The sequence below is a fragment of the Syngnathoides biaculeatus genome, chromosome 17, assembly GCF_019802595.1.
Source record: "Syngnathoides biaculeatus isolate LvHL_M chromosome 17, ASM1980259v1, whole genome shotgun sequence".
NCBI lineage: Eukaryota > Metazoa > Chordata > Actinopteri > Syngnathiformes > Syngnathidae > Syngnathoides > Syngnathoides biaculeatus.
In genome coordinates this window covers 9,796,616-9,915,571 of record NC_084656.1, presented here as the reverse complement: position 1 = coordinate 9,915,571, position 118,956 = coordinate 9,796,616, and the positions used below count along the sequence as shown (strand labels likewise).

Sequence of the window (118,956 nt, the reverse complement as noted above, 5' to 3'; positions counted from 1 at the left end):
GTCTCCTTTGTGAGGAAGTCGCTACCTTCTTGTCCTGGCTGACACCTGCTTTGCATACAGGAGGAGGATCGGAGAGGCGGACCGGAGGAAAAAAAAGATTGAGCCGTTTATTGGAATAAAATGGAGCAGATTGGTGGACGGTAGAAGTGAATGAAAACGAAGCACAATGGAGGATAAACGCTTTTAAATCACCTCCCCCGTCTGCAAGGTCACGTTTACCCACACACGCGGCCTCTCGCCTCAGAATATCTAGTAGGTCTTTTATGAAACGCAAAAACACCATCTGCTTCTTCGGTGGAGGGAGAAAGGGGAAGAAGACAAGGAGGAAGAGGAAAGAGGAGGGGGTGGGGGGGGGTGACTGAAGCACATCATGTCCCAACCACTGGCCATGGTGATGTGAACAAAAGAACACTCTGTGTACCTTGTAGGGAAGGTAAAACGTTCAAGAAGCTCTACTGCTCGGAAGCCTTCTTTGTTCCACGTTCACTGCATCGCTAAGCAACTTATTTGTCATCATGTGAGTTATGGCTGCCACATTCTAGTCAAAGAGACAATAACAGCAACGACACCAGAGATGCACAGATGAGTCATTGCACTACACTGCTCAAAAAAAGCAAATCTGCGAAAAATGAACCACGATATAGTGAGAGACTAGTGTACGATAAATAACGCAACTTTGTTTGTCTATCAATAAAAGCGACATGCAGTGACAGGCTTTAAAAATGAAATGCTCGTCCACAAGATGGCAGAAGTTCCAAGTAAGTAGCGTGTCCACCTGTTGGCGCCATTTCGGAGTAAACTGAGATGAGCGTCGATTCCATAAGACTTTTTCGTGACATTTGTTGTGGGGTCGCGTAGGATGAATGCTTTTGAAATGTAAAATACGTCCCTTGGTTGGGTTAAGGTTGAAAAGCGCAGTTGTACTGGAGTACAAGGGAAAATGTCAAAAACAAGGTCAAAAAGGGCCATGATGGAGAAAAAGCAGAGATAGCAGCCAGAAGCTAATAATGAGGTTACGCTGACGCATACAACATTGTGGAGTGATCACAAGTCAGAGTCAGTGTTCAAAAGTCTCGAGTCTCCACTTTGGGTACTCTGTAAGGGTTGCTGGTTTGGTTATCAAAAGTTCAAAGTCATCACCCCAAGCATGAATATGTGACATTTATGCTAAATCTTTTCTTAATGTGTAATCTTTCCTTAGTTTGCAAGCTAGGTTACAGGAGCTAATATTTTACAGCTGCTCTTTTCAAGTGCCATGCACACGGTGTAGTGTGTCACACCCCGGAATTGTGTGTGACCGACGCTACATTCTTGTCCCTTGTGGTCATCACATTTTCCTCTCCTTCTTCTTGTCTCCTTCCACTCTTTTTTGCCCTCTTCCTGTCTGGCAGAATCTTTTCCTGTGCGGTCCCAATCTCGCCTTTCATCTCCCACTTGAAGTAATGATGAAATCGATTGCATCACCCTCCGAAAAAATGAAAAAAAAAAAAAGTCTGGATCAAGACAACCTTTGATCGTCAGAAGTGCAAAACTTGTTGTCAAAGAAAACAAAATTTTAAAGCGTGGGTGTGTACATACTGTATGTGTGTGTATTATATACACCGCCCCTCCAACAGTGTAGAAAAACAATGTTCGATTACACTTATTAATTTTCCATTTGCAATTATTAGTACAACTAATTGTACATTTGTTCAGACAAATCTAAAAATGAAAACAGAAGTACTGTAGCTCAACTGATATCAAACCGTTTTCCGTGGTTTTCGTGATAGTCACCAAAACCACTTGGAATACAATTTGAGCGTAAGCGGGCCACTTAGCACAAATTATTGTTGATTTAGCAGCATTTTGTCATGTTCATTGTAATTATTGAGCCAATATATCTTTCGTGGTACCAGGCATTAAAATTAATAAGGAATTGAAGAAACAATGAAGGTCTAATAAGATTTTTTCCCGTGACTTTATGATGGGTAGATCAGAAATTGTACAATGTTTGCGTTGCTCAGATTTGTATTCTTAGCCCTCCATGGCCACCTTCCCCCAAATGTGTGACAAAGTTTAAAACCAGTGGTTTTCAAATTGGAATGCAGGAAACTGCATGTTGCGCTTACCCCAAAACCCTAAAATACAGAGTGTGCTTTCGCCTTTGCTATGATTGCTGCAACTGGTTAGAGGGTTGGTCTCACAGCTCTGAGGACCAGGGTTCAAATCCAGGCCCTGCCTGTGTGGAGTTTCTCCAGGCACTCTGGTCTCCTCCCACATCCCAAAAACATGCATTAATTGGACACTCTAAATTGCCCCTAGGTGTGATTGTGAGTGTCTCTATATGCAATGCAATTGGCTGGCAACCAGTTCAGGGTGCGCCCCACCTCCTGCTTGTGTGTGTGTGTGTGTGTGTGTGTGTGTGGTGTGTGTGTGTGTGTGTGTGTGTGTGGTGTGTGTGTGTGTGTGGCATCTATAGGCAATTATCTACGTTTTTGGTGGAGTCAATTACTTGCAGATTTGTACTATTTGCAACAGCGGTCCCTCTTTGCTATTTTCTTTTCTATTCATTTCTTAAAGACCATTTAGCCATCTCAACGTTGAAATCTTTTGACCTCAAAAAGAAAACTTGAACAAAGCCTGCCTTTACTAATCCCTCACCCGATTTAGTCTCTGACCACACCCGTCGCTAACATGGATGAGGGTGATTCTCAAATTCACAGTGAATGTAGATCATATAGGTCCATACTATATACTAAGCTAGCATTAGCATATTGGCACAAGCAGACGTTAGCCATGACTGCTACACTGGTAGCTTGACTTAGCTGTTGCTAATTGCGCGTCACTTCTGAATCCTCTCAACTCCACCTCTGAAAAGGAGCTCCCATGCATGTTTAGGATCTGTCATGTTCTCATTTTGTTGGTTCTTCACATTCCATCTGCTTGGTAGTCTTTTGTCCAGTTTTTGACCCAAGAAGAAAGGGCTTTTATTTATTTGTGTTTTTTTTAACGGCGGTGGACGTCCGCTATTGTTTCAGCAAAGCACCTGAAGCTCAGGCTAATAGGTTAGCACACGACTGAAGCAGTGCGCACACTATGACTGAGCCTGTGAGTGCACCTCAAATGATTGACAGCTCATTAGTCACGGTTTTGTGTCTCTGATTGGTTGGTATAGTGGCTTGAAAATCCAATTGGCGCCCTGAGAGGGACGACTTTTTTTCCCCACAGATAATCTCACTTACAGAGAAGGTCAGAAGGAGCTACATTGTGTCTTTGTAGATGTAGAGAAAGCCTATGACAGAGTACCAAGAGAGGAACTGTGGTACTGCATGCGCAAGTCTGATGTGGCGGAGAAATATGTTAGAATAGTACAGGACATGTCTGAGGGCAGCAAAACAGCGGTGAGGTGTGCCGTAAGTGTGGCAGAAGAATTTAAGGTGGAGGTGGGATTGCATCAGGGATCCGCTTTGACCCCCTTCCTTTTTGTGGTAGTAATGGATAGGCTGACAGACGAGGTTAGACTGGATTCCCATTGATATTCACAGATGATATTGTGATCTGCAGTGAAAGCAGGGAGCAGGCGGAGGAACACTTGGAAAGATGGAGGGACGCACTGGAAATGAGAGGAATGAAGATTAGCCGAAGTAAATCAGAATGTATGTGCGTGAAAGAGAGGGGCGGAGGGGGAAGAGTGAAGCTCTAGGGAGAACAGATAGCAAGGGTGGACGGCTTCAAATACTTGGGGTCAACAATACAGAGCAATAGTAAGTGTGGTAAGGAAGTGAAGAAACGGGTCGAAGCAGGTTGGAACAGCTGGCGGAAGGTGTCTGGTGTTCTATGTGACAGAAGAGTATCTGCCAGGATGAAGGGCAAAGTTTCTAAAACAGTGGTGAGGCCGGCCATGATGTACAGATTAGAGACGGTGGTACTGAAGAAACAACAGGAAGCAAAACTGGAGGTGGCAGAAATGAAGATGTTGAGGTTCTTACTCGGAGTGAGCAGGTTGGATAGGATTAGAAAAGAGCCCATTAGAGGGACAGTCAAAGTTGGAAGTTTTGGAGAGAAGGTTACAGAGAGCAGACTTCGATAGTTTGGACATGTTCAGAGACGAGAGAGTGAGTATGTTGGTAGAAGGGTGCTGAGGATGGCGCTGCCAGGCAAAAGAGCCAGAGGAAGACCAAAGAAAAGGTTGATGGATGTTGTGAGGGAAGACATGAGGACAGTGGGTAACATGCTGTGGCGACCCCTAACGGGACAACTCGAAAGGAAAAGATGAAGAAGAAGAATGTCGCTCATTTCACTCAAGTGTCACGTCATACTGAACATTTATTGAAAATGTCCCCTTTAATGGTGTTGGTGTTATCCTTTGTTATAATTTATTTTTAATCTCCTGCCATTGATGTCACTGTTTTGTTTCAACTGCTCATTAGTTGTGGCCGAGGTACGAATGTACAAGCAGGTCGGATCGAACGACAAAAGCGCCTCCTCACTCGTGCACGTCACAGCTTTGTGTCCTCTTTATTTCTCTTCCTTGTCACTCCCCTGGGTCTTCATTTCTTTAGGAAGAAAAAAATCTCTTTGTGTGCTTTGAACTTCTGCGCAGCACACCAAACACATCCTCGGTGTCGAAGGCTGGCTGATCGTCACACGTGTGCTGTTGCTTCAAATGACATTGTATTGCTTTTTCTGTCGAAATATCCTTGCAAGACCAGAGATTTATCAGTGTTGTCCCCTTGAGCGCAGAAAAAAAAATAAACAGCACACACACACACCATGGTTCCATTGGGTGCACAAAGCCCCCCCACCCTTCCAGCCAGAATCCCAATGCTCCCGGCCTGCAGCTGCTCACCAGCCTGTCTGTTCCCAGCCATTATGAGGCATCAGTGCCTCGTGATGACTCCAAGTGGTCACAAACTGGACTGCAACACAAATACTCGTTCTATGCTGAACCTCCCACCTCCGTTTATTGCGGGGGGGACACCAGACCCAACTGAGATAGTTGAAAATCTGGGACACAGAGACCATGTAATTATTTTCTGACGTATAGTTTTACCCCTCAAACAAAATTATTTGTTGCTGTTCCCACCCACAGTGAAGATATTGAAGACTCCCGTATAACATCACCGACAGGAAATGAAATGACGACAAAATAAGAGACAAAAGTGCTTCCTGTTTCGTTGTCGCTTTTGGTTGGTATTCACCGTAAAACTGACAAATAAAACAATGGAGAGTCAACATTATTTATCGAAACCCCAACATGTTGAACCAAATCATGTTATTTTAGAAAACCAAAGATTGCGATCTTAATTCCAACAAAAGATGTGAAAGGTCAAAGATGGGCTAGTGGAAATTAGCAGGGATATAATATTTATAAAACAGAAAACTGCTACCACTACTTGAAAACAAATGGAGCAGTAACACGTGTAGCAGATATACAAATAATCACACGCATATACAATGGGAGTATGTGAACCTAACCCATCTGATCGTCTAAATTATGGGAATAAACAGTCTGCTTTAAAATAAGGATACCACACCGACTCCCACTATTTGCGGCAGATAGGGACCAATTCAGAAAGAGAATAGTGAAAATCTTTTTCCATGTGCGCCTTTCTCCTGCAACTTCCTCTCGAACACCAACTGCCCTCATGTCCTCCCTCACAACATCCATCAACCTTCTCTTTGATCTTCCTCTCGCGCTTTTCCCTGACAGATCCATCCTCATCACCCCTCTCCTGTCTCTCCTCCAGATGTCTCCAAACCATCAAAGTCTGCTCTCTCTCTCTCTCTGTCTCTAAAAGATCTAACTTTGGCTGTCCCTCTAATGAGCTCATTTCTAATCCTATCCAACCTTCTCACTCCGAGCGAGAGCCTCAACATCTTCATTTCTGCCACCTCCATTTCTGCTTCCTGTTGTTTCTTCAGTGCCACCGTCTCTAATCCGTACATCATGGCCGGCCTCACCACTGTTTTGTAAACTTTGCCCTTCATCCGAGCAGAGACTCTTCTGTCACATAACACACCAGACACCTTTCGTCAGCTGTTCCAACCTGCTTGAATCAGTTTCTTCGCTTCCTTACCACACACACCATTGCTCTGGATTGTTGACCCCAAGTATTTGAAGTCGTCCACCCTCGCTATCTCTTCTCCCTGTAGCCTCACTCTTCCCCCTCCACTTTTCTCATTCACGCACATATATTCTGTTTTACTTTGGCTAATCTTCCTTCCTCTCCTTTCCATGCCTCAATTTTTCTAGTTGTTCCTCCGCCTGCTCCCTGCTTTCACTGCATATCACGATATCATCTGCGAACATCATGGTCCAAGGGGATTCCAGTCTACCCTCATCTGTCAGCCTATCCATTACCACAGCAAACGGGAATGGACTCAGATTTGATCCCTGATGCAGACCCACTTCCGCCTTAAATTATTTTCATTATTTGGTTATTTTTAATTAATTCGGCAATTTATTGAATTTAAATTGACTTTTTGATTTCTTTTTCAAATTTCAGGTTTCAGAACTCATCACGGTACAGAATCTGGACTCCCCCCGAAAGAGCCTTAAACAGCTGCAGCTCATTCAGAATGCTGCAGCTCGGGTTGTGACCAGAAAAAAAGAGGTCAGAGCATATAACTCCAATTCTAAAAAGTAATTGCACTGGCTTCCTGTCATCTTTAGAATAGATTTCAAGTTCTGCTACTGGTCTATAAATCACTAAATGGTTCAGGTCCTGAATACATGAAAGAAAAGCTTACTGAATACAAAACCAGAAGTCTCACAGGTCAAATAGTGGAGCACAGAGTCCAAAGCAAAGACGGTGAAGCAGCATTTAGTTATTATGCTGCACACAAATGGAATAACATGTTAGCAGAGGTGAGTGTTTTCAAATCCAGGTTAAAAACTCTTTTTACTCATGCTTCTTAGAGGACTTCCATTTTTAAATGATATTTCTTAAATATTACTTGTAATTTTTTAAATTTGTTTTTCATTGTTCCTCAGTTTTAAACATATTTCATTTCTTTGTATTTAAATGATTCAATCATGTAAAACACTTTGACTTACCTTGTGCATGCAATCCATCCATCCGGTTATCTTCACAAGGGTCGCGAGGGGTGCTGGAGCCTATCTCACCTGTCAACAGGCAGGAGGCGGGGCACACCCTGAACTGGTTGCCAGCCAATTGCAGGGCACATGGAGACAGACACCCACACTCACAATCACACCTAAGGGCAATTTAGAGTGTCCAATTAATGTTGCATGTTTTGGGGATGTGGGAGGAAACCAGGGTGCCTGAAGAAAACCCACTCAGGCACAGGGAGAATATGCAAACTCCACACAGGTGGGTCTGGGATTAAACCCAGGAACTCCGAACTGTGAGGCCAACGCTTTGCAGCTGAGTCACCGTGCCCCCTGTGCATGAAAATTTGCTTTGCTGTGTTTTGGATCATTGTCCTTCTACAACATCCATCCTCTTTAGCGCTTCAATTGTTGAGTAGATGGCCTCAAATTGTTCTGAAAAACAAATTGCCAAAGTTGGGAATTAATTTTTCCATCGATTATAGCAACCTGTCCAGGCCCTGATGTAAGAAAGCACCCCCATACAATGATGCTCCCTCTACAACGTTTCAGTGAGGATAACGTTTTGATGTTCGCATGCTGTGCCATTTTTCCTCCACACATGGCATTGTGTCTCCCTCCTAACTAATTAAACTTTAGTTTCATCTGTCCACAGAATATTTTGCCAGTAGTGCTTTGGAACATCTGAATGCGTTTTCGCACATTTAAAACATGCAGGAATTGTTGTTTGATGTATATTTGTCACCAGTGATTGTTGGCATGTGCCAGAGATTTCTGGAAGTCTTCAGGGTTCTTTTTCTGCACCGTGCTCTTGTAATCATCATGGCCACTCTTTTGAAGAAAAGCAATAGTCCTGAACTAAAATGAGGACAAGTAGTGATAGAGGAACACGACTGAATTCTGCCAGTCACAATACATCGCAGTCATTGATAGATGATCAAAGTTACATTACAGTGTTGCACAAGTCACAGGTAAAAATTGTGCAAACATATATATGCGTTCATTTGAGATGACACGCTGTGGCGACCCCGAAAGGGACAAGCCGAAAGAAACTTACCTATACTATATAATATGTGAGGAATGGAAACTTTCCTACAAAAATGTTTATAATTGCTTGTAGATGTCATAAGATGCCAGCAGAGCATGAGATGAATCCTGCATAATGCACATCAACAGTTTGGTACAAGATGGCACAAAGCTATTTCTTTTAAAATTAGACGTGCTTTATTTGAGCTAAAACACAAAAACAGCAAATAGGTGATACCCAAAATATGAATACAGGGATGAACATCCATCCATTTTCTGTCACTTAACCTCACGAGGGTCACAGGGAGTGCTAGACCCTATCCCAGCTGTCAACGGGCAGGTGGCAGGGCAAACCCTGAACTGGTTGCCAGCCAATTGCAGGGCACAGGTAAACAAACAACCATTTGCACTCACAATCACACCTAGGGGCAATTTTAAGTGTCCAATTAATGTTGCGGGTCCGGGATTGAACCAAGGACCTCAGAACTGTAAGGCCAACGCTTTACCAGCTAATCCACCGTGCTGCTGTGGTTAAGCACTTACAATAAATAAACATTTATTAGCAGTCAGCTAAAACCTCCAGGACGAATTAGCCTTTAAAATGGAAATGGGCACAACAACCCTGAAATTGTCAAGTATAGACAATACCGCAGACTTCCTGTTTTTTATGGAGTCGTTAAACTTCACCACTATGTTCCGCCCTCACACAAGGACGAAATTCAAATGTTTCATTGTTTAGTGTTTCCCCTGTTTTTTTTTTTTTTGTTTTTTTTTGTGTGTGTGAATGAGGTTCCTATTTGCTAGGCATTGTCCAAATTTCTAGGACCATCTTTGAAGGACCCCCTGCAAATGTCCGAAACAACCCCAAATCGAAGGCTTCAAGCCAAAATAGCAGACTGACTGTGCGTTTTCATGTTTTATGACATGCCATCACACTCAGCTGCTGTGCGCTGCCCGCACGCTAGGAAGAGACGTGCACTTGCGGTTTGAAGTGCAAAGGCAGGTGCATCATTTCTAGTTTCATCATCTTTGCTTGTCTTTCGCTTTTCTTCATTTGGTTTCATTGCAGGAATCGCACTGCACCAGGTGCTGATGTTACACTGACGCAACCTTTCATTCGATGCTGGAGTTTATGCATGCCCATCAGCACTGCTGTAGTACGCGCTCCGGCATTTTATGTATTCACGACAGTACAGCAGGTTACACCGATACAACTGTCAAGTTGTGTGATACTACTCCCAGGACACAAAATTAGTTGCCCCTGCTCCATAACGAGATCCAATGCTATATATTTAAATAAAGTATGTATGCATGTACAGTACACTATACAAACACACACGTACCACTTGCTATATTGTAGTTTACACTTTGTGGTCCTGTTAAATCATGTTTTCGTTTCTTTTTTCAAATAAGTTTTACTATTTTATTGTTTATATATATTTTATGGGCGGCACGGTGGCGCGGCAGGAAAGCGTTAGCCTGACAATTCTGAGGTCACGCGTTCAATCCCGGCCCCGCCTGTGTGGAGTTAGCATATTTTCCCCGTCCCTGCGTGGGTTTTCTCCGGGCACTCCAGTTTACTCCCACGTCCCAAAAACATGCAACATTGATTGGACACTCTAAATTGCCCCTAGGTGTGATTGTGAGTGCGATTGTTGTCTGTCTCCATGTGCCCTGCAGTTGGCTGGCAACCAGTTCAGGGTGTACCCTACCTCCTGCCCATTGACAGCTGGGATCTGCTCCAGCACTCCCCACGACGATCGTGAGGATAAGTGGCAAAAATTGGATGGATGGAATATAATCATCATAGATAACGCCAGATGTAAGATCTGTTTAAAGTACAAATATAGAGATTCAAACGTTCCATAATCTTGATACCAGCAATCAATCAGATCAGGTCAAATGTGTGTTTCAATTGAAATTTAATTTCATCCCTGCGCTTACAATTCATTCATCAAAAAGCTTTTCACCATTTTCAAAAGTGCAATGATCTTTTTTAAAATAAATTACAATATAGAATATAATTTTTATAGAATAGAAAATACAATCATACCCATTTGCAGTGTAGGAAAAATAGCATTTGCAGGAAGCGGGAGAAAACAAAAAAAGCCATTCAGGTGCTCAGCATTGATCCCAAAACCCAGAGAATAATACATAATTTCTCAATGTACAATAATAAATACATCACTTTGAAATTAAGACAGATTTTGCTGCAAGTGTGCAACGGGCTGATAACGTCACAGTACCTCAGGGATGGTCTGAGAGCGCCAAAACAAGGTGGAGGCTTGATTGGAGTTAGCTTAAGAAATACATTCCACCAAGGCAACCAAGTTCACGAACGTTTCTGACGGCTCAACGGAGAAGGCTTCGTCACTCGCTCTTCTTCGCTGCCGTGTTTTTGGCTTGGGGGGACCCGCTCGACGACCCGTTGGCGGGAGCCTCGGGCGGCACTTTGGTCGGCGCGCTCGTGGCGCCGTTATTTGTTGGCCCGGCGGTGATGGCGGCGTACGGGGAGAAGCCGGCGAAGAGTGTCTTGTGGAGCACCGACTCGATGGGTGCGAAAGGCGACGTCGCGGAGCCCGTCAGCATCATCCTCGTCTTGAAGATAAATTGTAAATTGTTCAATTAAACATTGCGCCGCGTGAATGAGTCAACAGTGAAGAAGTGTTTTGAATAAAATGAGAGGATATTCTAGAGCCTCTCTCTGGCACAATAAATACATGTTTAGGTTTGTCCAGCACTCCTCAACATAATCTTAAAACGCTACACACAATTAAAACACCACTGTTGGATCTTTTTACACGGAGCAGAAATATTTGTTTCGACGCCAGAGTCAATATATTCTGAAAATATTTAATGTCCCTTTTCATATGTCAAATGAAGAGTTTGCATTTGTAATTTGTAATGTAAGTTTTTTTTTAAGGATCTGCTGAAGCCTGCATTCATGTGTGCAACTGGCCAAAAGGTTAACATAATGTACACATAATTCATGCAGTACCGCAATTTTTGGCCTATAAACCGTGACATTTTTCACACGCTTTCAATCCTGTGGTTTATGCGGCGATGCGGACAATTTGTGCATTCTTTCTAACAACCATAAGGGGGCACTCCAGTGGAAAAGGTAAGAGTGAGACCGGTGGAAAATATGTGCTGAGGAAGTGACTTTTACCGATCCGGCCCGGTTAGCGCTGCACTAGCGTGTTACTGCCGTGTCTCAGTGACTTTTCCAGTATGTTTTTTTTTTAAACCTGCCCTGCTAGCACCGCACTAGCCTTAGCGTTGAAGCGGCAGCATACGGCGCTAGTGTTAGGGCGGCAAGTGGCGCTAGCGTTAAACTCTGTGAACCGTCTTTGTAAATATCTCGTGTTTCAATGTGGGTGGGCACTTGCAGTTTATACACAGCTGCGGCGTATGTATGTACCAAATGGTATTTCCTTTACAAATGTACTGGGTGAAGCTTATAACCAGGTGCGCTCCGGAGGCCGGGAATTATGGTATTTGCTTCTCATCAGTGGATAGAGCAAGTGAGAAGCGCATTATTACAAAGTGAAAAGAAAAAAATAAACAGCAGGACAGCCAGTAAATTCAATCTTACAAAAAGCCTCGCCGTACATTTGTGATGGATCGGAGGTGAAAGGCGCTGTCAGGTTTCCCGGAGAAGCTTTGGATGATGCAAGGCTACGAAAATGATGCAAAAGCGGCCGCCCATGGGGTAACACAGAGCCAGCAACGCCGGGCCGGGCCAGGTCAGATGGAAAGGTTCCAAGGATTATGGGGAAAATGACAACCGAAGATTGGGGCCCAAAATTTTTGTCTGGTTTCCTCCCACATTCCATAAACATGGAACATTAATTGGACACTCTAAATTGTCCCTTGGTGTGATTGTGACTGCGACTGTTGTCTGTTTCCATGTGCCCTGCGATTATCTGGCAAAGTTCAGGTTGTACCTCGTCTCCTTCCCGATGACAGCTGGGATTGGCACCAGCACTCATGTGACCCTCGTGAGGATAAGCGACTCAGAAAATGGATAGATGGATAGTTAGAAAAAGACCACAAACACTCCAGTTGTGACTAACCTTGTTGACTACAGTGAAGGTGGTGTAGATGAGCATCAGGTGGTGCGTGTGGACCGGCAGGTAGTGAGTCTGCTGCAGAGCGAACACCACCGCCCCGATCAGCGTCACCTTGGTGGGGCTTGAACACATGCACACAAGTATAATCCATGATTTGACCTTTAGAAATGTGATTGATAGTTGACTCATCGTATCTTGAAGCAAGTCAGAACATTTCAGAGCATTTGGAGAGTTGCTCATATGTACATGAAAGACTGTAAATAAATGAACAAAAATTGTAGAAATTAATATTAGCTATTCATTTTTTAAAAATACAAAATTGATACTTTTTTAAACATGTAAAGTCAAAATACTCAATTGGAAATAAATTTAAAAAAACAATGTTTGGAAAAAAATAATTATTCAAAATTGAGGAAAAAAAATTACAAATCATGCAAAATAATTAACAACCCCCCAAAAAAAACAGTTCTGTAGAAGAAAGCATAACCTGCTGTGAGGACCAAAGTGCTGAAACTCACTAGGACATTTTGAGGAGCTCGTTGGTTTCCGGTTTCCACACGCCACGGACAAGCTGCTCAAAGTTACTAATCAGACCTCCTCCAGCTCCTGGTTGGACACAAATGTCAGGCACGGTTGTGTTATGAGCTTACATTCCTCATAACATTCCATGTGTCATGATGCTGTATTTGAAAGTGAATCTATTACAGTGCTTCTATTCATGTTTAGATTTACTTTGAAGTTCCTTGACTACCTCTGGCCCAGCCGATGGCGATCATGACCAGCAAGCCGTCCTTGTATTTGCCGCGCGCCTGCGTGACCCCACCCAGCACCTTCCACGTGCGTGTCACTTCCTTCATTCCCGACAGAACCAAGCGCAGAGGGGGGAGGGCCGCCCAGCCGTACACCAGGTCCAGGGGGCAGTAGAACACCAGGTACCTGTGGGTACAGACAATGGTGATAGTACCGTCTGTTTCCACGCGAGGGCAGTGCTGATCCGTAAAGTCAAATTCACCTGCTCAGCCAGGCAGAATACTCTTTGTGATGCACTTAAAAATATATATATTTAAAGGGGGATATATGTGTAATTGACTTTTTAAAAACATAATACAATTATTGTGTTTGCATACAAATCATTGGATCTCTGTCTCACAGAACTAATATGAATTTTATATAAAACAAAATGCATTTGAAAAAAAGTGTTTTCTGTGTTTTTTCCATGTGAGAATTTGGGGGGGGGGGGAGATTGGTGTTCGTTTATCAGACTTTTTTTTTCCCCAAATCAAGATAGTGCTTCGCGTGTTTAAGGCTTTTATTAATCTGCATCTATTTTTTATTTACAAGAATCCACATTTGAATAAAATGTTTCAGAATTTTTTAAATGAAATAAAACATTGGAGGTGTACAATAGCAAGTCTGATCAAGTTAAAAACACAGTGTAACTTGTTTTTTCCAGACGGAAGAAAGTAATTAAAATAATGTAATAACAATTTTCATTGTCTGAGAAAATGTTAATTACATAAAAGCTTTTTAAAATTAAACAAAGTATTAAAACGGCCCCTTAGTTATTTGAAAAAAAAAGGTAAAAAATTCAATATGAAATTTTCTTCAGGCTGCATACGACTTCATTTACCTTCAAACATAATGTTCAGTGCAGTATTTATGAACAAAAGTGCAACTCCATGTGTAACCAGAAGGGGGAGGCAGTCTTCAAAGTTTAATGACGAAAGCTAACCATGTAACCTTTTTCTGAAGTATCAAGTCAGCGTGACACATTTCATGCTTCTTTCACAGGAAATTGGAAAATTATAAATACCCGTAAGAATCGACAACATGATCATTGTTGGCCATTTTCATAGTTTTACGTCTTTTTTATCCACAATTTAGGAAAAAAATTATCTGGTTTCTTGTAACTTTGGAGAGTTTCCTGTAGTTTAAGTTAGTTTACCAGAGGATCGAGGCAAGCAGCACACCGCTGCCGTTGGACAGCGGCGCCACGGGCGGTTCGGCCAGCATGATGCCGGACAGCACGGCGCCGCCGAAGCAGTACAGCATGGAGCTGAACCAGCAGGCCAACGGGCTCACGCGGGAAACTTCCAGAGCTCCTGCGAGGAAAAGTAGAACAGTACACTGCAGTATTAACTACAGTGATGCTCATAAACACACCGTACAGTGAAGTCTGGATGAATGGATGAGGGATCAAAGTGCACGGCTGATTGCCTGCAGTTCCTCAAAACTGCCTCCTGTAGCAAACACTGAATGCCCTTTTCTCCAATTTGAAACCCTTCAAATGTCATTTAACAGAACATCTTGTGACTGTCTGAATAACAACATTCATCACTGCAGCATCCTAAAATAGCAAATGGTAGAATTTTAAATATATATATTATATATATATATATATATATATATATATATATTAAAAATGTACTTTTGCAATAATGTAGTCTTCAATAGGTTACAAACAAGTGCGAAGCAGCCTGAGGCCCTGGGATTAAGAATCATTGGCCTACAGAAGATTTAGAGTACATTGTACAGTATGAGGAACATGTGTGACTTTAAAACAAGTTTTTACTGAAGAATTTAGAACAAAGAAAACACTCTCATCCAATTATTTACAGAAATTAAAAAAAAAAATTCAAGATTTTAAAGTGTTGCTAGCAGTCCATAAATCAATTTAAAAGGTACTTTACACAGACACAGGTGTTATTTTTAAACAGAATAATGTGTGTATATATATATATTTCTCAACTACTATGAAAGTGGTGACAACTTTGTAACAGTAGCAAGCATTGCGTTAAACCATTCAGTCCCGGCTCCACCTGACTGGAGCACTTGCCTCGCCCTTTAGATAATCTGGGGGATTAACCAGAGATTAAAGAGTGCAAGAGAACTGGTGGTAACCTTGGAAGAACTCCACCTCCAGATCATCCAAACACTTCAGTTTTATTGTCTGACATGATTTTTTGCGATCTTTCAACCACAAACATTTATAAAGGCAAAAGTCATAAATGAGATATTTTCATTTTCCTGCTTTGTAAAGGTCTACAGCTCATTTGGTTATTAGTTGTGGATTAGAAGTACAACAATTCATCAATTGTTTATCAAAAATTAATCAATTATCAAATCAAAGGACAACTTTCCATAATCCAATAATATTTGAGACATGATGTTAAAATTGTCCAAACACTCAGAATTTCAGACACTCAATCGAAAATATACTATTCTATTAAAGTAAGTGCTCCTCAAGTACACACAATGCTTTCATTCGTTTGGGATTTTCTATTTTCACAATATTACATGATTCATACATATGGGTGGGAGGCAAACTTCATGCAAGCTATTCAACCCCTATCCTCTCTCCCAATGCTGATATCTTGACTTTAACGTTTTTACCACACCCTTCAGTTGCAATCAACATAAAGTGAACACTTATCGCTGTGCATTTTTAACCCGAAGAAACGCTTCACTGCATTAACATTTAAACTGCCTCCTCTCCCCCTCCCGCAACCGACCTGTATCCTCTCAACTAAAGCCAATATCGACAAAGTCATTGTAAAGTAAACTCTAGTGAAAGAACTTTGGCAGAAAACAAGCTAGCTAAATAGTGGCTGGGGGGGTTTATTTACAGTACTTTAGTACTTAACGGCAGATGGGGGAGAAGCCTTCACACTTACTGGTACATTACAATGTATGTCAAGCAATTCCCGGCCTACAGAGCGCACCTGCTTATAAGCCTCACCCAGTACATTTGTAAAGGAAATACCATTTGGTACATACATAAACTGCACGTGTGTAAAAGCCGCAAGTGCCCACATTGAAACAGGAGATATAAACAAAGACTGTACACAGAAAGAGTTTTCAAAGTTTTAATACCTTAGCTTACCTTAACATAGCAACAACAGGTTAGCACAAATAGGGCTGTTAAAAAAAAAAAAACATACTGGAAAAAAAACAAACAAAAAAAAAAAACCAGCCGCGGCAGCTACACAGTAGCAACATGGTAGTACAGCACTGACTGGGCTGAAAAAAAAACCATACCTAAGTCACTGAGATGTGGCAGTAACACAGCAGCAACACATTAGCACGGCACTAACGCAAGCGCAGCGCTAACACTAGCACTGCGCTAACAGGGCCGTTTAAAAAAAAAAAAAAAAAAAAAAAAAATCACTGAGACACGGCAGTAACACAGCAGCAACACACTAGCACAGCGCTAACAGGGCCAGGTAAAAAAAAAAAAAAAAAAAACATACCGGTAAAACCCTCAGCACATATATTCCACTGGTCTCACTCTTACCTTTTCCGCTCGAGTGCCCTCTTGCGGCCGTTAGAAAAAATGCACAAATTAGCTGCATCACCGATAAGCCCCAGGGTTGAAAGCGTGTGAAAAAAGTCGCAGTTTATAGGCCGTAAATTACGATACTATGGAAAAAAAATGTAGAAATGGTGAGAACAGGCTAAATTGACATCAAGAAGAATGTGATAATACATCAGAATCGTCCGCAACATTGATCATTTCTATATCCTAACGTAAGATCATTTAATACTAAGCAAGGAACTTATTTAGGACATGGAAGAAGACGCCACACTTTAGCATCTGTCCATGTATCTTCAAATTTACATAATTAGACCCACGAGCTAAGAGTTACAGTTAAAGGAGGTGCCTTAAGGGAGTCGTCAAGTTGTCTGGAATTTATAAACAGACCATTAAAATGGATGCGCTCAACACTGCGGAGTGATCACATCCCAGAGTCTACTGGAACGTTATGAAAACACCGTACAAAAACAAAATAACTTATGAAAGAGCGCAGCTTCTTTCGCCTGTAGGCGGGAAATCCGCGATTACAACAACTGAGCTGTCGCTTTGAAATGGAATAGGCTATTGCTAAACCCTGGAACTCTCTCCCCTTTGTCACTGTGTGACTCGACAACATTGTAATTCTGTTTGGAAAGAGAAATAGGTCATTATTGTACGATCAGTTAATATTAATACATTTTCCATAGCTTTTTACGAACGGAAGTCAGAGGGCCGCGCTCCGCTCAATGTTACATAAAATACGTCATCTCTGCCTTGGCTCAATAAAGGTCGGTACATTGCATTAGAGGGATTGTCACTATTTGGAGAAAGGTTGATTTGGTCCGCGGGGAGTCACTCAAAGTGTGTGCGCTGAAAACGAGGGAGGACCGAACATAGGAAAGAGAGATGAAGTGAGGAATTGCTGATGACATTCCTTTCCTTTTTGGGAACAAAAAAAGGTGTCTTCTTGAGGGTTGACTTCAGGTTTTATTCCAGTGGAAATACACGACGCACGCATTTTGGCTTGCGTTGCGTTCGCGAACTTCCCTCATCAGCGCGTTTCCACATGTGCATTGAGATGCTCACAGTGGGGTGCCATGAACAAAGGGTGAAAAGGTCACAGGCGCTGGGATTCTTGATGAGGCATGTTCCAAAATAGACCACGCAAACCTGACAACAATGTGTGCAGTTGACGTCCACCTGTTCTTTGCACCATTATCACTTCGATATAATGTCAACGGGGAGGCGCATGCTTGCATTTTTACACAGGGACACTTCTTGTTGCTGTCCAGTGAAAAGCATGTACTGCGAATAGATGTTTCTAATTTAAAAAGAAAAAAAACTTTTCAGTGCACACTGTTCTATTATGTCTCTTGCGTTAACTGGATTAACTTGTTCTCAACTGGGAGACACAAGTGTATTTTACGCTCGTCAGTATTTCATAACCCATGACAGTCAGCGTTTGCTAGCTGAAAATAGCCGTAGCTACATCAAAGTACTCCTGACCTGAACCCAATTGAGAAGTTGTGGGCAGTTCCTAAACTGGAGATACTGCAGTGAAGAAAAACAGTACACCAATCGGAACATTGTCAGGGAGGGTGCAGTATCTGCTGCACATAAACTGAATCCACCACAAATTAAGAAATGGACAGAATCCAGAGACAGAAGGCTTCTCATACTTATCTAAAAGAAGAGAGGCTATATTGGTAGCGTTGATATTGAACGATCTAACATTAATGAGGACAAAATGGCTGCAATTTAACAAAGAGTGAAAATTTTAAGGGGGTCTGAATGCCTTCTGTACCAACTGCCTGTGCCCCATACGGGCTGGTGAACAGTTTGGGGTGTACACCACTTCTGGCCCAAAGATATCGAGGATAGGCTTCAGCACGCCCGCATCGCTAGTGAGGATAAGATGTACAGAAGGTGAAGTTTTGGTTGTTACCCCTAAAAACTCTGATTTTAATTGCTACTCGAGAGTCATATTCACTTTGTAAACTTTTGATTACATCATCTTTTTGAAAATCATTTGTTGACTTAAGTGCTTCTTCGTCAAATGACATAGAGACACGGGTCTCTTTTGGCAACTTCAAACCAGCCAATTACCTGCGAGGCTGGATAGCAAGCAATGTTTTGTTTTCTGATAAATAGAGCATTTTTAAGTTCTTACGGATGTGAACCAATCCGTCTGATTTAGCATTTGAGACTGTATGCACCGAAGATGTGTTTGTAGTGTGCATAAATAGGTGTTTTTAAGATTCCCCAGGAACAAAAAAAGAAGAATTTTTGTTGGATTACTTTTTTTTTTTTTGGCGGCGAGGGGTATCTTTCAGGAAAGGCTGATTATTATTCAAATATTATTTTCAGTGACCTTGCCCGAAGATTGCTGGGATAGGCCCTAGCGCTCCAGCGACTTGTCAGGATAAGCGGCTTGGAAAATGGATGGATGGATTTTCCAGCGTTATGGGGAGTTTCACATAGTTACTTCCCGATCAGTGTTTTAGTTCAAATGTTGATTGTGTGTAAATAACGTCATTAACCAGAGTTGTATGGTGTTTAAAGTCTCGAAAAGTGTTGTAAAGTTGTCCTTGGATCAGAATTGCATATTGTTGTCATATATTACTATTTTCTAAAAACACTAGCATAATGGCTACCAAGGGGATTATAATGAGAGTCTGGATCCGTTAATTTGTTAGAAAAATTCATACAAAAGTACTTTTGTTTTGAGAAAAGCATTTGAGTAACACGGTTCGGGCTTTCCAAACGGCGAACTAGTCGAACAAGTGGAATTATTGTTTGTTTGGGGTTGAAAGATAAGAACACCTTTTCTTACCTGGCTGTTCCCTCAGAGCCATGACAGACACGACGTAGTGAGCCATGTCAAAGTAGGGAAACATGGATAAGTTGGCCAGTCCGTGGGATAGCTCGTCCAGAGAATCCATCATTCGCCAATAAAGTTCAATAACTTATGTTTTCTTGTTCTTTGTTTGTTTGGTTTTTTGTTTTTTTTTTCAAGGCACCGTTCCAACTCGAAGCATCCAAGTGAGCGCCTTAGCTTGAACAGAGATGTACTTCCGGCATGGCGTGAATACAAAAATAAGGCAAAGTTAGTCTCAGGCCAGCTACAAAATTGAAGTACGGAGGCCGCCTTTGGTCACCGGGCAACAGGTCAGCTCGAACCCGTGGCGGCCATCCCCTGGCTGCGGATGTTTAACGGCGCTGTCATCGTCACATAGACGGAATTCTTGCTCCGTCTTCCGCCATGGTAGCGATGCGGCTGGAGCAGCTTCAGCTTCATTGCGATTGGCTCACAGGTGGAGAGTTGAGCCAATCAAGTATCGGTAAGTGGCACGGAACCGCCCCTTCCCCCGTCCAGACCGCCACGCAGCACAATCCAATTGTTCAATGTTGTGTTGCAAAAATATTGTTACATGACATTGTTGTTATCTGGATGAATCCGAATCTCGCAAAAATTTGACTATTTCTTTAACGCTGCTGTCACCATCAACGGATGTTCCTCCATATGAGTTTTTTTTTCTTCTTACTAAAGACATCCAGCGGCATCTCTATGGGGGGGCGAGAATGGGGCAGTGCCCCTCTAATATTGTGGGTACCCCCCTCCATATAGTTACTGTGCAGAACTGCTCATGACCACTAACACACACTACACGCCAGCCGCATGGTGAAAACAAGCAATACAATTTAGTATAACAAAAACAAAAACTATGAGTTAAACTCAGCAACTACTATTATAGGGAAAGAAAAAACATTCTCTTCTCTTCTTCTTCTCTAATATTACGAGTGAAACGTAATTACATGCACAACATGCAACAAGGCACGCTGGGGATTCTGCGCCTACTTGTAAATGTTAAAACTGTGATTTGGATTGATGCAGAAGGCGTAAATTGTGCATGTTGCTCAAGTTCCAAATAGTAGAATAAAATCGAAATGGATTGGTCTAGAATTCTAGAACCGTCACCACGGCAAAAAGTGAGAGTCAGTCTGCACAAAAACTAAAGAAATGTAGAGAGAAAGAAGTGCGAGATTTGTAAAACCGGAACAGTTTAATTCTATCAAGTAATATGTTAGTATAGTTTAATGTGTGAAAATGTGATTGTGTCATGTGGTCGGCATTATGGCGATATCTACTGGTCACTCATGTGTTTTGAAAAAAATGGAAGTTTGGCGACTTTTAAAATTAAGAAATGAAAGTAAAGGTCATTCAAATACTCACTGAGCAGCAGAAAGTAATCCACTAAATATGTACAGTGTGTAATTAAAACTGCTGAATTGTATTTTATATTCACTATACCCAAGATTATAAATGGTACACACAGAATGTCATGTGCAGTTAATTTATTTAAATTTCAATAATATACTATGTACCTAATCTAGCGTTGAAAAAGAAAATTGTAATGTGTGTAAATCACCACTAACCGGCAGCAAACAACCGTACACATCAGATTTCTGTTGTCTTCGTCAGCAATTCCATTGAGGAGAATTCTGGGGACAATTTTCTGCCTAAAACTTCTGGCTGAAGGTCTTGGTAGGTATGTTACTAAATCTAGAAAAACAACCGCCATTTTTTTTTCTGTGTTGGAATTTTTTTACATAACCGACTATTATTACTATTCTTGTTTTATGAGAAGGACTATCCGAGATATTGTCGCTCACTGTCCTGTGGTCAATTGTTTTATTTATGAGGCTTGTATTTTAGTACACACGTTTTGGACTGGCGCACCACATCAAATGTACACAGAAGGTCAATACAATGAGTCTGCTCGTTGTTTTCGGCCTCAGGGACACGACATGCATGTGGGACATCATCCGCCTCCGGGTCTAGCCAGAATAAACTGTCACCCCCAGGACTACTCCAGACACACAAATACACACGCATATGAACTATGTAGACATACAAGCATCCTCAAGCAGGTGGTCTCCTGCCTCACACTGCGATGTACGTCATTATCGTGTTGTAAATGTTATTTTGGGCCTTGATTACATCCTTAATCAAATAATAACCTAACAACATTCTTTTTCCATACTTTGAAATCATGCTGGTGGCATACATCACCAATTGCATTGAATAATTACAAGAAGCAAGGAAGTTTTTTACATCACTTACCTTACTAACCCTACTCGCATATTATATTCCTGTTTATTTCATTTTTTTATATTATTAGAAATGCGACAAAACATATGTAGGTAACTATGCATGGTCACTTGTAGCTAAGCTGAATTCATGGACTACAGCTTTTTTTTTGCCCATAAATGTTGCTTATTTATATTTTAAAGTTATTTCAAATGCGCAACTGTGCATTTTATACATCCTTCCAGCATCTGTAACCCCCTTTGAAATTTTCCTTTAGGAACAAAAATCAAGTTGTGACTTGCTGGGGACCAGTTCAGGGTGTACCCGTCTCTCGCCCAAAGATAGATGACAGAGGCCCCAGCTCACCCATGACCCTAGTGAGCATAATTGGTGATGTAAGACACCAAACCTTAAAACACCTCAGTTTTGTCATTTGAGTGTCCAGAAAAGGTCCCCGTCACAGCTACTTCTGTTTGACCCAGTTTTGTATGGATGTATGGATTTTAAACCTAATAGTGGTAACCACATTTAAAGTAAAGTATCATGTAGTGTTGTTTTATTTATTTATTTTTTTTTTGCAATTTCACAATAACATCATCCAAAAAATGTTATTCTTTGATATTGTTCTTTTGCTCTAATTATCTAGCGATGGACCTTGAACCCCCCCCCCCACACACACACACACACACACGCACGCCAGAAGATGCCAAGCTGCTTTGCGAAAGGGGATGCAGAGGGAGCGTGTGTGCCAGAATCAAATGTATTTGCACTCGAGAGGAGGTACATTTTGCCGTCACGCTCAAGACAGACGTCGCTTTTAATCAAGGCTGACTTGAGCACTTGTCGTGCTGAGGAGGAATGCTGCTCTTGACTCCTTTCGCCTTTGAGCATAATTGCTACTGATTGGTGCCCCTCACTGTGTGTACTCACTGATGAGGAAAGACACACGTGTACACACACACACACACACACATTCTGCTGTCTCCCCAACAGAAGACAAGGGCTTGAGCATTCAAAACACTCATTATCTGCTCCACTACCTGTGGGGGAGGAGGAGGAGGCGGCTTGTTTGTTTAGTGTGTCTCTTTAAGAAGCAATTCCAGGTTTTGTTTCTCTCATCCTCTTTCTTTCCCACACTGATCTGGATAAGCTGGAGGGTGGGCAATGACCTTTGGGATTTTAGGCAGATAAATTGGTGTGTGGAAGAAAAAAAAAATTCCTGACACAATGCATCACAGGCATTCCTATGAGACATGCCGAGGCATGTTTGAGGAGACTAAGTAAACACATACACACACACACACACACACACACACATACAACCCCAGATATACTTTACCAGCTAATTTGATAACGCGGGTGTGCGTTAAGGTTCTTAACAAAGCTTTCAGTTAAGACACTGTTTACATGATGTTACTTTCAACTGAAAACGCTTCACTGATGTTCTTTTGCTCATTTATTCTCATTCTTGAAGACATCAGATATAAAAACACATGTCTCGTAATGGAAATTTTTTGAAAGTGGCAGTGTTATGAGTTACATGTACGGCATTAAAACAGTCATGCGTATGTTTATGTTGTTCACTAAAACTGACACCTACAGAAGAGTGCAGTGTGGAGTCTTAATGCAGACAAAATAGGGAAACTGCTGAGCCCATTTGAAATCTGTTGCTAACCAAAATAGGAATACCGAGTGAAGAAAATTAAAGGTGGAGAACTACCACAATTAATGCCTCCCTCCAATAAACTTACCTCTTTTCTCATATGAAAAAACATTGTTGGAATTCGTGTCTCATCAATCAGTCACGGGTATTATTTACACGTGGATGTTCATTTACCACTGACTCGAGATAAACTTCGTTGCTACTAAAATATTTAAGTGTCACGTGTTACTGAATACCATGTGCGCCATCAAAGAGGATCTTATGTTATGTGGTGACGGCGTCTTTAAAAACGATTAGCGTTCCAGTAAACTGACATGTGGTGGCTCCACAATGTTGTGTGCGCCGCATTCGTCCTGCTTCCATTCTTCACATTTATAATGAAGAAGTAAATATTTGAACACCCTGCTATATTGCAAGTTCTCCCACTTCGAAATCATGGAGGGGTCGTAGGTGCATGTCCACTATGAAAGAGATAATCTAAAAAGAAAAATTCACAAATCACAATGTATGATGTTTTTAATGATTTACCTGTGTGATACAGCTGCAAATAACTATTTCAACACCTGAGAAAACCAATGTTAATATTTGGTACACTCGCCTATGTTTGCAATTACAGAGGTCAAACGTTTCCTGTAGTTGTTCACCAGGTTTGCACACACTGAGGCAGGGATTTTGGCCCACTCCTCCACACAGATCTTCTCTAGATCAGACAGGTTTTTGGACTGTCGCTGAGAAACACTGAGTTTCAGCTCTCTCCCAAGATTTACGCTACTAATATCCTAACACAGGTGCATCTGATTCAGGAAAATACATGGAGTGGAGATGGACCTTTAAAGGTCTAAAAGGTCTTTGAGGGTCAAAATTCTAGTTGATTGACAGGTGTTCAAATACCTATTTGCAGGTGTATCAGACAAATCGTTAAAAAAATCATACATTGTGAGTTCTGGATTTTTCTTTTTAGATTATCTCTCTCACAGTGGACATGCACCTGCAATGAAAATTTCAGACCCCTCCATGATTTCTAAGTGGGAGAACTTGCAATATAGAAGGGCGTTCAAATACTTATTTTCCTCACTGTATCTGAAATTCTCCATAATGTTCCTTTTTATTGTTTGAAACTTCCTTTTCACTTAACACAAACGGAAATTTTAATAGGCGATCACTTTGTCCGAAGACACGCCTCCACTCTCTGCAGTTAAGTAAATGAAACCCGCTAACCACAAATTCCGGAAATACCAGCAACTGTTATACGATAATACACCGCCTCCTGTCTGAAGACAGCTGGGATAGGTTCCAGCACTCCCGCGACCCATGTGAGGATAAGTGGCTCAGATAATTGATGGATGGATGATGACGAGAGGCGGATTAGGTGGTCTAGTGTAAGAAATGGCTTTATTTTTATTTAGAAACTGTACAACTTTAAAGCAATACAACATTACGGGTTCCAGTGTACACTTATATATAATTTGGGGCCTTTAAAATGTATTTGAAATGTGACATCGGCCAAGTATGATACTTTTTTTTCCTCCCTTAGTTTTTGCACGGCAGTCTGTACTGTGATAGTTTTGAGAAATAGATACGGCACCTAAATAACTCTGGAACATCATCCCTGTTTTCACGAGGCCGTTGCCATGTAAACAAAGCCTTGACCCAACCTCTAAGCGCAGATGCGACACACATAGCAGGTTCAGAAACGAGGACAGCAACAGATTGTGACTTGATCTGGCTATCAATAGAGACAACATAGTAGTTCAAGCACGGAGAAAGTTGGGGGTCCAGATGCAGCGGGGTTGGGGGGTTAAAATAGATTTGATCAGTCAGGATCCTGTTCAAGGACGAGAGACCTGATAAAAGACAACAATTGATTCTATTCAGGCCTGCTGCAGCATCCCCTATAAAGCGCTTCCTAACGGGAAAGCAAATCAATTCATTCATCAATCCGATGTTGTCCGCGACCCATTGGTTAGATATTTTTCTTCCACTGTCACAAGTTGTTCCAATGTTTTTTTTCCACACTGAAACCACAAGTCAAAAAGCCTCTTCTTAAGTTACATGTTCTTCATTGGACCGTGACCAAACATGAAAACACATTTTCTTATAAATTTTTCGAGTGGTTTTTTTTTTTCATTTTAGCCAAAACATGATGAAAAAAATGGGGATTTAAAAAAATATATTTTATTGTATTTTGGGGGGATTTAAACGAACAAACACATTTCTCATTAGACAGTCACAACATATAAACACTGCAGATTTCTTCATAACTGTCCAACAAAATGTATGTGCAGCAAAATCCCACTATACATAAAGGATATTGAAAAACTGTGCGTAATAAACAACCCCTTGTTCATAATTTCCCATATTAATAGTTTGAACAGTAAATATGCCACCAAATATGATCCTCAAACTCTTCAAATGTATATAAAATTCTTCTTACAACGTTACCCTTAAAAATGGATTTTGAAAGCTACACTGGAAATGTGTATGTAATGTTTAGAATTGTTGGTCACCTTCATTTTCCGAATGATTAGTCTGCCATGTGGGAAAGTTAGTAAACTGTATTTTATCGCGTACGATTCACCCCCCACCCCACCCAACACAAGATAAAAGTTTAAATATTTGGGCCATGTTTAAATTGTTTCTGAAGTTGTCTTACAAACATACAAACTTTGGATATTCCAAATTGAAGCAAAATCTGTGCTCTGCTAAGAAAATATTTGGGGCAAAAAAAAACTTTATTACATGTAAAATTCATTGTATCGCATTTCCCAAGAGATTGACAGCTCTATTGTTTCATTATAGTCCCACATTTTCCACTTCATATCTGAATGCATTGCATTAGGCGTATATGCGTGTTTATACAGGAAAATGCTTTGACCCATTTTAGTTTCCTGATGTTTCCTTCTTTGTTCTCAAAAATGCTTCCAAAGCATTCCGATTTATACAAAAAAAAAAAAAAAAACTTGAATACTCCCAGCCAAGAGGGATTGAAAAGAAATGCAGAGATATGAGAGTCTGGGGGGAGTGTATTTGTTGGAAGAAAAGGGAAGAAGGGAGGGAGGGAAGGAAGGGGACGGTGCAGAATGCTGAATCAGCTCCCAGCGCACGATCTATTCCAGAGTGTCCCAGGGGGAATGGTTGTGCTCTCAAGGCTCTGCACTCTTTATAACTTGAGGGGGGGGGGGGGGGGGGGGGGGGTCAAGCGACAGAGGGGTCAAGTTACTGGGGTGGGGCCGCGTGACTGTTCATGGATCAAAGCATGAAGAAAACAAAGCTTGCTAAAATAATAAAACACTTAAAACCCCACTGACATCCCTGACATATTTTGATGATACGCAGATCACTTCTAACTGACAACAGACTCCCGACAGTATGTAGCGTAATCAGGAGGACCCATGCCAGGTGGGGGGGAAAGCTACTTTCTCCTCCCGCACGCGGCCAAACCACCTCCGCGTTCGCCCCGATGAGCCAGCCCGTTGGCCAGCGAGCAAGCCGTCTCTGGCGGGCGAGCCGTGGCGAGCGAGCTGACGCGGAAGCCGTCGTCAGCAAGGTGACACGCGAAGTGGGGTGCCCAGACACCGGTGGCCGGTTGGGGGAGAGCCCAGCCAAACCACCTCCCCACCTGATTCACCTCCACGTCGGGGCTAACGCCGGGCCCGGCCTTGCGGCGGATCACAAGGCCGTGCGGAGGCAGTCCAACACGCAAAATCAACACATTTAACGCCCCTGACTTACGTACGCAGATCTTTTGTTACGTTATGAGAGGATTGCTCCCCCTCCCCGACAACTTTTTTTTTTTTTTTTAGGAGCTCTATACACACCTAGCTGTCATTTGGGACCCACGAAACTCTCGTCCTTTGCACCTGTGCAATCCATTTTTCACGACGAACTGGGTCTTTTTTAAAGGTGTGAAGAGGAAATCCATCCTTCCGAGTGTTCGAGCAATATCCAGCAATACGACGAGCCAGCATTTGGGCTAACACGAAGGAACAACGAGTTACTATGAGAAACATATGAGCCTGCCTGAGTGTGCCACTGCCCTGTATGTCACTTCCTGCTTCTTCTCAAAAACAAATCCTACGAGAGGATTTTCATGGCGGGATTTACAAAAAGCCATATACGTCAAAATCATGTTTTGTGGTGAAAAAACAGATGGGTCCATTCTGGCTGCCTTCTTTTCATTAATAACACACTAAAAATCATGCATTTCATGACAGTGGAGCTTTAAGGTGAATAACTGGTGGAAAAACAGACTCATAGTTATCTAAATAATATCATGGATAACGTACAAAAAAAATCACATTATTCATTGTCTAAAGGAGTTTTCTAGTTTTACAATGAAAGATGAAAATGTAAAAGTGAAATTATATTTTTTTTATAGGCTCGCTCTGGGCAGGGGACGGTGGGGGGGACTCGATTCCATTTGAACTGTCCCTGTGGTCCATGAAAATAATTGAATATCGCAGATGTTGCTAAGCAACATTGATCATGCTAAAAAACATGTGCCCTATCTACCATTAAATAAAATGGAACGTCACATTTGTTGCTTGCCGATGTTGGCCAATGAGAAAAATCGGCATAGGATACTTTTTGCTCGGCAGAATTCATCGTACTCAAGCGTGCTGGAACTGAATGAATGGTGTATCACACTTGTTGCTAGGCAGCATTTATAGGTCTCAATCATATCACGCCTAGAGGCCCGTTTAATGAATTAATATTTGGCTCAGTCAGAAGGCAGTGACAAGATTCCCCAGTGAAGTGTACATGTACAACAGGTTGCCGGGGAGAATTCATACATCCCCATAAGTCTCAAATTTTCCATGCGGGAAAAAAAAGGCCCGTCACAATTATTGCTGTGTGTAGTTGACTCAATCACAACTGCACTCATAGGCCAATAAAGAATTAAAAAGTCTTTGTAGGTAAAATTCATAGGATTACACTCCCTGTGAGAGAAATTTGATAGAGCTGAATGATCAAAACCACCCCGGAGGCCAATGAAATTTGCCAAATGCCGCCTGTTGCTCTGCAGAATTCATTATACTTCACAGCACTATGAAATTAAGAGAAACGTTTCTGAATACAAGTAACTGAAACCACTATTCTGTAAGCATTTTTTTTTAAATATGCACAAATCTGTTGTATCATTGGTGGAGTACAACGGCTACACTCACACCTTTTCGACTGCTGTCTTCCTCCGTTGGCATACCCGCATCGCCCCATGCAACTGAATTTATGTACTGTACTTCCAGATCAGCGAAACGGATCAAACATGATGCCTCCGGGGTTTCCACCACACCAGCCTGTGTTGAAACAATGAGCTGGCGCTCCATGGAAGGTCGTTGCTTTTCCACGTATGACAGGGTGATACTGGTATGCCTCACAAGAGCCCTTCTTATTTGCCTGCAGGAAGGAAGTGGATGAATGCCAGGAAGTGAGGCTGACTCAAAGAAACCAACGGCTGCAGGGGCCTTGAAAATCCATGTAAGGCTCATATACACCCACCAAAATGACCCAAATATTAGGAACGCCTAACGAAAACATTGGAATTCCATTGTGAGGGAATACCACACTCTTTTTTTTCCCTATGTATGCGCCGAAGATAAGCCTCCAAAATTAGTATTCCGTCTCGCCTCGGGCATGCATTCATCTAGTCCACAATCACACAATCACTTTTAAAGCCTCCCCGTCTCAGACTATCTCCGTTTCCATCTGCTTCGTCCTTCATTGCTCCTCAGTGTGCTTCCACATGCACTTTCTCTCCTCCTCCTCCTCTTCCTCCTCCTCCTCATCTTTGCATGGCAAAAAAAAAAAATCATTTCAAGGTTTTGCGCTTCTTTGTTGCGCTACATTTTCCTTTAACAAAGTGGATCAGCAAAACACTACAAAAGGACCAGGTATCACAGATGTAACACTACTTAAAGGGGAAATCCAGTGCTTTGCAAGAACCGTGTATTAATAGGTCATGTAATATGTACCCTGTTTTGACAATGTGATGTTAAATCCTCTCTCATTTAATAGTGTTTTGAGAAGATTTTTATCGACAATGACGAATTTTCAGGGGTGCTGCCATTTTCGCGAGTCACATGATCTACGTGGGGGTATCTGTCATGTACCATGCCACAACAATGGCTCGATTACATGGGACACCATTATAGTTCTTCGGACGGCAATAACATGGAGTCAGACGAGCAAGCTCGGTGGCGGCCCGCGAGCCAAGCTTTCAGGTGGCGGGGACCTTTATCTGAGCTTCAGTGGTGGGAGAGGCCTTTCGCTTGCTCGTCAGACTCCACGTCATTCCCGTCCGGAGCTCACGGGGGCCTTTGTTTACATGGACTTATGTCGCACATGGGCCTCCGAGTAGTCAGACTCCGTGTCATTCCGCCCGAAGAACCATCCGAATATTCAACATTAATTACAGCCACAGGTTCAAATCTGTATGGAAGTATTCCTACGTTTTCCCGATCAACGGATACTGCTATTTCTTCATCAGACGAGGATAAATCCGAGAAATCAGCGCTGGGCACAATGGTGTCCCATGTAATCGTGCCTTTGTTGCGGCACGGTAAACGTCACATACGCCCACGTAGATCATGTGACTCCCGAAAATGGCAGCGACCCTGAAAATTCGTCATTGTCGATAAAAATCTTCTCAAAACACTATTAAATGAGAGAGGATTTAACATCACATTGTCAAAATAGGGTACATATTACATGACCTATTGATGGACTGTTTATGCAAAGCACTGGATTTCTCCTTTAAATAGTGCTACATCTGTGATTCCTGGTCCTTTTGTAGTGCTTTGCAGTGCTTTGCATGAACAGTGTATCCAATACAAGTCTGGCTACTCGAAGGCCAACGCGCAACATTAGTGCATAAACAAAGGCCCCCGAGAGCTCCGGGCCGGCAGCCGCGGATGGTTCTTCGGATGGGAATGACGCGGAGCCTGACGAGTGAGCTCCGGCAGCGGGCCGCGAGTCGAGCTTTCAGGCGGTGGAGGCCTTTAGCCGAGCTTCGGTGGTGGTGGAGGTCTTTAGCCTAACTTCAGCATCCGGGGCTAACTGCCTTCGCCACCAGGAAGCTCGGCTCGTGGCCTGCCGCCGCCCACTTCGTTAGGCCTGGACGCTGAAGATAGGCTAAAGACCTCCCCGGACATCGTAGCTCGGTTCGCGGCCCGCCGCCGGAGCTCGTGGCCCGGCTTCAGTGGCAGCGGAGGCCTTTAGCCTAGCTTCGGCGTCTGGGGCTAACGGCCTATGCCGGGGACGACTGGTCCTTCGCCAGATCGTTGCAACTCATGCCCTGTTCCTGCACTCCCGTATCTCTGATCGTGAGCCCGTGTGTACCGACCTCCGCCTGTTCTCCGACCGACCCCGTAAGCCTGACTCCTTTGACACTTCTGCCTTCTTTGATCGATCTCCTGTGTACCGACTCCTGCCTGCCCGCGGACCTGCTCGCTATGCCCGACATCCTGACTGTCTGCCTGATCCCCGACCTTGGAACAATAAACGTTTTTCCCGAATTACCTCTGCGTCTCCCGACTCCTGCATTTGGGTCCTCCCGCCGTCTCAATGGGTCGTGACACCGAGGGGCTTTTTTTACGCACTTATGTCGCAGATAGGCCTCTGAGTAGTCAGACTCTGTGTCATTCCGCCCGAAGAACCATCTGAATATTCAACATTAATTACAGCCACAGGTTCAAATCTGTATGGAAGTATTCCTACGTCTTTCCGGTCAACCGATACTGTTATTTCTTCATCAGATGAGGATAAATCCGAGAAACCAGGGTTGGGGATAATGGTGTCCCATGTAATCCAGCGTTTGGAATGTCACAGTACACGTCACATACTCCCACATAGATCATGTGACTTGCGAAAATGGCAGTGCCACTGAAAATTTGTCATTGTCGATAAAAATCATCTGAAAACACTGTTAAATGGGAGAGGATTTAACATCCCATTGTCAAAATAGGGTACATATTACGTGACCGATTGGAAACCCTGTTCATGAAAAGCACTGGATTTCCCCTTTAAGACTATCCTTGTACGGTGGTAGCCGATCACAATGTGTCCTTTGCAGGTTTATGTAGTGCTATAGACAAAAAGGCTAATTAACATAAACATGTTGTAATTACTTTCTGTTGTAGAAAATAGGCCCAAAGCGTTTTTAGCATTATAAATAGCATTTTATTTTATAGTTTAATTTTATTCTATTTAACTGTTAAGGACTAGCGTGGCAATGTTAGCATCATAGCAAAATAGCGCAACAATTCAAAGTACATTAAAAGTAGATCGTACAGTCTTTCCAATGTGATGTTATAGAAGTCGTGGCCAAGTATTGTAGTTATTGTGTTGGGCTCTTTGTTTTAATTCTTAACACAGCTAAAAATACATGAAGACAGCTAACAGAAAGCAGAAGATTAATCGAATAGATGCTAGCATACAGGTGGGAGGATGCTAAAGGCAGGTGGCTCTACCATGGTGGCTTTGACGTGTTACGTACTGCCACAGGTGTTTTCCTCTCTTAGTGCGTCACGTCAGCTGTTGCATTCTTCCTGCGCTTGCATGTCTGTCTGGAGGCCAAGTCAACACTTTCAAGTCGGGTTTCGGTGCCAGCGTACGCGTGTTTTGTCATGTCCTCATTGAGGTGCCGTCCATGGAAAATGCTGTCACATGTGAATTATTTTCATGTAAAAAAAATGGGCTCAACAGGGGAAATGTATCTATATATAGACAATTCACATACATATCTTACGTTCATTTATATAATTATCTACTTTTAAATATCAGAATTAGCAAGCTGAAATGTTTCAGTAATTATGGAAACATGGTAAAATGACTTTTATGTATGAAGGTAAAAATATGCACAGCATATAGCGCAGAAGAAATGCGTTTAAAAAAAAGTTAAATCTGAAGATATGTAGTTGGCCTATATTGCACTGAGGGCTACCGTGATGCTAAGCTACTAGCTAATTTTACTCATACATTATCATGTGTTGTATTTCATCCCTTGAGTTTTAACATCCATCTCAGCTTATAAGCATCGGCATACTAATACAACGTATTAAGGATCTAAAAGGGTAATACACAAAAAAAAGACTCCGAAACAAAGCTCAAGCGACAGTAATTCTAATGGTATTTTGCACTACAAGTAACGTAAACTAATTTTGCTCCTACTTGTATTTTAGAGAGTCTATAAATTGAATGTATAATATTTAGAGGTAGGTAGTAGGACAATTAAGAAACTCGTTAGTCAGTTTGTTAAAGTAATTCTTGAAGGTAATTAAAAATACAATTAAAAACTCAAACATATCCTATTATGGAAAGAGCTAACAGAGGAGGTGATGGGGAGGTCTTATTCATCATGGTCTTAATCTTAATCACCAGTTTTTGAGCTTTTATAGTGTTATTTTTATAGTGTTCCAAGGGATATATATATATACACACACACACACACACACACACACACACATACACATATATGTATATATATATATTTATTTTATTTTTTTTAGAAAGCATGATCATATAAATGTGTGCCTTCACAGTACACATTTGAATTTCAATTGACCTATTTATTTTCATGACTTATTACAACTGTTGTTACATGTGATCAGACACTATAGGTTGCCCACCCTGTGATTCAGAACAATGACGGGTGTGAGCTAAAGTGGCATAATTGGCGACTATAGCACATGTTACTGTTAGCACAAACTCGGAGGAACTCTGAGCACAGTAACCCACACCTGCTGGTATCTGGCAGACAGGAAGCAGTGCACTTGCGGCTCTCGTTTCACTTCCTCTGCCAGTTCAAAAGCAGGAAGAGTTTGTTGATAAGACGGCCGACAATGACTGCCTAAAATACATCAACAGGGAAGGGAAGACCACGCGTAGAGAGAGACCGACCAGGAAAAATGCTTTGCAAGCGTGACAAAAACTATTTCAAAAGGCATGTCAATTTGTCCCTATTTCCCCTTGCCGTATTCGGCAAAACAGAACTTGTGATCTGGATGTGGCGTGATCAAGGATGTCCTGCTGACAGCCACAGAAATTAGACGAAAGGTTAGCATACGCCGGTATTTTTGGCAACAGTGGCAAGAAGTCTGAATCACATGTTTTGGTTGGGATTCAGCAATTTATTTGGCAACAAACTCAACAGACAGCCCAGAAAATTTGGATGCTAAGGATGCCAGTCATTATCATCTATTAACTAGTTGGGTGGTCATCCCTCCATCTTTGCCTGCTTTTTTTCCCCTTTTGTACACAAATGTGGCCCCCACCCCCAGTACCTACCCCTCCAACCCATTTGAACAGCAAAGCTTGCTGGGCCTTACTGGAAGTGCAAAAAAGGCTTTTGTGGCACTGACACAATGCGCCTGAACGTATGGGAAAAGATTAACCATGCATAAATTGTCTTTAGTCCAACAGTAGTACGAGTATCAATACTGTAGTACACAATAGCAGAAAGCAAGCTATGGTGACTCACTCAATGGGTATGTGAGTTCGCAACGGATAGTGTGCGACAACTTCACTTATGTGGGATTTCTGTGGTTTTTGTTCAATGATGAGGTAAATGGCACCGTTAGGCACGGAAACTGAGGGTTTGTCATTGGAAATTGAGAAAATGGATGAGTGAAAGATGCAGAGGAAGCACAGATGAGGAGATGGGTGAAGGGTGGTGGGGCTACAAAAAGAATGCCCCCTCCTTTCGATGGGACAAAGAAGAAGAAAAGAGAGAGAAAAGTGTGACAAGTGAGCATGTCTGAGATGGACGGACAACTGCTCAATGCTCCATGATGTCAACACTTTGAAAACATACTACATGCTGTGTACACAAGTTATACTTACACTGGATGTAAGTTGTCATTTAATGTAATTGTCTTAACCCGCACGTCAATTAGTACACATGGAATCAAATATGATGGATTTTAGTGAATTTTTTGTACTTTTGGGTTCCTATATTCATGCATTTTCTTTATGTTGCACTTACTCTAAACTCATGCATGTTACTGTGCTTTAAGATGGATATTTTTTGGGGATACCCTTTTTAACACTATTCATACTAGTATTTTTATAGTTACAGTATATAATTTATTTTATTTTTAACCCATGGGAGTTAGCATGTTTTGTCATTTTACTCTATGAAGTAAACTACATACATGCTATATGTATTTCTAGCATTAATTTTCTATTCATATACTTTGAGTTTTCTTACATATTTAAATACTATTTAAATGAATATACCCTCACGCTATTATTCCTACGAAGACCTCACTTTGACATTTCATCATTTTGTTATATTTTATTTAATTTGCAATCAACCTTTCCATATTACTGTATGGTTTTATATTTGTATGTCATTGAACATTACTTGTACTTTCAACTGAAGTGAATACACATGAAGCCAAATATTTATGATTGTACTCGCTTCAAACTCCTTGTTCATCACAGCAAATGACCCTTAGTGTATGTACTGTTTACATACATATATACAGGTATATGCCATATTCACATTGTACGTTTTTGCATCTTGCTAGAAAACCACAGCTGCTTGTTTAAATTCAAACTTAGCTCGTAGCCAACACAAGTGAGGGCATGCATGCCATGATCGCGAGAGCCCAATTGCAGTGTGCCGGCCGTCGACGTCTATGATCCCGACTTCCTCATCCTGGTCTTTGGGGACTCTCTCTCATTTACTCACAGTTTTTAATCCTGTATGCTAAATTGCCAATGTAAAGCTATGTGCGTTTTACTTAGAAAGGAATATTTTACAGTAGTGTTGAGGCACCTATTGGTACCTTCCATGCAGATGGCGCAGGGGTTTGATTCCCCGTCAGTGCACCAGTTCCTGTTCATTGATGGTCCAAAGCCTTGATAATAATGGGTGGGTTTTATCATCAGATGTAAAAACTCAACAAATCACGTATGACTTGCTGACAGAAAGTAGATGAAAGTCCTCCTTCTGTTTTTATGATTGTTTTATTATGATTCTTATTTGAATGAGTGTCTTTTATCTTGGGAAAACACTTTTTTCCAGCTATGTTTGTTATTAAAGTTCTATATAAATTAATAAAATGGAGTTGAGTAATAGACTGTTTTTTTTTTTTTTACTATTTACTGTCAACGCAGGGGTGTTATTAAACACGAGGCCAGATAGTCATCATTTTCTTTCATCTATTCTCTTCAACGTATCCCATTCAAGTGACTTCACTACATATTGTGGTTCTATGATGCAAATATAAGACACACACTCCCACACACACGAAAGTACAGACGTGTGCTTGCAAGCATGCATACACAAACACATGCCGACATGCATAGCAGCTGTTGTTTGATGATCATGCTCCCGTCTACAGTGCAAAACTGCATAATTCAACAAGAAGAAAAAACCCACAAGGTTGCACGATTACGTTTTTTTTTTTTTTTTTTTTTTACGTGGGGGATACCAGCTACACAACAGCTTCTCCCAACCTTGACGCAACGAGTAAATCGCAGATCTAAAAGCAATTACGGTACCACTGCAAGACATGCGTGAGTACACTGTGTACCCGTGCGGGAGGAGGCCGCTTGATTGCATGTACTGCTGACACACCATCAGTGAAAAGCCGCTAAGGGGTCATGAAAACATGCTCATTTCGCTCCCTCTGTGATTTATGTGTCATTTATGGGGGAGATGGGCCATCGCCGCCATTTTTATTCTCCTTGCCTGGTGCGAGGAGGGGAAAAAGGGTTGTCACCTGGAAAACGGGATTTATTTGTATTTTTTTGGGGTCACATTTCCCACTTCCTGGTACATTCAACTATACATTACCGTGCACAGGTGTGTATGTGTTACTTTTTTTTTTAACCGTTGTGCAGTTTTTCCACATTTAAAAAAAAAAAAAACAATCATTTAATGGCTGTACATTTTTACACACATATCGCGCATGGTGATAATCTGTGTTTTTATTCGAGTGTTTTGATTAGACTTAATTTTTGTTTCAAGTTGTCTTGTTTTCCCATGTCTCTGTTCCTGTCTTCTCAACTTTTTTCTTTTCTTTGTCCTCGTTAACCCTGTTTCTAGTGTCAACCAATCAGTTCTGCCTCTGGCCACTTTTTGTCCTTTCCAGGTGTGCCTCGTTGTCTTGTCAGTTTGCTTTGATTTAGTCCGCTGGTTCCTTTCCGTCCTTGTCTGATCATTGTGGTTGCAAGTCACATTTCTCTAATTTGTTTCCTGTTGTGGTAAGTGTTTTGTTCGCTTGTGTTTTTTGTGAAATTGAATCTTGATTGTATTCTTTGGGTGACTTTGTCCAAATTTTATACATTAACCTTGTTTCACTTTATTTCATAAATACATTTTGGAGAATACACCTGCTCCCCTGCCTTACCTCTTCTGCTTCCCTGCACTCGGATCCTCAACCTTTTTGCCACCACCTCCACAACTCCTGAACAGAAATTGAGTTCAGATTTACATAATCAATAATTTTATCACACCACCTCGAGGAAACAGAGTCAGTGCCATGAAAAGGCTAAAGGGCAAGGTCCATAACGGTTTACAAGAAAGGCTTATTACTGTTGCCCGTGAAAAAGCAAGAGAAAGGCCCATGACCGGGCTCATGTCTCTTGAGCAAGATCTTAGAGAAAGGCCTATGAACAAAGGGCTTTAAAAAGACCAATGAGATTGGCTGCACCCATCAAAGGCTCCAAGAGAACTTTAGATGAAAAAGCCCCATGGGCAAGTTTCAAGAGAAAGACCTATGAGCAAAGTCCATGAGAAACCTGACATTAGCAAGGAGGGCTAAGAGAAAGGCCTATGACTATTGCGCATGAAAATGGACCCTCAAGCAACTTCCAAGAGAAAGGCCTATAAGGAAAGTCCATGAGAAAAACCGAGATAAGCAAGGAGGACTGAGATGACACGCTGTGGCGACCCTGAAAGGGACAAGCCAAAAAAAAGAAACTTACTTTACTAAGAGAAAGACCCATGATCATGGTTCATGAAAATGGACCCTCAAGCAAGGTCCAATTGAAAGGCCTACAAGAAAAACCAATCAGATAGCCCCCTGAGATTAGCAAGACCTTTGGGTAAGGTTCAAGACAGATGCCATTGATTGTTTCTCATGAAAAATGGGACATGACCAAAGACAATTGGCCAGAACCACGAGAAAGGCATGTGTGTGAAAAGGGATATAAAACAGGCCCATGAGCAACTTTCATGAGAAAGACCCATGATTATTGCCAATAAAAACTCCATATTTAGCAATATCCAAGCAAAAACTCCATTGAATGTACACCAACACTCATACAGTTCTTAGACATAGGATGATAATGGTAGCCTCTTATTACCAAAAACCGGTACATTTTACCATTGGAGTCTGACCGCAATTCCAGTAATTAAGAATGCATACAGTCATGGTTGACTGGGGCCCTCACCCAAGCCCACCCCTTCTCTCTTTGAGTGCGAGGACAAAGGTTCCAGTGTAGGCAAACATTTGAATGAATGAATCCCCAAACTGACCATTTTTGGCCAGAGCACTCGAGCGAGAAAAAAAAAGTTGCACCTGTGGCTTTTCTGTCAACACACGGCAAGCTACACCAAGAAACAGATTGGATTTTCTAGTTAAAACCGCTGCACAACCCCCTGCCCTACCCAAAAAGAACAGGTGCTTATTGAGACAACAAATGTCTTGGCCAAGAAACTGGGAAACCAGAAAAAAAAAAAAACAGATGAAGATCTCTTCAAGACCACTGGCTCACATCCTCTTTTTCACATTTTGTTAGGGTTAGTTGTCATCCAAAATGTTTACACTAGCAATTATTCACCTTTGTTTGAGATATAAAAAAAACAAAACACCAACAACAAATAAACACTTGGATGGCTTTGTTGACATTAAAAGAATCAATTGTCACTCTTCCAAACACTATCATCTGGTTGACTAAAACCAATATCATTCAAATGTAGCCCCTGTGTGGAAATGAGTTTAATCTGCATTGTGGGGTTTATTTTGGGGGTATCTACGGGTTTTTACATTTGTGGGGTCACACATGGAGATATTTGATCGAGTTTATGGTAACTTCTAATTTTATTGCTAATTTTGTTTACATTTGGACTGTTTTCATACTTGAAAATCTTGCTGAACAATTTACACGTTTTTAGTAAAAAAAAATGTGACCATGCAAAAGATAAGTGAAGCGCTAGCATGTTAGCAATTAGATAAGTCAATCCATCCATTTTCTTCACCGCTTATCCTCACGAGGGTCACCGGGAGTGCTGGAGCCTATCCCAGCTGTCAACGGACACCCTGAACTGGTTGCCAGGCAATCGCAGATTAGATATATCCATCCGTCCTATTTTCCATACCGCTTACGCTCACTAGGTAGGTAGGGTTGAGTATACCCTGACCTCGCAGGACACATATAAACAAACAACCACTCACCATCTGAACCGTCAGTGTCATAATGACTTTAAGTGCCAGATGTGTCCTTCTTACATTATAAATGATTTCATAGATTCTGACATCTTAGTGGCTCAGTATTCATTCACTAGCCAACTATACTGTTTAATATGTGACTTACCGAAAGCTATATCTAAACTGATGAAAAATGATTTGAAATAAATTGAGAACAATAAAAGAGGTAGTAATGCAGTGTCATATTATGAAGTTTATGACATCCCTACAGTACATTTGAGGATTGACAATGAAGCTCCAGGATACGACTGATGCTTGACTACAAATATTAACCGGTCAACAGCCGCAATTTCATGCCATTAAAAAGTAATTATGATCGTGACGTCCACACTCAATAAACAGTCCACCTCATTAAAGCTTTACTATGAATGATAACTTTGCAATGAGCATACAAGTTTTCAAGTGGGGCGTGCATGAGATGGACAATTGGAATGTTGCCCATAGTGAGGCTCATTAAAGCACTGGCAATGTACGACTGTGCGGTGAGACTGATTTGAATGCAGATGAGGCGTAGCGCGGGTCCAGGAACGACGCTGGCTGGGATTACAAGATGGGAAAGACAAAAAAAAAAAAGCCTCATTAAGAGTCAGGTCGGGTCTATGCTGGCAACATGTTTTGTGTTGGCTTTGATGCTGCCTCAGAGGCCCGAATGCAAAACCAGCACAACATGCGGCGCAGCCCACTTTTCACTCTCACATATTTTATGATTTTGTATTGCAGATAGTATTCTACCCAGCATCCTCAACACTTCTGTTGACTGGCTCAGCAGCACACGACTTTGACGACCCGGTGTGGAATTTTAGGTTTTCAGGTCAGGTTGCAGACATGCACACAACATGACAAATGTTTGAATGGAGAGAAGAGAACGTGGAAAAAACAAACATGACAAGACTCCTGTTGGTACTCACATTTTTTTTGGTTTGTTTGCATTTCCATCATGAAAAAAAAGATATCTACATAACCATTTCGGCCACACTAGTGATGATTTAGTTGTGGTGGTGTGAGCAATTAAACGAACTGATAACTCAATTACAATTGAAAAAAAAGTCCTATTGCTTTAAAATCCATTTTTAGGTGAAACTGGTTTTGTCGTCTTGTTTTTAAATATTTGCATTTTCCACACTTTTTGTGTTGTTGTCATTTAAACAGTAAAACCAAATTTGCTTTGGTACCTCTGATGATGCCGTCCATCTTACTCGTTTTTAAATATGTGCATTTTCATTGCTTCTGATGCCATTCATATCCAAGTAAACGCCCGATGTGTTTATTTTATTCGTTCATGCTGTTTTGCTTAAACAGCCCCTCTGACACATTTTCAAATTAGTTTTTGTAGACACAAATACAATTTAAACCAGCCAGTTTTCAAAGGTCTGCATTTTCTTGCTTGAAAACGCCATTGTTTTGTGAACCAACGTCAAGAAAGGCAAAGCCTGTACAAGTAAGCGCTGTATGAGCAAGCATCACCGCCCTCATTAATGTATTTTTATGCTCTTATCGTCCTGAACAGTCAACGTGAAGTGTTTATGAAGTTCACTTCAGTGTGACTTGACCTGCATGAGGTCATCAGAGGGCTGAGGGCGAGGTAAAAACAAGTATTTTGGTGGGGGTGAAAGGGGGTGGGGCTGGGGGGGCTGAAGAGAGTCTGGGAAGCAAGTGTGATTCACACACTGCTCATCCTCTGATGTTCTCTACAGCCTCAGGCAGCACATGTGAGGGGGGCTTTGTCTGGCATCCAAGAAGACCCCACCCACCATCCCTCCTTTATAATTGAACAACTTGTTTGCTTATGACTAATTAAGGCCCTACGGTTCATTTTGGCTTCACACGTCGATCACTTGCTTTCGTCACCTAAAAGCACACTTGACACAGGTGGGCACACATTAAACATGCGTATTAGCGTTGTTTAACTCGCAACTGTGAGTCGTTATTATCTGCCAAAGAGGCTATTAGAGGCTTTGAACGTCTTGCTGTGGTGAAAGTGAAAGCCGAAGGAGGTCACCACACTCCTCTCCACATCTGCTTTGGAAAACAGCACACACACGCGTAACAACAGGTTTTGTTTTTGTTATTATAAAGTGAAGAAAATAAGTATATGAACACCCTGCTATATTGCAAGTTTTCCCACTTGGAAATCATGGAAGGGTCTGAAATTTTCATCGTAGATGCATGTCCACTGTGAGAGATAATCAACAAAGAAAAATCCAGAAATCACAATGTATGATTTTTTTAATGATTTATTTATGTGATACACCTCCAAATAAGTATTTGAAAAACTGAGAAAATCAATGTTAATATTTGGCCTTTGTTTGCAATTACAGAGGTCAAACATTTCCTGTAGTTGTTCACCAGGTTTGCACACACTGCAGGAGGGATTTTGGCCCACTCCTCCACACAGATCTTTTCTAGATCAGACAGGTTTCAGGGCTGTCGCTGAGAAATACGGAGTTTCTGCTCCCTCTAAAGATTTTCTATTGTGTTTAATTCTGGTGACTGTCGAGGCCACGCCAGAACCTTGATATGCTTCTTACAGAGCCACTCCTTGGTTTTCCTGGCTGTGTGCTTTGGGTCATTGTCATGTTGAAAGACCCAGCCACGACCCATCTTTAATGCTCTGACTGAGGGAAAGAGTTTGTTCCCCAAAATCTCACAATGCATGGCCGCCGTCATCCTCTTCTTAATACAGTGCAGTTGTCCTGTCCCATGTGCAGAAAAACACCCCGAAAGCATTATGCTACCACCCCCATGCTTCACAGTAGGGAAGGTGTTCTTTGGATGGAACTCCTTATTTGTCTTCCTCCAAACACGGTTAGTGGAATTATGACCAAAAAGTTCCAATTTGGTCTCATCTGACCACTAAACTTTCTCCATGACGCCGCTATATCATCCAAATGGTCATTGGCAAACTTAAGATGGGCAGTGACATGTGCTGGTTTGAGCAGGGGAACCTTCCGTGCCATGCATGATTTCAAACCATGACGTCTTAGTGTATTACCAACAGTCACCTTGGAAACGGTGGTCCCAGCTCTTTTCAGGTCATTGAACAAGTCCCGTTTTGTAGTCCTGGGCTGATTCTTCACCTTTCTAAGGATCATTGAGACCCCACGAGGTGTTATCTTGCATGGGGCTCCACTCCGATTGACATTGAGTGCCATGTTTAGCTTCTTCCATTTTCTAATGATTGCTCCAACAGTGGACCCATTTTTTACCAAGCTGTTTGGCAATTTCTCAGTTGCCCTTTCCAGCCGTGTGGAGTTGTACAATTTTGTCTCTGGTGTCTTTGGACAGCTCTTTGGTCTTGGCCACGTTACAAGTTTGAGTTTTACTGATTGTATGTGGTGAGCAGGTGTCTTTATGCAGCTAACGACCACACACAGGTGCATCTGATTCAGCATAAGACATGGAGTGGAGGAGGACTTTTAAAGGCGGACTAACAGGTCTTTGAGGGTCAAAATTGTAGCTTATAGACAAGTGTTCAGATACTTATTTGTAGCTGTATTGCACAAATAAATCATTAAAAAAAATCATATATTGTGATTTCTGGATTTTTCTATTTACATTATCCCTCTCACAGTGGACATGCACCTACGATAAAAATTTCAGACCCATCTATGATTTCTAAGTGGGAGAACTTTCAATATAGCAGGGTGTTCAAATATTTATTTTCTTCACTGTATTTCCAGGTAATGGTGTTTTTTTTATGGCAAGAATGTGTTTTCAATTAACCATATATAAAGTTTGATTGTCTTTTTTTTCAGGTGTAGTGTAAATTTACAAATTTTGACTTTTGGTAGAACATTCAAAAACACAGGTATTGCATGATTTGTGGCACCCAGGGAATAAAACACTTTTCTGGTTGTAAGCATAGCTGGATAGCTAACTGTGCAAAGTTGTGGTCAAAATGGGCCAAATTATTAATAAAAATTGTACCAGGTAGCCACCGATGGAACAAAGGTGCTCACTTGTTAGATAGCGGTGGAGAGGATAATCATGCTGGATGCCCAAGGTGTCACTGGGCGCTGTTTTGGCCACACCTTGAAAAAAAATCAGGAAAACTGAAACAGTAAAAAAAGACTTTCATGCTAAATCTGAACAAATTAATATTGTGTAGTTCTTAGTCTTTGACCATTTTCAGCAATGTGTAATATATTTAGAATTGCAAAAAAAAGCAGAAATACAAGAAAAAAGTCTATTAGTATTAGTATAACGATAGTAAGCACAAAGTGAAATAGATTTAAACATCAAAAGGAAAGAAAATATATGATAAATAAATTATATCTAAAACCAACAATACAAATACTGTAATAAATATACCGTCCATACATACAATATATACACCACTTCTTGTAGCTTTATGAGTGAATGTCAACCCATGAATCAATATTTACAATGTCTTTTAGTTCTTTCATTAATGTGTTAAATATAAACCCCACACTCACTTACATACTCTCCCTCTACATGATTGCTGAGACCTGTTCCGACCCGGACATCTGTAGACCGCTAATTCATCTGGCAGATGGCCGCCAGAGCCTTTACGTGTGCCAAAGATTTTAGGCCGAGCAACAAGTGGCTGGTGGGACCAACGCGTCGGTGAAGTGATCGGGACTGCCAAAAACATGCAGCCAATAACAAGTGAGCAGCTAGTCTAGTTAAGTGGTACACACACGCTTTGTCGATATTTGCTGTGACTGGAACGACACATCAAGTACTTTAAAAGCCCCTAATAAATAATAATAATCTTGAGTCGTAAAATGACTGAAGCCTTCACACATAACCCAGCAAAGGTTGAATATTCCTGCAACCGTGTGCACTTTGTCATGGGTCTGACACTAGCCCAGAAGGCTGAAAATTTCCAAGTCTACTTGGTCGACCAACTTGGTGTCACAGACGATTATACAGCAGAGCCACACAGGATAAAAGGCAGCGTGAAAGTGGTATGTAATACCCTCTCTCTATAATCCTGGCTCTCATTACACACAGACAAAATCCTGACTGTTACAACTCTGATACTACCTCAGAAGGGTGAAAATATCCGTATTGACTTTGGTCTCCATTTCATGTCAGTGATAGTTATACAAAATAGAGACTTCAAAAAAGGTAAAAAAAAAAAAACACACACGCAGTCATCTTCCCAGCTTTCAAGATAGGTCGGATAGGCTCTCGCACCACTGGGACACTTGTAAGGATAAGCGGCTCAGAAAATAGAAGGATGGATGGATTTCATACTGCGATTCTATTTCAGTGCTGGTCACACATGACAATCCATCAATCCATTCATCCATCCATCCATCCATCCATCCATCCATTCATTTTGTTTACCGCTTATCCTCACGAGGGTCGCGGGGAGTGCTGGAGCCTATCCCAGCTGTCAACGGACAGGAGGCGGGGTACACCCTGAACTGGTTACCAGCCAATCACAGGGCACATGGAGACAAAGAGCCACACACTCACAATCCCACCTAGGGGCAATTTAGAGTGTCCAATTAATGTTGCATATTTTTGGGATGTGGGAGGAAACCGTAGTGCCCGAAGGAAACCCACACAAGCACTGGGAGAGCATACAAACTTTACAGGCGGGTCCGGGATTCAACCCGGGACCTCAGAAGTGTGAGGCCAACCCTTTACCAGCAGATCCACCATGCCGCCTACACACGGCAGTAACATGGAAAAAAAAAACACAAATTTGACACAGTGTGAAAGCTCTGTTACGACTCTCATGGTAGAAATTTGCTGGGTTTATTTTCTCCCCCATTTTTCTTGTCAACGTCTTTGTTAGCGGTTACGTCCCGAAGATGCTTTCAAAAATGGTTAATTTTTCTCAGTATCCTGCAGTCGTAAGATTAATGACTCTTGAGCTAAACCGTTATTACTGACAGGATTCATAAGTAGCCAAAAACTTTGATGGAATTTTGCTTATTGTGTTCTAAAATCTGAGGCTTAAACAATAGACACATCTCACAGGACGTTCAAATGCATTCTTTTGTGTGTCTTTCATAATTTGAACTTGTCTGGGCAGCGACTGGTTTGTGACGACATGGGTTGAGAGCACTTTCGTCATCTGACGCCGAGTGGGCGATAAAAAAATAATAATCGGGAAGGTTTGTGTGTGTATTGTTTGTACATGGGAGGTGTGGCCATGGCAACCTTTGAATGACAGGGAGGGATTGTGAAGGTGGCGTTAAGGTGGGTCGAAGCGCTGTCTGGCTTTCAGAGGGTTACGGTTACACGAGGGGGGTGGGGGAGGGCTTCTAAGAGGGCAGAGGAGGGTCACCTTCACATGCTTGTAATGCGCAAAAGAAAGCCTCAAGGGAAGCGAGGTGGGATCTAAGTACGAACATAAATTTGTTTGTGCTTTCATTTGGAAGCATGTAGTGGTCTCTTCTCAGATTATTGATATTTTTGCACTGTTTCCACACTCTACATACGTATTGGGAGTCATTTAGGTGTTTTTTTTTTTGTTTTGTGGAAAAGAAAGCAGCCTTTTTGTGCTTTTTGGTCAGCAGCGGTTTCCACTTTGGAACCGTGCCACAGATTAGTCACGGGCATGGCAGTTCATTTGAGTGTACTGAATCACTCAAATCGGTTCCTTAAAACGATTCGATCACTTCTTTTTCTTCAAATAATTCAAGCGCTTCTTCATTCCATTCATGATCCATCCCCATGGTTCACTTACACACAGCGCATTCGCCGAACCACCATACGTATTGTAGTTGTGTATTTTGAAGTAGCAAAAAAAAAACTTTGTGCGCATTGAATCACTTAGTTCCTCAGTTCCTCAACGCACAAGTTCAGGAACGAATCGCTCAGTTCACTTAAGCCCCTCCTCTTCCTGCAGGGAACTGCCTGATGCTGGCTTTTCATTGGTCATTCAACACAGCGTGGGGTGACTTTACTGGCGAGTCGAAAATCAGTCACGTGTCGTGCCTGCACGTATACATTTTACCGAATATTCAGAAGTGAACATCAAGTGTGACATCGCCAACTAGCTTCTCAGCCTGCGTATTACAGGCTGGTTTACCTGATCAGAACTGTACCGTGGCTAACTCAAATAAACGGCCCCCCTTGGAGAAACTCTCACCACACAGTTCAAACGACTACTGAGCGGTCACATGCGGGCCAAACAACAAAATACTTTTGGGTGTGGAGTCAGGACACTTTTTTTATTTTTAAGGGCTTTTCTGTGCTTGATGGCAAGTGACACGGTGAAGTGAACTGAGAAAGGAACACAATACCTGCTTTGTTAATCAACCCTGAAACAACGCTGGGAGCGTCCTCGCCTGGTGGTTGGGTGAGAGGTCACCACGCCGCATGACGAGGCTCAACGGAGCGGCACTTCGAAATGTTTATTTACACTGGAGCACATCATAAGAACAATGTGGATTTTAAACTAAATAAAGGTGTACAGAAACAACCAGAAAAAAAGAAGCTGCGTAGAACAAACAGGGCTGTGAAGAACATTGTCGAGCAATCGCGTGGCAGAGTCAACCAGAATCCTAATTACGGTCTCCACACAATGTTCCAGAACATTTGATGCTGCAAAGCGAACTCATTAATGAAAACAGAGACACATACGACATTTTACGAGTTTACTGGAATGCTAAACTAAAGATACTTGTTTTGTTTTTTTAATATTGTGTGAGGAACTCGTTGAGAGTAGGCGAACGATCCTTTCAGCGTGCAGCGCGTTTATACCGAAACGAGAAATTCTACACTGGCGAAATGCAAATGAGGACTTCCAGATTGAATAGGAGACATTGGAGGTCATAACAGCTCGGACAAAAGGATTACCAGGAACGACCGAGACGAGTGACGCAGAATTTTTTCCACCCTCTCAGTTTCCGAGAAAAAAACACACAAACAGTGGAGGTCAGACGCTTTGAGGGATTTAATCCGCCTGTTGCAACCTATTTATAAAATGAATCACTTTGATTAAGTCTCTCCAACGGGAGCTCTCTGAGCTTGTCCTCTGATGGGGAGCTGGGGCGAGGGTCTATGTGATCTCCATAATGGCTGCCATCATTACAAGTCAATTAGTTGCCGCTCGCACTAAAAACCTCCACCTAATGCCTCGGTGGATTGAATTTAAGATGAATGTCTTTTTAATAATTCAGTGCGGAAAGGGGGTGAGTGCAGCGAAAACGCTTGATAAATTTCTCGTAAAAATCCGTCTTTCCCCCCAATACCAAAACATTCCCAGCTGACTTATTGCTGTAAGTTTCTCGATTTAGTGATGCACAAATTTAGACCGGGAAAAGGAGATTGGAAAAACTTCACACATCGCAGACATATTTTATGATACTGGCTCCCCTCCAGGCAAACATGTTCAGGTAAGTATTGTAAAAGATGAGCATCTATATGTGAATTTGATTTATTGACAGGCTGCTTATGTTGCAAGAGCAGCAAAGACTGTGCACTGTGCAATATTAATATTGTAGACTATGCAGGGGTCCAACTAGGCTCAGGGGATTCAAAGCATAACAGTCCAAGGGAGGTCTAAGGGGGGGGGGGGTGCACCAACAAAAACCCTACCAAGTACCTCCAGCTAACTCTACATCAAAAGTCTTTTTTTCTACACTTTTTTTTTTTTTACTGTTCGTCATGTGTGGTATTTTTTATGCAGCCATTAAAAAGACATTCATAAGGTAGCTATTAGGATGGAAAATATTGAGATTTTTAGGAAGAACACTTGAGGAGCACAGTTTAATTTTGATTAACTTAACAAAGCTAGATCGGGATCAAAATGTATTTACAGTGAAGAAAATAAGTATATGAGTTCGACTTAGAAATCAGAGAGGGGTCTGAAATTTACATTGTAGGTGCATGTCCAATGTGAGAAAGATAATCTAAAAAGAAAAATCCAGAAATCACAATATATGATTTTTTTAAATGATATATTTTTGTGATACAGCTGCAAATAAGTATTTGAACACCTATCAGCTAGAATTTTGAACCTCGAAGACCTGTTAGTGCGCCTTTAAAAGTCCACCTCCACTCAATGTATTATCCTGAATCAGATGCACCTGTGTGAGGTCGTTAGCTGCATAAAGACACCTGTCCACCCCATACAATCAGTAAGACTCAAACTTGTAACATGGCCAAGACCAAAGAGCTGCCCAAAGACACCAGAGACAAAATTATACAACTCCACACGGCTGGAAAGGGCAACTGAGAAATTGCCAAACAGCTTGGTAAAAAATGGGTCCACTGTTGGAGCAGTCATTAGAAAATGGAAGAAGCTAAACATGAAGGTCAATCGGTCAATCTCAATCGGAGTGGAGCCCCATGATAGAGATCACCTCGTGGAGTCTCAATGATCCTTAGAAAGGTGAGGAATCACCCCAGGACTACATGACAGGACTTGGTCAATGACCTGAAAAGAGCTGGGACCACCGTTTCCAAGGTGACTGTTGGTAATACACTAAGACGTCATGGTTTGAAATCATGCATGGCACGGAAGGTTCCCCTGCTTAAACCAGCACATGTCAAGGCCAGTCTTAAGTTTGCCAATGACCATTTGGATGATAGAGGAGTCATGGGAGAATGTTTGGTGGTCAGATGAGACCAAAATGGAACGTTTTGGTTGTGATTCCACTAACCGCGTTTGGAGGACGACGAATGATGAGTTCCATCCCAAGAACACCATCCCTACTGTGCAGCATGGAGGTGCTGGCATCATGCTTTGGGGGTGTTTTTTCTGCACATGGGACAGGACGACTGCACTGTGTTAAGGAGAGAATGACCATGGCAATGTATTGTGAGATTTTGAGAGACCACTTTCCCCTCAGTCAGAGCATTGAAGATGTGTCGTGACTGGGTCTATCAACATGACAATGACCCGAAGCACACAGCCAGGAAAACCAGGAAACGTTTGACCTCTGCAATTGCAAGCAAACGGTACTGTACCAAAGATTAACAATGGTTTTCTCAGGTGATCAAATACTTATTTGCAGCTATATCACACAAATAAAGCGTTAAAAAAAATCATACATTGTGATTTCTGGATTTTTCTTTTTAGATTATATCTCTCACAGTGGACATGGACCTACGATAGGAACTTCAGACACCTCCATGATTTCTAAGAGAACTTGCAATATAGCAGGGTGTTGAAATACTTATTTTCTTCACTGTATTTGTGGGTTAGAATAACGCCAGATTTGAGAAAAATTCCATACACGGTACTTGAATTGAGTTGTTCAAATCCAGATTTAGACTTGGATTCAGAATCAGATTCTAGATATTCATCAGAGGTTAATCAAGAAGTGCTTTTCACCAAAACAACACATTTGACCCATAGCTACTAAATTCAATCCATTTCTGTTCATTTTTTTTCCCCATACTGCAAATATGATCTTGACCCAAATTCCAGTTCTCAGCACTCAGCATCTACTATTATTATTTCTTATCCAAACTATCAAATTAAAATGGCTCAAAAGGCAGGCCGAAAACATCACCACCACCATCACCACCTCCTTCTCCTTGGCGGAGGTAATAAAAATAAAAAGCCACCAGTGGCGAGAGAGCACGGCTGCTGTGAGCTCCTCCCACCTCCAAGCTGCTGCAGAGGATTCGTCCTCCAACCTCTGCACAGCCACACTCGCTCCCACTCATTCAAGCCAACGGGTGGCAACGTGCACTTCTGCAAGCACAACAACAAGCAGCCCGACGCCTTGAAAACCTGTCGCCGTCGGGATAAGTCAACAACCCGGAGGACGGATTTAGCAGTGCTCCGGGAGCAGGAGGGGGAGATTCGAACTTGCCACTTTTATTCCCTGGTCTTTTATTTTGGCTGTTTTGGCGGGGTTGACTTCTTGTTGCCGGGCAAAAAAAAACCCACCCTTAAAGTCCAAGCAGGTAAGCGTCCGGTCATTTCTTAGCTAATGTAGCTAATCATTCGTCAGTCGCACTCAATGTATATTGTTTCACTTTTCTTTAGTGTCTTTCAATCCCAACGCGTGGGGTAATTTTTTTGTACTTATTTTACATGGGTTGTATATACACGTTTAATAGGTCACGTTGTACCACTGTCATAAAAACTTCTTTTTACGTTGATTCCGTCACTTCTTCTTTTATTTGCTCACGTTTCCAAAATACTGTAACTAAAAGAAAAACTTAGTTCATTCATTCACGTGAGCGCTCCATGAAAACACAAGAAATGTGTTGCATGCTCGTGAGACATATTTTTCAAATTCTAATCAAATATAGATGACAGTAAACATTGTTTTCACCCCCCCCTCCCCCATAAATTTAACATGGACTCCAAACTGGTTAAATTTAGAACAATAAGTGAGTACACTTGTCAAAGTGGAGTTTGAGCAGCTGATGTGTATTGGAATGCCCATTGAGCTCCTTTTACGTTTTTATTGCTCCCCTCTCAGCTACCATGTTTGTAGTATAAATTAATTGTTGACCCACGAGCACAAGAAGTCTTGTCTGAAGTGATATATGGCAACTTTTTCCCCCATTTTAAGACCCTATTTAGAATCTGGGGAAAGCCCAATAGGCCCCAAAAATGCTAATCTTCATCATTATGGATTAATTGAGGTTGTTTGCCTGACGACAAGATGGGGCGTTTCTTGTTTTCTTATGTATTGTCTCAATCTGAGAATTCACTTTGTTGTTGAGTTGCTTTTTTTACTTAATTATATTTATCAAAGTCATCTGATATTTTTAAGAAATTCCCCACGTGCAGATGACAGTGTTGTTCAAAAAGACTTGCAAAAATGACTGAAAACACTAATAAACATGCAAGGCCAGTCGGTAGCAATGTCACATTACCATTGTCTTTTGAATGCGCTTTGTTAGTGGTGCACATTTTGCCCAAGAAGCGCTAGAAGTCCGAAGTTGTGGCATAATTGTTTTGACTGTCACATACTTGCATGAAGATGCTAATGAGACTTTTTTTGTTTGCTTTTTTTGTGGGGGAAAAATGATTTATGTATTAGTGTCAATGCTTGTTTTGTGCGTCTTGTTGTTGTCATACTGTACATTAGAAAACGTGAGCCATGGTTTTTGCACATCAGTTTAGAAATGTGACAGTTGATCTACATTTGGTGCCCAGTCCAATTTCTCCAATATCATCCTCTGTGGGGATTGCTAAGGTATGTTGTGATGTATCAGTTGGCATTCTCGGCATACATTTGTTTCTTTATTTGGAAGTTTGGCTTGGTGACATTATCCCTGAGCATTCACACGAAATTTTCCGGTCGGCAAACTCGTCTCCTTGTGGCGTCGGAACACATTGATGTTTCTGTTATTTTGGATGTCATCACGTGACTGAACATCTGTTGCTTTTTTTGTTTCACTGGAGGAAGTGAGACGTATTGGACTTTGAGCTTGAGGAGGCGTTGGGAATGTCGACAGTGGGATCGAGCTGTCGTCAAACAAACATCGGATGTCAGAATGACCCAAATAGAGACATAGCAAGAATTTTTGTTTAGAGGGAAAAGGGCAGACTGAGCACAAAAAAAAATGTTCTCCGCCGATTCTCCCACGTCTTGCTCCTCCACGCTCTGTTGTTCCAGTTTGATCGCCGGCGGTGGAAATGAAATGCTAAATCTACTGAATGAACAGTGCTGTAGAATTCATCTCGAATGATATTCAGTAGAGCGTAGACCTCCACCAAGGTTGACCAATCCTCATTTGGATCCGCAACGATCATAGACGCAGTTTTCATTGTTACTGTATTTATGAGAAATTTGTCATTTAATCCCATTATAGCTCACATTTTAACAAAAATCTTTACGATTCTTACATTTTGATGACAAATTATTACATTAGATCTGCATCACACGGCTAGCTAACAAAGTAACAATTATATTATTACCCCATAAATGGTGTTAATAGTATATTTCATGTCATCCAAACAAGTGAGTCAAACTTGAGATAATAGTCAACTCCACTTCGTTTAAATGTTTTGGCGGAGCTCCCGATAGTTTAAAAAAAAAAAGAAAAACACGATAATGCAAAACTGCTGCGTTGGAGGTAGTAATTAAGTTAGATTGTTAACATTTTATCACACTAATAGAAAAACTAACTACCCCATCAGGCAGCATGGTGGCTCACCTGGAAAACTTTGGCCTGACAGTTCTGTCCTGGGTTCAATCCCGGACCCACCTGTTTGGAGTTTGCATGTTCTCCCCATGCCTGCGTGGGTTTTCTCTTGGCACTCCGGTTTCCTCCCACATCCCAAAAAACATGCAACATTAATTGGACACTCTAAATTGGCCCGAGGTGTGATTGTGAGTATGGCTGTTTGTCTCGATGTGCCCTGTGATTGGCTGGCAACCAGTTCAGGGTGTACCCTGCCTCCTGCCAATTGACAGCTGGGATAGGCTGCAACACTCCCGCGACCCTTATGAGGATCAGCGGCTAAGAAAATGGATGGATGAACTACCCCACCATCATCAAGGCTTGATGATATGATTTCCCCACTCCATTAGCTAACATATAAACTATTATGATGTGTAACTTGACGGTATGGTGAATGTCTGGTTACCACATCTGCCTCACAGTTTGAGGAGCGGGGCTCAAATGTCGGCACCGCCTTTTTGGCGTTTGCATGTTGTCCCTGTGGCTGCATGGGTTTTCTCTGGGTACTCTGGTTTCCTCCCACATCCCTAAAGCCAACATGGTAGGTTAATTGGAGACTCTAAATTGCTCGTGGGTGTGAATGTATGTGCAAATAGTTGTCTGTTTATATGTCCCCTCTGATTGGCTGGCAACGAATTCAGGCCGTAGTCCCCCCACCCTGTCCCCTCGCCCTGGATCAGCTGGGATAGGCCCGTGACCCTAGTGAGGGTAAGCGTTACATAAAATGAATCAATTAATGTGTAATTTCATGTCTTCCAACCAATACATTGGATAACGAATACCCCAGCTTTCACAAACGTATAGTAACAGTAGAGTGTGCATAGATATGGTCGTTAAAGAAAGATTAGGTAACACCCAAAAAATGGAGGCTATAATTAGATTTATGTCCATCCATCCACCCACCCATCCATCCATTTTCTTAGGCGCTTATCCTCACGAGTGACGCGGGAGTGCTGGAGACAATCCCAACTGTCCACGGGCAGGAGCCGGGGTACACCCTGAACTGGTTGCCAGCCAATCACAGGGCACATTGAGAGAAACAGCCGCAATCACAATCAAACCAAGTGGCAATTGAGAGTGTCCAATTAATGTTGCATGTTTTTGGGATGTGGGAGGAAACCGGAGTGCCCGAAGGAAACTCACGCAGGCACAGAGAGAACACGCAAAGTCCACACAGGTGGATCTGGGATTGAGCCCGGGACCTCAGAATTGTGAGGCCAACGCTATCCATCTGAACCACCATGCTGCCCTGTATATATTTGCGCAACTCTGCTAGCTAAGCTATTTAGCAATAAAACTGAGTTAGAATACCCAACTTTCAAACTGGAGATATTAATTAAATTTGCATCATCCTACCAATCAAATCTAACTTCTATAGATTTAGCACATAATTTTAAAAATAAAGATTTTTAGGACATAGGTTTATAACAACGTGGCTTTTTAACACTTTACAGTCAAATCACTTTAAATGTCATGTAACGCTTATCTTAAAAATTGTACATCTTCTTTACTTCAAACGCAAGGGTCGCATTATTTAGTTTTTCTGTGACAATGGACATTCAAAATACAATTTCGTTTCTTTGTCAACAACTACTAGCCTGGCTTGCATATAACATCAGTTTTAGTCATTTTTGCAAGAACTGCCGTCTTTATGTGGGAGCTTTTCGAAAACATAAAGGAAAAACATTCATTCATTCGACATTGGTCCCATGTAAACCGAACGCTAAATTAAGTCAACTTTTGTCGCTGAAAGCAAAAGACATTGCCACCACTCTAAAACCTCAACCAAAGGAATCCCGAAACCAAGTGAGCTCATTCTGCTCAGTCACGCTTTGGTTTGGACTGGATAGCGTGAGGTTCATAGGCGAGGCTCTCGCTGTCATCCTGAGCACAACTAAGCAAACATAGAGCAAACTTCAAGAGACTCAGATGGAAAAGTCAAATGTAGAAATGAATTATTGTGTACTTTTTAAAACAACGGTGTCATTTTTTTCCTCTGTCGGCTTTGGGATAGCCCTTTCTGCATTGTAGAACTTGTTTTGGGGTGTTCTGGAGCGCTGATTTAATGGGCTTGTGTCTGAAGCACCTTGTTGAGAGGTAATTAAAGAAGGGTAAGGGAACGAGGAATGCCCGGCAACGAATGATACTAGTGAAGTGGTGTTGATCCTGTCGCTGTCACTCCTGTTCAACGGGAGGAAGGAGGTGGCCTTTGTTTGTGCAAGGACGCACACACACATGGTCTGACTGTGTTGAGCAGTTTTTTTTTTTTTTTCAGGGTGTGAGATTCACCCTGGTGAGACTTGCGCCTTTTAGACATTCCTGACATTCCGACCTCTGGGATGCTTGAGGCTCCTCTGTCTCTTTCTTCTTGCAGCATGTCGGGGGCTGCCATGGGACCAGGAGAGCTTTTTTTGTCATAGAGGTTCACAACAAGCAATATCGCTCTCGCTCTCCCGTTTTTTTTTTCTTTAACAGACAGCGCATGGCCTCTAATTTAGGAGGCCATGGGAATACGACATGGCAGCCCTTCTTATGTTACATCCACATTTATATCCTAATGGATTTCTGGGATCAGGCTCCCTTGTTGCTGTTTTTACATTGGAAGTTAGACCTTAGCCAAGGGAAGGAAAGGATGATGGATCATTTTAAACTCCAAAAACAGATTCCAGTCACAATGGTACTCAGTCCAAACTTTTGTACCTTCATACGGATGCTCCTCCTGCATTTAGGGTATTTTATGTTATTTTTCACAAGAATGAATGCATTATCTACTAAGCTGTCCTGGATCCCCACCAAATTTAATTGGGTCTTCCTTAACATTGTCCCAACTCCACAAAGTAGTTGTTTTTGCATATTCCTGGTAACCACAACAAACAAACCTGGAGAAATACACATAATAACTATCCATCCATTCATCCATCCATCCATCCATTATCTACTGCTTTTTCGGGTCGCAGGGGAAGTAGCTTCAGCAGGGATACCCAGACTTCCCTTTCCCCAGCCACTTCTTCCAGTTCTTCCGAAGGGGATCCCGAGGCGTTCCCAAACCAGCCGAGAGACATAGTCTCTCAAGCGTGTCCTGGGTCGTCCTCAGAGTCTCTTTCCGGTGGGACATGCCCGGAACACCTCACCAGGGAGGCATCCGGGAGGCATCCGAATCAGATGCCCCAGCCACCTCACCTGTCTCCTCTCAATGTGGAGGAGCAGCGACTTGACACTGAACCCCTCGCGGGTGACCGAGGTTCTCACCCTATATCTAAGGGAGTGCCCGGACACCCTGCGGAGGAAACTCATTTCGGCCGCTTGTATCCGGGGTCTTGTTCTTTCGGTCACAACCCAGAGCTCATGCCCATAAGTGATGGTCGGAACGTAGATTGACTCACTAGCTAAATAAATAAAATAAAGTTTTGGTATTCTAAAGAGATCTTGGTCCCTAAGCCCTGTAAATGGGTTTTTAATGGTGTACATGTCGCCATGTTTGGATGCGCACACTTAGCAAAATCAATTTTTGTGGGTGAACTTAGACATGTTCATACAGTATTTTTTCCCATTAATACATACAAATGTCAAACTGTCACCACCATAAAACCTAATGAACAGTTCAGGAATTTTTAAAGTAATATTTAACATGCAGTTCAGGGTGTAGTCTGCCTTTCGCCCAAAGCTAGCTGGGATAGGCTCCAGCTTTCCCGCAACCCTCGTGAGGATAAGCAGCTTGGATAATGACATGACTATTTAACATGCTTCACGCTATTAAACTAGCATACTTGATACAACACAAACAACCACTCTTGCTATTAGGCATAAAGACAAAAAAAGCTTAGTGGGCCAAATTGTGATGAAGATTTGTGATTTTGTGCCACTTCATTTGCTACAGTTACATGGCCCAGAGTTCTGTTAATGCTTCCACGGTCGACAACAAAACATTTTCCAAAGAAAAAGCAAAAATGCCCTCATCTGCTCCTTGTGGTCAAGTGATTTGGCAGTGAGGCATGTTGGTAAAGAAGGTCAGTGTGGGTGGAAATGATATGTGGCTTTGATTAGACTGCAGTCTAAAAACAGGACTCATGCAAAAGGGTTGCAAAGCAGCATTATGCCGTGGCACCTACAGTATTACGGCTGGGAATCTGTGGATTCAGGCTGATTCGAAATATCCAGTCCCCTCCAAAATTATTGGAATGACAAGGTCAAATCCATTGTTTTTGTTCTTTATACTGAAGACATTTGGGTTTCAGATTTTTTATTTCATGGTATTTACATACATTTGGATGTGTTGAACAACACAGGACAGAGCGATTTTTTTAAGCCACCCACTTTTCAAGTGAGCAAAATTATTGGAACAGACCCTGAATTCACTTGAAGTGAATAAAATTTAATATTTGGTGCCATAACTTACCCTTGCTTGCAATAACTGCATCAAACCTGACACCTGCTGACTTCACCAGACGGTTGAATTCTTCTTTTGAATAGCTTTCCCAGGCCTTTCTGGCATCCTCTTTCAGTTCTTTTTTGTTTTCAGAGGGTTTCTCACCTCAGTCTCCTCTTCAGGAGGTAATATTCATGTTCCGTTGAGTTAATGTCCGGCTATTGACTTGGTCAGTGTGAGACCTTCCACTTTTACCCCTGTTCTTTTTTTGTGCTGGCACTGTGTTTTGTGTCATTGTCATCTTGCAAGCTTCTTCGAATTAGCTTGGATGTATTTTTTCTGCAAACCACCAAAAGTTTGAATTTTTTAAGACAAAATCAATTACTTTGATGTGATGTCATACCCGACAACATAAAGCTAAATTAAGTGATGTTCTCAAAATAACGGAGTTGCCTGGAAAGATTACAGTACGTAACTTGTGGGTTGGGCAAACAAATACCAACTAAACAGCTTCCATTCTCATTTTTTTTTATCCTGTCCACGCTAATCCACCACAACCATGGCAGCCATGACAGGGCATCCCGTGTGTGCTGCAACGCTTCACTGCCACTTCTGACCTTCCGCCGATAGAGCGAAGCCGAAGATGTCAGTGTGTAGCGACTTTGCGGAACACGTGTGGAAACCCGGCTCCTGCAAGAACTGCTTCCACCAGCAAAGCGCACACAAGACTTCAGGTGGTCCAGCAGTTGCTGCGGCCGCCGCACCGTGTCCAAAGGGTGGAGGCGATGACGACACAGTGACATCCCTGTCACCCTACAGCAAGCCAACTATCGCAGTGAAGCCCACCATGATAAGCCTTGATACTGGCGACTTGATGGCTGACGTCAACATGAACGTTGAGCAGGTGATTTTTTTTTTTTAAACTGCTTTTAAATGTCTGTTATACTCTGTTTCTGTTATTTACTGTTTGTTTTTGTGTGACAGAAGAACATGAAAAGCCCAGTGGAGCGTTTGGGCCTGAAGAAGATCATGGATCTATCCTCCCTTTACATTGATAGTAATAACTGCAATAAGAACCTTAGAGATACAACGCTTCAGAGTTCAGACACCAAGACTGACCATTGTTTTTCTTCCTTGTCCAAAAACTCCATGATTATTAGCAACGTGTTGGTCACCCAAGATGAAGTTATTGGTCCTCACAATACCAACGGAGAAAACTGGAGGCAGCAGAATAGTACCACATCCCCCAGAACCAAGAGGACTTACAACCACCCCACCAGTGCAGCAACGAGAGCAAACCTTTTGCTTCAGAATTCCATGGATAAACCTTCCCTTGTGGATGTTGAGCTGACCAGTCCTGCCAAAGTTTATAGCAACGCCATCAGCTGTGGGAGCACCAATGTTCAAACCGCCGAGACATCCAGCACTTCCGCTACTTCCTTAACCTCAGCTTTATATGTGGAAAATAACACTCAGCAATCCATCCATTCTCCTCCTGTCCTGTCTAAACAAAACAGCCCATTAAACTCCTCTTCCTCCTCTTTCGGTAGCAGCACAGATTCACTGCCTGTGACCCGGGATTCTTTTGGGAGTCCCCAAAGCCCACAAGCAACAGCTCCCAGTTCTGTCAGTGGTGCAGGCTATGAACCAATTTATGCAGAGAGCACCAAGAAAAAGCAGAAGCCACAGAGAAAAGGAGTGCAAAGTTATCCGGGTTCCCCAGACCAAACTAGCAACTCTGAACTCTCGGGAGAAGCTCAGCGGGCCACCATCACTGTGATGGCCTCTCGCACAGAGGTGAACAACAGGACTTTCTACCTGAGTAGCCCGGATTCAGCCATCAGCACCCAGTGCCACTTTAGCCCTACAGTGCACAAAGACCCCAGCAGCACTGCCTTCCGCTGGCCCAACCCCAGCCTCAGTGCCCCCTCCTTGGTTACAGAACCCATTGTTGCTCCCTCGCTACACCCCAGGCTTCAATCTAGCCCACCCATTCCACCAAAAACAATCACCCGGTCCCCTAAACTGGGCACCTCAAGCCTGTCACCATCCATCTCTTCACCTGTTCTTCAGGACCTCCCGAGACTGGGCACTTCTAACCTCTCGCCGTCCTTATCATCTCCTGTTCCCCTCCCTGAACTCTCCATGCTTTTCCTGGTCTCTGCCAAAGAAGGACACTTCAAGGTCCAGCCAGAAAACCACAGCACAGCAGCATCTGAACGCTGGGTGATGCACCAGCACCACCACAGCTCCACCTGGAACTGTCGCATTGATGAGGAAGAGGAGGAAGAAGAGAGAGAGCGGAAAGGGCCTGAAAAGAAGATGCTGACTACTCATCCCCAGACCACATCTCGTGTGACAGGTCTGGTCAATGGTGCTGCTGTTTGGAAGGAGTCCAGAGTCTGCAGCGAGGCCTGGAGCAGCCCTCCTCCAAAGACACAGCAAGGCGCGGCCCCCCCGCTCCGACCCAACAATGGAGCCTGTCAGGGGGACAGCGAGGGCACCATCGCAGTGGAGGAGGCCAAGCAGTGCAGGACCATGCCGGCCAAGCAACACGAGAACTCAACAGAGCCACTGGCAGCGGGGAGCCAGGGATCAGGCGGCCATGAGGCCAATCAACCACCTCCACCACCTCCACCCAAAAAACAGCACAGGTAAGGAATCTTTGAAGATTTAATTGCACGGTGCTATTGCTTTGCTCGCAAAGATGGTTTAGTAGTTAATTTCTAACAGGTGAAATCGGCACCTTTTCCCATGTCCGATCTGGAAAAGTAGCCAGGGTATGAAAGCGATACCATTTAGTTTATTCGGCCGATAGCCTTTAGTACATTAGTGTATTGACCAGAAGTACAGTTGACCCCTAACTTCTCGTCATGTTTTATCAGGATTCTTTTCAACCATTTTTACTTGGCTGCTGAACCATTATAGTTCCTTGAGTCCATCAGGAAATCAATCTTCCAGCATTTTATACTCGTAGAGGACAGGTAAATTTACAGCACCTGGTAGTCCAGGATGGCATCTCATCCAGATCTAGATCTTGTTTAGCTACCAAAATAAGACAAGATTGGGTTCAAACTTGTATGATTGTCGTCACAGACTCAATCTTGGTCCAAAATTTCACATGCTTTCAATACAGGGTGTGTTACACCCTGCTCCACTGTAAACTTTCTGTAAGACAAATGCAATTCAACGTGAACTGTCCCATTAATAACATGGATGTTCCTACCTGTAACTGTGCAGTAACATTATCATAAATGGCACTGTGCGTCATTCGTGACACCACTCCACTGAGTCCACACGACACAGTTTTAACAATCACAACACGCCCGTAGTCTTCACAAACTAAATGCATTTTGCTTTCTGATGGGATGTACTGTGGTGTTGGTTCTGCATACAGTATGTACTTTACAGTACCGTACTAACCTGACTGCTGTCGACTGTGCAACACTCACTGTGCAGCTTTATTTCGTCTCTATTCAAACAGCTCGAGCCACCCTTTCTCAATACACGCCTTGTTCTATTCATGCTCGTTTTTTAACTTCTAATGGACACTGTTAAATAGCGATCTTTGTTTTGACCGCGACTTGATAGACTGAGCTATCAAAACAAGCGGACAAAGCTAAACAATCGTGACTTTTGTAATGGAATACTGTAGAACCTCCAAAGCAGAATGCTTCTAAAGTATTACAATTTGGAGTGAGACCAAAATTATGCTGATGAGGCAAAAAAAACCCAAAAAATCTTTACGGAAGATATTCCAGATTTGGTTCCACTTAATTTAAAATAGTAATTTACATATTTTTTATCAGCAAATTGGCTGCATAAGTCTCTTTGCCCGCTGCCATTTATTAACAAGATCATTATGGAAACACAATTCCTTCTGGTTTGGGAATGGTCACTGACAAACGGAACTTCTTTTCAAACTGTCATCATTGTGTTGGTTCGCACAACAATGGTGTTTTGATGCCTGAAAAATTAGAAAAATGGGTGAAGCAGTTTTTGAAAAAATGTTTTATGTTTGTGCACTAAAACACTAAAACTGATAATCAACGGGAACTAAGCATGTGTACTGTGTCACAACCAAAAGTCAAATAGTAGATCATAGCCAAAAGTAAACGAGTGGATCACAGTATTGTTGTGTTAAAGGCGTTTGGAGCAGGTTGGAGAAAATATCAGTCTTGTGATTGTATCATCTTATCCCAGAACAAGAACAAATATGGGCGATACTATCAATGGGCAATAAGGTGACCTAATGGTTAACATCTGCCTAACATTTAGGAGGGCCGGCATTTCAAACTTCAGGGTTTTCTCCAGATACCCCGGCATCCTACCACATTACAGAAATATGCACATTAGTTTAAAGACTCTAAATTGTCAGTGGTCGTTTTCCTGCGTGTGCCCTGCGATTGAGTGGGGACCTGAACATGGTTTTCCCCACCTTGATGTGAATGAGGACAAACACTTTCTGACGGACGACATGGTCTGCATTATACTTCTAAGTATGTGCCGTTGCAAACTTAATGACGCTTTATTCCCCATCTTACATTTTGTAATTAACTCTCGTCAGTGTTCTGTTTATAGAATACTTGGTTTTTTGTTTGTTTTATTCTCTTTAAAATCTATGCATTTCATCAATTCTGGGTCTTCTGTATTTATTCTGAAATTAATAAGAAAACAGACTACTGCAAAAACTATCCCTTCAATTCTACATATGTTTTGCCAAAACATACAGATTGGCCTAATGTTGCTATTTTGCAATGTAGTGAACACCAACCATTCATGAGCTATAGAGGCAGAACACTGATCTGAGTGGGGAACAGAGTTAGGGTTCGGATTAGGGTTAGGGTTAAGGTTTAGTATTGCCTCCAGATCGCACGCCCAGACAAGATTTGACAATGCTATGGCCTGACAAAATGAAGCTCCACCCGTCAGTTGGTGAGCAACAAGTACCACGAGATGGTTCTCCTGCGAAAAATATCTAATTCATAAATGTGTGTTGTGGATGTTGTTTGCAAAATGCAGCAATTAAGTCCCCATACCCCCTCCCCTATGTATTAACTGTCCTGATTTTCATATTAGGGTATTAAAAAGGTCGCGGACTAGTAGTCTGGCATCCCTGTGACATCAATTTCAGTTATTTTGTCAATTAACAGGGAATTTTTTGCCAAGCTTATGATTGGTGCATAAAACCTTTCAATGCCTCGATACTTTTTTTTTTTTTTACAGAAACCCTTTATCATGTAGTCACTCTTAGTTATGCCTTTGTGATTTCTGTGAGGATTTTTTTGAGTCTTTATCCAACAAGTTGAAAAGCTTGCATGTGCTCTGTGATGCATGATGATGTGTTGAATCATTTAAAAGCCACAGATGGTTCCGGAAGTGGGAGTTGGGTTGCACTGTGAAAAAACCACTCAATTTCATTTCATTTTTAGTTTTGTACTAATCCTTTGTGTCACGCTACAAGTCGTCTGCAGGTGTGTGTGTGGGTGTGTGTGAATTGTTTGCACTATGTAGTGTGAGCGTGTATAAGTTTGTGAAATGCTTCAAGGGCGAGTAAGTTGGTCAACTGGAGATTGCCAAAGGGAGGGTGATCTTCTTAGCAGATTGTTGCCCGGGGCAACACCCAAACTGTCCCACTCTGGCAGTGACAGTGTCAACCAATCGCAGTAGAATTAATAGATCAGGCATTCATCACTCAATGTGAGCGCACACCATACAGGAGCGCCTGATTTGGAATCTTTAAATACAGCTAAGAGCCATGGTGCCAGGGTTATGTTACATATTATGTGGGGCTTTAGAGAGCCACCGGGCTGATCCTGAAGCTTGTTTGTTCGGGCGGGGTGGAGCTTGCCAACGGGACTCTTCATTTGCAGGTAGGCAGCTTTTTATTTGAAGATGCTGGAATTGTCAAAAGGCTCCAAAGTTCTGAACATTAGGTACATCTGCATGCTACAATGTGATCCAATGCGAGAAATGTAACAAGTCGGGTTAATTTTAGCACTGTTTGTTTTTGGAGCTTGTTAAAGGATTGCAAAAGTCAGAATTGTTCAGTCATTCGAAACATAATCTTACAGGTAGTCATGCAAAATTGTAATTACGACATGCAGGATTGCACCAGACCTCAGCGAGCGAGCATCAAAATTTACATTTCAGCCTTTTCTTTGGCTTTGTTACGACACTTACTTTAAAAGGAGATCATTCAAAGACTTCTACATTTGTACAATATGGAACTGACATTGTAGGGGAAAACTCTCTTAAAGGTGCGATATTTTACCAGACCAACTCCTTCTGGTATTTGGCCTGAAATTTTGTTCCTATGGTACCTCAGTAAACGTGAAATATGAATTCAAATTGTCCCTGCATTTATGAGTTGCAGACCTTTTTCTTCCAAAGGGCTTGAAAAGTCAGTTGAATTTCTCAAGCTTATCGACATCACTCGCGAAGATATCCGCCTACCTCGCCTCTTTGAGCCAGCGCTGTCAACATAAGGGGCTCATCCACACAGAGGCAACCAATCAGAGGAAAGGGGGCGTTTTTAGCCAAAACTTTTGGCAAAGGAGATGGATACAAAACCTAGTTGTTTTCAAAGTGAAATGAAACCGACACTTTTGTAAAAGTCCATGTTAAAGAATCACTGTAATTAGCCAAAATATAGAACCTTTAATTCATAATTATTAAAAGGTGGACCTCAGATCAGTGAGCATTATTTTTTTTTTTTGGGGGGAATTTTAGCGAAACATATTCCAGAGTTCCAAAAGGAGAGGTGGAAAATTAGAACTCCCCACAAAGGTATTTTTTTTTGTAATATTTTCAGGGGACCACTAGGACGAAAGATTTAAGTTTTGCTGTTTTTTAGGCTTTCCTCTAACACTTTCCAAGAAACTACAGAATTTTACCAACATTTTCCGGAACAAATGTACAAAACCTTTGTATACATTATGTGACATCACAGCAAATCGTGCTGTCACTTCAGTGAGTTTAACTTAAATTGTTTTTAACACCTTTTATAAAATAAGCCGCAGTGGATAGCCGAAGTCTTACAGTTTTGAAGTTACGTTTTTATTCATTTTTAAATATGCTTGTAAACTCACAAAAGAAGAACATCTACTTTAGAAACCTGTAGTCCTACCGATCGTCTTTCAAATGCTTGCACACTTTTATCAAGTTGTTGCGTCACATTTTTGTCCTTCCCCCGAAATTTCGAGTCAGCTCAAATTCTCTGCGAACTCCACCTTGCTCAAATCCCATAAAATGTGTCATTATTTAATATATTGGGCGCGATAACCTCACACACACTCTCTCACAGCTCTTTTTTAGTCATGACTCGGTGTTGTACAGCAGTTTCATGTCATCATGCCGTCTTCAGTTCATATCTTGTCACATTTCCACAGTGCGTCTGTTAGTAATGTGTAATGTGTAATTTACTGCTGGTTGCCTGTGTACACTATAAAACCAGGTCAGTGCGGTCAAAGGATTGTAAATTTTGGACCGTCTTTTTATAGCAAAGAAAGTGTTGGTATCGGTTCGGAGGAAATGTGTAATTAGGATGTTGATTAAGTGCTATTTGGGCTGAAGCAGGATATCCCCAAAATATATGTGACAAACATCCTGGCGGGTTGTGGGTTTTTTTATGTTGGAAATGTACATTTTGCACTTGCAGTTTATTTTAACACTAGCCACTCCTTTGTTGCTATTTTTCAGAATCTTTCCACATGAATTCATTTTCAAATAAATGCAAAATAATGTACAGTTGAATAACACATTTTGTACAAGTTAATGTTTTAACCTTAATAGTCCCTGCAGTTGCGTAATAAAAACACCTTGAGCCACTGTAATGTAAATATTGATCTGCTTTCTGACATTTTACATGAAAGCTAATAATGTTAAAGCATTTAAAACCGAGACTTGTTGGAGACTTTCAGGGCTGTGCTCATCCTCCCACGACTAACAGGCAGCATTTGAAATTCCTTCCGCCTAGAAAATGTTTTGCTTTGGAAACGCGTCTTTCAGAGACGTGCACAGACGTGCCTCGACATTATGCCCCGTACATCTTTCACGGCGGCTCCTTTAGTGTCTAAAATGTCTGCTGATTTAGGGCAGAATTGAAAGCAGAGTCTGAGAGATTAATGGGGGCAGGAGTTGTTCTGTGATGGAAGTGAGGGAGGGGTGGGATTGCCAAACGCTCTTTGCCTGAGCCATTAGCGTCTCTGATTTGACAAGTGGGTGGCTGTCACTCACCCTAATTGGTCGCCTTGATTGGAAAGTCGGCACGTGCGCTGTTTTCAGAATTGCTGGTGGGAAGTCAGAGAATGAGGTTGTGTAACACCAAATCAGGAAGTGAATATGTAAAAATCAACTGTGTTTTTCAATTGTCTCCTGGTCTGTTGTTACGGCAGAGCATCCGGTCAATTGAGTGTCAGCAACATGGAAGTGAATCGCTGCACCCAGCTGGGCTCGCTGGATAGTCCTGCCACGTCCCCTCTAGAACTGGGCAGTGCCAGCCTACCGACTGCCTCCACCGATAGTCTGACTGCTGACGCAGGTGAGTCGCTTTGATCGAGTGCCCCTTTTTCACAAGTCGACCCGAAAATTAGCTGGCTTTCAAAGCGGCATGCGAAAACCGGAATGTGAAGTTTAACACCCGAGGCTGAAATCCAGACAACTTTTTGGATCCCGGTATAGGGTATGGGGTATTCATTAACAGGTTCCAGGTACAAGTGCACATTCAGCCCCAACCAACAAACATAGAATGAACAATATCATACAGGTCGTAGCAAATCATTTATGGGACCAATTGCAAGAAATGGATAAATAGAACAATCAGAGCAATGGAGGTCACTGGCCAAGTCTGCTCAAGCTTTGTGTTCAAAGCAGATGTCACTATTCCAGATGCTGATTGTTGTTGTTCTCTCCTCTCAGATAAAAGTAATAAAAAAGTAAATCAGATTAAAGTGTCTCCTTAAACTTAAAGCCCCAACTCTGAGAGTAAAGCAAAGCAAAGCAAATTTATTTGTATAGCGCATTTCATACACGAAGTAACTCAGTAACTCAATGTGCTTTACATGATAAAAAGCATCTGAGAAGAGATAAAACATTTAAAACGGGATAAAATCAATAAAAATTACACAATATTTAAAAAAAAAAAGAGTTAAAACCGCATACAGTGCAAGTAATCTGATCAAAAAGTGGATATATTCTAAAAAGCATGAGAACAAAACAGTTTCAACCTGGATTGAAAAACATCCCCACTTGGGGCTGACCTCACCTCTGTTGGCAACTGATTCCGTTTGTGTGCAGCATAATAGCTAAATGCTGCTTCACCATGTTTGCTTTGGACTCTGCGCTCCACTATTTGACCAGAGGCAGTCGATCTCAGAGCTCTACTGAGTTTGTATTCCGTAAGCATTTCTTTCATGTATTCAGGACCTAAATCATTCAGTCGACGCAAACCAGTAGAAAAAAAGTGGACATTAAATTGAAACTGTATGGTCATCACTGGTTTTGTGGTCATAAATTGGACAGAGAAGTGGACTGTCTAGTCATAATAAGGAACAAGGAGACAAATATATACAGTACTTGGTAAAGCGGAAGTGAAAACCTTTTGTAGTCTGGGATGTGAAGGTAATGTGAAAAATCACATACTTTTCACCCTCTTTTTCAAGTCTCCTGAAACTGAAATCAAACTCTTGTGTAAATTAGCCACTGCTCACCCCCCATTCCCTACGCTGGTCCATGGAGCTATCTATATTAAACAAAGTCTGAAAACGCAAGCACAAACTGCAAAATACACGCATGGCCCTATAAGTTACACTTACACGAGAATTTTCCTTTTAGTGGCAGCACTTCATTACCGAGCTCCAGGAAGGTACCTCTTGCTAAGTGGTTAGCAGGCACAGCAGAGACCCATTTGTAAACAAGCAGTTTAAAAGCACCCAAAGAAATTGTGGGGACAAAAGACGGAACTTTGTGGGACTCCAAAACATTGTGACACACTTTTGAATCAACTAAATAACGAATCACGGGTTGGACTAGACGCTAGACCCCTGATTCTTAATACAGTAGTGACATTTTCGACCACTTCCGATTTTGTGGGAATCGTTTACCTCGACGGGATTGACATTGTTTAGGTGAACTAATTAAGTCAGGTGTTCATGTGCAAATGGGAAGTGTTTTGCTGCTGTGTTTGACTATTTTGATGTAATTTGTCTAGAGTAAAACTGCACACAGACAAGTTAGAGGAACTCCCAAGGTTTTATTGTGCCTGTCATCTTATCTCTTCCTCTTTCAATCCATGTTGTGACTGAGACTAGCCAACAGAAATCACTTTTATAACATTGCCAAAGACCTAAAAAGTCCAAAGGGCAGCATCTGTCACTTATTTTTAGGTTAAAAAGTCTCTTGCAATTGCTGTGACTTCCTGGCTTCCAGTATCGTTTGAAGAGATAATTATGGACTCTGATAACGAGGGGGGGGGGGGGGATTGGCTACATCCTCCTCACAGTCACTGGAGGTTGTACCACTAAATTATCTCAGTATCTGGCTCCTCGGGCTCGAGAAGTCACCACATAGTCTCAACTTGCCAAAGTCTCGATTGTGGATGGAAGACGGAGTTTGGAATTTCTCTATGAGTCCTGGACTATGGAAGTTTCCAGCTCAATTACAGACAAGAGGTAAGGAGATCTGAAAAGAGATGATGAGGAAAAAAACAGTCTGTCAAAAGTGGATGTCCTAATCCTGCAGTTGTTTGTGTGAAACTATAATATCCCCTCTCTCCCCAGGTTCTAGGGATGGTGCTTGGTTGTCCTGCTCCTCTCCGTTCCTGAGAAGTCCGGTGGCTTCGGCGCCCGGTTCTCCCCGCCCTCCAACTTTTAGCATCTCGGCCAACCAGCCCCCTCCGCTGCCAGAGAAGAAGATTGTCAACCGCACCGTGTCGGCCCCCGACAGCGCCACTTCCAAGGCCTTTGTCCGGGCCTACCCTCGCCTCCCTTTCACCGGGTCAGAAAACAACGTGTGTCGACCCAATGACTCCAGCTGTCGGGCCAGTTTACCGTCGAGTCCAGTAGATACGAGACCCGTTTTCTCCTCCAATGAGTCTCTGGAGCGCTGTCACACCACACTCAGCCGTCCTTCCAGATCACGAACTTTGGACGAGCCTTTTAAGAATCATGGCCGTTTAGGTGTCCACTGCAGAAGCAGCATCACCTGCTCCTCCTCTCCTCAACTCAGTGCCCCCTTTTCCACTTCCGAAGCAGGGGCGGCACCCAACCTGGGTTCCAGTCTGCAGCTTCAGACCCTCCTGAGCAACATCGACAGCCGGGAGGGCGTCTATTCCAAACTGGGCGGCCTCTACGCAGAGTCCCTGCGGCGCTTGGCTCTCAAATGTGAGGAGCACTTTACGGGCTCACAAAGGAACCAGCTGAGGTTCGAGGAGAGCAACTGGTCTCTGTTCAGGCTGACGTCCAACAAACCGAGCTGCAATGCGGGCGACGCTGTTTACTATTCCGCTGCCTGTGCGTCCGACCCCAGCAAGTCCTACGCCGTGAAGGTAAGACACAAATACTTTGGACTTTGTCTTAGGGGTGAGGACAGTTTCTGCGAACCTTTGCTTAGTTGAGGTTTTTCAAGTTAAGAATGCTGTGCAGATTAAAATCGGGCACCAGTTCTGTTTGTTCTGGGACTTCAGATGGGTTGGCCCACAAGGGCGCACACCGTGCGTGCAATGTAAACACAACTGGAGGAGTGGTGTGTACTGTGTACGCAGTGGTTTGTGGCTGTTTGTACACTATTTGAAACTGCGCCCCGGATGCCCCTCGCCTCGCTCATCTTCCAGTTGAAATTACAATCAGATAAATCCTGAATACCTCAAATTATAGGCCACACATTCTAAGAAGACATTTAAGAGTAATCTCTATCCTCCCGTGGTGACTCAAAGTTTGAGTCCAGTGTTGATCACACACAAGGATTTTGCAACTGTAGGCCCTGAATGTTAAATACATTCATCCCAATTAAGAGTGCCAGATTTTCCGGACTATAACCACTAATTTTCTCCCGTACTCTTAACCTGTGCCCCATGTAACAATGCAGCTAAAAAATTGTTTGTTTTCTTTCTTGCTAGCGGCTATCAGTTTAAACATACAACAAAACTTGTTCAAACGTAATCCTTAAAACAAGGCCGTTCCCTATGATGCGCTCTGGTTTGGTACGTTTTACAGGGTCCAGAATTCTAAACAAAAAACTCCTCTTCTGACGAAATGCTCGCGTTAAAAATTTAGATATGCATCATCCGTTGGGCCTCATTCAGAAATCAATTTTCGTTTTTTGGTTGCGTTCCGTTTTGCCCATATGTGAAAACCCCTCTGCTGTTCCTTTTCTTCCTTTCCTCAATCCCCCCTTAGATCTGCAAGACTCCGTCTACGGAGGCCAAGCAGGGGCACCTGTACGGGCTGTCGGTTCAGCAGAGTATGCCTCCGCACTTCAACCTACAGCAGGACTGCGGCCACTTCCTGGCGTGCGTCCCCCAGAGCATGTTGCCCCCCGAGCGGGCGGGATCGCCAGCGACTTCCCAGCAGCCCCGCGGCCAGCAGGGGGAGCGAGAGCGGGTGGTCGTCATCGTTCCCGAGATCCCGCGGCATACGGCGGCTGACTTCGCTCGCGAGTTCCAGGCCTTCCACAAAAGCCAGCCAGAGGTTTACGAGCGCCGCGTCTGCTTCCTGCTGCTGCAGCTGTGCCACGGCTTGGAGCACCTGAAGGAGCACGGGGTGACCCACCGCCACCTGTGCCTGGAGAACCTCCTGCTGGCTCCTTACCCACCTACTCCACCCCCGCCCGGCCAGCAGACAGAGACGAGCGAGGCTTTTAGTCAGCGTCACCTCCCACGCCTCCTCATCAGCAACTTCGCCAAGGCCAAGCGGCGCACGGCTGAAGACGCCTCGTCCGCCAGCGTGGACCCTCGCGTGAAGCGGGACCAAGCTCGCCTGGCGCCCGAGATCGTCTCCGCTGCCCAGTATCGCAAATTCGACGAATTCCAGACGGGCATCCTGATCTACGAGCTCCTCCACCAGCCCAACCCCTTTGAGGTGAGTCCTGAAGGAGCTTGACTGCTGTGGCGTGTATGACTTTTGCTTGGAAAATACTTTTTTATCTTAACAATAAATCTATTGATCATGTTATTCTCAAAAATTCATGTGCTGGTGTTCACCATTTTTGGTTTAATTTTTGTTTTATTTTTTTTTCAGATTTCAGAACAATTTTGTCCTTTCCGTTTAGGGTAGGGTTGGAGTTTTAATCTTGAGTGTAAATATGTGTCATTTTCTCTTTGAAGGTGAGCCCGGCCCTGAAGGAGCAGGACTACCGCTGCGAAGACTTGCCGCCCATCCCGCCCGTATCACTCTACTCCGCCGGTCTGCAGAGGCTGGCTCGCCTTCTGCTCCAACCGGACCCCATCAAGCGCATCCACATCCAGGATGCCAAGCGCATCCTTCAGAGCCTCTTATGGGGGCCACGGAAGGACCTGTTGGATCAGCAGTGGGAGAAGCGGGGACCGGGACCGGGGCTGGGGACGGACGGTGCCCGGCACGAGGGCCTCCTCAACTGGCTTGATGTGAAGCGAGCGCTGCTCATGATGAAGTTCGCCGAGCGGTCGCTGGAACCAGAGCGCAACGCCGAGCTGGAGGACTGGCTGTGCTGCCAGTACTTCTCCTCGGCCCACCCTCTGGCGCTGTGTCACACCGCCGAACTGCTCTACTCTCTCAAGTGACAGACTGCTGGTGCTGTGGGAACCTGACCGATACACTGTTTGGACAAGAGTATTGAGACATGGAGCCTCAAAATGTCTCGAGGTGGAGTCCCCCAAGGTTCTGTCCTTGGTCCCCACTTGTGTTCATTTACTGTTTTTATTTGCATTGGCGCTGCGGCCCAATGCAGTGTGCCTAGTGTCCAAACTGTGTGGTGATTTTCTACTTCTTCAAAAGGAGACACTGTGAACGTAACTTCCTCATTAGCACTAGCAACCGTCCAGTTTTATCCTGCCACTTTCTTTCAAACTCATATCGTTGAAATTATTAAAGAATCAAACCGAAAAGAAAATGGCTGTTCAAGACTGACGTCATAACGTTTTAGAAGAAGAGTTGTATACGCTGTTCCTCGCTGGGGATCAAGTCAGACCCCTGCCTACAAAGATTTTGAATTGCCTGTGGATGCCACACAAGATGGCAGCAAAGAAATACTTTTCTATTAGACAGGGATATGGCCTGAAGAAATGACTCTTCCTCTCACTTACAAGTATTTCCTTGGTACCAAGAATAGACAAGGCTGCCAAAACAAAAACTAGGTGAGAGACTAAGAGGATGCCTTCTCTCTCCCCGCCCCCACAAAAAAAAATGTGATAGTTGCAATTGCAAGTATCGTTTGGGGAATGTTGTATTTTTTTTACATTAAAGTATTACCTATTTGGAGAATAAAGTCATTTCTCCCTTGGTCAATGTCTGATTTTTGTAAAATGAAGATTAATATAAACACTTTTTTGTCCTGAAATTGCTTTGGGGAAAAAAAATTTGTCTGATTCAAATTTTTCACTCAAATATTCACCCTTCGTAAATGTACAACTATTAATCCAAAATTTAGAATTCAAAAAATAAAAAACTTAATCTCGAAACAAGCAACTTTTTTCCACCTTGTAAAAAATATAGGACTTTTTAGCAAAATATTTTTACCTTAATGTTAAAAATTACAAAACAAATTCTAAAGAATTTACTTAAAATGGACCCTATTGAGCATAAGCACAATAGAAAATGATTGATTGGATGAATATGTTTTATTTTACCTTGACATGCTCTTTTGTTGTAAAATTCTCACTTTAATCGTAAATAAAACAACTCAAAATATGACTATTCGGAAAATGACGATTAAGAAAGAGAATTGAATCTAAAGTTCAAGTATTTTCTCAATGCAACCCTATAGAATATACAGTTTTTTATATGAAAAAATCTGATTAAACAAATAGAACTCTTTTTAATCCACAGTGTTATTTGTCAGTATTTTCTTTAAAATTTGAAAATATACACATTTTCCAAACTATTCAACTCTTTTTCTCAAATGCATGACTTGGAAAATATACCAATCCAGTACAACTTTTTCTCTCCGAATTTTTTTGCTTTTTTTTAATTTCCTTTCCAGGATGGTCCTAGTACTTGTTGGAATGAAATGTAGTACGTACCGTGTCTTCCGAACACTTGTCGCCGTTCCGTGTTGTATTTGAAGTGTTCGCGTATTCAAGGGCTGATGTGCCGTGTGGAAAATGGATGGGAAAAAAAAAAAAAAAGTCAAGCATTCTTACCGTGTTTCGATGTTTTCATTTTTGCTTGCTCATCCTCTCCAGCGTCGACCTCGTGCCTTCCGTTTCCTCGTTTGTTGTGAAGCCAACACGTAAATTTGGCAGGTGTATTTTTTTTTTTTTTTTGTGGAACTGGATTTTCACAATAACTTCGGTTTTGTACAATAGATTGTGAGAGAAGATTACAAGCAGGCCTTTAAAAAAAATGAACGTTAAACGAGCAGCAGTTCAAGATAATATTTATGATGTTGTTTGTTGTCGTCATGGAAGTTTTCATTCATGTTAGCCGTGTTTATTAGTCCAAGTAGAAAACGTTTTGATTTATTTCAAATAAGGGGCTGGTGAGCAAGAGGTTGACAGGACTGCATGTGCAGCATGTTTATTAAACATGACTAATCAATCATGTGTCTATTTTAAGTGTGTCTACCAATAAACTGCATTTAGTTTCTCACTCGAAACATTTTCATTATTGCTAATAGAAATGAGTTGGGGGGAGAAAAACAAAACCTGAGCAGTCTATCCCATTGTTTGCTAATTATGAGGTGATAATCCAAAAATTTTTCTCTTTTTAATAAATGAGTCAATGTAAATAAATAATACTAGCTTTATTCATGGTGTGTTCTAATATAATTATAATTGAATTACAATACCAATTTTAATCCAAACATACTCAAATGAATAGATTAAAATGTAAATGTAAAATAGATTAAGAAAAAAAATCGAAAATATTTTGATGAAATTACACGGGCAATCTGCGTCACCGTTTCAAGGACCTGTATTCAAACTTCCCTTTAAAATACCAGATATCAATTTTGTGTGTATATTATTGTATGCAGGACTGTATATATGAGCAACACAAAAAGGATGGATTGATGATATACTGCCATCTGGTGGCTAAAAGACTTCAATTACTGGTGGCTGTTTTGTTAGGACATTGAATGGATCAAAACGGGAATTTTCTGGGTGCCACGCTGGCTCAGCTGCTAAAGCGCTGGATTCAATCCCGGCCCCGCCTGTGTGGAGATGGCATGTTCTCCCCATGCTTGCGTGGGTCTTCTCCGGGCACTCCGGTTTCCTCCCACTTCCCAAAAACATGCAACATTAATTGGACACTCTAAATTGCACCTAGGTGGGATTGTGAGTACGCTGTTTGTCTCCATGTGCCCTGTGATTGGCTGGCAACCAGTTCAGGGTGTAACCCGCCTCCTGCCAGTTGACAGCTGGGATAGGCTCCAGCACTCCCTTCAGCCTTTGTGAGGATAAGCAGCTAAGAAAATGGATGGAACTTTTGTTTTTGAAGACCTTTTCCGCCTGTCATCCGAGCAGTTTTTCTCCAAAGGTGAACAACCCCCACCCCCCGACCAAGCTTTTCTTATTTTTTTTTCCAGATATAACAGAATAAAAGCTTGCTGAGAGAAAAATCTGATACTTTCAGAAAATGATACTCTGGACTCCAAATTTTTGATTATATTAAACCTGTTGCAAATTTGCAACCCCTGCCCGGAAAGGGTTAAAATAAATATATTAACTCTATTTTTAGGTAAAAATTGAAGCCCAATTGAAAATGGAAACAAACTAATCACCATTACTTTAAAAATGTTAAATGATTATTAAAATATTATACATACCTTTCTGTCCAAAATTGAAAAAAATAATGCATGTAAGTAGATAAAAGTACAGAATTTTCTTTGGACAGTGAGTTATTTGGACATGAAAGGACAAGCCCTGATGAATAGATCGACGTGAAAAGAAGACAAATTGGGAGTGTTGTCAAACTTTATTTTGCAAAGAAAAAGCAAAGCATCAGAAAGGCTTCAACTGTTAATGACATCCACGTAAACTGTCGCTAAGTGAGTGGAAAAAAAAAACAACAAAGAACGCAACGGTCGAGCATTTTTGGCAGTTAGCATGCTCGCTCCAAGGATGGCGACAAAAGAGCATTGTCATCACCGTCAAACCGGAGAGGGTGGAAGCAAAAGAACCCATAAGCAACAGCCGCTCGTCTCAACTGGTTTTGTCTTGTCCGTGTGCAGCCTGCAATGCGGCGTCCAGCCGGGTCCTCCGGTGAGAACGCTGGACTCGTCAGCCCGGGGAGGAGGGAGAAGGTGGCGAAGGAGGTGAGGATTGGAAGGTGGAGGGGCTGGGCTGACTTCGAGGCTTTGTCTTCATTTTTTCTTGGTCTTTTGCTCCAGGGGTTGACCAATGTCCTTCCCACGCAGCTTTATGCCTGTCCCGGAAATCATACAAATAGCTCACTCCGTGCAACGCTACCCACACAAATACTACTTTGTGTTCAAAAAAAAAAAAAAAAGAAAAATACCACGTGTGCGCTGAACAAAGTATGTAACATCGCAATTTTTCTCAAATATAATCCCAAAGGTGCGACTGAGATTAAAATTTCACCACATGGTGGGAACACCCTAAGCAATCGCTGCATACATAGAAAGTAGAACGAATAAGAGTTGTGTGGAATAATGTGAAACGACACAGAGGAAAAAGTATTAAACACGCCAACCAGCATTTATTTAATACTTTGTACCAAAACCTTTGTTTGCTATGACTGTTTCAAGACGCCTCGTGCATGAAAAAAAAAAAATATTTGCATGTGTTGGCCTGGTGTGATTTTGGAACATTACTCCACACAACCGATCTTTAAATCTTGAAAGTTCTGAGAGTTTCTTTTTTGTACCTAGAGTTAAAGTTCTCGGGTTAGATTTTTAACTGAATGCAAGTCAGGTGGCCCATGCAGGCAGCCAACAGTTTCTTTGGCTGAATCCTTCGGATCATTATCCTGCTGAAATGTCAAAACCTGCTTCGTTTTCATCAGTTACGTAGACGACATCAGATTTTTGTCAAGAATGTCTCGGTACATTTGCCCATTCATCCTTCCTTCAATTATGTGAAGTTTGCCAGTACCATTTGATGAAAACCAGCCCCCGCACCATCCTGTTCCCACCTCTGAACTTCACTGTTGGTATGGTGATGTGCAGTAATGACACACTAAATTGTTGCAACCAAAAAGTTCCATTTTGCCCTCATCTGAGCAGACTATATAGTCTCCCAGGACTTAACAGGCTTGTCCAAATGCTATTCAGCAAACTTGAAGCAAGCTTTGACACACTTTTATTCAACAATAGGGTCAGTGCCGGCTAATTCCAAGTCTTTTTGAAGTGCCCCACAGGTGGTCTTTGGATCTTGGACAATTCTTCTCATTATTCTTTGCACTCCTCTGTCAGAAATCTTGGGAGGAACACCAGAAGAAGGCAAATTTATGGCAATATGATTGGATTGCCAGTCAGGTATTTTGGCCCCGACCGTGCTCACTAGCAACCAATGCCATCATTATGTTCTGCAACAATTAGTTTGCGATGGTCTTGCGAGTACATTCTCGTCTTACCAATCATGAGATGGGTTTTGACTCACATCTTGGTAATGAGACATTTTGTACAGCAACAATTAGGACTGAACCAGATATGTATTTCCACTAACATGGGGCTGGGTTGCTGTTTGATTAATTATAGATCCATTCTTGGTTTTGTCTTGGGTCTCCATGCTGTTTTTCATGTCCTTTTCTGTGTATTCAATATTTTTTCCCGTGTCAGTTCACATTTTTACAGCTTAATTTCTGAGCTCATTTGTTCAACTTTCTTTGTATGTATGTACAGATGTGTTGTTCCCAACAAATTTTCTAATCTATTAGCACCTTTCAAACTATGTTTTGTGAGAAAAATTATAACGTTCAACAGTTTCGGCTTCTCTGTGTGAATATATATTTTACAACACAATATAAATAGACATACAACAAAAAAATAGAATTATTATGAATGTTAAAACCTTTTGGAAAAATATTTTGTACTATTATTAAATAAAAAAAAAGATGATTTTTTTGGGGGGGATGTGTGCATTTTCAGTCATTGTTGTGGATGAATAATGTGTCTAGTGTATTTTCTGATTTGGTCAAAATGGCCGAACATGCTAAGACTAGCGAAAGTGCGGCCTGCGGCAAGGACGGCAGTTACCGATGGCTCTCTCGATCTTGCCCATGACCTGGTTGCTGGGGATGGCTTTCCCGCTCTCGTAGTCAGCGATGACTTGCGGCTTCTCGTTGATTTTCTTGAGGGACAAACGCACACAAACGCGTTCCTGTTAGCACGCAACGCTACCGCGGGGCACCGTACACATTTGACGTGGCGTCCTCACTGTGGCGAGGTCCTTCTGGGTGAATCCTTTTTCCTGGCGACCCTTCTGGATGACCTTGCCCACCTCTAAGGAGACCCGGTCGTGGTGCAGCTCCTCAGTCTCGCGGTCCAGCTTGGCTGTGTTCTTGCTGACCATGTGTTGCTTGTTCTGCCCTGCGGCCCCTTCGAGTCAGACCAGAGCAAATGATGGCAATAGTTACCGCGGCAACACCTTAAGCTCACACTATTTTCATCAGCACGTTCAGTTACATTTCTTGGTGGTCTCGACGTCCTCCCCTCGTCTCTGAGCTGAGGTGATTGCCTTCAGGTGGGTGGGGGATGGGGAGTGGGGACGAGAATGGGGGGGGCGAATAGAAGATACATCACCATTTATTGCTTTGTTTTTTTTCTTTTCATGAGTTCATGTGCAATGAGTCAAAATGTCCTTTGGACTCAATACACACTTTGATAAGTAATCATTATCCACAGAGGACAAATAAACACGCATGACGTACAAGAAAAATGCAATATGACTGTGAAGCTATGCTATTTATTTTAGTGTGTATATATATATATATATATATATATATATATATATAAAAATATATATCTTTAGAGCCATTTTAATATTCTGATATTACTCCATTAGTGTTGATTCTTTTTATTTCAATTAAATACAATTGCAGAACTGGAAATGTGGTAGTAAAGAGGATAATTTATACAAAAACAAAATACAGAACAATAACCAGGACTTCAACATAAAAATAAAAAAGGAGTCAGCACAATTCTTTAAAAAAATAAATATATAAATAAACCCAAAATTCAATGGTGTTTGGAAGCTGAGTTAAATGTAAATTAAAAACGGTATACGATTTGCAAATCCCTTTCAACCTTTGTTCACACTTGAATACATTACAAAGGCAAGACATTAAATCAGTCATGTCCAAAGTCCGGCCCCCGGGCCAATTGCGGCCCGTGGACAAATTTTTACCGGCCCGCGGCCTCTATCATGAAATCAATAATATGCGGCCCGCCAGCACTGTTGACCACAGTATAAAATACATGTGTACAAAAAGCTATTTTTCATATTTTTCATTTCACCAGAAGATGGCAGTAGCCCTGTGGCCGCACTCTGGCCGCCGTGACCCTTGACCTTGCGTGATCGTTTCAGCCCAGCCCATTTCTAACATGGCGTCTGTAAACAAAAAAAGGAAAGTTGAACGCGAGGGCCGCCGCTTCCAGGACAAGTGGAAATTTGAGTATTTTTTCACTGAAATACGAAACAACTGTGTCTGCCTAATTTGCCAAGAGACTGTGGCTGTTTTCAAGGAATTCAACATCAAGAGGCACTACCAGACGAAACATGCTAGCTACGACAAGCTAACTGGGAACAAACGCGGTGAAAAAGTGAAGCAACTGGAAGCTGTTTTAACGGCACAGCAAAGCGTCCGTGAGTCAAATGAAAATGCCACAAAGGCAAGCTACGAAGTGGCAACGCTGATTGCAAAGCACTGCAAACCTTTCACTGAGGGTGAATTTATTAAAGACTGTGTAATGAAAATGGTTGAGAAAATTTGTCCCGCGAAGAAGCAAGAGTTTGCCAATATTTGCCTGGCTCGTAATACTGTGGTACGGAGAATTGAAGACGTTTCATTAGATATTAAGAGACAGTTAGAGGCAAAAGGAACTGAGTTTGACTTTTTCTCGTTAGCGTGCGATGAAAGCACGGATGCGTCCGACACCGCTCAGTTACTGATCTTTTTAAGAGGAGTGGACAATGACATGAACGTGAGTGAAGAGCTTCTGGACCTCCAGAGTCTGAAGGGCCAAACAAGAGGAACGGATTTATTTGTTTCTGTTTGTTCCACCGTAGATGACATGAAACTACAGTGGAATAAAGTCACCGGGATTATTACGGACGGCGCACCTGCCATGGCTGGCGAGCGGAGTGGATTATCAAGCCTTGTCTGTAACAAAGTCAGCGAAGAAGGAGGCAGCGCTATTAAACTCCACTATATTATTCATCAAGAAGTTCTCTGTGCCAAATATATGAAATATGATAATGTTATGAAACCGGTGATAAAGACTATTAATTATATTCGCTCCAAAGCGCTGTGCCACCGCCAGTTTCAACAGTTTCTTCTCGACATCCAGGCTGAATACGGAGATGTTTTGTATCACACCGACGTAAGGTGGCTCAGTCGGGGGTCTGCGCTGCAGCGCTTCTTCTCTCTCAGGGAGGAAATTGGACAATTCTTGACTAAAAAGGGACAACCCATGCCACAATTAAATGATCCTGTTTGGCTGGCTGATTTGGGATTTTTAGTTGACATAACGCGACATCTGAATGCGCTGAACACAAGCCTTCAAGGGCAAAATGCAGTGGTAAGCCAACTGTATTCACACATCAAAGCCTTTCGGACCAAGCTGCTACTTTTCCAAAGACACCTGTCACAGGCGCAGCCCAATACCGCACATTTCCCGTCGCTGCAGGAAATTGTGACCAGTTTCCCACAGATCAATATCAGTGCGCAAATGACAAAGTATGCAGCAGACATCTCATCTCTGGTTGAGGAGTTTCAGCAGCGCTTTCGGGACTTTGCAGCTATTGAAAAGGAGATCACGCTTTTTTCCTCTCCTTTCTCCGTGGACCCTGATGACGCTCCAGACCACCTGCAACTGGAGCTCATTGAGCTGCAGTGTGACGCCGAGCATCGCAGTCGGCACCAACAGCTCCCTCTTGTCAACTTCTACCGCCAGCTGGATGAAGGCAGGTTCCAAGCAATTCGGACATTTGCTAAGAAAATGCTGAGCTTGTTTGGCTCCACATACATGTGCGAGAAGACATTCTCCGTTATGAACATTAACAAGAGCCGCATGAGGACGAGACTGAGTGACTCTCACCTGCGTGACGTCTTGCGCATCAAAACCACTGCTCTTGAGCCAGACATGGACTACATTACATACTGCAGTCAAGATCCCAGTATCACCCTTCACATTAGTGCAGGCAAGACCTTTGTTAAGTCCTCTGAGTTGAATAAATTCTTAAATCTCAGTTAATTAATTTTTTTGTGATGGTCAAAATCAGTTTGAATATGCAGTGATCATTGTTTTGTTTTCAGCACTTTTCCTACAGTGAGCATATAATAGTGAATAATATGTAATGTTTCACATGAACTTAGATATCCTTTATAGTTTTCTTAATTTTTTGTGGTTTGTGATTTCGGTAAAAACCTAAATGTAAAAAAAAAATGTAAAAGTAAAAGTATGCCATTTGTAATTAAATTAAAAAAAATCCCAAAAAGTTAATTTGTATTTAATGTTAATGGTTCAAAGAATGTCAGGCTAAATAGTCGGCCCCCACACATTTTCACCTTACCAAATCTGGCCCTCTTTGCAAAAAGTTTGGACACCCCTGCATTAAATGAACTGAAAATGTTTCTTGCTGATTTTCACTTTTTTTGACCTTGGTGCAGATGCAAAATGGCACTGCGTTAACGGACAATGGTCTTCTGAAGTGTTCCTGAGCCCACGTGGCTCACGTTCCTTCACATAAAACCAGTTTTTAATGCAGCGCCACCAGAGGGACCAAAGGTCACAGGCACTCAATGTTGGTTTTCGGCCTTGCTGCTTACATGCATTGATTTCTCCAGGTTCTCTTCATCTTTTGTCCCCCCCCATCCTCCGTCCTATATTTTTCAGGAATGTGTTGGAGGCATGAAATTCAAAATCAGGGAATATTTGCAGGGGAGATTCATCACTTTGCACATTAACCGTCTGTGTAGTATATTCAACAAAATATAGGTTGAAAAGGATTTGCATATCATTGTAAAGTGGACCCTCACTATTTGCGGGGGATTATGGACTGCAAATAAAGAAAAATCTGTGGAAAACTGCCATAAAACGAGTAATTGCCCTAAAACAAAAAAAAAAAAAAGAACAAAAAAAGGGGTTCACTGCATCCTGTTTATATTCACGTTTTACATGTCCCAATTGGAGTTTGTTTTTAACTAAATCCAAACTTCAGCCAGGTTTTAACAGTGCTAAAGGTTTCTATTTATATATTTTTTATTATGAAAATGTACTAAAAAGGACAAGGGCATATTAACCATCAGGCAAATATTTACTATATATACGGTCTAGATTTCCAAGGGCCTCCAAACATGGGTTGAAAACCTGGTAATAAAGTTTTCCCTGGTTTAAATGGCAATTGACCCCTCCGTACAGGGCACTTAACCACGCCTCCTGAAGTGACGTCACGCCACGTGCGCTGACGTAAGACAAACAGTAAAAATGGCAAATACAATACAATACATTCTGAACTGAGAGGGACGCCATGCTTCTGATTTCATTCAATCATTCACATGTAGCAATGTTATGCTAGCGGAGAACGTCTCATTCATTTATACGAGACGTGTATTAAAAATCTAATTTATGGCATATCTTCGTGCAAACACAGTCTGGTTAAGCTTTGGCCGCGAGCCAAAAGAAATCAATATGTTTGTGCAGTCCGATCATCGCTAAATATCGCTCAACAAAGAATAAGTGTGTCAATCGTTCACACGCATCAGTGTTATGCTAGCGAAGAACTTCGAATTCATTTATACGAGACATGTATTGAAAATCAAATATAGGGCATACCTTCGTGCAAACATATGTGTTCCGGTTGATATTAGATGGATTTAGTTGATGATGCGGTCTTCCACAAAGTTTGATCCATCGAAGGTATTTTTCCTACTGGGTCTTCGGTTTTGGAAAGGGTACGAATCGAACTCCACCAACTAGCCTTTCAGGATACCTGTCGTCACTATTACAAAGTCCGTGACGACACCTCTTATCCATATTTTTTGTTAAATAACCCAAATACGCGATAAAACGCTAACTAAACCTATACTGGACCATGCAATGTTGTCTGAGAAAATGGCGGGAGCAAAAACAGGCTTTGGTTTATGCAGATCTCTGGCCTCTGATTGGTCAGTGACGCGGATTGCGCAATATCCACGGAGGGGTCAATTATTGTTTTAGTCTTATAGGAGTGCTGAAAAACACAATACGCAACACATCAAGAACATACAAACTTGTTGCAGTAAGAGGGTTGCTAAATAAACAACATACAATATGAATGCCGGGAAGAACAAAAAGTGTTAGGAACCCGTCTTTTTTTTTTTTTTTAAACTACCAAAGGTCTCAACAGTCTTCACTATGCCACCAAATGTGCTTCGCTGACAATAGCATAAGCCAGACACTGTTGACGGTAGCAGTAGTAGTACTGCTGTCAGTGCCAGCTGATGTAGGATGGATGTAGAAAAGATGGAACTGATACGGGAAAGGGGAGTTTTTAAACGGCCAAAATGGTATACTGCATTCATGCAATAATGTTGATAATGTTCTCATCACTCCTTAAAAGTGGTTCAATTGTCAGATGATAATGCTCAAAAAGGATCGGAAAGTCACGATCGAGCTCAGTAATAAGGAAAATATTCACATTATTCAACAGATAACCATTAATATTCTTAATATTTGCAGTGTACCGATGACAGGGTTTGCCTTGAGCTCCTGTGGCACTAAAGAAGCCCCTGAAAATGGAACAACAGTACTAACTGGCCTACTACTAAACTGCCAACTGGTTTCAATCCCATCTTGAACTCCCGAACAATGCTTTGAGATGCCGTCTTCTTCACACGGAAACACCAAACGCATTTCTGCCATTCGTACATTCATTAAATATAAGTCAAATGAAAAAGAAAATGTGTACAATGCGGAGAGGAGTCAGCTAGCGTGATGGCTTTTCGCCATGCTAGTACTAGTGTTGCCTTCGCCTTCGAAGGAACTTTCTAGTCTGGGTTTGTTAGCGAATGTCGCCACGCACAAATGAGGCGTAACCTGTTGAACTGGTCCGCCTTTCATGTCCAGTTGTGATGATGACTATTATTACACATCAGACATTCGAGCTTTTCAATTATACTATTTGTTATGGTGACATCCGACGAAGCACTAGCACTGCTAGCGACAACAGGCGGATTGTTACAGATGACGTACATTGATTTGATGAAATTTTAAATAAGATTTTATAGTCTCGATGTGACTGCTTGAAATAAAATAAAAAATACCTACAAAAATATATTTTTTAAAAAGCTGGAAACGAGGCTGTACCTGCTTGGACTTGGCCTGAGCACCGGTCGGCCCTTTCTTCCTCAAAACAGTCACCGTGTCCCAGTCGCTTTCGGCCATCTTCTTCAGTAAGTGTAATATTAAGGCTCAAAATATAAAAAAAAATAAAATACTCGAAAAATGTCGAATTTTCGGTGCTGTTTTGTGTCCACACGTACACGTCGTCGTCTCCTCCTTCAACTATCGCACACCAAGCGCTCTTTCGAAAGCTTTATTGACATCACCAGATTACACTTTACGTCAGGCAGAGGCAGGACACTGGATCACACGTGAGCGCTTCTGCCACATTGGATGTGTCAGGTCCATCCGTAAACGAGTCTGTATAAAGTATTTGAGTTAAAAATAATAAAAAAAAAACTGTGGTAGAAGTTAAAGTAATCTTGTACAATATATCTTGAGTAAAATTCTGATAAGCACCTGACAGCTGTATTTATGTATCAAAAGTCTTTTTTCCCCCCTCCAATTCAAAGCAATACTAAAGTTAAAAGTGAAATTAAAAGTGCACAAAAAGTGAGTGGCTAGAATTGTGATTAGCTTTGTGTTAACTTGTTATTACTAAGTTTATTTCAGTGGTGTAACAGATTATGAAACCAGTAGCATTTAAACCATGATTACACACAAAACAATGAGAAATATTTTATGTGATTTAAAAAAAAAATAGTCACATCCACCCTTATCTGAACTGCTTTTTCTCACAAGGCGTTGCGGGAATGCTGGAGCCTATCGCAGCTATCTTCAGGCTGGAGGCAGGGTACACCTTGAACTGGTTGCGGGCCAATTGCAGGGCACATTGAAACAAACAAGCATACGCACTGACAATCCCACCTAAGGGCAATTTAGAGTCTCCTGTGAATGGATGTTCTTGGGATGTGGGACCCGCAACCACTGCGAGAATAATGGCTTCAGAAAATGGATGGATGAATATTAATTGTATTGCCATTATTGTAGTTGTGAGATGAAGGCAATTTTTTTCCCCCAAAAACTTGACTCTGCTATTTGTATCTTTAAATGTAATTATTTGTACTGTACAACTCAAATGATTTAAGGAGTGACACAAACAAAAACGTAAACTCATGCTTGGAATGTATAAAATGGATAATATGTCCTGTAAATCAGTTGAATGAGAGGCGAGGGGGTGAGCTACTTCAAGGAATGACGTCATCTTCTTCCTTCCTGTCGGTGGTCACCACTTACAAGACATTTCTGAGGCAGCGTCACTGTTCCTTCGTGTGCGTATGGGCGACCAGCACATCTCAGACTGCGCATCGTCAGCCAGGGGACTACGCCCCCAGCGGTAGCCAGGTTTGGAGCTCTGCCGTCCGGACCACCCCCGAGGCTTCGGATTCATCTGATAAAGAAGCCGCCATTAGTGGACGAGACACTTCACTGTTGCACTTTCAGCATTGTTGTGTATGCCCTCATTGTGACCTCTGCGAAGGACACACTGTAAGAGGCCAGAGGTTAGGTTTCGATCTACCTCACTTTGTCAGTGAGTTGGTAGGCTAGTCAGTTCACGTATTCTAATACTGTAGTTAAAAAGAGGTCATAAGCACATATCTGTGTTTTGCTTCCAAACACATTAAATATTTGAAGTGCTGAAAAACATGCAAAAACTTACAGTGAGGAAAATAAGTATTTGAACACCCTGCCATATTGCAAATTTTCCCACTTAGAAATCATGGACGGGTCTGAAATTTTCATTGTAGGTGCATGTCCACTGTGAGAGAAATAATCTAAAATGAAAAATCCAGAAATCACAATGTATGATATTTTTCAACTATTTATTTGTGTGATACAGCTGCAAATAAGTATTTGAACACCTGAAAAAAAACAATGTTGATATTTGGTACAGTAGCCTTTGTTTGCAATTACAGAGGTCAAACGTTTACTGGAGTTCACCAGGTTTGCACACACTGCAGGAGGGATTTTGGCCCACTTAAAACGCGCCTTGACATTTGCTGTTTTAAGCAGGGTAACCTTCGGTGCCAAGCATGATTTCAAACCATGACGTCTTAGTGTATTACCAACACTCACCTTGGAAAAGCTGATCGCAGCTCATTTCAAGTAATTGACCAAGTCCCGTCATGTAGTCCTGGGCCGATTCCTCAACTTTTTAAGGATCATTGAGACCCCACGAGGTGATATCTTGCATGGGGTTCCACTCCGATTGAGATTGACCTTCATGTTTAGCTTCTTCCATTTTCTAATGATTGCTCCAACAGTGGACCTTTTTTCACCAAGCTGCTTGGCAATTTCTCCGTAGCCCTTTCCAACCATGTGGTGTTGTACAATTTTGTCTCTGGTGTCTTTGGACAGCTCTTTGGTCTTGGCCACGTTACAAGTTTGAGTTTTACTGATTGTATGTGGTGAGCAGGTGTCTTTATGCAGCTAACGACCACACACAGGTGCATCTGATTCAGCATAAGACATGGAGTGGAGGAGGACTTTTAAAGGCGGACTAACAGGTCTTTGTGGGTCAGAATTATAGCTGATAGACAGGTGTTCAAATACTTATTTGCAGCTGTATCACACAAATAAACCATGAAAAATCATGCATTGTGATTTCTGGATTTTTGTTTTTAGATTATCTCTCTCACAGTGGACACACACCTACGATGAAAATTTCAGACCCCTCCATGATTTCTAAGTGGGAGAACTTGCAATATAGCAGGGTGTTCAAATACTTACTTTCTTCACTGTAATATAGTGGCCTCACAGTTCCGAAGACCAGGGTTCAATTCCCTGCCCCGCCTGCGTGGACTTTGCATGTTCTCCCCGTGCCTGCGTGGGTTTCCTCCGGGCACTCCGGTTTCCTCCCACATCCCAAAAACATGCAACATTAATTGGACAGTCTAAAATGCCACTAGGTGTGATTGTGAGTGCGACTGTTGTCCATCTCCATGTGCCCTGCGATTGGCTGGCAACCAGTTCAGGGTGTACCCCGCCTCCTTCCCGTTGACAGCTGGGATAGGTTCCAGCACTCCCGCGACCCTTGTGAGGATAAGCGGCTAAGAAAATGGATGGAAAGATGGAGTACATGAGTGTATTTCAAACTACCTGAACAAAAACAGATGTGTTCATGTAAAGACTCTCCACGCGCTCCGACAAGCGATTCAACCACTCCACGTGATCATTCAGCGACTGAGAAAGATCACCGTCGCCCTGCACATAAAAATAATGATTACAATATGACTAGAACCAATACTGTACTACTCCCGCATGGTCCGGCTCACTCACCAGAGACAAGTTGTCCTTGAGCTCAATGGCAGCCAGGCGGATGTGCTCCAGTTTGTCAATCTGCTCCTTAAGGCGGTCGTCCAGCTCCTGCATCATCATCAGGCCTTCGTCGGCTCTCATAGCCACCTTAGCCATGCTGTCTGTCTTACACCCTGTTGATTATTGTTAATCAGCAAAGAATGGTATGCATCTCTCTCGTGGTATGTGACAGAATTAAATGTATCATTTTTAAAACCCGCAGTATGTAATTCTGTTTTGTAAGTCTTTTTCACCCAAGCCACTACGAGAGATGACAATTGTGATCAAGCACATCCGCTCCTTTAAAATCTTGCTGTATTTTTCAGCATTTTCCACCCAATTCATTTCCCATTTTGACCTGCTTAATAGCGCATTTAAAATTGTACCTATCAATGAACGGGTGGAGCACGGCCCCTTGTCTTTTGGAGGAAAAAAAAAACCCTCACTAAATATTGTTTTATGTTTCTGAAGAAGCAAATAATCATACAATAATTGTCCCAAAATGGAATAAAAAAAAAGTTTCACTAGCCATCAAGGTGACTCATCTAAAATGAAGTTCAGCAACAACTAAGCAATGCATCACAAAATGCTTCAATACGGGGGGGGGGGGGGGGGGGGGGAAAGAAATCATCACATCTTTTCATAACCAAGCTATGGTTGTTGTTGTAATACTGCATTTCAGCAGAAGTGGTGACAGTCTAATAGATTCTCGGTTTTCCTCCCCAATAAGGTATATTTGTAAGGTGCAATTAAGTTGCATTTAACTTATAAGTGCATTTGTAAATCAGAACATTTTGTTGTCAAATATTTATCCATCTATCCATTTTATTTGCCGCTTATCCTTACGAGGGTCGCAGGAGTGCTGGAGCCTATCCCAGCTGTCAACTGGCAGGAGGCGGGGTACACTCTGAACTGGTTGCCAGCCAATCCAAGGCACACACTCACAATCACACCTAGGGTCAATTTAGAGGGTCCAATTAACAAAACCGGAGTGCCCAGAAAAAAACCCACGCAGGCACGGGGAGAACATGCAAACTCCACACAGGCGCATCTGGGATCGAACCTGGGACCTCAGAAGTGTGAGGCCAACACTTTACCAGCTGCCCAAATATTTATTACGGTAAAATTTCTATTCCATCTCTCTGTGCAAATTAAATTATTGTGGTACCGTTTGCTTTTTTTTTTTTCTTCAATGTTTAAGATGAGTTAATGTTTGGTGCATAATGTTACAGTGTAGTGTCGAAGAAACGGAGTCGGAGGCGGAGTGTTGAACATAGGACCAAACCACGTTTTATTTCAGACATCGACAGAGTAAACCCATTACAGCAAGAACTCTCTAACACCCCAACACCGGAAGTGTAACCAACAAGAACGTCCGTGCGGAACCTCGTAACCTAACTCGGGTTCCCGTGGTGAATTATGTAGACCAACACAACAGCTACTTCGAATAATAAGTGGTGTACTGTACTTTTTAGGAATAGAACTACCGTCTCATGTTTGACAAAACACTTGGGCTAGTGATTGAATGTTGTGGCAGTTCTTAGTTTGATGTAAAACTACTGAATATGAGCAAAGGCTAGAGGGGCCTTTTTTGGTTCTGAGATTTGGGGGTGCTAATATCCAGGCCAGAGAAGACAATGTTCATTCTGACATTTTTGGGAAATGTCTGAGACAAAACCATCGAGCCTGATAAAGCTTGTTGCAACATAGAATTTAAAAAAATGGCTTCGATTTGTGAGCCAAAGAGTACCTATGTAGTACCAACCAAGGACAGTATGGTTACACTTTTGTAGCTTGTTCAAAAAAAGACCTATACCCTATCAAATTTTCAAGTACATGAGCAGCCCCCAAAATGGCCCGGGAAACGCCTCTGGCGGGTTTGATCAAATCCACTCGCCCCACGGGCCTTAGCTTGGACGAATTTGTGAATTTAAGATTTTGTGTAGTTCTAAATTACTCCACAGTTTCTCATGAGCTGTTCCAAACACAGTAGTTAGTCCTTCCTACGTGGCTCACTCTCAGCATTCAAAAGTTACCTTTTAGTTATTCACAAAGAACTTCATTTCTTGTAAGTGTGATTATTATTATTATTATTATAGCGGGGTGTGGGACTATCGTGCCGACGAAAGTCCAACTTTTTTTTTTTGCGTTGTCTGCTACGGCAACCCGCACGTCGACCTTTCTTATCTATGCCAAATGTTTTGCTAGTTTTTAGCAAGCCCCCTGCCCCCAAAAATCGGAAATAATGGATGTTTATTCGGTAAATTTTTAGCGTTCCGGAGTTTGTCAGACAGAAGGATTAGAAAAACGTAAATAGTCCGCTTCAAAGCGATGGGATGCTACTTAAGACTGTTATACTTCCATTGGCTAGTTGCTAGCCTAATAACGTCGCCCCGGGGTTTATAAAATAACACTTACTGTACCGTATTTGGGTGGAATTGCAAAGAATGCACTTCTCCGTGAGGTCCCCTTTCAGTCACAGAAGAAATGTCATGGGGTCTCCGTCCTGACAAGTTTCTTTTGTTGTTTCACGGCAAGAATCATGTTTGAAATTTGACACTTGTGACGTCTAGAGTCGTGGGCCAAAGTTTTGACAATGACCAGTATTGGTTTTCACGAAGTTTGTTGCTTCGGTGTTTTTGTTAGACGTTACTATGACGTATAAAGAAATTCTTCAGTGTCAAAGGCATTGACAAATGAAGTTTATGCAGAGTCAATATTTGCAGTGTTTACCCATCCTTTTCAAGACCTCTGCAAGTCATCCTGGCATGCTGTCAATTAACTTCTGGCCTACATCTTCACTGATGGCAGCCCATTCTTGCATAATCGATGCTTGGAGTTTGTCAAAATTTGTCAGTTTTTGTTTGTCCACCCACCTAAGTTTACTCCAGTCCTCAGCAGTCCAATCCCTCTACCTTTTGCGGACATTTTTCTTGGGAGAGAAGCGGCTTCCTTACCCCCTTTCTTGCAAAAGTCTTCACTTCACTATGCATGTATATGCACTCATACCTGCTTGCTGCCATTCCGCACTGGTGGTGATCCGATCCCTCAGCTGAATGAACTTCAGGAAACAGGTCTTGGCGTTTGCTGGACTTTCTCGAGGGCCCTGAAGTCTTCTTCACAGCAATTGAACCTCTCTCCTTGAAATTCTTGATAATCTGATAAATGATTGATTTCAATGTACAGTAATCTCACTACCAGCAATATCTTTGCCAGTAAAGCCAATTTTGTGCATCGCGACGACGCCGGCAAGTGTTCCCTTCACGGTAACCATGGTTAACAGGAAGAACAATGATTCTGAGCACCCACCTCCTTTTAAAACTCTTAGTCTCACTCAATCAGCATAACAAAGTGATCTCAAGCCCCGTCCTCATTGACACTAGTGTTAAAGAGAATCACTGAAATGATGTCATCTGGTCAGTGGTCTGGTCTGGTTTTGTGAAAATTAGTATTTGTGTCATTCTCAAACCTTTGGCCACAGCTGTACACACACACACACACACACACACACACACACACACACACACACACACAGGTGGGTTTTTGGATATTGCAGTAGCAAGAAACAAGAAGAGTTTGTTTTCAAAACGAGACATAGGCATTTTTTTTTCAGATTTACGAAACTCACGCCAAAATTATCCATTCGGAGCTCGATAATTTTGCGCGAGTTTCGTAAATCTGAAAAAAATGCCTATGTCTCGTTTTGAAAACAAACTCTTCAAAAGAAAACGACCCATTTCAAATTTAAACTATGGTCAGTATTAAGTGAACTGTAAATAAGTTGATTGTTTGTATATTTTTTTCAAAATTTAAAGATTTTAACACTCTGTATCACAAGGTCAAGCATCACACTGAATTATGTCCAACAAAATAAAAAAATCAATATCATCCAGTCAGTAACGGTACATTTTACAAAACCACAACTGCTTTATTACTTTTTCTTTCATTTTTTTTTCTGAAACAAGGTCAAACATCTGTAAAGGATAAAACATATGGGGTAGGATAAATAGAACGCTGGGACTGGTCCTTTTGAGGGGGGGGGGGGAATTAAATATGCATGTTTAGAAGTAAAAAAAAAAGCTAGGGTAAGAATTTTTGTGTGGGTAAGCATGGGGCACTTTTTGCAGGTGGGTGGGGGGAACAGAATCACTCCCAAAAATTGGACAAAAGAACAAAACGTTAAGTCTCCTCTGTGACTGTAAAGCAGGGATAGGGAAGTTTTTTCTTTCAGGTTTATGAGTGTTTTGCAGTGTAAATGACTCTTTTTTTAAAAGGTACCATATTTTGATTACGCAGACCTTAATAGTGATTCTCTAACATGGACTTAGTTTACGTGTCAATTTCATTTTAAAATACACCTTGGTTTTGTCATGAGTGACCAAAAAAAGGCTCCACTGACGGCTTACTTTTGTTTGACCCAGGTTTCTATCCGCCTTGTCCTTATGTGACTAAGACCGCCCCTTTCCTCTGATTAGTTGCCTCGTCAAAGAAGACCCACTTATAAGAGTGCAGTTTTGTTTTTCTTCACTAATAACGTAGATAAGCTCAAGAAATTCAAATCAGGTGATTTCAAGTCTTTTGTCACAAAGACATCTGAAACCCAGGAAGGCGTAGATGATTTCAATTCATGTTTACTGAGGCACAAAGAGACATTACATCCCAAATAGTTGGAATAGTAGGGGAAATATGGCACCTTTAATTACATGGAGTCCAATTTTTTAATAGGCTTTTTGTTTTTTTGAGAATACATGGCTGGCTGCAGGTTCCCCACCCTGGCATTTTTTTAAGCAGTCCCCTCACTGACATCAGATTTGGTACCACACCAAGATCCATTTGTGGTGTCATGGTCCATTACAGTTAAATCACTCATTGAATTCCCCAGGTATGACTTTTGCAAGTGTTCATTTAAAAAAAAAAAATGCTTTCACAATTTCTTTAAACCACCAAGAGTCCTTCATAGTCAACTGCGCTACCCACCCACCACAAAAAAAAACCCAACAATGCTCCCCCTTTGTAACAGTAGTGATGGAAATATTACATCATAATTGGACCCTGATTGATGCATTTATTGCTTGTGCCACATAGAAGCGGGTCAAACTTAATGGGAGTAGATTGAAAAGTCTTTAAAAAAAAGTACAAGAGGGACCATTTGCTTATTGTCTTCCATTTTATCTGAACACAATTTACTTAGAGTAACAAAAACGCCATTGCAGGGCTGACTATGGACCCACATACCACACAACGCCCACCCCTGCTTTCACAGATGTGTCCCATGTAACGTTTGCAGACAATTGGATTTATGACAACTTTCATGTGGAAGCAACATGATTTTTGGGACAGAGGGAAAACAAAAACATGTCACCATTTTTGTACAGCAGAGACAAGTGTAAAAGCAAACTTTTTTCTTTTTTCTTCCTTTTCTTTTTAGAAATAACATCTAGAAATCTACACAAGTGTCGCCACACGGTCATGGCAATATGACGTTTACATGCAATGTTTTTTTTTTTTTTTTTTTCAAACTGATATTATAAAAACCCTATTTCAGATGAGCTTCGACCTTTTTATCATCAAACAAAAGAGGGAGGGGGGGAAAAGTGCCCCAAATGTATTTGAATTGGTTTTAAGTGTCCAAACGACTGTCCATTAACAGGCAGTTGATATAGTTTGGCAAAAACGGTGTGCAGAAATGAACCATCAAGCAGCCATTTACAGGGGGTTGGGGGTGGGGGGGAAGAGTAATAAATTAAAGAGGACCATGTGGAGATCTGCTTTTAAAAGGCTGTGTCTTATGTATATATTTATATATACATATATATTTATATATCTCTAGAAGTCTTACATTGTGGTGGGAAGTGGTTAAGTGTCCGGGTCAACAGGAGGAATTGTTGATGGTTCTTGTTGGAAGGCTCAGACGTTGTGTAAGGAGCTTGTGTGTTTGTAGGCTGGGTGGTGGTGACCAGTCTTTTGAAATCTTTTCTTTTTCCATTTGTTTTTTTAGGTCCAATCTTGATGACTACGCCTTGCCCTCTTCCACGCTCACCACCTGGGGTTTGATGGTGCCCGTGCGCAGCGGCTTGGTGTGCCCGGCGGAGCCGAGGGGCTCCTGGAGCTGGCTGGTCATGCCCCCCGTTGGCACCTTGCCCTCGCCCACAGCTTTGCACACCTCTCGCAGGCTTTTACTCTGTGCAGAGAAGAAGGCAGAGTGAGTAACAAAGCTACTATGTGTGGCACCATTTCTTTGCATTTATTTCACACTAATAAGGTAAAAAAAATACACCACATATTCTATGATTAAAAAAAAATTGAGTTGAAACATTCAAGGAAAATATGGTGGAACATTTAAATCACGACAATATTGTACAACAAGTATTATTAATACTAATACAAGGGTGTTAGTGATGACAAGTCATAGAGGACATCAAAATTAAAGTGGTGACTAAAGTGCTACTCAAAAAATTGCATTTGAACAACAGTGTCTTATATAGGGAAAACTCAAATTTGTATAAAATATTCCTCTAAAGTAATGCAAACCTAGTCATGGAAATTGTTGCAATATGAAAAAAATGAGGACGAAAAAGCATCCTAACATTGTCAAACTTAACTTGACCAAAATTTACTTGGATGTCTGTAATCAATGATGAATTTTGAGAAACTACACCCAAAAAATGTGCGGCGTTGTAATTTGTCCATCATTTTCTATAAAATACGCATCTTGCAGTGTCTCAATCCTTGGAATTGAACCAAATTTTAGACTTAAAAAAAAAGAATCTAATCAAGCCAAAATGTTGGGAGAAAATACATACACCTATAATGTTCACACAAAAGTATGGAATTCAAAGCATTTTTTTCCCCACAAAGGAAAATTTATAAAAGTTGTACTAAAGTCTGATTTTCGCCCAAATCTTGGAGGGGGTAGGACTACAACTGTCACAACATCAGCATTAAATCTCTATTTTTGGCACAGTACATCGGTCAAAGTTCTTGTAAAACCACAGGATTCAAACAACATTTAACACCAATCAAGTACCACAGAACGACTATTTTGAACTGAATGAGTATGAGTTTTTCCGAGTACAAAAAATTGATTTGGAGAATTTTGTCTGCCTCTGTGATGATCTATTTAGCCCATTTACTGCCCCCCCGGTCTGATATTGGTATATACAGTAGCTGCCCGTTGTAGGCAGGAACGAGTTAATTATGAAGCTCAACGGCGCGGATGCATTAGGAAAACACACTTGCATCATCAATCCGAGGAAAGGAGGCGGAAGCGAAGAGCATGTATTTGATTCAAGGAGCCGGAACATGGAACAATGGGGGTAACGCACTGCTGTAGTTTGCAAAGAGCATTTAAACAACAAAGAAGAAGATGCAGACCATAATTATGTGAAAAGATAAAGGAAAAACCCAAAAGTGACTGAGCAGAAAGGCAAAGAACAGTCACGCGTTAGACCTTGCAAATGACAACAGTGCATGTTTCAAGCACATCAATCTCACAATATCTCCATCTAACATGCACAGAAAAACATCAACGTACTTTCGTTGCCCAGCTATAGTTATGCAGATGGCCAAGTTTTCTGTTAATTCTGACTACTGTGGAACTTTTGGCCAGTTTATTACTATAGTGAGAACTACAGCATGTGCGCAACTATAGCGTGACCTCTTACAGGGTTCTTATAATGTAACTAATAGGGCACTTAACAGTTTTTGTCAGGTACTGGAGGTGGAAAAAATGATTGTGACTTATGTGTTTGGTACTAGCATGTCTTACTTGAGCCTTTTGAAAGATGTACATTATCAACTGGAAAAATACACCAATGGAATTCTCTGAGCCAATCAAAATCAAGAGTTCACCAAGACCATTGTAAAATACTGTGTGCTTTCACACAAACATTGTAGCTGCGCTTCCAAATTCATTCCCAAAACGCAATGTATTGTTCCTTTTTTTTTTTTTAATTCCCAATGTATTGTTGGTTGTTTATTTTCAATTACTGTACAGGATGAGGTCCTCATCACCCATATGCAGTGGGGGGAAAGTGCATACTTCAAACCCTACCTGAAGAGTATTCACACATTTTTTTAAACTTCTACAGTTTGCACATACTTATTACAAACATGTTGAATCAATTGACCATAAATATTGTTATATACACCGACAGCAGCTTTCACACAACAACAGCATAGACAACAAATGCAAAGATAAAAAATGATGAAATGAAATTACCTATATTTACAGTGGGTGGCTCACCTTCATGCCATCCTCGGGCCCCTTGATAGGGGGCTCGGGGGCCGAGGGTGGGGTAGAGTGGGAGAGGTCTCGGCTGGGATTGGGATAAGGGGGGGAGCGGATTATGACTGGTTTGTTGACCTGCATCACTGGTCTCTGGATAGGGCTGGGGAAAGGGCCACTGGTGGTGGGACGCATGTGCATCACCAAGCCACCCGGAGCTGGTGAGACCTGATAGTCATTGGGGGGTAGTTAGTGAAAGGGTCAGGGGTGGGAAACAGGAAGGAATAGAAAGAGTTAATCATCCATCATCTTGTCCAAACAATAATAACCAATTATGATGAATTCTACTGGGTTTTCAATAGGGAATTATGAACTGTGACGTATTTGGACCTGTTGTGTATAATGATGGGTGGGCAATGGTCCAACTGGGCCTCCGGGGCCAGAGGGCTTCCCACTTGGGCTAGCAGATCCAGGCCTGAAGAGAGGAAAGCAACAATGCCAGATCACACACATTATTTTTAATTGTCATTAATGACAACAGTTCACCTGCACTCACCTGTAGGAGCCCCCAGGCATCCCCGGTGAATGACTGGGCTTGTCAGAGAACTGGAAACCTTTCATTTCCATCTGGGAGCCCTAAGGATCGACCGCATAAACAGGACAAAACATCACACGAGGAAATAAGATTTACTGCAAAAGAACCTCCCAAGTCCAATGCCGCCAAAACATGTACAATTAGGGCTTTTCTGAAAGAAAAAAAACAAAACCTTAAAAGCCCAAATTCATTTGGGATTTCAAATAGTGATCATGGTGTAATGACATTTGCCTCTGAGTATCTAAAATCACAGTCCCCAACCTCTATGTGCACCACAGACAGTTTTCAAGAAAACAATTTGGCCAACAGGTATAAAACGTAAAACAAATAAAATACAGTAAAGCCTCGGTTCTCAAACGTCCCCCGTTTTCGAACGAAACTGGCGAAATTATTTTTTTTGCTTCCGTTTTGGAACGAAAATCGGTACTCAAACACCCCCAACAAAACCCAGAAATAACATTGCGCGCGGTCGGACCAGCTGACCCACGACGCGCTCTGTTGTGAATTCCCACGCAGCTGAAAAAAAAAAAAACAGAAATAATGCGCGCGGCCCAAGCACCTGACCCACCCACGCGTTTTGTTACTCTTAATTCGAACGCCGCCCGAAAAAAAACCTGTAAATGACAAAACGCGCGCAGCGCAACCAGCGCACTTTTATTATTCTTTTTCTACTATGCAGTTTATTATCAGGAAAAGCAAAAAAAAAAAAAAAAAAAAAGCTTTAAAAGGGCAAATTTTTTAGGCTTGGAATGCATTATTTCTTTTTCCATTCATCGTAACGGGAAACATCGATTCAGTTTTTGAACAAATAACTTAAACTGTTTTCTGGAAAAGATTGTGGTCGAGACCCGAGGCATCGCTGTATACAACTCAGCATTAAGATGAAAGTAGTTATTCCCATTAGTGGGAGCCCTGTACTTTTTCTCTTCAACAAAACTAGTCTCAACATAATTTTTATTTTCCTGAAGAAAATATATATATCAAATACTCCATAGGCTTATCTTGCTTGGGTTTTGTGTCAATTCTAAGGACTTCAGTATTTCGTTCCCAAACCTGTGGGTACATTACATGGAGTGGGTTTTGGTCAACAACAAGAGCTTATAGGATCACAGATATTGTCTTACAATACAGATCTGCCTCGTCACTTTGCCCTGTTCCCCTTTTTGAAGAAGCTCTCAAAATAAGATGGTTGATTTAGTCATTTTTGTTCACTTGTAGGTTTACCTTTGTTGAGTTTCTTTGAAAGTGGAAAAACAGATGCACCTGATTTTTTTTTTTAGTGTTACATTTTAAGTGGCACAGCAACACACACCTCTCTGGTACCAGGCATAACGGGCGGTTGCGAGCCAGGAGGCATCATCCGTCGCGGCCCTCCCACTGACAGATTCTGGCTTTGCTGCAGCTGAATTGACTGAGGGAGGATGAGGTGTTGCTGGGCAGAGCCATAGCGCAGCTGAGATGCAGGCAAGGGCATGGTCACCTAGTGAGAAGAAGAATAGACCTTTAGACAAATGTTGAATTAATTGTTACTAAAAGTGTAAACACCCCGACCATTTCATTAAAAAAAAAAAAAACCTGGATGAGTTGAGAGTCCATCAGCTGTGAAGATCCGATGCTGGGCCCCTGGTTCAGTTGGCTGTCGTAGACTAGCTGCTGGCTGCCGTTCATGGGCTGATAGTGTGAGGCTGACGAGGACTTAACCATGTCTGAGGGCTGCATGCCGGGGAACGGTGAGTAGGGCCCCTTCAGCGGCGCTCCGCCAGACAGGACCATGGGGCTGGGTTGCGACAGGTTGGGGTGCATATAAACCTGCGACCTGAACAAAGCCGGGTGACGTAATGAGTAAGATGACACACATACAGGCACACACACACACACACACACACACACACACACACACACACCACACACACACACACACACACACACACACACACACACACACAGGCACACACACACACACACACACCACACACACACACACACACACACGCACACGCGCGCCGACAGACAAAGACAAGATATCACTTGATACCTATAGGGGGGAATAGAGTTGAACATCTCCTGGGACTGAGACACAGGCAGACCTCCTCGAAGACCCAACTGAGCCTGAGCCTGAAGAGACGTGTGCAATGAGATGGGAATCTGCTGGGCTGCTGCCTGTGAGGATGCACACATCAAACATCAGGACCTTTCAGAGACAATACACTTAAGTCAGTGATCATCTGCGTCTTAATACTTGTTGGTATGTCTGCTGCTGAGTCATCGTGGGTGGAACCAAACGAGGCTGGCTAGGAAAGACGTGACCATCCAAATACAATGGGGGAATATGATTACCTAAAGAAAAGTGAAAAAGTTATGATTTTTCAAGAAGCGCGGAAGCATTAAACTGTAAGACTATGTCTCCTTGCTATACCTTGCAAGGACATGGAAGGTGCTACAGAGGCCACAGGCATGGGAGGCATGGAGACCCCTCCAAAAGTGCTATAGCTGACGCCACTAGACGAGCCCACACTGCATGGAGGTGGCACTCCTGGGACTCCGCCACCGGGAGAGCCTTGCTCAGGAAGGGACTGGGAGTTTTCCCACGCTTTACGAGCAGACTCCATCTAAAAATGGAAAAGCATTGCACGTTCTTACTAAAATGAGACAGGAGAGGGCAGCAATTGTTGTTGCTTAGTACCTTGTTACAGAAAGGAAAGTAACAACAACTACCGGAAATGACCAAAATGCGCTGAGGAAACTCCAACCGGTGGCGTCCTAGCTAATACTAGCTGCAGCGGCACCTCTGACGAGGAGAACTGCAGCACATGCTTAAAATTGCGCGCGCAGGTTCCGCTGGAGTATAAAGGCAAACTACGCAAAATAGCCGGAGTGACGTCAGCAAGGTCGTCGCAGGTGCGAATATAAAGCTTTTATTTAATACTGTAGACCTCACTCCCACACATGCACATATATACAGTGGAAGCCCGAAGTTTACATATACTGCGCAAAAACATTTCATTTTTTGGTCTCACTGTCTGAAGTCAAATCAGACTAAACCAGAAATTGTGACTTAATGAACGGCACATCTGGGGATGTATTTAAAGTCACACGTCAAATGCTCTGCCTCCATGTTTGAAATAATGGGAAAAGAAATCTGACGGGAAATCAGAGAAAGAATTGTGGAGCTCCGCAAGTCTGTCTCATCCTTGGGTGCAACTTCCAGATGCTTGAAGGTGCCATATATATCTGTTCAAACAAATATACAGAAGCATAAACATCACAGGAATGTCCAACTATCACACTGCTCAGGAAGGGGACGGGTTCTGTCTCTCAGAGATGAACATATGTTGGTCTAAAAAGTGCGAATCAACCCCAGAACAAAAGCTAAAGACCTTGTGAAGCTGCTGGATGAAGCTGGTAAGAAAATGTCATTATCCATAGAGAAATGAGTCCTGCACTCACCGAGAATGAAGCCATTACTCAGAATGAAACATAAAAAAACACATTACAGTTGGCAAAAATACACCAGAACAAAGAACTTCTGGAGATATGTAAAGTGCAGTTTGGCCATAATAACCAATGTTACATCTGGAGGAAAAGGGGGAGCTTGTTGACCTGACAATACCATACCAAGGAGGAGGGAGCATGATGTTGTGCGGCCTTTTTGCTACAGCAGGAACTGAAGCTCTTCGTAAAATAGACCGCATCATGAAGAAAGAACATTACATGGAGATATTACAGCAACATCTGAAGATATCTGACAGGAAGATAAAATTTGGACGCAAATGGGTCTTCCAAATAGACAATGACCGGAAGCATACTTCCAAAATTGTTAAAAAATGCCTTGAGGAGAATAGTCATTGTCTTTGAGTGGCCATCACAAAGCCCAGATTTGAATCCCATTGAAATTTTTATGGGCAGATCTGAAAATGTGTGAGAGCAAGGAAACTGACAAGCCTGACTTTGTTACGCCAGTTCTGTCAGGAGGAATGGGCCAGGATTTTCGCAGAGTACCCTCAGACACTTGTGGTTATCCAAAAAAGTCATGCAGTTCAAAGGAAATGCTACTCGACACTAAATAAATGTATATAAACTTTTGTACTTGAAGAAAATATAAAATTATCTCGGAAATTCTCATTATTGTGGCATTTAGCAAAATTAAATAATTTGGGTGAGCCTGACTAACATGAAACAGGAGCTTTTTAATCTCATTTGACTTCAGTGAGACAAAAAAATGATGTTTTTGCACAGTGTACTTCTGGCTTCAAATGTACATCTATATACACATGCATAAACATAAGGCCTTATTATTATTATTTTAAAGCATTAACAGTCTTTGTGCATCCTCATTAACCAGCAAATATTTCAACTTTTTGTGACATACATCCAATAATTGATACATTGAGTTCATGGCTGTTAAGGTGTAATCTTAGAACATCTGATCAATTATAATATACTTTGTACTACTACAAGTTTTGCAAGTATTCCACTTGTTTAAAATAATTGTGTTTAATTAGTTCAAACTAAAATTATTTGACAATATTTCCTTCTTCATTTGCCTAAACCCTCCTCTGTTTGGGTGCAGGATAATGATCCATTTTAGTCTTAATCCTCTGGGGTCACATTTTCCATGTTTTTCACATGCTTGATTCAAAGGTTTTGCCACTTACAGATAAGCATCTATGGCCATGTCACAAAGTGACTACACACTGAGCAAATACTAGCCTGTATAGATTAGAATTGTCATACCTTGAGGGTGAGGTCAGTACTTGGAAAGGAGAGGGTGTTGAGGTTAATGCCGGGCTGCAGGTGATTGGAACGGAGGATGGGAATAGTCTGAAAGAAACAGTATGTTGACAATTAGCTGGAAAGTCACTCGTGAGGCATTCGATTATTAACTATTCACTCAAATTCATCACTCACATTGGTGTTGAGGGGGTCCTGCAGCTTGTTGACAGGATTGGACACAGGCACTGGGGTGGAACCTGGAGGCAGGCTAAAGTCGGAATCTTTGGCGCTGACGCCAAACTCAATGGGGGGCACAGGGAGCACGGTGTCCACATGGAGGTCCACTCCATTGACAGGCGTGATGGGGCCACCTTCCAAGCGATCCACTGCCTCAGAGCCCTTACGGTGCTTCAGGGAGCGCTCATTTCCAATGGGTCCTGGTTTGTGCTGCTCTTTGCTCTGCTCTGGACTTGCGTCTGAGTCCTTGCACAAGAAAAGAGGCTTAGCACTTCTCTGAGTAATTACAATATTTGAATAAGTGGTCATCTTGTGCTACCTCAGAGTTGGGCTCACTGCCAGTATAAGACACCTGTTTAGTCCATGAGTCTCCCCCTGAGGACTGCACTGACAGAGCTGGGAAATAAATGCCCTTATCAGATTACCTACAGGTAAGAATACTCTGATTCCATATTGGTGCTGTCAAACTAACTTACCAGAGCCGTTGGTTTCCCAAATTTCTGTTCCCAAATTACTTGAGGAAAGCGTATCCTCTGGTTGTTCAATGTTCAGGTTACCCTGCTTCTTGGCAAAACGTGGCGGTATCTTGGATCCAACTGACCTGTTCTTCACTGGCACCTAACACAGAAATTAAACAGGAAAAGCTTGAAAACCAACTTAAGATCATTTTTGTAAAAAAATAAAAAATAAACTTACAGCAACTCCTTGATCCTTCCTCCTCCTATCGTCTTCCTGTGGACGTCTTTGTTTTTTGGACAATGTATCCTGGTAACCATCTGGATTCGAAACAGGTCCACCGCCATCTTCGTCAACTAAAATGGCGTTTTTTTTTTCCTTTTAACTCCAAATGCCCTTCAATATGGTAGACATTGTAATTTCAGCCTTGTAGGGTTCAACACTTACTTGGGTAGGCACTGAGCTCATACTGGGTAAGTGCCTCCCCGATGTCAGGTTTAATGGGTCCTGGCTTGTCAAAATTCTTTCCTGTGGACTCATTCCGCTCCCGCTCCTCCGACTGATCAATACTGTAGATGGGACCAGATTCATCTGTGCTCCTACTGGGAAACAAAATGGGTGAGGGGGGAGACCACAAATTGGGGTAAAGTCTAGGAAGAAAATGGTTGAAGGTGCCAAAAACTGGAAGATATCAGTGTCTGGTTTCTCACCTCTTACAAGAGGTCCCTCCATTCTGCCAGGTGTCGTTCCTGTTTGAGGGAACAGATTGTGGGTTGTCAGGTGCACGTGTCATCTTACTTGTCTCCAGCACTGAAGGCTCTCCTTTCCTGTTCTGGCGTTCAATCAGTGGCCTCTGACTTGAAAAGCTTCGCTTGGAAAGCTCCCTCTTCTCGTTGGAGCCCGCTTCACCATGGCACGAGTCTGTGAGAACGTCGGTATGTCCCTGCGTGGGTGCACCAGCCCTTCCCCCGCGCTTGTCCCTCCAGTCGCTGAAGTCACTGTTTTCTGATCCAGTCTCCCATTCCTCCGTTTGTGGGTGCTGGCCCCTGCGTCCACCGGTGTAGGGCCCGCTGGGCCAGTTTTCTTCCCCACTGGCTTTGGGGCGACCAGGCCACCGGTTTCCCAAGTCACCATTTATGTATTCGTCGCTTGTCCACTGGTTGGAACCAGGCTCACGTTCTTGCTGCAGGCGGCGGAAGCGTGGGGGCTTGTCTTGACGTGGAGGACGCCGCCTCCTCAGCGCCTGCCTGTCAGGGTTGTCAGGGTCAAAGTAGTATTCCCCCTCACGTTCTTCTGAACCATTTTCCACGAAAGAGCCAGTAAATTTCGTATGGTACTTAAGAGACTCACGCTCAACATGGGGCTTACGGGAAAAAGCCATGTCAGCTCCGGGAGGATAACCATTTTCTTGCATGGAACCACTACTGCTACCAAACTGAGGACCACGACCCCTCCATGTGGACATCTCTCTAGAGCCTCCAAAGCTTCTAGTATAGTTTCCAGTGTTCAGTCTGGGAGGGAGCATACGACCTCCAAAGCCTCTACTAACCTTGGATTTTTCTCTGAAATCAGCAGCAGCCTGGTCTTCCGTGTACACCTTGTTGGATCTCCAAGACTCCTGATCGGCTTTCCGAGGCTCTCCAGACTCGGAGTAGCCTTCTCCATTTTCAGAGCCTTTCTGTCGCCGTCTCTTGGGTAGCTCCTCATACTCTGAGGTTTCACTTAGGGTCTCACTGACATTGCGTCTTCGTGGCTTGCCTCTCTGGAACTCATCCACCTTCAACTCTCTCAGTAGGGCTCGGCCTCTGCCTGTACGTTGAACCTGACCAGTGCTGTTGTTGTAGCCGCCTCGGACGCCACGGCCTCCCCCCCGTGAATTGAAATCCCTAAAACCTCGACTGCGGCCTCTTCCAGATCCCCTTATCGTACCAAAGGCCTGTTCTTCATCGATGAAGATCCAGTTGTTGCGGCGGGGTGCCTGAGGCTCTGTGTTTTCCTGAACATCTCTTGGTGGATGAAATTTATTTGTGCCCCAGACGCTTTCTCTCGGGGATTCCTCACTTTGGTTTATTACTGGAGGCCGCTCCACTTTATTGGGAGCTGGGGATTGACGCTGCCTCTCTTCTTGCGGTTTCTCCACCACGGCCGACCCTGAGTGTCTATTGCTGACAGGCTGGTTATCTTTTTTTAAATCATAGACATTGGTCAGGACTTCCTTCTCCAGTCGGTAAGGGACTGGCTTCTCTTCAGGCTCGGGTTTGGGCTTCTCATTCTCCTTATCTTCCACTTTCAGAGCCTTGAGAACAGGTTTCTTAATTGGTCCAGTTCTGCGTGTCAAAGTGCGCCCTGTGGTCTCTGATGGCTGGCTGACACTTGTACTGGAATCGGACCACTGGCTTTGAGTATTAATTCCTTCATCACGTTTCCAGTTGTCTTTAGAACTATCAAAGCTCTCATTCAGAGAGTCAGGACTATCCTTCAGATGGCGGTCTCTGGAGTCTTGTTTTGGGTATTCTTTATCAACATGATGCTGGCTGTGAATTTGAGCGCCAGTCAGCAGCCCCTGGTTATGGTGGTCTCTGTCTAAGGCTCGACTCTGAAATGCGTGATGGTGCAGGTCATCTTGAGCGTGGGTCCCGGAATCACAGATTCTCTCCTCATATGTGTCCTGTTGGGAGGAGGCCATATCCCCTCTGTAGACAGAAGAGAAAGAATATCTTTGGGATATTTTGGCAATCGCAGATAAGTAATAATTCACACATACCAAGAAAAAAAAGAAACAGACCTGTCATCAAGATGATTGTTGTCCTGGTTTTCATGCTGCCGCTGGTAGGGTGGAGTGAAGCTGCGCATAGGGTAACTATCTTGACTCCATACCGGGTATGGCTCAGTGGAAGGGGGTCTTCGCTCCTGGTGCAGGTTGGGGTGACCTTCGTCAGAACTGGGACTGTTCAGGCGGTCTTGGTGCATCAGGGGTTTCATCATTCCTGGGGGAGAAAAAAAAAGTCTTTGAGAAAGAGAGAAAACATGGCACAAGATAATTTTCAAGAATCAGTAGCTACCAGAAGAGTGGACAGGTCCAGGATAGTAGTCGACAGGAGATCGTCCTTGGCTGACACGGGGATCCATGAAAGGCGGCATCATCATCCAGCGGGGATCAAAGCCTAGGACATGCGGTGGATAGTAGCCCCGTTGTGTGGGGTTTGAGGCAGATGACGCTTGATGGCCCGACTGCCAATGCTGCATCTTGTAGACCTGTTCCTGCAAAAGGGACACAACAAATGATGTGTGTGTGTGTTGGGGGGGAAGAAATACTAGTGGTACTAGATTACACCAGTACATGTTTTTTTTGTTTTTAAATATTTCATTAAGTCACAACTATTAGCTTTCTTTAAAGGCCATCCCTCTCAGTAATACTGTACCTTGATTAGTTGCTGTGTGTATAATGTTGGTCTCGAACTACAAAAGCAACACTGAAACGTACTGTACAAAGTCAAATACTTCCACATTAGAAATATTACACCAGAATTAGAACTTTTGGAGGACGAGTGATTGCTTGCACCTTTAGTCCATTAGTTCCGAGATAATCTATATGGGCCAAAAGGAGACCCTGCTAGGTTTCCAGTGCTTTAGTTTTAAACAATGTGAAACAGAACATGTCTGATTGAAACCAAGAACAAAATAGCCCTGGAACATGAAATCACAGTTGATTAATTCAGTGCGCATGTTTGAAACAAGTTTCCCATGTCATATTAAGAGTTAAAAACAGTTTACATGATAACATCAAATGTAAGTAACAAGATTCAACTTTCAAAAATCCTTTCCAGGTTTATATATTTTTACAAAAAAATGTCAACATTGGTTGTCATTGTTTGTGTTAGTGGGTAGTGAAGTCAAAAAGGCGGTGTTTTAAGCAGCAGCAGCGATGGATGCTGTTCAGCCTTTGCAATTTGAGCCAGCACGTAATCAAAGACATGAGTAGAGGAAGGAATTAAACAGCAATGACACCATTCATCTGAACGTGCACTGGGTAAACAAGCTTTGCTGTTTCATCCACAGGCACATTATAGATCAGCGGTGAGCAAACATTTCGGCTCTGGGGCCACATGGACTTAAAATTTGGCAAGCGGGCCAAGCCATGGCCAGATCCTTTCGTATCAAAAATATTTTAAAAAAATCCATTGTAGTGTTTATACTTAGATTTACTCTTCATAGGAACATTTTTGTTTTGCTTATTGCCTTTATTTTGCCAGTGCATCAAAGTCTCATGTTAGCTTTTTTGTTACAATTCTCAGAACTCATCTGAGGTGTTCATCACTCAGCTGGGATTCTAATGGCCAACATGCCAGATGTGGCCTGCGGGCAATAGTATGTCCACCCTGTTATAGATTATGAATATAGCTAAGTATTGATGTAAAACAGTATCTGATGCTTTATATACTATTTATATGGCTTCAGTTGGGGCAGCAGCAGGATTAACATCTGGAAATGTATTTTTTATGTAAGGGAAAGGTGTGCATTGAGCTGTAGACTGTCACTAGGTGTGCAGCAGCTTTTAGCTCAGGAGAAGGGAGCAGTGCTTGATAATTGTTTACGATATAGGTGCGCCATACAAGTTTAAACATTTAACTATTAGAGGACCGGATTATATAGTGGCAAAGAGGAATCATTACAGATCAATCCCAGAATGCTTTGCTGCATGCAGAAAGGCAGCCACACAGAAAAACAGTTTTTATAACTTAAAAGAGTAATATATGAATTATGTAACCGTGTATTTAAAAAAATAAAAAACAAAAAAACAAAAGAGGTCAGTGTATGAATTTTCTGAAGCATTTGTCATTATAGGGTTCCCTGTGATAGACATCAAACTCAAATTTACCTGCTGCTGGTGCTGTTGGGGTTGTTTTTGAAAGCGGGGTGGAACAGGCTTTGAAGCATGGCGTCCACCGTAATCTCCAGAGGGGGAGGAGGGCTCCTGGGCATCATCTTCACTGCTGCGATAGGCAGGGAAACTGAGCTCCTCACGGAAACTAGGGCTGGGGGAGTTGTCTGAAGAGCACTCATCTACAGAACAATAATCCCATGATTATCATATACTACACTAAATATATGTCAGTGACCTGTCTTTACTTTGCTACCTTTTGTATTGTACTGGCAGTTGTCTTGGTGCAGTTTAATGTGATCCCTGTTGGGAGACAAGGGTGGCTCTTTGCCCTCTCCATCTTTGTGGCCCTCCTCTGTCCTTGGGGCTTGCCTGTCAGTCTTTCCAAATTTCTCATCCAGCTTTTTGAGTTTCTCTGCACAAGCAGCCAGTCGTTCCTCACGTGCACGCCGCTCTTCCTCCTCACGACGCCTGCGGGCCCTCTCGACTGCCTCAGACAGCTCAGGCGACACAAACTTTGCCCTTGCTGGCGGCTGAGACGGCCGCTGGTGTTCTTCTGGGTCAATTGCTGGCTCGCTGTGGCTCTTTTGCTGAGACTGGAGGCAGAAGAGTGGAATTCGTGAGCAAACCCTTCAACTAATCCCTTTTCACATACAAAACCCTGAGAATTGAAGCAGAACTGAAAAGAATGTATTTGGACACATTCTAAAGACTACTCCGCAGTCAACGGGGGATTACTGCTGTGACTGTCACACAGTGACACGACACGACGCAACTGCATAATTCATGAAGTCGTCCTCAGAGTACAAAAGATGACAATAACAGGATGGGAAACATGTCAGGTGTAAACCTTATCCTAGTATTGCGAAATACTGGGATAACGATTTCAGAAAGCAACACAGGAAATAACACTGCCATTTAAAAGGCAGTAAAAAAAGCTTTACACTCGGGCACTGTTTCACTACTGATAAAACCTCAAAGTGCGAAATATCCTGGTTAACTTTGTCCCTCCGCCAACGAAACGGAAAAGAGGAGGCAGACAAAAAAGGGACTACAGATCAGAACAAGGGTGTCGTTTGCAAAATCTCCCATCCCTCTCAACCAAAAGAGAGCTATGAGTACTGGCTAGCAATAAAGTGCTCATATGTAAGAATATAGTGACTTCATAAAAAAATAACCCTAAGAGGCAATGAAGTGTGGAAAACAGGTCTAATGTGTGTAGTTACTTGGGTGTCTGCGGAGAGATATCTGGTGTTGGTCTTCCTCGGAGGCTCCTGGTGGTAAGAATAACTCTCTTCAGGGCCCTCACCCGAGCTGAAAGATGACGGGCAGATGCGTCGATTCTCCCTTTCCCACTCGGGCCTAGAAAATCCAAAATCCTGACTTGTCAGTAAGCATAAAATTGTCATTTGAAGGAAATACAGGCAACTAATGTTCATCCTGATTTACTGAATTATCTTAGTTATACAAGTAGTGATGAGGTTAAATGAGGGGAAAAGGAAGACTACTTCTAACCAGATCTTGTTTTTATCACTGGCTGAGTGCTCGTCCTCATCATCACTGAACTTCAGCTTCTCACTGTAATCAACTTCTTCATGGAGACCTGAAATAATCATGACAGCAACAATAGAGAAGAAGCTGTGATAGTGTAAATATTTTGGGAAAGTATCTGTATTATACAGTGCCCTACATAATTATTGGCACCCCTGGTTAAGATGTGTTTTTTACCATCTAATATTTTTTTTCCTAAATAATATGGGATCTTAATGGAGAAAAAAAGAGAAAAATCCAACCTTCAATACAAATGCATTTATTCAGTCGGGAAAAACAATACCACATAAAGAAATAATTATTTGACATCAAATAATGTGTGTCACAATTATTAGCACCCGTGGTGTTAATACTTTGTACAAGCCCCTTTTGCCAACAAAACAGCACCTAATCTTCTCCTATAATGTTTCACAAGATGGGAAAAGACAGAAAGAGGGATCTTCAGGCATTCCTCTTTGCAGAATCTCTCTAAATCATCCAGAGACCTGGGTCCTCTCCTGTTCAGCTCACCCCACAGGTTTTCAATGGGGTTGAGGTCTGGGGACTGAGATGGCCAAGGGAGGAGCTTGATTTTCTGTCCGGTGAACCATTTCTGTGTAGATTTGGCCATATGTTTAGGGTCAATGTCTTGCTGAAAGATCCAGTGACGACCCATCTTCATCTTTCGGGCAGAGGGCAACAGATTTTGATTTAAAATGACCTGGTATTTCAAAGCATTCATGATGGGATCCACCCTAACAAGGTTCCCAGGGCCTTTGGAAGCAAAACAGCCCCACAGCATCACTGACCCACCCCCATATTTCACAGTGGGTACGAGGTGCTTTTCAGCATGCGGATCTTTCGTGGCACGCCAGACCCACTGAGAGTGTTTGTTGCCAAAAATCTCAATCTTGGTCTCATCTGACTAAAGCATATAGTCCCAGTTGAAGCTACAATACCGCTTGGCGAACTCCAGACGATTGCGTTTATGATTTTGAGTGAGGAAAGGTTTTCTCCGTGCATCCCTTCCAAACAGCTTGTTGGCGTGTAGACAGCACCTGATGGTTGATTTGGAGACTTTGTGACCCCAGGATGCTACGACTTGTAATTCTGTAATAGTGAGCTTTGGAGATTTTTTGATTTCTCTGACCATCCTCCTCACTGTGCATGGTGGCAAAATAAACTTGGGTCCTCGTCCAGGTTTGTTTACCACTGTTCCAGTTGTTTTGAACGTCTTAATTATTCCTCTCACTGTGGATAAGGGCAGCTGCAGTTGAGTGGCAATCTTCTTGTAGCCTTTGTCTGACCTGTGAAGGTCAACACACATCTGCCTCACTTGTATGCTGTGTTCCTTTGTCTTTCCCATGTTTAAGAGTGGATAAGAGAAATGGCCTCTGTGTCACATCAAATTTATACCCCAGGGATACAAGAAGTGATGAATTACTAATTAAATGTTCCTACATACTCTGGTAAACTTTGTAAACTACTGTAGAAAGGTCCTATATTATTTAGAAAAAACCCAAATTATTAGAAGCTAAAAAACACATCTTAACCAGGAGTGCCGATAATTATGGAGCACAATGTAAAAAATTATTATGGACAGGAATTTAGGAATCGAAGGGGAGAATTAAACAAACGCATAGCTAGAGCCCTAAACCCTACGGCCTATGTAACGATGTGGCTAAAATATTGCTATCTTTCACTAGCAGCTATCAGTTTAAACGTACCAAAAAAAAAAAAAAAAAAAAAAAAAACTTGTTCAAATGTAGCGCTTAAAACACAGCCGTTCCCCATAATGCACTCTGGTTTGGGCATGCACAGATGCCGCTTGCATGTAGAAGATTACTTTACCTCGAGCACGCGTAGAAGACAACAAATCTACCTCGACCATGTCGAAGAAGGCGGCGCTAGTTTTTAATGTGCTCTAGGCAAAATGCACAAACGCATTTTTTCCCCACACCCTCATCATGGAAAGCACAAGAAGAAAAGTGTATGATGCAGCTTTTAAGTTGAAAGTAATCAATCTCTCCATACAGGAGGAAACCGGGCCGCTGCACGGAAGCTCGGCATTAACAACTCGATGGTGAGGCGGGCATTGGAGACAGTGGTGTGAAGAATTGATGCAATGCCAAAAGACAACAAAGGCTTTCCGAGGTCTTAAGAGCAGACGCCCCAAATTTGAAAATGTTCTTTAGGACTGGGTGAACATCAGTGTGAATCGTGCTTTTAAACCGGCAATCTGAGGTGAATGGGAGGCTTGGCTGAGCAACGACGAGAAATCTTTCAGGAAACTGGCCACATGCAAAGGTCATCCTTTTCTGGGGTCTGCCAGTGAATCTTAAAAGCATGGAGCAGTGTGAAAGAATCAACCATCACCAAGAGATTTAAAAATGCTGGACTGCTACGTGAAGAGAATAGCACAAATTCAGTGGTAACTGTCTTGAGATGAAAATGACATTGAGAGCAACAGGGAGATTGATATGGTGTGATGTAGACAGCCTGAGGCTCTTCAACTCTGATACTGAAGACGACGACTTTAGTGGTTTCAGAGAACTGGATCAGGTTGAATAAAAACTGACTGCTCTTTTATGTTTGAATCATTTTACTGCCGTTTTATAGTCACTGTATGGAAACAAGGTTATGTAAATAAAAGTTTACAAAGGCTGTGTAAGTACATAATTTCACAACGTACATATATCTGCGGCATATAGTCTGGCGGGGCTAATGTTTGTTTAAAAAAAAAAAAAAAAACTCGCAGATGAGTGGGCGAAGTTTAGAATCCAGTGCGCTCTGTAGTCCGGAAAATACTCTAAGGTAAAAACAGATTAAAATAATATCTCAAAGCACCACTATATTATATTTTTATTCTTTTATATTTGCTCAACTGAGACAGTTCAGATTCAATTGAAAATAATCCCCCGAATGTTTGGGCAGGACATGAAGCAATTTAAGGGGGATGAATGCAATACTTACCCGCCCATCCATCCTCACAGTCATTGTCTAGGTCATCCAGATCCTTCAGGTCCTCGGGGTTAATGATGGCAGGTCGTTGTGGGCGGTCGCTGGGCCGCCTGATGGGCTGGGATGAGAGTCGAGGTGGCGCACGGACAAAACGATTCTCTCTGCGAATGTCACCACTGGTGGGAATAAAAAGACATTAACAACAAATTCACAGATGCACAACCTGTCACACAGCTGATGTACTTACTTGACAAGTTCCGGTTTCGAGTAAGTCTGTCTAAAAGTAGGTTTGCTGTCAAATCGGGCTGGTGCCGCTACAGCAGTAGTGATGTGGTCTGTACCTGAAGTTTCACGGGTCTCTTTGGAGCACATCTGTCGACACCAGGATGATGGATGTTCAAAGCAAAAACCATCATCTCTCGATAAGAAATGTTGTTGGTACTTACAAAAGCCGGCAACATGTCATGGTAGACTGCATTAGAAGTGTGGTGGAGCTGATGCTGTAGAGCAGATGGGACCGCTGTTCTACGGAGAGACTGAGCGGGACGGAGAGAGGGCTCCTTAGTGTCCGCAGTCGGCAGCTGGGCAACTGCCGCCGCTGTCACGACGACACTAGATGAGGCAGCACTGGTGACGGAAGTGGGGTGGGATGTGGGCGGAGGGGTCCCGGTCTCCCCTAGCGCATTGAGCTTGCCCTCGGGGTCCGCTGGCGGGCCGAGGGTCAAGGATGAGGGTTGGAGGTTCCTCCCGCCTCCCTCCCTCCAGCTGGTCACATCTTGACATGGCCAGAGATGCAATTCAGAGACAGCCGTGAACAAAATAAATGCCTTAGTGTAAACCACCACAAAACATCCCACTTGACATCAACTTGATGTTATCATGCATTCAGTACAACACTAGAAAAATGCTGGCTACGGGTCAGTACTGACTAAAAGGTCTGTACTGGCTGTTCAGATCAGCAAATTTCAAATGGCATGTTCGATGAATATACGAACTGTGTCACATCCTATATCAGTTTCTGTGAAGATTTATGTGGACCAACAATATTTTGCCGTGAGTGAGTTACTCATCTTGAGGAATTGCATTTCAAATAAAGGACTGTTAACCAGATTGTTAGTCAATCATTTACCGGACAATATTCCCTGAAAATGCAGCTATTGATTTTTTTTTTTTTTTTTTTTTTTTTTTTTTTTAAGTGTGAACTTGTAAAACTGCTACGTTACATTTAACCTAACTTTTATGCAGGTGCACCGGGTGCACTAGTTAAACCAGTACAAAAAGTTATTCTGGAGCCCAGTTTACAGGGAGAGAGAAATCTTTTTTCACACCCTCTTGTTGCGGCTCTTCCCTCTAAAGGAGGAAAATTGCTAGGTTGAGTTTGGCTCCCATTCCATGTCTGTGATGTTTATCCAGACCATGGAGAAAAGGCAGCTTTTACATGAAGTGTAAGAGGGGGGAAAAAAAAGAAGTCAGAGTGATGACACTCAATTTGGAGATGATACAATTTGGGCCTCATTTTGAGATAAATACAGTGGTACCGCTACTTATAAATGTCTCTAGTAATGAAAAATTCAGATTACAAAACGGCTCCTTGAAAAAAATATTGTTTTAGGGTACGAAGGAAAATTCAGGATAAGAAAGGAAAAAATAGGCGCAGGATTCGCAGCCCTCAATTTCCACCAAACGTGATCATACTTTATCTTGGTTTCTGTTTGTTTATTGTTTCCACGATGGAGCTCCTCTCCCATTGGCTGTTGCTGTAGAATCTTCCTGGCATCTAATTGGCTTGAAGGGATGTCAATCTTTACCTATGATGCTTTTTGTTTCCTTTGGACACTTGAATGTCACCGAATCACTCTTAGCACTTATTGGTAAACTGTAACTTTTTCATCAGTTTTTCATTTGCGCTTTTTGCAAGTTTATTCATCTTTATTGACCATGGGCACCAAGAAACTTTAGTGGAATTAAGTACTGTGTGTGCGCCCATTCGTACATATGTTTTCTCTAAGGTGTCAAACAGTTGACTCCTCCTCTGTCCCCCACGATGTCTTTTGATTGTCACTAACCTTTCTCTTCGCATAGTCGCCCAACACCAAAGGTAAATTAACAGAATTTTTATTATTCTTTACATTATGTACTTTCAGTGGTTATTTTTGGCGAGGGGTCAGGGGCTTGGAACAGATTAGGTTATTTACATGTAAAAAGCACTTTTACTTGCGGAAAAAAATCACATTAAGAAACGACTTAGTAGTGGAGGTACCACTGTACTGTTATAAACATACGATAGAAAGATTAAAAAAAAAATTAAAAATAAAATTTAGATGATCCACAGTGGGATACATTTTGGTATTCGTAGACAAAAGTTCATTCACTCAGAACTGTTTTCGCAATGGTGAGACATACTCTGCGGGCGGAGGCTTGGTCCGGGCCCATACGACGGATCGTAGCCGCTTCTTTCCTTGCCAGCCTTGTCCTGTTCTCCAGCGGCCTTCAGCGTGGGAAATTCCTCGTGAGAGAAGGGCTGAAGTCGGTTTAAGGCCCTTGAACCTATAAGGTTGCCACACACACACACACACACACACACACACACACACACACACACACAAACAAGCTCAGTGAACCAAAGTATAATTCTAGTCAGTGTGAGCTGACTCACCATCTTGCTCTACTGCCTTTCCATTTAGCTGGGCCCATTGCTTTGGTCCACCTGTGTTTGTGTTCTGCGGAATAGATTAAAAAAAAAAAAAAGATAACCTGAGCAGGGACATTTGAGACATACACATAAGACCACTTTTTCCACTGCTAAGGTTATAGTTGGACTCCTTGGTGAATGAGTGAGTCCACCTCTGACAGTGGCGACAGAACCTCAAAGTTGGAACGTACGTAGACTATCACTTAACCACACTTAGGTCGTAATTAAAGTTATAAAGTTCCCTCCAAAAGTATTCAAACGGCAAGGTCAATTACTGTTTTTAATTGTACAATGAAGACATTTGGGTTTGAGATCAAAAGATGAAAATGAGACAAAAGTTATTAATTCCAGATTCTATTTCAAGGTACAGTGGCACCTTGACATATGAGTTTAATGTGTCCCATGACTGAGCTTGTACCTCAAGTTTCTCTTGCACAAAGCGAATTTCCCCATTGAAAATGTAAATGCCAGTATGTGTGTGTAAACATGAGTCTGACTAGAACAGTGAATTCCGATCCTTTTGAGCCAAGGTACATACTTTACAATTGGAAAAAAAAAAAAAAAAGTCATAAAAAGTAGATACATTAATTGCTGTATGTACTTACTGCCATCTAATAGAACACCCTTAATTTGTTCTGTCTGTCACTAAACCTCACTGCGATAAATAAATGAACAAAGCTACATTATTTATTCTAAATATATATATTTGAACAATTAAGTACATATGCATACACAGTAAATGAAATTTATCCATCCATCCATTTTCTTCACCACTTATCCTCACGAGGGTCGCAGGTCCTGGAGCCTATCCCAGCTGTCAACGGGCAGGAGGCAGGGTACACCCTGAATTGGTTGCCAGCCAGTCCCAGGGCATATGGAGACAAACAGCCAATTTAGAGTGTGCAAATAATGTTGCATGTTTTTGGAATGTGGGAAGAAACCGGAGTCCCCAGAGGAAACCCACGCAGGCACGGGAGAACATGCAAACTCCACACAGGCGGGTCCGGGATTGAACCAGTGACCTCAGAACTGTGAGGCCAACGCTTTTACCAGCTAATCCACAGTGCCACCCTAAATGAAATCTATTTAAATGAAATTTAAAAGGACTCATTGCTCCATCTTGATCACATTGGTTATCATTTTTTAAAACTGTGATTGGCCCCCAAAATCCTAATCGTGTCAAGCCTACAAATAACGTTTATGCCAACAAATATTAAATGGTATTCACTTCAAGCAAATGTAATAATGCTATCAAGTGCAGTCTTTACAGATGAATGCCAAAACCAATCATATCTTTAAGCAATCAATCTAAAAGCCAACACTTGAGCAATTAGAACATTCCCATATTTTTGCTCACTTGAAAAGTGGGTGGCTTCAAACAAAAGGTCCTCCATCCAGTTGTTTAACACGTCTAGATGTAAATAGCATGAAATAAAAACGAGAAATCAGAACAGTCATCTCATATTCATATTTTGATTTAGAACCTAATGTTTTCTGTGTACAACAAAAACAAAGGAATTGACCTTGCTGTTCCAATACTTTTGAAGGGAACTGTAAATACAGTGTCTATGAAAAACAAGAATATACATACAAAATAATCTGATTAAAAAAAATGGCATTTACCAGTGTGATTTTTTTTTTTTTACTGTACCGGAAAACAAAGAAAAAAAAAACGGTTCAAGATCAAATGCAAACGTATTGAACTTAAAGATGAATACAACTGAGTTGTATTTTGGCAGTGATTCTTTTACGCACCTTTGGAAAGAGCACAGCACACTTTGACAATCACTCTGTTGGGTTAAAACGGTTTACACGCACCTCCTGGTTGGCTACTGGCGGAGGCTTCTGAAGATTGGAGACAGACTTCTGTGAAGCCTGCTGCAGCTGCGACTCCTGCAGCTGAGGTATTGATGCAACAGAACTACAAAGACAAAAACGAATGAGCAATGTCAGACGACTCGGACAGAAAACACCAACATCATTAGGAATGATCCCCTCGTACCTCTTTTGATCGGGTTGTTCCGGCTTGTTTGCCCATCCTGTGCCGTCTTTTGGGACAATAATCACGTTGGGATCGTTTCCTTTGTTTTCAGACTTCAAGCTAGGGAGGTGAGCGGGCGGGGGCATGCGCCGGGCTGTGGCCACTTTGCCAAGACTCTGCAAGCCATGTCGTGGAACTCCTGGCAGGAGGAATGTGTCAATGCGTTGAAGGTCCAAGACGAAGACATATAGCTACGGGCTATGTTCACACTTCAAATCTGTGTGTTTCAATACAAATTAAAAATAGGTGTCCGTTGTTTTTTAACAAAGCAATACTGACTGTCCAGAAGCATGTGTCTCCAAATGTGGTTTTATCATTTTTGGATTTTGTTTTAGAAAAATAAAAAATGGTGAATGATTAATGTTAGATGGCAAAATAAGATTCTTAGAATTTCCTTTCGCTTCAGATTTTATGTATTTGATACCAGTTTTTTTTCCCTAATTAAACTGCCAACCTGTTGCTTTAAACAGATACACATCTAAGCTCTGAAAAGACAGGTTTCCATTTCAGATTTTTTAGAAAAAAAGGACCATACTTAATAAAATACCAAATTGCAGCTTCTTGAAAAGCAAAAATCAAAATTATTACTAACCCACTCTGGACCAAATAAAATTTTGCAGAGAATAATCTGATACTTTCATGATACTTTGGACTTAAAATTTTCACTGATATTAAACCTGTTGCAAATTTGCAACCCCTGCCCGGAAAGAGTTAAATTGAATTTTGAATACAATCTAAAGGGGGAGACATGCTTGTTGGATGTCAATATCCTTTTAAAGTGGGAAACTTTTGCCCTTTATTCAAGAGGGGGAAAAAAGTTGGAAATAGCTGCTTTTTACATTTCTTTTCAATGTTAAAGACTGTGTGAATGAAGGCGACCCAAATGATGCTCACAAGTGTGAATACAGCCTAAAATGTTAGTTATCAATACCTCAATCAAAGGTACCTGAGTTTTTCTGAGCTTCTATTGATTTTCCCTTGTACTTGTCAAACAGGCTGAGTGAGGAGTACTTGCTTTTCCCATCCTTGGACTTGGTAATTTGCCCCAAACGATCGGACATTGCGATGAAATGTCATCGAGTATGGAAATTTGTCTTTGCGCCTCTTCTCAATGCTTTTCTTATTCTACACAAAAGAACAAGAACAGTGAAAATATTGAAGAAAAAAAAAAAACAAAAAAAAAAACAACATTTTGGCCAAAATGCTAAATACCATACGTTTCAGGTTTTTGTTCACAATTACGGGTCATTGTGTGTAAACTTTTTGGATCAACGGTACGAGTGGTATTGGTGAATACTTGGACTGGTACAGGTGTGGAAAAATTGAATATCACAAGTGCAAACATACTGATAATTGGGACAAATCTAAATGAATATTTGTCTTCCTTGCTGATGGCTGATGTTTTTGAAAGATTGCCCCGAGAGATTGCAGTAGAGTAATTTTTACCAATTCTTCTCTTATTGAGATTCTGATTATATTCAGATTGCTCTCTGCTCTTACCCATCATGTGTCTTGACTCACACCTTGGCAAAATACGTTTTTGTAGTTAATAAATTAGGACAAAAATCAATCACCTGCTATTCATTTGCAAGGAAGAGGGACATGATTGGTATTTGATTAATGATAGGTTTGAGGTGTTTTTCAGCTTTCCATGCTTTTTTGCACCTCCCTTCAAGCTTTCAATACTTTTTTTCGTCATTTCGCATTTTGACACTTAACTTATATATTTGTTTCTACTTTCTTCGTATGTAAACATTATTTGGGTTGTTCTTAACAACTGTGGAAGTTTTCAAGTCAATTCCACATTTAGTAAAATCATTAGTGAGGCGTTAAATACTTATTTCAACCTCTTTATTTGAACGTGTTGGTACCGAGCGACCTTAAAGAAACTACCAAAAGAACACACAGCCGGGTTTAGTCTAAAGATAATTATTGCCAGTCGAACCTAGCTCGTCATCACAGCGTAAAAGTTTCAAAAAGTCGGTCAGCAGAACAGAATGGTGCCCAATCTTTCAATGCCCCCTGTTGGTATGTTTTAAAGCTGTTTTTAAGTCTAAAATGATAGCGAATCATTTTGAAGATATGTACTCAGTAGAAGTACACAAATATATTCAATACATGAACAAGTCATGTTACTGGACACATTGCTCGTACTTATGATCAGATCGATGATTAGTTATCGGGTTTTTATTTTATTTTTTTTTTTAAATTTGATCCACAAAAATCCTGATCGTGTAAAGCCCATTATTAACGTTATATTGCTACTTTCGTCCTGTTTTTTTTTTACTTTTTCTTTTACCACACTGCCCCTAGGCAGCCAAGGCACATGCAGGAACAGCCAATACAATCCCCGACTTTGTAAAAAGACGTTTTTTTCCTCCTGGCTGTAACATGAAATCCGACAAACCTTTTCCTCTTTTGAGTCAATTAGGATTACCAAATTTATTTCTGAATGCCACAATAATGAGAGGATTCTTTTACACAACTATAATCGACATTACAGTCATGGCTAAAAGCATTGGCAAATTTTCCGCAGTTTATCTATTTATTTTATTATTATTTGTATCAATTTGATCTATTATTTTACTTGTTACTAACAGTTTTGGTTGTTCTTTTAAGTTGTTGAAAGTGTTTGAAAGTTTTGCTAGATTAATAAATTCAATGTTTTGAAATAAATGAATAATTTTATGAATCAGGATTTCTCTATTCATGAAAATAATCATGATAATTTTTCCCATAATGGCCCAGCCCTAGTCCAGCATCCCCTCCCTCACTGTGCAAGAGGTCAAAAGGTGAGAGGAAAGCCCAAGCACACACATATCAGATCAAACAGCCAATAGTACTCACCATAAATATATTGAAAAATTTACAGCTAATCTATATGATCAGTATCTGGACTGATCGGTAGATCACACTAAGATATGATGTGAAAATTGCCAGCATAAAACAATGATCGAACCACCCTTATTATACATGGTGTGAACGACATCATGACAAGATGGAGCATAGTTGGAACCAGTGCTAAGAAAACATTTTAATAATTTTGAAATTGGTTTATGCTCTTCAGCATTATCATTTTATGCAATTCCAAAGCCTTGATTTTGGTAGGGAAAGTACAGTTATTGCCATGAATCAAATTATACCAAAAAAATATACATATATTCCAGAAAGAGAGAGAACAGATGCTGAGGAGTACTTTAAAAAGTGTGCTTTGGTCTGATTCATAAGCACAGTTTTATTTAAAAAGTACAGAATGGGAAAAAGTATTGGGACAAAAACACCTTTTGATTGGGATTTTATGTAATGGATTTGTGCCTCTCATGGGTGTTGCCTAGACCATAAACAGAAATCAAATGTATTTCAAGTTATCAACATTTGGTGATTACACAGGGGGGGGTGAGGGGGCCTAAATTTTTAATAAATCTCGTCTTCGCATGTGATAGCATTATGACGTCAGACTGACACTAACGTGATGCCAGCTAACTCCAATCACATTTTGACGTTTAGGCCTTCATTTCTATCCTAAACTCGGCCATGTAGCGTGAACAATTAAAAGAGCAGCTTGTTAAATAAAATGGGGGGCTTGTGTTTAAAAAAACAGCTAAATTAGAGGGCCGCAGAGCAAGGTTGTTTTCCAAACAGACTAGCCAGCGCAAAGGAATCGAAGCATGACGCCGAACCGTCGCAGAAGAAAACACAATAAAAACTTTTAAGCGGGATCATTGCGCACAGCTATCCGATTCAAACAACAACCAAATGTCCGTTTGCGATGTTTGTGGTGACAAAACGGCCGCCATGTGAGGCCGAGGAACTACGAAGCTAACAGGCGATGCTAACCTGGCCGCTCAGAGAAAATGGCTATGTAAACATGCCAGCACTCGAAAAGGTTACAAGTCTCACATTTGGACTGTCAACATAAAAACACAAGCCACGGTGAGATGGTGCAATTAAGTCAACGAACTGTGATTATTTATGAGGATCGTTGGGAGGAAATCAACTGTGGGGGGGAAACGACTATCCTGTTGGATTTGTAGTTTCAAATACAAGCCGTAAAAACACAGGCCGGGGAGATTGAGGACTGTGTTCACTTGACAACAAAAAAGACGACGACATTCCCGGGGAACTGTGCGTTTGGAGACCCGGAGCGAGTCCTTCCCAAGAGGGGAACATTTCCCGAACGGGGGCGACTGGCACCCAAGCCAACCTTAAGGACAAGACGATTAAAAATGGCTGCTGCCCAAAAAAGAACAAAGCGACAATAAAACTGAAGCGGAGGAGAAGACGGGGCCAGGGAAGCGTCGCTCGGACGCCGACGACGACGACGACGACCCACAACTTACAGTTTAGTCGTCGGTGTGAGCTTTTGTCCAGCGGCAGGGGTTTAATGTCCGCCAAATGTCGTCGACTGGAAGGATGGATGGGGATTGTGAAGCCCGAGGTTTCCTAGGATTCACTAGTTCGAGACGTTGCTGGGATCGTACCCGGCCTGCGAATGAAGCAAGGAAGGAGCCAGCCAGCTAGCCAGTGGGGAGGGACGGAGGACGCGCAGGCTGGCTACGTTGTGTGCGCGTGACGTCAGCGCCATACGTCACGCGCCAGGCATTACTACGTGCAAACGAGAAAAAAAAAAAATCGGGAAAAATCTGAATCAGCTTTAAGTGCCATTGACAGCCAAATATACATTTTAAAATCGATATCGTTATGAAAACTACATATAACATTATTTACTTCAATGCCTATACGAAAAAAAAAAATGAGCGTAGAGCGTGTCATTATTGCGCAAAGTTGCCGAAGTCTCACTCGACATCCCATATTGCCTGCAACGTCATTTGCAGTTATCACACTGGGACAGTCGCCATTGAAAGCAATCTGTGCCACCTGCTATACAGGAGATGAACAAGAGAGATTTTGGGATTTTTCTGACGGCCCTTCTGAGACTGAAGCTCGTTTCGAAGAAGAGAATGTCTCAGTATTGAGTGAAGTGACCGGGGGAATACCCTATCGTTTCGAGCCATATTTAGATGATATGCGGCTCCGTTCTAACTAACAACAGACTTCCCGACAGACGGATGAGGAACCCGATGAAATATTCAAAATGACTGGCCTATGATTGTTCGATTTCCTAACTTTTTTACAAGTCTTGTGTATGTAGCGTACTCAGGAGGACCCATGCCAGGCGAATTAACTACTTCAGTAGTACCCAGACACTGGTGGCCAGTGGAGGAGGAGAGCTACTTTCTCCTCCCCACACGCGGTCAAACCACCTCCACGTCGAGGCTAACGGGCTGCCGGTGAGCGACAACAACGCCGGGCCACGCACATCGACACATTTAGCACCCCTGACTTACGTACTTTATGAAGTTATTATGATGCAGGTTTTTTGTTACATTCTGAGAGGATTACCTTGTTGAACGCGGACAGAGCTAGTTAGCTCGTATTACACGCTACTAAACTGTCCTTGCAGTTCTATTTTGTTATTGTTTTGTGTGTGATTATTATGCTTTATTATATTTTGATGGTTTGAGCAAAGGGATTTATTGTAAATTCGCATGTAACATATGCTATAAACTGTAAGACAAATTAGTCCCTCCCA

General features: G+C 42.1%; 4 protein-coding genes across 7 annotated transcripts; 1 reads left to right on the top strand and 3 right to left on the bottom strand.

Annotated features, from left to right (window-relative positions):
* Positions 1 to 10,115: 10,115 nt before the first annotated feature.
* Positions 10,116 to 71,830, bottom strand: tmem38b (transmembrane protein 38B). Of its 2 annotated transcripts, none has more exons than XM_061800905.1 (6): positions 71,429 to 71,830; positions 14,099 to 14,255; positions 12,905 to 13,089; positions 12,672 to 12,759; positions 12,157 to 12,274; positions 10,116 to 10,678 (listed from the first exon to the last, which is right to left on the bottom strand). In XM_061800905.1, exons 1-6 carry the CDS (start codon positions 71,445 to 71,447, stop codon positions 10,451 to 10,453), a joined length of 795 nt encoding a protein of 264 aa, XP_061656889.1. In that variant the 5' UTR covers positions 71,448 to 71,830; the 3' UTR covers positions 10,116 to 10,450. The 2 variants fall into 2 exon arrangements, with proteins under 2 accessions (XP_061656889.1, XP_061656887.1); XM_061800903.1 differs by lacking the exon at positions 71,429 to 71,830 and adding an exon at positions 19,281 to 19,734.
* Positions 49,176 to 70,570, top strand: LOC133490620 (inactive tyrosine-protein kinase PRAG1). 2 transcript variants are annotated; one of them, XM_061800902.1, is made up of 7 exons: positions 49,176 to 49,490; positions 56,661 to 56,998; positions 57,082 to 58,748; positions 64,491 to 64,636; positions 66,873 to 67,639; positions 68,490 to 69,170; positions 69,416 to 70,570. In XM_061800902.1, the coding sequence occupies exons 2-7, from the start codon at positions 56,738 to 56,740 to the stop codon at positions 69,848 to 69,850; spliced, it is 3,957 nt and encodes a 1,318-aa protein (XP_061656886.1). In that variant the 5' UTR covers positions 49,176 to 49,490; positions 56,661 to 56,737; the 3' UTR covers positions 69,851 to 70,570. The 2 variants fall into 2 exon arrangements, with proteins under 2 accessions (XP_061656886.1, XP_061656885.1); XM_061800901.1 differs by having other exon boundaries at positions 57,079 to 58,748.
* A 1,357-nt stretch (positions 71,831 to 73,187) lies between the features above and the next one.
* edf1 (endothelial differentiation-related factor 1) lies at positions 73,188 to 81,982 on the bottom strand. The gene is made up of 5 exons (XM_061801602.1): positions 81,757 to 81,982; positions 75,874 to 75,925; positions 75,626 to 75,786; positions 75,445 to 75,538; positions 73,188 to 73,652 (listed from the first exon to the last, which is right to left on the bottom strand). The coding sequence occupies exons 1-5, from the start codon at positions 81,832 to 81,834 to the stop codon at positions 73,591 to 73,593; spliced, it is 447 nt and encodes a 148-aa protein (XP_061657586.1). The 5' UTR covers positions 81,835 to 81,982; the 3' UTR covers positions 73,188 to 73,590.
* A 6,980-nt stretch (positions 81,983 to 88,962) lies between these two features.
* On the bottom strand, positions 88,963 to 117,957 carry prrc2b (proline-rich coiled-coil 2B). Of its 2 annotated transcripts, none has more exons than XM_061800648.1 (31): positions 117,704 to 117,957; positions 114,310 to 114,488; positions 113,325 to 113,502; positions 113,141 to 113,243; positions 111,287 to 111,350; positions 111,034 to 111,177; positions 109,077 to 109,405; positions 108,878 to 109,002; positions 108,643 to 108,806; positions 105,655 to 105,742; positions 105,366 to 105,501; positions 104,396 to 104,735; positions 104,137 to 104,321; positions 102,320 to 102,518; positions 102,043 to 102,244; positions 99,968 to 101,950; positions 99,705 to 99,859; positions 99,498 to 99,613; positions 99,278 to 99,419; positions 99,121 to 99,197; positions 98,760 to 99,047; positions 98,586 to 98,672; positions 96,268 to 96,460; positions 96,091 to 96,188; positions 95,887 to 96,011; positions 95,427 to 95,667; positions 95,164 to 95,331; positions 93,813 to 93,892; positions 93,647 to 93,731; positions 93,275 to 93,484; positions 88,963 to 91,210 (listed from the first exon to the last, which is right to left on the bottom strand). In XM_061800648.1, exons 2-31 carry the CDS (start codon positions 114,422 to 114,424, stop codon positions 91,043 to 91,045), a joined length of 6,588 nt encoding a protein of 2,195 aa, XP_061656632.1. In that variant the 5' UTR covers positions 114,425 to 114,488; positions 117,704 to 117,957; the 3' UTR covers positions 88,963 to 91,042. The 2 variants fall into 2 exon arrangements, with proteins under 2 accessions (XP_061656632.1, XP_061656633.1); XM_061800649.1 differs by having other exon boundaries at positions 91,073 to 91,210; positions 93,251 to 93,484.
* Positions 117,958 to 118,956: the final 999 nt, after the last annotated feature.

What these genes read in the sequence shown, in the direction of transcription:
- edf1 (XM_061801602.1), bottom strand. Translation starts at nt 81,834, where the DNA reads ATGGCCGAAAGCGACTGGGACACGGTGACTGTTTTGAGGAAGAAAGGG. An exon ending in CGTCGAGACCACCAAGAAAT is followed by an intron (nt 75,787 to 75,873) that starts GTAACTGAACGT and finishes TCTGACTCGAAG; the next exon opens with GGGCCGCAGGGCAGAACAAG. An exon ending in CCCAGAAGGACCTCGCCACA is followed by an intron (nt 75,539 to 75,625) that starts GTGAGGACGCCA and finishes TTGTCCCTCAAG; the next exon opens with AAAATCAACGAGAAGCCGCA.
- LOC133490620 (XM_061800901.1), top strand. Translation starts at nt 56,738, where the DNA reads ATGTCAGTGTGTAGCGACTTTGCGGAACACGTGTGGAAACCCGGCTCC. An exon ending in TCAACATGAACGTTGAGCAG is followed by an intron (nt 56,999 to 57,078) that starts GTGATTTTTTTT and finishes TTTGTGTGACAG; the next exon opens with AAGAACATGAAAAGCCCAGT. An exon ending in ACCAGCCCAACCCCTTTGAG is followed by an intron (nt 69,171 to 69,415) that starts GTGAGTCCTGAA and finishes TTCTCTTTGAAG; the next exon opens with GTGAGCCCGGCCCTGAAGGA.
- tmem38b (XM_061800903.1), bottom strand. Translation starts at nt 19,392, where the DNA reads ATGATGGATTCTCTGGACGAGCTATCCCACGGACTGGCCAACTTATCC. An exon ending in CTGCTTGCCTCGATCCTCTG is followed by an intron (nt 13,090 to 14,098) that starts GTAAACTAACTT and finishes CTGTACCCACAG; the next exon opens with GTACCTGGTGTTCTACTGCC. An exon ending in CCTTCACTGTAGTCAACAAG is followed by an intron (nt 10,679 to 12,156) that starts GTTAGTCACAAC and finishes TTTATCTTCAAG; the next exon opens with ACGAGGATGATGCTGACGGG.
- prrc2b (XM_061800648.1), bottom strand. Translation starts at nt 114,424, where the DNA reads ATGTCCGATCGTTTGGGGCAAATTACCAAGTCCAAGGATGGGAAAAGC. An exon ending in AGTGATAAAAACAAGATCTG is followed by an intron (nt 105,502 to 105,654) that starts GTTAGAAGTAGT and finishes TGGATTTTCTAG; the next exon opens with GCCCGAGTGGGAAAGGGAGA. An exon ending in TTGGGAAACCAACGGCTCTG is followed by an intron (nt 99,198 to 99,277) that starts GTAAGTTAGTTT and finishes TTTATTTCCCAG; the next exon opens with CTCTGTCAGTGCAGTCCTCA.